General features: G+C 32.8%; 2 protein-coding genes across 3 annotated transcripts; one reads left to right on the top strand and one right to left on the bottom strand.

Moving 5' to 3' along the window:
- Positions 1-8,838: 8,838 nt before the first annotated feature.
- On the bottom strand, positions 8,839-70,164 carry LOC124354285 (alpha-tocopherol transfer protein-like). Of its 2 annotated transcripts, none has more exons than XM_046804624.1 (8): positions 70,021-70,164; positions 20,607-20,747; positions 16,155-16,311; positions 13,387-13,545; positions 12,544-12,637; positions 11,737-11,847; positions 10,436-10,544; positions 8,839-9,826 (listed from the first exon to the last, which is right to left on the bottom strand). In XM_046804624.1, exons 1-8 carry the CDS (start codon positions 70,070-70,072, stop codon positions 9,675-9,677), a joined length of 975 nt encoding a protein of 324 aa, XP_046660580.1. In that variant the 5' UTR covers positions 70,073-70,164; the 3' UTR covers positions 8,839-9,674. The 2 variants fall into 2 exon arrangements, with proteins under 2 accessions (XP_046660580.1, XP_046660581.1); XM_046804625.1 differs by lacking the exon at positions 70,021-70,164 and adding an exon at positions 38,049-38,203.
- On the top strand, positions 20,641-36,407 carry LOC124354286. The gene is made up of 2 exons (XM_046804626.1): positions 20,641-20,767; positions 35,969-36,407. Exons 1-2 carry the CDS (start codon positions 20,726-20,728, stop codon positions 36,239-36,241), a joined length of 315 nt encoding a protein of 104 aa, XP_046660582.1. The 5' UTR covers positions 20,641-20,725; the 3' UTR covers positions 36,242-36,407.
- Positions 70,165-113,138: the final 42,974 nt, after the last annotated feature.

Here is a 113,138-nt window from a genome sequence, read left to right as displayed (position 1 = left end):
GTAGTGAAGGCGTTGGTATTGAATTATTATAATGCTGAAGTTGTAATTGTTCAACAAGAAAATGTCAATATAATGGACATAACAGTGGAAACTCCACAAAATGTGGAACAAGTAGAGTTGGTAGAAGAGATGCCTGGCCCTTTGGCAAAGAAAAGGAAGAAAAACGAAAGAGCATGGAAGAAAACTGTTGCAAAAGTTTGCTAGGTAAGTTAACAACATTTGGTAAAGAAAACTAAACTAGCCTAATCTTAACACTCATTTTGAACTAAAATAACCTAACCTCAACTAAGCTAACCTAGACCTCAACTAAACTAACCTATAACCGCAACTAAACTACTTAATCTCAACCAGCCTAAAGTAATTCAGCTTAGGCCCTAACTTAACTTAACTACAACAGTTTTTGACAACGTTTGCGATCTATAATTTGTTTTTATTACAGGGTTAGTATTTTTTTTAAAGGTTTAGGAGAACTAATAATCCCTATTTTGTTTTAGACACCGCCCGAAGGGATTTCCACAGATGCCTAGTTGTAAACATTCGGCCAAAAGTAAGTACCGCTGCGCAGAACTTTCCTGCAGGATGTTAGAAAGATACATCAGCAATACTATAAAGACGCTGACCTTCAATCAAAGAAGAATTTTATTCTTCAGCACGTCATTGTTTCCTCAGCAAAAAGGACTCGTCTTCCCAGAAGGTATCAAATCAAAAAGAAATGTAAGTACTGACGTTTTCTTACCTAAAATGAGGAACAACAAATAACTGAGAAAGTTAAAGTATGTAGGGCAGCACTACTTACAATTTTGCAAGAGAGTAAAAAACCGAGTGCAATTGATTTGCAAAAAGGTACCTGGAAACAGGCGTCGTACCTTTGGAGACTCGTGGAGGAGCACGCCAAGTTGATAAATATAATATAAAGAAAGACAGCATCAAATCTTTTATTAAAACATTTATTCCAGTACAAAAACACTATTGCAGAGCGAAAAACAAGCATAGGCAATACCTTTCCAAGTGAGCTTAACATTACAAAAATGTGGAAAATGTATATTGAGCAGCATCCAACTGAAGAATTAAAGTGTGAGTATGACTTTTTCAGGCTGGTTTTTTCTGAGAACTTTAACATTGGTTTTGACGCTACCGTACACTGATAAGTGTTCAACCTGCACAAGGCTTGAGTGTGAACTAGCCACAGAAAAAGATGCAGGCAAGCGTGAAACACTAAAGCTAAACCTAAAAGCCCACAAAGTCCGTGCAGACAAATTCTACAAAAACTTTTGCAAGAAAATAATGATAAAGAGCTATATTCTGAGCTATGATTGTCAGAAAAAATCTTGTCCTTCCTAAAATACCGGACCAAGCCGCATACTATAGCGCCAGCAATAATCTATATAATTAATTTTGTGATTTGTGAGGGACATTCTCTAAAGTCCTCTTGAATTCAGAAAACACCTTTTCTTACCTATGGAACTGAAAACCAGTATGCAAAAGGGTCCAGTCAAATTGCATCTGCTGTTTACCACAGGTTAACAAGCGCTAACATGGAAAATGTCACCACAGTCAAAGCTTTTCTCTGACGGCTGTGGTGGCCAAAACAAGAACACAACTGTTGTCGTATGATTGCTCATTGGCTCCTGAAAGATGCACCTAAACATGTTACTAAAGTTGTACTACTACTCTTCCGGTAGTCGGCCATTCTTTCATTCCCCCTGATAGAGTGTTTGGAGTACTTGAAAGGAAATTTCAAGATCTGAGTGTAATCAACAATCCCAATGAGTACACTGAAATAATTGAAAAGCACTGTACTGTTGTGAAACTTGGGACGGATTGCCCTGTGAGTGATTGGAAAACTCTAACCGATGCTGTTCTAAAAAAAAACCAGGACAATGGCATTTTTCAATTTCAAAAGGCCAAGAAATTTATCTTTTCAAGAAGTAAAAGTAATCCAAACTCCATCCTGGTACAAGGAGAAGCAAACTATGTATTTGAAATCGGCGAGAGTAAGTCAGTAATGAAAAGGGGGAAAAATTTTGACAATGCAGTTTTGAGAGTGATACAAGAAGGACACCGAACCCAGTGAAACAAAGTAAAAAATCAATGATGTGAAATTGCTTGCTAAATCTCCACTATGGAAAATGACTGGCAACGGGAGCCAAAGTTGAAGTTTTTCAAGGACTTATTCCAGCTACCTACCACCAATCAAGGCGAAGAAGATGATGATGATGATTTTGAAATAAATGAAGAGGATGAGCCTATGATTGAGTGAAAATATTTTTAATAAACGACACATTTATTTTATAAACTCTGTAGATAAATAAATTCATGGTTTTTGTATTGAAAATGAATACGATTGTGTTCATTTAATCCTAACCTAACTTTACCTAACAATATAGCTACAATGTTTTGAGAAAAAGGATTTAATAATATAAGGTTCTGTTTTTAACTTATTTTGGAATGGTAAACGCAATTTAACTGGTTTTGGAACCAAAGTTAAAAAGCAAATGGCGGAGAGTAAGTTTCCAAAAGCAGCTAAATCATAGTTACTGTTCCAAAACAAGCTATGCCATATATTTAATCGGCTGCAGTAATTATAACTTTTGTACCATTTTTTAGCAATTTTAAAACAATATAACTAATTTTTTAACCTTTTTTTTTAAACAAAAATCATAAAAAATGTAATGGATGTGAGAAAAGCAATCAGTTTTTTGGGCATTTATTCTAAAAAACTTGCAGAGTGGATTTAGCTTGTTTTGGCATTTGGCGACTCACAATTGTATCATGCTTTTTTATAATAACCCCTATAAAAGATTTTCGGAAACAAAAACACATTTCCGACTTCATAGTTTTATTATAAATGTTTAATTTATTGTTTTGTCAGAACGCTTTGAGTTAAAAAAAATATTTTAAATATATGTCTATAACTTTACTATATTTTAGGTACCGGTACCATATACAAATTGCAGAAAAATACATCATAGAAGTAAATTAAAATAAAGATATAAGCTTTAGAAAGAAACAAGCCTTACGCCTATGACTATGATATTATTGTAAAGCAATACACGAGTAATTCACCTAACAGATTGGAATTTGTTTGTTTTTTTCAATCATTTATATTTAGCGTCTTTTCTCTTTCTCCTCTGGCTTAAATGGAGTAATTAAAAACTTCCATTCCCTGGAAAAAATTCTAAACAAAATACTTAATAAGTAGAGCACACCAATAAACTTCTGAAAACTCTCGCTTTTCTGGTCTGAGAAACTAATATGAAAAGTTTAAAATTTTCAAAGTGCCAGAGGATAAATCAAAACACATATGTGTATAAATAATACTAATACTAGCTAGTATCCTTGCACGGCTAGATGTTACCCTTAATCATGGTTTATACTCACTTTCCCATTCTGCAGTCACCCCACATCTCTTGGTTACTTGGTCACAACAGACTATAGGCCTACGATTACGACACATTGGAGAGGGTATACATGACCCCGATAAGACCGACTCCATGATCCTTTTTATGAATAGATCACTTTTATCTTTCTTACAAATAAATTAATGGTACTAGAGAACCAATTTGGGAATACTGTAGATAGCTAAGATATTAGATATTACTCACTGCTAAAACTAAAGAGTTTAATCATTGCATTAGTTTTCCTACTGTGTGTAGTATTGATTGTAATACGAAGTTTTCGTCATGTTAAAGTTCATAGTATTGTTTAAACGTAACTTGCATTTGTATATAGTTTAACTAATTTACTAATTGATTGTACTGCTGTCACACAGAACTAATACTTGTGTTTAACAAGTAAAACATATGAATAACAATAATTATAGGAATCATTATTGATTTACTAATCTTCACATATGTGTATAAATAATACTAATACTAGCTAGTATCCTTGCACGGCTAGATGTTACCCTTAATCATGGTTTATACTAACTTTCCCATTCTGCAGTCACCCCACATCTCTTGGTTACTTGGTCACAACAGACGACTATAGGCCTACGATTACGACACATTGGAGAGGGTATACATGACTCCGATAAGACCGACTCCATGATCCTTTTTATGAATAGATCACTTTTATCTTTTCTTACAAATAAATTAATGGTACTAGAGAACCAATTTGGGAATACTGTAGATAGCTAAGATATTAGATATTACTCACTGCTAAAACTAAAGAGTTTAATCATTGCATTAGTGTTCCTACTGTGTGTAGTATTGATTGTAATACGAAGTTTTCATCATGTTAAAGTTCATAGTATTGTTTAAACGTAACTTGCATTTGTATATAGTTTAACTAATTTACTAATTGATTGTACTGCTGTCACACAGAACTAATACTTGTGTTTAACAAGTAAAACATATGAATAACAATAATTATAGGAATCATCATTGATTTACTAATCTTCCAATAAAATTGGAATTTTCGGATCCATGCGTTTTGAGTGACATTTAAGGTATAAAGTGATTAGTATAGCACTGCCATATTGTAAAGGTATATAGCTGGTAAAATGTAAATGTTTTTAAATTATGGCTGAGAAAAAATAATAAGATTTTAATTTTTAATGTGCTTTCAAAGATTATAAAATCTATGAATATTTCACATTTTCTAACATTCAATGATTTTTCAAAATACCATGGATGTAATACTAAATGGTATGGTAGCAAATTTATATCCGCCGATACATTTGTTAGTCAGAAAGTTTTGAAAAAATCTCAGAAATTATCTTAACCATTTATGTGGCTATAACTAAAAAACATTATAACAGTTTTAAGAGTTTACTAAAATATCATAAAAAATTTATAAAAACTAAAAAAATCTGATGACAAGAGGAACACTTAGGTACAAATTCGTATCCGTGAATAGTATATGAGTAGGTAGTATAGAAAAACAGTCTCGTTTTCTGAGGGTTTCAATTTTCTATCAGTAAAATTCACGTAATAATATCCTCACAAAAATTAATATTAACGGTTTCGGCAACTCGTAAAAGGTTGTTTGTTTATTTGGGAAACGCCATCGGTAGAGGGGTGCAAAGAGTGTCTCGGTCACTAGATGACACGTCTAGAAAGAAGAAGAATAAAAAGAAGAACTATTAGTAGTATATAATAAATTAACACAATTAAAACTTTTACTTCTTAAAGATCAACAAACTCATTACTTTTCATCATGAAGACATAGGAAACGTTTTCGTTAAACCTCATCCACCACACTTACAGATTGCATATGTAAACAGTCGGCCAACTACACGTTGACTATCTGTAGACTATCTGTTCGTCGACAAAGTTCTTGATATATGTATCTTACTTGTTTTATGTGCAGATTAGTCAACTAGTGTTTCTCGAAATGGTAAGTGATGTTGATGGGATTTATCTTGTGCTTGTTTTATTTTGAATCATGTGGCAAAATAAGAACATTTTTACCGAGAAAGAGATGATAGTGGACCCGCCAATTTCTTGAAGAATGTTCGTACTATGATTGAAATCTTCTATCAGACTTAAGATTAGAAGATTAGTAACAAAACCTAGAGGACAGATTTGGATAAAAAACTAAAAATCTTATATATATATATATATATATATATATATATATAAATGAATGTGTGTGTGTGTGTGTTTGTCCTTTATAGACTCAGAAACTATTTAACCGATCATTATGAAAATTTGTATGTATATGTATTTTTCCACGTAGAAGGTTTATATGCTATGCCCATTGATGTAACTCACCACCAGAAGGCTCTGCGATATACAGATATATATATCGATAACTTATATATATATATATATATATATATATATATATATATATATATATAATATATATATAAGTTATCAAAGCGTCTGTACATTGTAAACTACAATTACGAGATAGTTGTGTATAATAACCACACACTATGTGAAGGCGCTAAGTTTTTATGGATATTTGTCTTTCAAATGAATTTCTGTTTGGCCTTATAGCTTGAATGTTAGACCACTTTATTATTAAGTACATGTATGTGTACAATGGCTATAAACATACACTTTTGGCAGATTTTCTTGATAGTGTCAACAAGGTAAACTCTACATCGGCGTTGACAATATAATTCACTTAAACCAGAAGTGCTCATACACGAGCAAAGCTTACAAAAAGAGTGCGAAGCCGCGGGGAACAGCTAGGAATAGGCTATGTTTGACAGCTGAGAGTTAAAAAACGCAACGTGCAACGTAGTGTTCCTGAATTTTGTATTTTGCGTGAACAAAAATCATTTTGCGTGAATGCTATTGTGTGATGCTTATAGCAATGGCACGTAATATATTACAAGTCACTAATACTTAGTTATCTAACTTTGATCATATATGGTTGCATTTAGTTTATTCTGGTTTTTACTCAATGAAATTGTGAATGTGTATACGTAGGGTACTATTATATTGGTTTCTTTTGACATTGTGACATATTTACAGAAAGGAACAGAGATGAAGGGACTGGGCACAACATAATTCTGATAACCATTCGTTCCGTGACTACAATTTGAGGGAACACGCAAGCGCAGTGAGCCCGTGACCATGCAAAATGGAGCCACAAACCATATACAATTTGTATGACAGAAAATCTACGGGGAGACATTGCGTTCTTTTTTTCACTGGTGAGGGATTGAATAATAATTAGGTATATAAAAATTTATATAATCCTAGACTGAACCAAGGATATAGGATGAGACTTCGTACATAGATTGGAAAGCTACGGTACAAATTGTACTGTATCCGGTTTAAAGAGATTCATACTTTCAAAATCCAATATCACAAGCTGCAGGGCCCGCAAAATAAGCTTATCTTTTTTTCAAGTCACTAAACAAACTGTAAATATTATTAGTAAATTAGAACGGTTTGATTTTGTGTCTGTGTGTAGGTTTGTCCACACATTATCTGGAGAACTGTTTACGTACAGTGAAGAGATTTAGCATCAATGTACGTTTATTGAAGAGTAATATACAAATTTTGCATTTTTCACTCTACCGCTTATAAAGGAAGTAGATTATAAGGGTCGTAAGTAGACGCTTTTTTACTGTAATAGCTCAGTCCATAGAACGAATACACATTAGCTCCACCAGCAAAATTCTAAGATTGAGAATGAGCAACCACACAGCTACTGTGAAAACAAAGGCTAATCCGTTTCTACACATGCTAATTCACACAGTACAATTATTCAAAAAACGTTTCTGCTTGACAGGAATAAAAATCTGTCTATTTGCTAAATATACATGTAAATCAACATCTTCTTCATCAATTTGAACAGATTCATACGTGTTTGAACAACCAAATGCCATTTGTTCTGAACATTTGATAATCATTATTTAAATTTCGGAATAATTTTTAACAGCTGGGAATGAAGTTATAATTTTATTATACGTTATGTGTAAATGGTATATATTTTTGTATATAAAGTGTTTTTTCATTCTGTGTTGCAAAATTGTCTGTTTTTCAGAAACAAACTACTGTTCTTGGAAGATGAAAAATTTTCAGTTAGCATTATTTAAATCTGCAGAGTTTGTTTTGCAATATAAAAGGATATGCATATACGAATCTGTTATGCAGCAGTAAAGTGCGTGCGTAGCCTCGTGTAAACTCGTCAATATTTGTTTTACTTTCACCAAATCCAAGGTACAAAGTTGGAAGAAATTGCAAAAAAAATAAACTAACACCGGTTTAAATTAGAGATACATTTTACTTATAGAATTGGTTTATGTATCAATATCAACCACTTGCCGAAGTTATTAATTGTTTTCATTGATACTTGGATTACAATTAATTATAAAGAACTTTAAATATTAGTTGTTTTATAAGTAATTTTTTTTAAACAAGTTGAAATTTGAGAAATTTAGTACTTTTTCACTCAAAATATTACCTACATAGTTTATTGCGTCTATTATATACACCAAAATGTAATCAAGTAATTCATAAATTGGACTATTTAATTTTACAAAAATATACTATTTATGTGTAGTATATGTAAATAAATAGTTATATTAGCGTAGAGGTACAGTAACAAGCTTACTTGGCAAGTAATTATATAAATGCCTTAATTTATAAATACATTATAGAGCACAGCAAACAGATGTGTCACTTAATTTTAGCAACCCAATGGATGTCACTAAACACAAATTACGAAAAATCGGGATAAAAAGGTTTGGTCTCTGCGCAGCGTCACTGTTTGAGTGGGTCAGCTCCCTTAATGCCAAGCCTAAGCATACTGAGTGAATATTGTCTCCATCGGTTTTCCAATGTCCGCTTTGTCTGGAAGAGGCTGGAATAGAGCTAGCTTTACCTTTTACAACGTGGTATGATTGATATAGTGCCGAGATAGTCAAAATTAAATATAACAATGAAAATCTAACATTTTATAATGTTTTTTTGTAACCATGACGAGAATGAGAAATAAAATTAAAAACATGACTGTACCATATAACATTTTTCAGAAAGGTAGCAAAACCTGAAATAAAGTTAGTTTGTTTGAATGATTTTCGTTTCATTCTTTCGGGCCCTTCCATACTTCATTGTATCGGTTTATGTTATTAGGGTAATAAAACTGCAAATTGACTTTCTAACACTTTATATTTTTTTATTTAAGAAATATAAATACACAACTTTTAATTATTTATAGAGTAACATCAAAGCATACATTGAAATATAAAATAACAATTTACAACTATACTAATATACAACAAAATATAATGACAAAATACGTTTTACTATACTACTAAATACTACAGGTAAATAGAAGTGCCTGCAATTAAATTAAACTGTATAAGGACTGTTAAAAGTGTAGTACATCTACACTAGGGACGCGATTTCAGGAATATGAAAACCGAAGTTCTGGGTTATCCAAAGTAATTATAAAAATTAGACAAAATGTACTATTATACTATAATATTGGTTCCTGTTATTAATGGCTAAAAGCCAAATACTATAGCTAAAAGAAGCGAAGTTGATTTCACCGTAGAAGCGCGCGCGCGCGCGCGCGCGTGTGTGTGTATTATACCGCTGCTAACTTTTATATATCAATATACCATCCAGAAGCAAATTATAAGGGCTGTCCAGGTTATTCGAAATTTATATAAGCCAAAATATGCTTAGCCCCACCAATTTCGGATAGTCGCGTCGTATACCATACTTAATTAATTCTTGCAGAACAATATAAGATCTAGGAGTATGTAGAGAAATACAATTAAAATTTTGTCCTACAATTTACAATACAGTGTATAGCAGAAAAAATTAGGTTAGGAATGTATTGAATTGATTGATGATTACATTAGAATTTTGTAAGTTTCCATATTCATTATTACATTTATAAAATAGACAAAGCGTGCTTATTACAATCAATTGTCAAAATTGATAAAATATAAGTTGGTGTAGATATTTTATGTAACTGATGTCTATTAGTGTAAAGAGAAAAATAAAATTATTTTTGTATATTTATACATCAGGTATGTGATGTGATTCTTTTTAAGTGTGATTAATGGACCGAATAAGCTTAATTGTCTAGGATTACAATCCGAAATATCGAAACACAGTCCCGCGAGTCTGGTAACTCCACAAATCGTTCACCATCATAAACGTCGAGACACGATCAGGGTTACAACTAATGTGGCCCTGGAACTTGCCACGCGTTGTGGATTGCACGGCGCCCAATGACCCTTCACAACAAACTCAGTCAATTTCCAAGGTCCTTAGATCGGGCTCGGGCTCGATGGAGCCCTTCCTGCTTCCTTTCCTAGTGATCCGCTTCCTTTCATCTACCCTGTACTCCTCCTCGATTTTGAAGTGGCTCTGGAGTTTCTGCATCCACTGGCAGTAGTCAACTGTACAAAAGAATAAGTGAGCATGACAATGTATATGGTCAATAAGGCGGATTAGTTTAAGGTGAAGCATATATCAGTGTAGAACACTAGGTGGTGAAGAGTTGAGGATAGGAAAAGAATGGGGGAAACAAGAAAGGGAAATGAGGTTAAGGAATGGGAAGGAAGAAAAATGATGGAGACTTAGGAAGGACTTTTAAAAGAAAACGAAGTAGGGGATGAGAGGAAAGAGTAATCAAGGATAGGATGTTACGTAGAAGAATAACAAAAAGAAGGTAAGTAGCTTTCCATTTAAAAAATGAAGAAAATGAAAATAATGTAAGAAACATACGAAACGTGTATTAAATAATTAGTAAACACTATATTTTGTTGGAAAAGAACTGAATGTGTTTTTGTGAGAAATCACGAAGACACCTTATATATCTTTAAATACAATAAATATTTTTCATTGTTTTCCATATTACGGCAACTAAAATATTTCAGCTATAAATGTTTCAATACATTTTATTGTTTTTTTGCTGGTCTTTTAATAATATAAATGTAATAATATTGAAACTACAATGGGTTTCCATTGAGAGTCTACGTAAAAATAGTGGTATTGCAGGAACTAACCGTGCAAATCTTCACAGGATGACTGGTCCCCTCCAAAGTCTTTGGGGAGACAACTACGAGGAAGCACCTTGTACACAGCTTCCATGTCATTCTCTCGGTGGAAGTGGATCTGAAACAACAAAAAAATCCTGTATAGTTTGTAATCTAAGCAATAAAAGTTTAAAAATAAATTTTCTGTACATTTACAGATAAAGAGTGGCATTAGATCTTACAAAGTTGTAACTTAAAAAGTAATTTACTAATTAAGTATGACATTGCTTAAAACATAGTACTTATTAAATGTGCATTTGAATTTTCATGTATTAATGATAAGTCTTCAAAAAATAGACAATCCTAAAGAAATTTCCTCAATTGTTTTGTAGGATTTAAACATCTGGAATCGATTTTATTTAACTGGGAATGCGCTTAAGAAATTATAGTATTCTTCAACAGATGGTCTTTTTTGAAAAATCAAGTCTAACTCGCTCAATTATGAATTTTTGTCTAGTAACGTGACATTTTATTGTGGTAAATATGTGTTAGGCATATGTGGCTAAAATTTGTAATTCTTTAAAATAAAAAAACCTTAATTTTTTAGTCATACCATGATTAGAAGAGAATTTTGTATTATTAGGTTTTCAGGTTCTACTTTCAGTAGAGTGATCCAACAAATACTCTCACGATACAATATATGAGATTATACAAGCAAAAAAATATTATTTTTAATTTTTCCTAATCACAAATTTTTGAAATTTGAATAATTCTAATTCATACCGGAAGAAAATATTTTAATGATACTTTCAACCTTATTGTACTAGGTCAAAGTTTTATTTGTAGTTAGTTTAAAAAAATGTTGAACAACTGTATGTAGGTAGGTATTTGTGTATATAAATAGAATTATAATAGATTAGCTGAATGTAAAATTAAACGCTTATTGATTTTCGGTTCATGGCAGTTCTAGTACACGAAGTTAAACATATTAAATCTTTCAAAGAACCTCAGTCAAATCATTCGCGATGTTATAAGATTATACCTCCTAGTAATACTATTATACCGAGTTTAAGGACTAAATGGTGAATATAGCCATAAATATGCAAATAATTATGCAATATTTTATGTCCCTTAACATTATTTTAATACATTATTATTCATCAGTGATTAAACATGTATACATAATTATAATCTTCAAAAATTATTTCTGGAAACCTATAATTGATAAAGTTTACATTTTGTACTGGCTATAAGTGCTATAGAAGTACAAAACTAATGAAAAATAGGAGACAGTTCTTCACATTACGTAGTTTGGTGAGTGCAAAACTTACCAACTGGGTCAACTCTTTCTTCATGAAGGGTTTGATTAGCATCATGATCTTGTCAATGACAGGTTGCGTGTTGAGGATGTGGATTGCTTTCAACCTGACAGGCATGCCTTCCTGCGTGAGACATACAATTAAGTTATATTCAGTTCGATAAAAATTTATTAGTTTACAGGTGAAAACGCCAAACCAAAATGTACACCTTGAATAACTAAATAAGCATGGGGTAGAATAAAAACTCAATAAAAGTTTGAAATGAATTCAAAATGGATGTCTGAGATAAAGGGCTCAATTGTTTCAAGGTCAATATTACATCACAATAAAACTGTAAAACTCTCAATAATCTCAAAGGAATTGGAAAAAAGGTTTCGAGATAAGAATAGGGAAAACATAAGGTTTTAAGCCATTTGATTTGACGGTAGTAATATCTTAAGACATTTCTAAAAATATACTGACTTATACTGTAATGAGAGGGTGAGAGTCTAGAAAGAGTTAAGGTTTTAAGCCATTTGATTTGACGGTAATAATATCTTAAGACATTTCTAAAAATATACTGAAGTATACTGTAATGAGAGGGTGAGAGTCTAGAAAGAGTTGGTGAAAATAGTAAATAATATAATAATAGATAGCTATTCATCAATTCAACAAAAGCAAAAGTATATATTTATAACACCGGAATAGTGGTTTAATTTTTTATAACACCTTTGAAAAGCTAACTTATCTCTAAAATGTTACAGAGGATGTAAAATATTATTTTACTATTTAAAACTAAATTTCAGTTTTGATTAACAAATTGTTTGATCTAAAACGAACCTGTATGTAAAGAAAGAACTTCTTGAGGGACGATATACTGAGTCTAGTGAGATGTCCTAACCTCACTCCCTTCATGTCAAACAGAAAAATGTACCTGAAAATCATAAAATCGTTGAGTAAGTATATATTAATTGTAAGAAACTTAATAGTACCCAATGACTCATAGTCACAAAATAGCAAATAAGTAATTACAACTTTGGTTTGGTTTTAAAATAATTGAAATTTTACAGTTAAAACAAAAGTACTACCACTGTTGCTTAGTTGTTCAAAACTGCAAGGTTATGTTATAGTGTACAACGAAAATTTTTTAACATCCAATTACAATTCATGTTTCGTAAAAGGTATAGATAGACCTTTTTATATTCCATGAAGGAGCCTTAAAAAGGATAATTTTTTTGAAAACCATGGTGAAGGCTAAGATACAAAATTTGAAAGAGTAAAATGTAAATTATAACCTGCATAAACAGTTGAGAGCCAGTTATCCTCGAATAAGAATACAACATTATCTTTCGTTAGGTGTGTAGAGGAATGTATCTTATGAAATAAATCAACCGTCAATCATGTTATTGTTGCTAGAGGTTAAAGGGCAGGAACAGCGAAAGAGTTAAAAATACAAAATGATACTTTACAATCATCCTTCAAACACTTAGGTAGTAACACGTAGTAGGTTGTGACTTTTAGCCTCTTCCTTCCTTTTCCCATTGGCGAATACTGATAAAACTATTACTATTCTCTGTTATATATGAGATGAGATGTTATATATGTTATACTCCTATATATTGTCTCTTGCCTCCAGGACCGTTATACTTCTACAAATTGATCCTTGTCTCTCGGATCACTTACCCTGGGACGGTCCCTTCGGCTTGGAGGCAGGCGTCGATCGCCATGGAGAGTAGCTTGACCCCATCGTTGAACACATACTGGCGGGGTTCGGTCTGGTGGAGCCGGTGGAAGATAATCTGGTAGCCATTGGGGTCTTTTACTGGGAGACAAGCGTAATGGCTGTAAACATAACAAAAGAGTTAGAGCCGTAACTAAAGGGAAACGCTCTTGAGAGAGGGATGCAAATCGGACTCCCCAAAATCAAAATGAGCCTGGCACCCTAATCTCTAGTTACGCTACTATACTGTTTTTGAATATTGAGGGAGCAGATGGTCAGTGACGACTGAAATTGGTACTATGAGGTTTTGAAATTCCCTTTAGTGAGGCCTGTGGTAACATATTATTATTGATGTACGGTACAAAAAAAAAAAAAAAAACATAAAACAATTTCAAATAGAACGTTCAAAATATTAAATAAAAAAAAACACTTCAAGTTGCAATAATAGTTTACGTATAGTCTTCATTTTAGTTTGTAGTATTTATTTCTAAATATTGTTGCTTTGTACGACCATATTAAATAGTTTACGTATAGTCTTCATTTTAGTTTGTAGTCGACCATATTAAATAGTTTACGTATAGTCTTCATTTTAGTTTGTAGTATTTATTTCTAAATATTGTTTGCTTTGTACGACCATATTAAATAGTTTACGTATAGTCTTCATTTTAGTTTGTAGTATTTATTTCTAAATATTGTTGCTTTGTACGACCATATTAAATAGTTTACGTATAGTCTTCATTTTAGTTTGTAGTATTTATTTCTAAATATTGTTGCTTTGTACGACCATATTAAATAGTTTACGTATAGTCTTCATTTTAGTTTGTAGTATTTATTTCTAAATATTGTTGCTTTGTACGACCATATTAAATAGTTTAGTATAGTCTTCATTTTAGTTTGTAGTATTTATTTCTAAATATTGTTGCTTTGTACGACCATATTAAATAGTTTACGTATAGTCTTCATTTTAGTTTGTAGTATTTATTTCTAAATATTGTTGCTTTGTACGACCATATTAAATAGTTTACGTATAGTCTTCATTTTAGTTTGTAGTATTTATTTCTAAATATTGTTGCTTTGTACGACCATATTAAATAGTTTACGTATAGTCTTCATTTTAGTTTGTAGTATTTATTTCTAAATATTGTTGCTTTGTACGACCATATTAAATAGTTTACGTATAGTCTTCATTTTAGTTTGTAGTATTTATTTCTAAATATTGTTGCTTTGTACGACCATATTAAATAGTTTACGTATAGTCTTCATTTTAGTTTGTAGTATTTATTTCTAAATATTGTTGCTTTGTACGACCATATTAAATAGTTTACGTATAGTCTTCATTTTAGTTTGTAGTATTTATTTCTAAATATTGTTGCTTTGTACGACCATATTAAATAGTTTACGTATAGTCTTCATTTTAGTTTGTAGTATTTATTTCTAAATATTGTTGCTTTGTACGACCATATTAAATATACTCCTGAAATTGAATTACATTGATACAAAGGAAAGTGCTATCTCTTCCTCTTAGTTAGTTCATCAGAAGCTCGAGCGTATTTAGTTATATCAGAGAACTTTCATTCCTGGTTACGCGTGCGCGCGCGCGCGCGCGTGTGTGTGTGAAAATCTAAAAATTTCTAAACTTGTGTTCATAAATATATTGCAACTCTAAATATTAACTTAGATAATATAACTGAACATTTATGGACGTTTGTACAAAATGTAAAGAGTGAGATAGGATAAGTATACATTTAAAATAGAATATATATACGAGTATATAATATAATGTATATGTGTGTATATATATACATATATTTATATACACACATTTTTGCTACACGTCCTTCATAATGGATGAACGATCTCTTGTAAGTTCAAAGGCTAAAAAGGTTAATTATTTTTTTTTAAACACGTTATAATCATACAATTTTATTTATTCCGTTTATCTAAGAGTTGTAAATTGATCTCTCTATGAATTTCTTTATTATATTACATTAATTGTTTCCATTGCTAGAACAGTATTCAGTTTATTTGGGGCTAAGGCAGAGTTATCGAGCTACCACCTAGTTTAACAATTCCACTTAAACACGAAGCTCGTAAAACCGTTATATTTTCACGTTTGTACCAGTTCAAATACGGTACACAGTTAGCCAATAATTTATCAATAAATAATTATGTGATTAATTTCAAAAATACAGTTGAATTTAATTTTGAAGCTGATGTTTAAGCCACACACATTATAGTATTTTAAATTACAATGAATACAAATTTAATATTTTCTCTCAATGTAACCGAGAATAGTGGTATAAGGCAGGAAATCGTAGTGTTACCCAACATTTAATAAAGTCTTAAATCAAATAAGTTGCTTACCTTAAACCGAATAGTGGAAAAAAGAACAATATATTCTAAAAACAGACAACAAAAATTTACAAAATGGTTTTTGACTCTTAGGGCTTCTGACATCTAACTACAGGTCTGTGCTTGATGAAAATATCATATACGGCTTTTAAAATATATCCACAACCGCTCAACATCCAGTCACTATCATGCACCGTTTTTAAAAGTCCTTATACATGTAAAAAAACTATTTAATTTAGTACGTATTTGCATGGTTAAACAGACAGATTAAAAATCTAAATATTCTCACAAGTAAATTAAATGAGAACAAATTAAATGCAATAATTTATATAACATTTGTAGCAAGAATTATTTTTATAACATTTTAAAATCTACTTACAGCACTTCTAGCGCTTTCTGGAGTTCCGGCCTGGAGAGATCCCTGTTCTGGAAGAATTCTGGAGTATTGGTCCTCGTGGTATAGTAGACTTCTATACAGGACTTTGTAGCTTCCAAGTTGAAGTAGCAGCTGTGGTGGAACAGAATCAGCTGTTCATCTATACAAAAAAAGGAGAGCAAATCAACAGTTGTAATATGACGTAAAATCACATTTGTGGGGTTATAATAAATCCGACTGAATTCGTAATAAGGATAGAGACAGTAGAACTTTAGCTGTGGTAAAATATGCTTTCCATCCCCTTGGCTTGGACTTTATTTAAAGGCTCATAGTCATCGGCGTCGCTGGGCAAGGATCCTCCACAATGTGGCGGTTGCGGAAGCCCAACTTTGACAATTTTAATGTTCCATATGGTATTTGGTTCCATGGTCTCCATGGTTTTGATAATCTAGATAACTATTCGGTGTTGGCTCTCTAAAGTCGTCCATGCCGCTAATAGATGATACCAGCGTATCCGGAGGCCACCCTCCCCAGAGTAAAACCACATTTGAATTTAAAGTTAATTTGAGATTTTATCCCAAAGCTCGGGGGAGCAGCCTAGTCTTCTACACCTAACATACTCAGACGCTGCACTGAGTGGAAGCTGAACTGGAGCTAAACTCAACATTCATATTGAATCAACCCATCATAGCGACGTTATGTGTATAAGACTCGGTAGCTACGCCGTGCTTTAGTATCGTGTCTAATATATCGTAGTGCTCTCTTTATCGTCGAATTCTTTTATCTCTTCTGATGGACATGGCTCTATATTCTAGGAGATAAGTTTGAAACAACGTCATATTCCAGTCGCCGCACAAAGCGGAATGTGAACTGGAGCTAAGCTCAACATTGACAGTATTAACTTAGTATATCGACGTAGAAAATTGAGAAATATATACCTGAGAAATATAAAAAAACTGCCAAGTACGTCAGTTGTTCAAAATTGCTTAAATATTCTAAAAGGCGTTTTAAATGTGGCATACATGATGTTACAGAGAGACAGCTAAAAACAAATTTGAACGACCACTATGTTTAAAGATATAATAAATGGTGCTAGTAAATTATGGCTATTTGGTTGACCTATATGCAGGGCAGAGGGTCGATAGGCTTTGTTATCGTTATATAGAGGTTGAGATCGCCAAAAGTATAAACATATTTCCCGGAATTTTTTCACCAGAATGATTGTAAAGACACAGTTTCACGGTATTTACACAAATGTTGCCTCTATACTCAAAGCAGTGATCAACAAATTATTATTAATTTTAAAGCTGGCAATTTTATTCTTTAACCTCTTCGTTAACATATTTGAAGTACTTAGTAAACAGACATCAGACATAGATTCAGTGCTGCTCTGACAAAGAGATTTCAAGGCTTGGTGCTGATGATCTTCAAGTGACCTTGACTCCATGAATTATTCACACACGTCCGCGGTCACGTATCTTCAAAGTAGCATCCGGGGCGGCGGAAACCCATAAGGAAAACATCCTCTTGCAAAAGAGTCCAGCAGGTAACAATTAGTTTAGAATGGAGCCGGTTTGAATTATACACTGAATTGTTAATTTTATACGTCTACTTGCATAATTTTAGGGTAATTTAAGCTGGCTGTTAAATCCCTTGGGATTTCTTGAAGCCATTAACTCTTTATAGATTTTTTACACTAAATCCCTGTAATTTGGAAACAACTACACATAAAGTTAACGTCTGAGCACCGGGTAAGTGTCTAATTGTAAAGGTATTGTCCATAAATATCCAGAATTTTGAGAATATAGGCAGTTATTGTAACATACTGACACATGGTCATACAGATTCATATGCACCCAAACGCTTTTTATTTTTTCTTGGAAAGGTTTTACTTTTTCAATGTTTTCAAATATTAAATATATACGAGTTAGCGAGTTATAAAAACTACAAAAAAAAGTAAGTGTGGTAACGTTAGTTTCACACATAAAATAGGGGATGGATATTAAATATTTCAAAGGAAAATACGATGATTCTGATATTGTACTGGAAAAAAATACTATTATTGTTATATAACATTTTAAATTATTGCATGATTTAGGTAAAGTTAAAAAGCAATCGCAAACTTAATTAACTATCGAGATTTATTAAATATTAGAACACCGATACTGTGTGATACCGATAACTGACGAATGGTCGGGTAGAGTTTAAGTTTGAGCAGTCAAGCAAAATAATTTCTACAGTGTTTATTAATAATATAATTACATACAAAGCGTCGAAATCGTTGGATTAAATATTAGAACATCGATACTATGTGATACCGATAACTGACGAATGGTCGGGTAGAGTTTAAGTTTGAGCAGTCAAGCAAAATAATTTCTACAGTGTTTATTAATAATATAATTACATACAAAGCGTCGAAATCGTTGGATTAAATATTAGAACACCGATACTATGTGATACCGATAACTGACGAATGGTCGGGTAGAGTTTAAGTTTGAGCAGTCAAGCAAAATAATTTCTACAGTGTTTATTAATAATATAATTACATACAAAGCGTCGAAATCGTTGGATTAAATATTAGAACACCGATACTATGTGATACCGATAACTGACGAATGGTCGGGTAGAGTTTAAGTTTGAGCAGTCAAGCAAAATAATTTTCTACAGTGTTTATTAATAATATAATTACATACAAAGCGTCGAAATCGTTGGATTAAATATTAGAACACCGATACTATGTGATGCCGATAACTGACGAATGGTCGGGTAGAGTTTAAGTTTGAGCAGTCAAGCAAAATAATTTCTACAGTGTTTATTAATAATATAATTACATACAAAGCGTCGAAATCGTTGGATTAAATATTAGAACACCGATACTATGTGATACCGATAACTGACGAATGGTCGGGTAGAGTTTAAGTTTGAGCAGTCAAGCAAAATAATTTCTACAGTGTTTATTAATAATATAATTACATACAAAGCGTCGAAATCGTTGGATTAAATATTAGAACACCGATACTATGTGATGCCGATAACTGACGAATGGTCGGGTAGAGTTTAAGTTTGAGCAGTCAAGCAAAATAATTTCTACAGTGTTTATTAATAATATAATTACATACAAAGCGTCGAAATCGTTGGATTAAATATTAGAACACCGATACTATGTGATACCGATAACTGACGAATGGTCGGGTAGAGTTTAAGTTTGAGCAGTCAAGCAAAATAATTTCTACAGTGTTTATTAATAATATAATTACATACAAAGCGTCGAAATCGTTGGATTAAATATTAGAACACCGATACTATGTGATACCGATAACTGACGAATGGTCGGGTAGAGTTTAAGTTTGAGCAGTCAAGCAAAATAATTTCTACAGTGTTTATTAATAATATAATTACATACAAAGCGTCGAAATCGTTGGATTAAATATTAGAACACCGATACTATGTGATGCCGATAACTGACGAATGGTCGGGTAGAGTTTAAGTTTGAGCAGTCAAGCAAAATAATTTCTACAGTGTTTATTAATAATATAATTACATACAAAGCGTCGAAATCGTTGGATTAAATATTAGAACACCGATACTATGTGATACCGATAACTGACGAATGGTCGGGTAGAGTTTAAGTTTGAGCAGTCAAGCAAAATAATTTCTACAGTGTTTATTAATAATATAATTACATACAAAGCGTCGAAATCGTTGGATTAAATATTAGAACACCGATACTATGTGATACCGATAACTGACGAATGGTCGGGTAGAGTTTAAGTTTGAGCAGTCAAGCAAAATAATTTCTACAGTGTTTATTAATAATATAATTACATACAAAGCGTCGAAATCGTTGGATTAAATATTAGAACACCGATACTATGTGATACCGATAACTGGCGAATAGTCAGGTAGAGTTTCAGTTTGATCAGTCAAACAACGTCGAAATCGTTGGGTTACATTTAAAAGCTTTGTATTTAAATACGTATATTTAATTTACGTTAGTTATTTACGTTGTATATTTAATTTAGGTTAGTTAAATGAATTCCAAGAAACCAAAGAATATCCTGTAATTTAAATAACCCGTTAAATTAAGAAGTTTCATGAAGACGTAAAATGTGGTTTAGTCCATTCAAGAAATGGAAAAAAAGTATTGAAATTGTCTATAATTTAGTGCTAAGACTATTTCCTATTTATTTTAAACACTTAAAACTACTTATGATGAAATTTATGTTTAATCTGCAATTTACATAATAGATTTAACATAAGGAGTATATGTTAAAACTATTATGTAAACTTAGTAAAACGATGTAACATGAAACATTTAAAAGCTTTATTGCGTCTTATTGCCACTAATGGTTGTTGGTACACTGGTATTGGTATCGATTGATGCTACGTTTGATACTATTGTCTTTAGAATAATATGATGCTGTATTAATTTATCTTAAACGTATATCACTTTACCATTCACTATAGGGAGATGAGGCTGTGACTTCATCCAACTCCGGAGCTCTGCAATATCCTCCTTCTTCAGTCCAGGGTTCCTCTCGTACTCCTCCTCCGCAGTCACGGGCTCCGTCCGCATGTCTCGCACAGCACTGTTCTCTGTGGACAAAAGGATGGAGGTTAGATTATGTCATATTTTTTTTATTTTTATGAATTTATGGAGAAAGAGGATCTGAGGTTTACATTTATTGTACGAGTATGTTGGATTTTCCAGACCGTCCCTTGGGTAACTTGGAATTTTCTAGAGCCTCATCTACGGTATGGTGTCAAGATACAGGTCGGCACGTGATATAGCAATGTGTGCACATTGTGTCCCACGGGCACAGATCATAGTGATATTGGTGATTTTGATTCACACGACCAAAATAGTCACTAGCTTTCCGTACACCTCTTAACTATGGACAAGACAAAGGTAGCCAAAGATAAACGAAAGGTTTAATTCGTTTTCTCTCGATTTCAAAAGGAGAAACATTTCATTGTCTGTAAAACATTCGTTACAGTTAATATAAAATTTTAGATGACTTTCCAATGTACTACCGGTACTTGATAATCTAAGATGTTCTGAAAACCTTACAGCGCGTTTGTGGTAATGAATGTATGAAAACTCTTATTAGTGATGTAGAATCACCCGTGAAGTTACAGTATTATTGTGTCCATAAAATCAACATTGCTTTCAGTTTGGCTCGTTTTTAGCTGCTGCATTGAATCCGTTATCTTGGAAGCTATTATGTTAGTAGCTTTTGTTATAATAATTGGGACTGGAAAGGGTCACGTAAGAAATAATTTTAAAAGAGTTTTCGTCCTTAATATGTGTTTAATGAAGACCGTTGTTAAAAACACAGCTTTCAAATTTGTAATTTTTATTGCCCAGAGTTGAGAATTTTGCCACTTGGCTTCTGAAACACGAATCTTTTAACGTATTAACAAATTAGTAACGTATTAATTCCAGTTTTGCAATTCAATGATTCTTTATTGCATGGCACAAAAATGGTTTAGATCTCAACACGGGCCCTGTTGTTAGGTCTATTACGTGACAGGGAAGCTCAACCGCAGTGTTAGGTTATGTGTATTGAGCCATCAGCTGATACGGGATCAGCTGATTGCATATTGTGGCAATACTTCCACAATCAGTTGATAATCCCGTGGTTACTATTATCCAATCACATCATGCTTGTAAATTCCATCAGCAAAATTAGAGACGTTTCAAAGATCCCAGATGTGTGCAAACATCGCAATGCGCTGTGGCGCGCTCGGTTACGAAATCAATAATTTAATTATTTGGCACATTCATATTTTTCACCGAAATATTTGTTGAAAAGAGCTACAACCAGTTTGTAAACTACTCATGCTTGTAAATTTAAATGGAAAAATACGAAATACTTATTTCTCATAATGTTTGTCATATAATAAACAGTTAGAATTGGCTTACTTAATGCCCTAAAATAAACATGTGAACATGAGTTGCAAAAAATGTAGGCAGATCCAACTACGTACCAAACACATTGACCCATTTCAAGTGACTACTGGATGTAATGTTGAAAATAGGATACATACTTGAATATAAATAGTGCATATACAGCAAAGTCAGAAACAGATGTACGATTAATATTTTAGTATCAACAAAATTTAGAGAAAAATGTATTTGTGAAAATGTTTTCCGTATTATGTTCTAAATAACGGACATACATATTTCTTGAAATTATTCAGTCTAACCGAATTGGATAGACGTTTGATAGTCGATGTATAGTTTCTAGAATATTTAGTGAAAGCTAAATTGGCGTTTTGCTAAATTCGATAAACACCGTTAGAAATAATACAACAAAATACGGCATAACTTATTCCGTATTTGTTGTACGGAATAAGTTCATATTACTCGCCTATAGAAATTTCTTAGATCACTTTTTCAAATAAATACGTGGGGATTGAATTTTTAAATACGTAACTTTAATTTTTAATGTTTATCACGTCTATTGCTGTTTCTCAGGAACGTATCTTTACTCGACGCTTTGGGAATTGCACAAAGTTGTATTTTGAAACCAGTGATATACCTACTTTATACAAATGTAATTTAGAACATCTAAAAATCTGTACAAATAGTAATCTGATTGTTGATACTATTTTGATATAAAAATGATTCAAATAAATGTTGAAAACAAACGCTTTAAAAATGCAGTGTGCAAAAATTAAAGTTAAGAACAACAAAACTAATATTAATGGATTTTGGATTATAATAGACAGAAAAATTGTGTTTTATTCGTGCAATATAAAAGCTTGTATTAAAAATATTATTTTACTAATTGGCTATGGCTTACAATGTGTTCTATTCAGCTTAAATATGGAAAGCGATAAAACATGTCAAATGTGTGTTACATTATACATAGTATGACACAATATAGCCTACTTCTTTAAAGTCGCTTTTCTTGTTCATATAATCATCTACTGTAGTTAGAGAGATCTAAATAACAATAAGTTAAAATTTTACTTTGTTAATGTATTCCTAGCCTGTGTACAGTAAAACATTGTTAATTTGTCACGATATGAATTGACAGCGGGAGTGAGTCACATATGAATTAAAGAAAAGTTTCAAATTTGGAATAAGAATTGGTGGTATTCATGCAGTATTTACGGAGTTCAAAACTGTCTGGAAGCAGTCCAAATGAATTCTGTTCCATATGGTTTCTGCTGATGACGTCAGAGAGATGTGTTTGTTTTGGGAACACTGACTGGTAACTTTCGATTCTATTGAGATTTTAGTGCCAGTGGTACCAACTGAAGCAGCAAATAAAGTTAAAAATAGACTAATCAGAGAGTTCACATGTGGGAACCAAAATACTGGAGTGGTCGCTGTCTTTGAGGCTGGGTGAAAATAGATTACAGGAAGTGGACATTTGTCACACGTGCTGCGTTAGAACTCAAGGTCACACAGGATAATTAAGGTTGTCTTATTGCATAAATCTATAATATTATTGCTTAACTTGTTGGCCTTCACATTTCTTCTTTACGACTGGGCAATGAACTTATCTCAACAAGGCTAAGGTATATTTCACAGAAACCTTTTTGCTTTTCCAGAAAGTTATGTATTCACCGATCATGAATATGCCTAATAGATTCAAAAGTATTCCTTTAAAAACACTGTTAAGGGATAGAGTTATGAACAAAATAACTGCAGTACGAAGACGAGCAAAAATTCCATCCCTACTAATCTGTTAACTATAGCTAAGGAAATGTGTGTCACAAAAATGGCAACAGAAGAACTTATTATGCTATACTTAAAAAGATATATGAAATTGTAAGGGATTGTTTTCCGAATAGATCAACTAAACAATTTACAAATCAACAATCTTTTGTAATGCATACAATGCAAAGGGAACAGAAAACCGTTATGACAAAGGTTTTTTTGAAAACAATGTTGAGAATGTTGATTTGAATGTAAAAAATAATCATCAATGGAGAATTTTTATGTAATAATTGGTAACTATCAAATATAGAATACCTATAAAAAATATTTAACAAAAAAGGGCATAAAGACACTTTTTATGTGTTTTTGAGTATTTACACAATATTCTTATATTACACTTCTATCTCAATTCTGAGGACAGTCATACTTTAATTGTACCCTAATCGCTAAAAAGATTATATAACATAATTTTAATTTATCCAAATGTCATTTTATCACACATATTATACTACATACAAATTTATCCTTCAATGACGCCGTCGTTTACCTGTTATATTAGCAAAAGAGATTCTATTTAAAAAAACAGTAGCAGTCGTGGGACTGCCGATAGAAGTGAAAACGGAACTATTAAGTTGAGAGTAATTAACAATACGTTATAGTAGCAGTACATCTGTAATTGTGAATGTGACGCGTTTTTAATTTTCCAATTTTAAAATCCACGAAAAAATATTATCAAATAACTAGAAATCTATTTTACCACGCTAGTAAGATAAATCTTATACCGTAATAATACTCATTTCATGATGAAGAGGTTAAATATTAAAAACATAATTAAAATGAATAATGCTAAATTTTAAATACAAATATTCGTACAAATATTAAAAATGTTTAAAAATATATTCGTTGTTTTCATTATTCATTTATCTGTATAAAAATATGTTGTAATTGCTCAATATTAATAGTTAGTTAAACATAGAATACAAGTGAGTAAACACCGAGTGAACAACAGTGAGTTGAACACCGTTGTAAATAATACAGTTATTGCTACGGATAAAGTATATAATTACAATAACAATTAAACCCACAATATTTTTAAAACTAATAAATTAGTTAAATTAACTTGGTTCTTTCGTAAAGGTATTTTTATTGCACAATAAACTAATTTATTGAGTTAATACGGTATCAGTGAGCCAATGCGCCAACTACAGTTCCGGCAGAAACGTTCACTCATCACTTCATACGCTACTACAGGCTAAACTAAACTTCCAATAAAAAAAATGATTAATTACAAAAAAAATATTCATCTATTTTCACACAACTTTCTCGCTGACAAATTTTTGTCTGACCAAAAAATAAAAAAAATTCTCGCTTACTACTTTTTTCTTGTCATTGTAAACGCTATGTAAAATGTAAACAATAATCAAAATTATTTCGAATTTTTTTTTAATATTTAAAAATGTAAACCAATAGATTGCCAATATTAAGAGCTTTAATTTGACGCATCTTACAGAATTGTACGACATTGGCTTCACTTTTAAATCGCGAGAGGAAGCCGTAAAGGTCACTGATTTTCGCAGTCTGTTTTCATACTCCGCCGGGACAGTTTTAACACAGTGAGACTGACTTTTTCATTCAGGTTAGTAGTCCGCGGCCAAGTCTACGGTTAAAAAACACAGCGAGACTGACTTTTTCATGCAGGTTAGTATCATTAGCATGTCGGTGACGCGAAACGAGGATTTTTACCCTCTACCAAAACGCTCAACGCGCCTAAAGAAGTTTTCACTTCAAAAATATTCTGGTTTAGGGAGTGGAAGAGCTTAAGAATTAGGTGTGGAATCGAGGTAAATTTTAATGTTGATAACGGCCGGCGTTGAGTTGGTGGGCCAGTTGACAGGAGTGACTGAGGCGACGCGAACAGGCTGGCGAGTGGAACGTACAGACCGTACGTGTACAGGTATGTCTGTCTGTCTATCATCCACATTATTTAACAATCAAACTTGACCTTGGAGATAAGACATTCCTGAATGATTGTTATTAGGTGAATATTATGTCTTGGCAATTAAGGCATGTGCAGGTCTGGTTGATTTGAATTACAAACCTTGGTTTCCTGATAAAAATCACGTTTGTTCTTTACGTAATCGGAATGAATATAAAACGGTCTTTCTCTTTATGGGAATTTGTTCTATTCTTGCGACGATAATATATTCTTTAACGTGCGTGCGTGTGCGTGCGTGTGCGTGCGTGCGTGTGCGTGTGTTGTTGCGTGAATGTGTGTTTAAATGTACAGGTATGTATGCATATGTATATATCTATTAGACTTACGAAATATTACATTTTCCTTTTCTTTTTATGATTGCAAGTAACATTTTGAGGCTTAGTTGAATCGACAAAGTTAAAATGACTATAGTTTTTTGTAATTACATTTTTTGTATTAATTGTTGTTATAAGAAGTGTGCAGAAGTGCCAACCAGACAGACGGTTGAAATGACCATTGTATTTAGTGCTTAATACTTGTTCCTTACTTTGGAATAAATATATACTAATTTACTTGTAGAGAGCTAAACATATTTCCTATTAAGGTTACTGAGGGTAATATTTATTGCCATTTTGATCACGAATTTATGGAAAATGAATAAATATAAGAACCTCTAATTTGCGCCAAAGTTTAATTTTTGTTCCATTTTAATAATGATGTATAGCAAAAGAGAGTGGACATAAAAAGTTTCACTTGCGACCAACCTTCGGGAGATATTTACTGGGACTACTGGTACTAGACTTGTTCCTAATGGTTCCATGTATATTATATTGTATGGAATTGGAGAGATTGGAGGGATTGGTGGGCTGGAGCAATGGGTGGAGGTTTGACAGTAATGAAGAGCTTGTGCTTAACGCCTGTGATTTGTGAATAAAACAACAAATTGAATAATTACGATAGATAATGCAAATCATGTGATGCGTCGTTGTTACTTTTTCCAAAATATCCCAGTCAGTTAGACTTATATGGAGTTACATTGGTATAAGTTTGTACTGAATTATATAACGTTTTGATAGTTAAAGTCGTAGTTTTTCATTTAATTAATTAATTATTTAATTAATAATTTTTCCTAATTAATTTCCTGATACCGCGTTCTTTTTGTTATTAAATAATTGAAGGAACATATTTGTTATTGGATCTTTAAGTAAGCATTAGGTGTTAATAACTAATAATCATTCAAAATCAAAGATGGAAAAACATTTATTTAATAACATTTTACATTACAGGTGGTGTTAAGCAGGAGTCAAATTATAAATAATTTATAATACTGCATTAAGGCTTAAAGATTGCTAAATGTATTTGAAATGGAACCAGTTGTCACGAAATATGTCCATACTTAGTCAACATTACAAAAAGTAGCACATTGGGAGAAGATATTAAAATAGCAGATTATGTTTATCATCAACGTGTAATGTTAATAAATTAATAACTGAAAGAAATAATTGTAACTTGTTCACGTATTGGTTCTTTCATTAGGGGTTTCATCGAAAAATCTTTCCAAACCATCATTAGAAAACAACCAACAAGATTTTGGCGGATATCCGTCATGGCCGGTAGATCTACCTAATTGTTCAAGCCCGTGAACGTTTTTTACAATAGAAAGCCATGGCAGTACAGTACATGTTTTGGGAAAACAAGACCGTGATAATTGGACACGCATTACCTCAGACTTCACTCGGAGTTCCAATTTATTTTTACTGGACCACAATTTTAAACAACTAAAATAAAGTTCCTTGAATTAAATTACTATAAATTAAATAAAAATTAGCAATTATTTTCTTAAATTAAGAAAACGTAATTCCAGTTGAATCGCTTAACTACCCTAATATTTATGTAGCTACAATATTTCCTTTTCTGGACCAAGTATCTATCTCAAGATCGTAGACTCTCTTTAAAAATTAAAAACTCTCAACTCTGTATGGCATTGTAGTGTGGGTCACGAATAAACTACATAATTTTTGAGAAACCTTCCCTTAAGGAGCAAAACGATAAGCTTTTTGTAACAAATATCTAGGCCTAGACTCTCTGACTATGAAACACTATCAAACGATAACTTTTAACTACGGTTTCTAAAAATGTTTAATGTATAATTATTAGATAAAATTCAGTCTTCCATTACATAAGTTCTGAATTGATAATCGTAACTACAATAGAGAAATAAATATACACAAAGGCAAAAGCAATTAGTTATTTAAGTTAAAAAAAAACTACTATATGGATGGTAAATTTCTGTTATTTGCAATCACCCAACCCTAAAAACGGGGGGAAATTCCGAACATATTCCCCTGATCACCAACAGTAATCTTGACATGCTCCTGCATGGAATCGCAATATGTGAAGTAAAGTTCGAGTCATGATTGAGATTTGTCGGCATACATTTAGTTATTTTATCAGAATTCGCTTTATTTCGATTATAACGATGTTAATACGGACACCAAAGAAATCTGTAGAAAAAAGTTATACCATAATTTAATTTACAGACTGCTTGGTTTTCATTCATTTAATTTTTTATCGTATTACTGGTGGATTCCAATTGAGAGATGATCACAAAGAGGGCAATTACTTACAGACGAACAAGGAAAGTAAGTATCCTAGTTAGTTCACGCTGTTCCTCGCAACGTCATATAGTGAGATATATTGATTAATGAGGATGATGACGAAATGATGTTTATTACTAGAGAAAGATCTCGAGAATAAACCCCCTCTATAGCGTATTTTATAAAGTTTTGTTCTAAGCTTTCCAAACATCCTTTATCTTTAATAGATAATAAAAACTGGAAAACCCCTCCTCAGCATTCAAAATACGAGATCGTTTTGGGCCCTAGATACATAAAAATCTTGTAAAAAGCACTGGTTGAAGGCACACAGGTCGTTATTGAAAATCAAGACTAGAAAACAGAAACTTGCCTTGTTTTTACAATACGTTAGCCTTTATCACATGAATAAATATGTGTCTCAAGGATGTCAGCTCCGAACATAACCTAACACTTGAATCCGATTTTGGTTATCATGTGAGAAGCGGCAGTCTCGTGCTGTGAGTCAGGTCAAGGTCGACCTCCTTCCCAGATCAGCTGACTGCGACTGTCCGCCCGTCAATCTATCCGCCGAGTCAACAGCTTTCACTTTCAGATATTTGCTCCGTCTGCTCATGAATGGACAAACTGGGTTTCTCAGCAAGGCGTACGCCATAATTCCGGTTTGAGGCTTATTGGCAACATCTTTAAGGAATTTATATCATTAAATACATCACAACATATCGTAACTTATTTGACCAAAACGGAGTGAAGTTGAGTAAAAGAAAAATTTGAAGAAAATCACACCACTTTACATAGTAAGCTTAAGGCCCCAAGCCTAATATATATATATATATATATATATATATATATATATATATATAAACTATTTTTTTTATATGAATCACGCACCAAAACCACCTTATCCTAACAATAAATGAACGCCCGTTTGTAAAGTTTACTTATTTGGAAAATGTAGTACCTAATGTAAATATATGGGGTACATTCAATAACTGTACCTTCTTTTTTTATTTATTTCCCAGAAGTGCTACATTGCAATCCATTTTTCATACCCTTATAATAAAAGAATGGCGAAAGTTTAACATTTCGAGTCAATTATTAACACAAGGTTCACATTCCAAAATTTCACGTTTTTAACTCAATAGAAGGATAGAAATTTCTTTTTTGGATTAGCATGATACTCTCTAAAACTGGCGCGTTGTTAAATCGCTGGGGGAAGCAATTTGAACATTTCTTGTGAAACGTTATGCTGGTATGTAATGACATCCTACCTGCTTTCATAACAAAGTGAGGAAATTGTTATTAGATATCTTATTCTTCATTGGTAGCATTAAAAATAAAGGTTACAAAGAAATCTCTGCTCCCCCTAAAAATGAGGTCACAGTGCGGTGCTTAACATTTTTAATTTTTAACTGCTCCTAATGGTTACTAATTGTAAGTAGTTAAATCTGGCTTCTAAATATTTCAAATGAACGCCATTTTGTACTGGGTTAAGATAGAGAACTCTAGATTGCGTTGTTAGTTTTATTTTATCGGGACCTTCAAAATGAACGGTAGGGAACAAAGACGTAATTATGCCCAAAAAGTACTTCATAACATGACAAAAAGGTGTGCAGTTTAGTTTTTTGTGTGAGCCGTTTCATTATTAACAGGGGGTCTCCAGACTTGTTATTAACCCAGCATAATAACTTTGATCCTGTTTGAGTATTTACTCATGTAGGTGCAAACGCTTACAGTTGAAACGGAGGTGAGAGCAGTCAAAGGTGGAACACGAAATATATCTGAAAGCGTGAGAGAAAGGCGCCAGCAGGTTTTATGGTCCGAGAATTCGTCCCAGGCTGGTGAATTATAGTATTTATGGGAGTCCTTACTCTACGAGGCAATTATCTTTCATGAGGTGAAATATGAGTAAGTAGAATAAAAGGATTCTTATGGTTTAAACATTTGTACTATTTAATATTGTAGTGTAATCACCTAAATAATTAAGAAGGTTAAATTTCTCTAGAACGTTGTCTTGAGGTAATTTGTAAGATAATTTAAAACCGTAGTCAATGTGAAAAGTTTTTGATGAAAATATCACGAATTCTGTTCTTAACAGTCTATAATTCTTGAAAAATATTTAAGAAATGTCAAAGATAGATATGAATTTTGAGGACTATTTTATAGCAACAATGTTGAAACCCTCTTCTAAAGATGTATTTCTTATTAGAAAACTGGGACATATTTTCTTGTCTACACCCAGTTCTCCGTGACTAAGACCTGCTCTAAGTCAATAAGTCTCCCTTGGCCTACCTAAAATAAAGGTCACAAAACCACTTCAGGTCACCAAATAAACCAGGTATTACTAAAATTTCATTTGCAGATTTAAACTCGAAAACCACACTACATTATATATTATGTCATTTTTTTGTATTGTGTGTTAAAACATAGACATAGAGACATAGATTAACTCTGAAAGAAGCCACCAAGACGTGTCATTATTCTCTGCTAATGTCCACATCATATAAACTACATTTGATTATGGAAGTAAATGCACTAGATCTTCCAAATACGTTCATTCTGAAGAACTAGATTTTGGAATAAGTTTAGAGTAATGTCGTCCTTTCAGATCAGCTGAGTATTCGAGTTTTCTGTAGAGAACCATTAGGAGCGACGGAATAGCTCAATGAAGGACAATATTCCTTGAATGTTCACTGAATAGTACTGTTTATCCCCTACACCGGTAACAAAACAAACTTTCGTCACGGAATTGCCATTCAAGATAACGGTAATTCGGCATTTGGTGGAAGAAATTAGGGCAGTTTCATCGAGATACATCCAGTCTGGGAATTACGGTCCAACGTTGCCCGGGGCCTCGGTTGGCTGCACAGCTGCAGATGTTATCAGCTGATGTACAATCAGCTGATGGGCCCGTAACAGCTGATAATGATGTGAAAGCGGGTGGACTGTCAGAGGTCGCGCATGCGCTATATTGTTGCGTAGCGTTGCGTGGGACTGCACATAACCTGTCAGGTGAGTGTGTAAGTGAATTAGCAGCAATTTATGTAATGTCTGCCGTGTTAGCTATAAATAGGCTGTAAAATGCAATTTTTACATCTACAGGATCTTTGTCTGGGACTCAGAGGGATACGCTTTGTTTACGTTATATTTCTCTTCTGTATGTTTCGAATGATAGGCGATGAGTCATGAGCAGATAGACAAGTCAAAGCTGTCAGCCAATAAGTGAGGTGTATTCTACTTAGATCATATCGATTGTTGTATTTTAATTCAGTCTGTGATCTTAATTAAAACTGAAAAGAATAAACTTGAATACAACTGTGCTATAACTTAAGGGGGAAAATAACAATAAAATAATTATTAATACCTAGTTAAAGTGTTATTTTACTATTTGCCTTCTGTAAACATGATTTAATTAAAATTTTTAACATCTAACAATTTTTAACACGGGCGTACAGTAGATACTAATACTTCTACTGTAACATACGTCTTCCGTTCTTCAAAATGTCGATGGGTTAAATATATTTATATTAAACAAAATTACTTTTAAAGTAGCAAAAGGTAGATGTTATGAGGCTCTAATCTAAACAAATTAGTTTAGAAATTCCTAAAAATGATGTTACAACAATTTTATTCCTTTTTCACCTTCAGACAGTCCTTATTATACCCTCAATTATAATTAAACCTACAAATTAGCGTAACAGGAATATGTTTCATTCAATTTATCCCTCAATGGAATGTTCTCAACAAAGTTCAAATGCAAGGTCGTGTAATCAATATACAGTACTACACATCATTCATCATATCACTAGCTACTCATGATATGATTTAATACATGTGTATTTAACAGTAAAAAATTTAAAAAATAGAAATATAGACTGAAATAGTATATAAATTAAATAGATAAGCCAAAAATTATAACTAAAGATTGATTAGAACAGTGTTGAGGAATTAGCCGGTTCATTAAAGGTGAGTTTACCGGATGATTAACTTAATTGGGAGTATAATCCTTTACCAGAGGGGTAAATCTGCTGGAAGTAAAATATGTCAGGGGTCAAGTAATTTTAATTTTTATAAAGAATGTCAGTAATATTTTTATTGGGTATGAGCTAGTTAACAACGAACCTTTGCGGATTAATATGCTCCGTCCTTAGCTACAATAAATTGTCTCATTCATCATTTTTTTCTCACAGGGCTAAATTAATAAACTAATAATGCACCTTCAAGTTGACAGCCTCATGTGAAACTGATCCATTCCGACTGGGCTGGAAGGGATATTTTATATATATTTTTGCTAGTTATTAATATTTTATTTGATTTAAAAAAAAAAAAAAAAAACAAAATCAAACAACTAATGCCAGCAAGGACTTTAATATTTGATAAGAATACCACAAACTTTCAAGTCCATATACGATCTATTCGGAAAGACATTGATAAAGGATGAGGATATTGATAAAAACAATATTTTGTATTTAGCGGTACGGTAACACAACATTATTAGAAACACCACCATATTTTATAGATTTATGAAACACCTGACAGTTGTACTTTTTATTGCGTTTACTGTCAATGAAATTTGGGCAACTTTACTTATGGTTTTATATTTACCTAATTGAAATGAACTGAAAGCATTGCATTTTTATACAATTTTACATAGTTAACTCAAAAACGATTTAAAATACGCGATTGCAATTTTTGAAATACATACACAACTGGAAGCTATTGTTAAACAATTCAACGTTTTCTATTCAAAATTGTTAAATTGAAGGCAATTACCATATCTGACAATGGAGGCTTATTACTTGAAAATGATCCTCATATAGATACAAAAATAATTAAACTATAATACGTAAAAATCATTGGTTTTATTAGTGTATTTTGCGATATTGAGATTGATATTTAAACAACGCTTCCCATTATCAAATTACATAGTTTGGGTCTTTGTGACTATAACACATAAACATATAATGAGAAATTTTTAACACAAAACAGACTTGTGAGACAAAAACTTCTTCCCTAAACAATGCTGAATAAAAAATTACTAATGCCAGCTCGATTTGTTTATGAAATGGATTAGAGTTTGCTTTCAAAGGATCTATTCAAACGCAAATTCACAATTTATACTATATTTATTTTTATTTTGCATACATAACAGGCATGATGATTATTAATGATTCTTTATGGAAATTGACAAAGTAGAAACGATATTTCAGCTGCAATCAATTAAAGAAACGTCTAGACTGTTATTTATACTACCAGGGTATTAAAATATGATACCACTAATTAACTAGTACCCACTTGTAGATTTACAGCTCAGTAAGAGCCGACAAATGTTTAATTGACTGCGTACAAAATGGTTTAATTAGGTCTAAGTGATGAAAATTGACATGGACACATAGTTGGGAGCGAGCCAATTATTGCCCGGCCATTGTTAGTGCTGCACAGGAAACGCGCTAAGGTCGAAAATCAGAAAACAATGACAAGCCTTGAATTTAAACACTCACAAATCTAGAATGTTTGTAACGTGATATAGAGAGTTGCGGCAGTTGGAAATAAGCGCAATTTTCATTAGTAAAATTGTGCATCTTTCAATATTACAAGAGTTATAATCACTATTTGTCATATTAGCTGTAAACATAGAAATAAAATAAAACATAATTACAGAATAATGTGTATTTATTGTAGCATTCTGAATAACAATACATATAATGTATAATAATAGCAACCAAAGAAAAGTTTTTAACTGCACGTAAATTCCAATCTGATTATCGGTAAAATACGAGTATTATTTTTATGTTGAATCGAACAAAAATTTCTTCCATGAATAAACAAATATTATGAAGTGTAATGGAAACGTATAAAGATGAAACTCGATCGCCACAAGTTCAATTTAAAAATTGTTAAATGAAGGTGTAAAACTTCATGGTGTATTTTATTCGAAACCTCCTAAAAGTCTTAATTATTAGGACGAAGAATTATGACCTTTCCTTGCTTGTTAAGCTTAAACATATATATTTTGTGAGGTTTTGACATTTCGCATGAACTTGTACTTAATTAAATCTTATTGGTCAGTTATCTTTGATCACTTCTGAAAAACCAATATGCATTTGTTCTATAAACAATTCATTTTTTATTTTCAACCATTCTTACAAACTACAAAAATTTGAAGATTTTCAAATATTTTTGGTTTTAAAAGGAGATAGTAATTTTAAATTTTTCTGCAGGTTGCATGATTGCTTGTGACAACCTCTAAATTATATACAGTTTGATGGTGAAAAATGATAAAAAGAAATCAAACGAAAAATTCAAAAGTTAGTGTAAAGATATTTTGAAACTAGTGTAAAATTATTTCACACCCACAAGCTAAAGACGCGACATAAGAATACGTTAGATAGTGTAAAACCATTAAATCACATTTATTAAAAATTATAAAGTTTTATATCTCCTATCGATATAACATATAATGCAAATGTTAAGCTTTATGGGAACTATTAGCTCCAAAAAATTGTAACTTAAATAGGCTTTATATTATATTTAGGCTTGCATGAAATAGGCTCATGAAAGCTCATACACAATGCAGTTATAATGATTGGAAAATGTATTAAAGCTAATTGCTACAAATACCTTCCAGTGATTAACACACTTAAGGAGGCATCACAAATGTATTCTGAATTTTATAGCTGCCAGTGAAAGCTAGATCTTGCCAAATGAAAGCGGTGTGTTTTTTTTTACTTATTTTAGGAATGTTTTATGTAGCTTCCGGTATCGAGAAGTTGTTTTCAAATGTAGTCAGTCCAGTTTTTGCTAATAGAATCTCTTGAGAAATGGATTTGAAATCATGTAGACTTACGTGACTGACATAACAATTTATTACGAGTAACATGGTGGTGAATTAATTTATTTACGAGTATGTCATATTACATACTAACGCGAACAAGAACATCTCCTATAATAATATTTAAACGTTTTACATTTCGACCTCACTAAGAAATTGATACATATTAACTATCACTAATAACATGGAGAATACCACAGTTAATTGCTTAATTGAGCATGCATTGTGCTCGCATGAAAAGATGATTTCGGGGTGATCATGATAAAACGTGCACGATGGTTACACAGCCGTGGACAGCTCCTATACCGACAAGTAACACCTGCCACCAAATGATCGATCTATCGAACAATGAAAGTAAAATATTTAATACTTTAACGTAATGTAAAAAACAACATAAGACTCATTGTATAAAACAACTATCCATTCCCTCAATAATAAAAAGTTAGATGAAAATAAATAAAACAAAGTTCAAGTTCTAAAGTCGGAGGCTTTTTTTGGAAGACTGAAACCAATTGGATGAGTTTTCAAACTGCATGAATGGATAAAGTTTATCCTAGAAATATACATATATAATCATTTTTATAGAAATAACCCTAATTAAATATACAACAGCGCTAAAAAATATGGTAAAAGATATTAATGATACCTTGATCAATGTCAATGTGAGCATTGTAAGGTTCGTGTGGTATTTATATTAAGTTCTATACCTTGTACTCGTACTAATAAAGACTGACTCTGCAGGTTCTCGGGCGTAAACACTTCTACCGTCCTGCTCCTGGACGACTGGGGACCGAGCACAGATTGAGACAAGCCGAGTATGACGCACGGGCGGGACGTGACGGTGTCCACGTACGTCGTAACGGAGTACACGGTTGGAATGGACAGGAAACAGTAATGTTTAGCGGAGACCGCCACGTGCAAAACGTGCCCAATCAGAGTGCAAAATCGAAGGATCAATTAGTATTCCTTGGAGCATACCGGAGCCAGTTTATAATACCGGGAAATGCATTTTAACTCAATACGGTGGTGATAATTATCAAATAACAAGCATTAGTATTGATAAGGTATGTTTCAATGATTTAACGTAATGTTTATCATAATACGTGGAGACAGATTTTTGTAGTATGATGCCCATAATTTGCTTGCAAACTCCCGAGGTATAAGAGATAAAGATTTTAATTATGAACATTACATTTTATTACCTTTCATATTTGTTTCCAACACTATAACTTGAAATACTTGTAATTTTATTTACCTAAAAAATGCGCTTGAAAAGCTTCAGTTTTAATATTATTTACACGCTATATTTTTCCATAAAAATTCCAATAACACTAACGTAGAATATGGAGAATTTCCTACTATTTTGCAAACCAATTTAAGGCACTTTGGTATTCAAATATTACACAGAAGGTAATTTTTATTTTAATCTATCGAAAGCATTAATTACTTTAATATTTAAATTATTTCCTCATTGAATAACTAGTAGATGAACAATGGTACAGTTGTTGAACGAGCAAGAGGTGTACATATTGTCCTATAATTTATTTAATTAGTCAGTAAAATAAACGATTTATAAGGACTCATCCTGTTTTGATAATTTGATAAATATATTTCAGTCATGAATAACTCCGGAAATTGTTACTGAGGTTAATTTATTTCCTATTCCCTTACGTAATATGACAGTATTAGTTAAAAACATATGAGTTGATTTTCAAGGAACATATCCGTTACAATCAAAAAGGTGGGTGTTGCGAAAATGTTTACCCTGAACACATGTATTAGCATTGGCCATAGGAGCAGGTACAGATAAAAATAGAATTGCTACTGGTGTGTTGCTGGTAAATATCTAGATAAGCTATGACTTGTAGGAGTTTATTTACTTCTAAGGAATTTTGATCTAATTATGCTTTTGGAAAAATCAAAGTTGTCTATAAAAGTGTTTTGACCAAAGTTGTCACCATTTACTGACAAATGTACAGAGCTTAACAAGATGACACAAAAAGCACGGACATGAAATTATTTATAAAAACTTGCAAACATGTATGTTTATGTAAACTGTAATGCAAACCAAGCTCTAGGCTGTACTACAAAAGAAGGTTTTTTTGATACAATTTGCAATGATGTATTATTTATGAGTACATTTGGAGTAGCTGTTCAATTATAGTGTATTTACCTGAAAAACCTAATACATTTTAAAAATCTGTGCTCTATTAAATAGTTAAAAGCAGCATACACAAAACCCACATAATATAAAATATAAACAGTAGTATCAATTAATAATATTTTAATATAAAGACGGAGTAAATTTTGCATATAATATATCATTATTATATAAAAATATACTAAATATAATAAATCCAAATATTGTATTAATGAAACAATTAGTAATAGTAGAAAAAAACGAAATATCATACAAAAATTTAAAGATTACAATTCTACAATATTTGTTATAATTTGTTTAGCTTTGGCTTAGCATTCTACTTAAATATTGTAATTGCATTTCATATTATTAGAACCATTAGCATTACAACGATGAAATGCTAGAATCAAAACTAAATGAACAACGTCAACTCAGATAACTAAGTAAACGGAAATTAGAAATTTTGTTTCTGTATACAAAAGGAATTTATAAATCGGTCTTAATTATAGACTAATATAAAAAACACAAAAATCAGCTTAACAATGAGAAGTCAAACTATGTCTTAGGGTTTATTTAAAGTAGTTGTTTTTGAATGGATTAATTTACTATCAGGTTAGAGTGTGACAAGTTGCGAAATGTTGTATACTTATTATATTAAATTCTATTACAATAAATACTCACGCATTGTCGTCTAATAAGGGTGGTTGTATTTTTCGAAGATATTGCTTCTCTGTTGTAGCCAAGAAAACTAGAGTGGTATTTGCACAACAACGTCGACCACTCAAGTCTCACATTTAGTCTAACTGAGGACCAAGTGACACAGCAATGAGCCGCTTACAGCTGACCGGGTCAAAGACAACAGCTGATTACTTTCTCCGATAAGATCAGCTGATTGTCTACACAGATTACATTGATACCTTCCTTAGCGGCTAATTTGTAGTTTGAATACTGCGTTCGGGCCGTACGGAGTAGATTAATTTTAGGAATAATTGACAACACAGTGAATTGATGTATTTTTATGGAACAGATACATATCAAACATCTGAAAAAGTAATTAAAAAATTACAGGTCCTTAATTGATTCATGTTTTAGTGAAGTTGATTAATGTTTGGTTTTCCAGAAAACGGTAGTAGGTATTAGTAGTAGTTAGTTGTAGTTAGTTGTAGTGGTAGGTAATCATTTGGGTATTCTTCAACAAAGAAATATTAAACTTTAGCTTGAATATTCAGCAAATAAATTTTTAAAATAGCCTAAAAACTAAAATAATATACAATGCACTGTAATCAATTGCATGTGAAAATATTCTACGTATCGAATGCCCAAAACAATATAGAATATAATAATTATAATAAAATGGGCTGTACTACGTCGCATCGAAATATAACGTATTCTAACCTAAGCTATATTACTAGGAGAAAATCTCAACTACGAATTATCATTTAATCTAAGCATAACCATGTCTTAAATAATAAAAGAATTACTCCTAAAAGTTAGATAGTGCCCAAGAAAAGCAATATATTATAAAATAAATAGTGCATGAGGTAAAATACAAAAGATTTTCATTTATTAAATTTGATATTTAAATAATATGATGTGTATTTTCACATATTAAATATTAATTATGCTGATCATAATGTAGCAATAAATAATTTTGAATGGTTGTTGAACGCCCCCTACGAATTCATATATCATGACAATTTCGAAATAATAAGCCACGAGATGTTCAAATGTCAGAGGCCAGAACATGTTGGCAACTTGGTAAATTTACATTTGGTTTATCATAATCGTACAATAAACATTCCAAAAATGTCCCATACAAATGTCCGTCCACATTACAGTCCTATATAAGAAAGTGGTAAATTGTGTGAAATAAGGAAACAACAATAGCACATTTTGCAACAAGTTTTATTAGGCCTCTATTTGGATATATAATTGTGAGATGAACATAAAATCTCATATAAAATTCAAGAATCTGCATTGGAATGTATTGGAAAATAATTTGATACTGTGGAATTTAAGACCTTTGAATATAAAAAATGAAATAACCTTTTTAATTAGTGTAGAAAAACAATTGTATAACAACGCCCGAATGTCAAAGATTAGGATATATCCATACAAAGTTGGTTTTCAATTAAACAAATTAAAAAATCGAATACATTACGGACTTTAAGTTTCAACTTATATCAGTTACATTCTACTGGAGGATGGGAAATTAGAGCCCATTGTACAAGGTTCATTTTCCTTCGGCAAGAACATAATATGTACTTTGTAATAAAAACTACTGTAAATCCAATATAACCTTAACAAACGACGTATTGCACACACTATACACAATATTCCCACAAGTTATATTTTAACTTGGTTAATATATTCTTGTAATAAATTATCCACTCGTCTTCCCAAATGTGTCATAAAATCAATGCAAGCAAAAATATTGAAAATTCGCAACACGGAGGATTTAGGCGGGATAGTGCAACGTGTTTTATGAATCCTATCTAATGTGGGGAGATAGTGATTTTGAATTCATTTAAATCACTTTTGGGTAAATTACGTTATGGAATTTAACTGCCAAGAAGTAGAAACGTACATGTTGTTGGAAGGCAACTTTCACCTCAGGCCCGTTAGGTCTGATTTCCCGAGGCAAATACAAACTTAGCGTTAGGTATATATCAGCTATGGATAAATAAACCTGTTTTGCGGTTATTCTGGAGTGCACCAAAAGCTTTTGGTTTTGAAAATAGCACTGTCAGTATTTAGCTAGGTCGCATCTTATCGTGTTAAACTGTGTTTCAATCTTTTGCAGATTTCATAGTAGTGTGAATAATTTTAAAATCCATTTACGCGTAATAAGTCATAGTAAAAATGAAGCTAATGTTATAAATAATTCTCCCATCAAATTCCTTTATTCGGCTTGTTACGCAGGGTGAATTTTATGTGCCCTTGGTGTTCTGCCATTTTTAGATGTACCAAATCACTCACTACCAATGATGTTTTGGTAGTACATGCGAGTACTTGTCTGTCTTGCTTGCATTTTAGGCCACTACTTGGCATGTCTCTCCTCGAGCTAAGTTATTGTTATTGAATATATAAATGTGATTTTATATTGAGCAAATTACCGCATTCCGTACCTATATTTTAAGACACTAGGAATTAAAAATGTATTAATATAAATTAAACCACTAAACAAATTTGTTTTCCATGTACAATTTATTTAGCAGTACAATAATACTCCAAGTATACGACTAAAATTATGGCGATTTTTAATATGCAATTAATATAATATAAATCTCACTAACTACAGTAAAAGATGAATATGTCTTTATAAATTGTAACAGAAGTGTTATCATTTAGATGGGCGTTGGTCAAAATTAAAAAGTAGTACAAAATCATATGTCACAGTAACACGCTTACATTTCAAATAGTATGATAAGTCATTAGTTGAGTATGATGGCCGAGATTATCAACTAATTCTAATAAAATATTTGCTTTGCGAAATTATTGGGGCAATTACAATTCATACCCAAAGAAATGTACAAGAAAGTAGGGAAGGACATTTAAAATACCTAAAACTGAATGACGTGATTTTACGTAATTGTCTAGAATCTGGTTGAGCACAATGCTAGAAACACCCCAATAGCCATGGATTTCACGGAAAAACTTCCAATGAGAATTCCTATAAAATATATTCTCATTAATAAAGCATCAGAAGGTGAAAGTATATATTTATTGAGTAGACTTTAAGATTTCAATTTTACTTATACTAAAAACTGACCGTTATCTGACAAACATATAAATTGGATTCTTAGGAGATCATGATAAATTTACACCGACAGAAGCAAGAACAATCAATAATATCCAAAGAAGGAAGAACTGAAAACTAGACTTATGAATGAACTTCCCCAGAACAGTCCCATTGCTAGACAATCTCGTTTCTAATATCATCTGCTTTACATAGTACAAGTGTCGTTTGGTCAACTGAAGTTCATTTGCATCGTTTTTGACGATAATACTTGTCGTGTTGGCGTGCAGGTGTGGGGGATCACGCTTTCACCCGACAGGTCGTTTATTTCTTCAGGCGCTCCCAAACTTCTCTATAAACGGTGACATCAATAAACCCACATAGCTCTCTGTAACTAACGGGGATTTGGAGATATACCACAGTTACTTCTATCCATTACACGCTGTCAGAGAAATGAAACAAGTCAACATAATAAGCTTCAAGTGTGTACAATAAATAATAACTATTAAACATAAATACTGAGGAAATAAAAACAACTGTTTTACCGGCTTTAATTACTATTTCTAGAACATGTTAAATAATCTGACAAAACTTCTACACAAAAAGTTACATGAATAGATAATAGATCTCAGTTAGTAACGGTGACTTGGAAATATTCCAGAAGTGAAGTCATTCCATAGTCACTGTTATCCATATACATGCTGTTGAGAACAAAATATCAACAACAACAATCTCAAAGTGTATACAATAAATAATAGAGAATAAGCATTGGACATAAGTACTGAAAATTTAAGAGAACAAAAACAACTTTCCTCACCGGTTTTAAGTACTGTTACTACGACATATTAATTAATACGACTATGAAATTTATTGATTAGTTTCCCACCACTCCCGAACCAATTAGTTCATTAAAATTGGCTTTCTGAGTAGTTTATACATGGACCAATTAGTTTTATATAATCATACAAACTGGTTTTTCGTGAAATCGATGACGGATTTTACGATAAGTCATGCTAAGTAACGATCAGTTTCATTTACATTGAGAACTCATCAGAGGAGGTTTCATCTTTGCACATACGTATATAGAGTAAATTTTATATAGATAGCACAGAGTGTAACTGGTCGTGAGTTTAGCATGAGTTGCTATCTGATACAATTGTGGTCGAGGTGCTTTGCCGCAAAACTCTTATCATTTTTACTGTCGAAAATGACCAATGTTTTATATATAATTATATAAAAACTATTATACTTGCCTTAATGACAGTTTTTAGATAGACTATGACAACGTACAACTTTTGTTTTCGACATATGAAGGTTCAACACGGTGGATATACAAATTTTGATAGAATACCATGGTTATGGAAGTAGTGAACACTATTACTATATTACTAATCATAATTCATAACAAATAATAACAATACCTGGCATGATTATATTTCATATTATGTTCTGACAGGATCATGTGCAATCTGCGTACAGCAAGGTAGGAGTACGCTGCACTACGTTTTACATAACAGGCTTCGCTGATGTTTAATAATGCAACATTTAAAGTCCACAATATAGCTCATTTCATTTTTGAATGATATAGTTCTAGACAAACATACGGAAAAGAAATTGTTATACCTTCCGTAAAAAATTTTATCATCCTACTGAATGATAAAGTGATCCCACCCAGCTAAAGTCCATGATTGGATATGAAACATAATAAATTTATTTTTGGTTATGTAGAAATGAAGTTTTATGCAAAATTTAAAAATCTACATACAAAATATTTTTTAACATAGCCACAGAAACATTCACATTTTTGTTCATTCAATTTTGTTTTGTATTAGTGTTTATATAATAAAAGTCTACTTACCAAGTCAGCATAAAATGATGTTAGATGTGTTGGAATGATTAGGCATGTGTTAATATGTAACATATTAAAATGTAATACGGGTACACTGAGTTTGTTTAAGAATTTATTAATTCTGCTTATTTCCTGTTGCCATCATCCATGTCAGAATAAAACTAAAACAAGACGTCTTACGGAGGTATCTAGCAGACAATTCGCTAGTGTTTGTCCTAATTCTGATAATGATAATACCACGCATGGCTGTATGGCTTCTGTGTTTTCTCTTTTCTGTGAATCAAAAACTGAATTATTATTACTAATGTAGGGTACCTACTGAAGAATAAATGAGTATTAGAATAAATGTTGAAAAGTACGCAGGAAAAGCTTTTGCTGAGTGCGAACTCTAGTAACTGGATGCCAAAGACCTGAGAAGAATGGGAATGGTTCAATTTGACGACCAGTTAGGAGTCCGTAAGGTACGCCTTGCTAGTTCAATGTGCAGGAGCTTTACAACTGGATTAGAGAAACAGGATCATGACAGTCCGTAACATTGTGTAATCGATCCTACTCCATGTGGGGACTTTGTGAGGTCGACCAGACACAGTTGAACGTGTACTAACATTTGAGTAATACGAGTAATCTCAACACGAATGGTTTTTGGACGGGTGTGGGTTGAGAATATTTTTTGTGTTTTTCTTTCAGTTCAATTGGATCTAGGGTTTTGTGTGTTAAAAATTAGGGAGGGCTTTTCTTCACCGAGGTTCCACATAAAAAACAATCCCTCTCCCACTTTGTTGTATATCGTTTGAAAATGTCATTAAAATATTCAAGCCAAGGGTTAGTTGGATGTATTTAAAATTTATGAGCCGAATGATTTTGAAAAAGTGAAATTTTCATAAAAATTTTAGAAACAGCTGCCTTGTACAAGAAACCTTACTTGGGAATATTTCAAAGTATTTTTCCAGTTTAACCTTGAATCTCTTTGGCATAATGAAAGTTGTGCACTATACATGTTCATTAACGTATTATAACACTATTTTTGGAAACGTTTGAGCTAAGACTACCTTCTCTTAAAACTTTAGAGGGGGGCTCGAGAGGTAGGATAAAAATATTGAAATGAATCGAAGCGACTTATCTACTCTTTTAGCCTGACAAATCATGCACTTTTCTTTATCCAACAGTTCATAAATTGAAGGGAGTGGACTGTTTGATAATCCTGAATTTACTAAAATCATGATTTCAAGGCCATTTCTCAACTGTGTTTTAAGAAATGTGTAAATATGCGTTGAGTTCTTGGTTTTCTCAACATCATAAAAGAGTCCATGACTATTAAAATAAAATCCCGTCAAGATTTCCAAACCAGGTCTTCAAATTTAGTTTTTTACATACTTTTTAGGAAAGCGCTTTGCAAAATCTACAGAATATAATTTGTTTGAAAAACAAGTTTTCCTTCCTTTTTGAGATTCTTATAACAAAATGTTGTAAACAAGTTTTGCGATTATATTTCCATATACCGCTAACTATTAAAGTATGTTTTATGTTCATTATCGACTGCAGACCTTAGAATGTTATTCTTGTAAACATGCTAATTCTATTCATACTTAACTAATAAATTACGTTAATAATTTACCCAAAGAAATAAAATAACGTAATGTAAATTCGGAGGAATTTAATTCAAGATTTTCTTGTAATAGATAACTTTTTATACAATACTTATTGAGTTATCTTTTACAATTGCATTTGAACTATTTATAATATATTCTTCATATTCTTGAAACTTACATTTGCATAACGTATTTAATATATTAATGACCCAAATATATATTTCAAATTAATCGGATGTGAAATTACAATTTTATTGAATTAATATTTCCGGAAGTCAATTTAACACCATCCTTTTTAGAAAGGAATCAGTAAATAAGACTCGAAATATTTGCGAATTTCTCCTAACCTCAAATTATCACGGGGCAAGACATCAGAGGTGCCAAAACATGCCACCGAGATGACCTCTTAAGATCGGACAGTGAAAGCAGACATTGCGTCATGAAACGTAACTTTGCTCTCAGCGCTCTCTGTTGGTCCGGGAAACAATTAACATCCCACAGTCAGAGGTCACACAGCAGGGTCACACTTTCCCACAAATGGGAACTGGGGGTTTTACATAGTAATAGTGGACAGAGGCATGCACTCGTAATAGCAGTAAGATTACACCTTGAGGAGGTTTCAGTATTTGCAATATATTTAATTTTGTATTTATATATGTTGTAACCTAGTGAGCGGCATTGAGGGGCGAGGGTCTCAATCGAGAGATTTTATCATCACAAAGATCCAGGATTGAATTTAAGTTCAGAATTTCAATGTTCATACATAACATAAATAACGTAAATAATCTATGTTGTACCTTAACATAGTATGAAATGAATGTCGTGGTGAACATTTCAGAATTGAAATTTAAGATACGCCACTATGTCAAAACAAATTAAAACTAGGCATCAATAGAACTACCAAGTCCATTGAAACAATAACATTCTGATATTGTAAGGACTGGCAGATTGGTACTACTGTCGCCTTCCTCCAGGGTGACGTCTGACCTTCTCTCAAGTAGTTCTCTCGGGATATAGGTCTGATTACGGGACATGGTCACCTGAGGAAGCATCTTCACAGAGTCGGCATCCTTTGAGAGGATCCGCTTTGTAGAATATGTGATGAGCAGGATGAAACTGCCGAACACCTACACTTTGATTGAGCATCCTACAATCCTACAACATCCTACAATAGCAAGTGAGCGGTATGTCATCTTTGGTAGTTTGGACAAGGATGGTGAATTTCCCCAGGAAGACCTGATAGGTTGTTTTCGGCGGTTTGTGGAACTGCTGAAATCATGGACAGGTAGGCCTCATTGTGAGCTTCCGGGGTGCACAAAAAGCCCCTGAGGCTTAAGTGCATGGCAATAGGCCACTCCATAGAAGAAGAAGAAGGACTGGCAATACCAAATGAGCCATTGAAATAAAAACACCATAGAAACTGCCAATCTCATTGAATCATTTACTCGTTCATGAATATAGTACATGGATTTGTATTGTGAAATACATTTTTGTAGTCAACCATACTTTTTTACTGTGTAGAAACACTTTGTTCATCAAACGTTTTATTTCTTCCTTAGACAATATTTGGACAATTTCCACGAAGAATATTAGAGTTCGTTACTCTAAAATTATGGAGATTTGTAAATTCTAAATAGGTTTCAGGAAGAAGCGGCGTGTTCAGGGTAAAGACCAAGAGCTCGACGGTTAGATGGATACAATGTTACTTGTAACCTGAACATTCATTCATATTTCATGGGTTTATTATTTAATAGCGTTTAAAACTCAAATGTTTGATATTGTTTTTGGATAATTAATAGATTTGAATTGTTTACTTTCAAGCAAATGTACATATTATACGCGCCGTGGACATACATATCAGAATAGCTCTAATGTGACTGTCAAATTTATTTTTGCAGTAAAACCCCCCTAATTGTTACTATGCACATATATTATAAATTTTTAGTCCATTACTACGAAATGGAGATGAGTGCGTTTAGGCCCAATCATGTCTATTAAAACACCAGAAAACTATTTGGGCGGTTCTTGGAGAGGAGAGAATCATAAGGAAGAGTTCATATAAGAAAAATAAAATATGCTATTGCGAGATATCTTACCTCTAAAAAGTATCTGTCAGTATTTCCTAAACAAGCTGTACCTTTAGTACAGAACACAAGAAACGAACTGTCCTCTTGATAATAAATTAGTTATTGGATTGGCCCCTTAAAATTTGATCATAATTAAGACACTGGTTGCAGATTTCCCTCATTAAGAGTACGGAAGGAAATCCCTTTCAAAAGCATATAGAGGAAAGTTGGTCTCACGTGAACATAAGTTATCGTGCGTGGTAGAGTGAGCGCTTGGGTTGGCCATTTCATGACCGATTGTTCGCAGGTTGCATAACAAACAAGCTCTGGTGGCACAACATCCTGGGAATCCTGTGGACTTCTTGGAATACGCAGGATGTTACTTACTTGATACGAATCCAGTGAGAGCTTCAAATAACGTTGCTCAGAGAAAGTTGTGTTAAAAATTTGGAACCAACATTTTCAGAACGATTTCAGATTTGTCAATAAACAATTAAACATAAATATGTAGACAAATCTACAGCAGTTAATTTTAAATTAACGTAGGTTCAGGGACTGATAAGTATCACATAAATACTACTTAAATTATGATACAAAACTTAATCATTCCTTAATCGAAAACAAATTCAAATCCAATTGTTAATTTTTTAGAAAAATAGTAATATACAAAACGATTTTACTAAACCAATTTGCTGGCAAAGGAACCATCGGGGTCAATGGCGTTGCTTGTTAGAGTCTCCAAATTGGAGGCATATTCCGTTTTTTAAGACAGTGCAATCGGCTTATGTTTTGGGTTGTATTTTATAATTGCCACCATTTTGCTAGTGAAAAAAGTTTTTTTTCACTAAACGAGGAAGTCTAGATATTTAAATTGTTTTCGGGAAAATTTGATATCAGACTCATTTAACTGTGGTTTGAGATTTGTAACATGATATTTGTAACACATACATGAATCATGACATAATGAAATTATGAGTTTGTTTTATTAAACATTATTAAAACTAAGAGTTTTTGTATTAAAACATACAATTTCCTTAATCATCTTTAACATATTGTGAAAAATCCACACTCCTTAACTGATTTTCCGTGAATCTGATTTCATGATGTTTAAATTACTATTTTAAACTCAACAGTTCGTCGTACAGTTGGAAGAAGAGTGGAAAGATGTTTTTTTGAAATTGTCTTTAACACTCTAAACTAGAAGAAAACCGATTACAACCACATTTATGCCTTAAATTTTAATCAGTTTTGTGTGGAATATGTTCTAGTCTAAATGTCATCTGGGATGTTGTAGATGAAGCTTTTTTTGCCTACTCTTAATTTAATCTACAATTTAATCTGAATTTAATTGGAGGATTGAAAGCAATCCAACGAATACTAATAATTTTCTATTTTGCGAGGCCTTTCGACAGCAACACTATCTTCATCAGACACATCTCATCATCTGAAATGTTATTACATTGCTATATTTTGATTGGGTTAAGAGGATCAGTCAAGCTGTTAAGCATTTATTCCTTATGGTATATTTCCAGTTAGGAAATCCAGTATTTGCTGTTGTAAAATCAGAGTAAGTAACAAACTTTTTGATGGAAAAGGCGATATTAGAATATATCAGCAGGTTGATTGATTAACAAGGAATTTCATCTGAGTGATTAATAAGGAGTTCCAGCTTCTAACACAAAATTTAGATTTGCCATAGACTTTTCAGATATAAACTAAGAACTTAGTAATAAGAAAACATAATATCCAAAACGAACAGCAATGCCCCTCAAAGTCAATCTCGGTGATCAGTAGTACGAATCATGAAACCCGATAAATTTGGATATCTCCACTCAATCAGGATAACCTGCCTTTCAAAGAATATAAATCGGGTTTCCTAGATCATTTGGGGGTTAGTTGGAGAGGAATCAAGTTCCTAATGTAGGTAGTTTAATCGTTTATCTATGTTTATTCGATTTTTCATACAGTACGTACTTTTTACAGCTTTTTGAACATGACAATTTTGAAGTTAACGTATTTTGGATTCTTGATGTAATGATAAATGAATTGAATTTGTAGAAAATTTTAAAACTGCTTAATTATTACTAAACAAAAAAATGTAGTTAAAAACTGTTAAATAATACAATTACGAGCATTAATGACTCCGAATGTGTAACACCTCTTGTGAGAGAACATCTGCTAAACGCTCCATCTTTGTTTGTGTACTCAGATGCTCAGTACAGTTTAAAACGGCTATGAAGCTATTTATCACCGATCCACTCATTTAAGTCAATACTTCTGATCACAAATCAAGCTGATGATACTATTTATCACATTACATGCCTTTTGAAACCATAAAAAATTCTTCTGACTTAAATTTTAAGTTACCAAAAATCACGAGTGAAAGCTATGAACTATCATTTACGAGAGATTTCATATTCATACCCATAAAGATATCTCACTTCACTTACAAGCTTTGAGCCTCACTCGTATTGAGTCTTATTCTCATATTACCAATTTGGAAATTATTTTATGTATATAGGACATTTCCTTTGACGAATAAAATAGAATAAGACGTACTGAACGAATGAAAGTGATTGGTGAAGATTTTATTCTGTTAAAGAAAGTATTCATTTAATTTAGTAGTCGAAGTTTGATATTTTCCTCGGGCTAAGATCCAACCGACTACAGTGAGATTACAGGGATTCGCACTGTTACCAAGAGAAGGCAACGACGTGTCTCGGCCATAATCATGGGGTCAAGAAGTTTTAGATTGCCTCATGTGGGTCGTAGACAGGTTTGCGGTCGACCTTGTAACGAGTGTGTGTATGCGCGAGCTTGTCGTAAAACCGAACCTTGCCATCCACAGCTGAGCGTACTCTGGTCTATCCGGCTACCATAACCTGTTTATATACACCTGACATCTTCATTTATATATCTCCACCCCTTTCATCGCCACGTACATTTCATACATACAGTTAAAGGAGGACTTATTTTATAAGTTGAACTGTCGACTGAGGAATCTGCGGTATATACAGACGATTGCAATGGCTTCAAGGTGACATCTAGAAAACGGGACCATGCTTGAGAAGTCATTTGTACACATTCAAAGTTATTTTATTACATTGGTGAAAATAAAGTTAATTTTAAATTCACATGAAATCCTTGATGGGGTATTAGAATCAATGGAGCTTATTTTTTATAATTTTGATAATATCCTTATTGGTTAAATGTGAAGGGTAAGAGCAGCTCGTATCATGAAATATGGTCAATGAAAATAAGGGGAATTCACCGTCAACAAATATATATATATATATTTTTTTTTTTAATTTTATATTTTTCTTGTTCTGTATTATTTAAAAAATAGTGATATATAATACCTATATGCTTAACATTTCAAGCCACTCAATTACATTTAAAACGTCATATGAACATTGCTAGTTTTCCATTTTTCATCCTTTTACGTTGGCTCTTTTTAATGTTGGTTATACTACTCTTCATTCCTTTTGGCTGGTATAAAAAAATCAAACCAGTGTGTAGAGATTTTTCGTACAAGACTCAAATCCTGAATGGCTCATGGGAAGACTCAAAGTCCAAATGATTCGTTGAATAATGTTCTATGGTAACGAGTACCAAAAGGAGTTTTTGTTGTACTTGAAATTCTCAAAATAAGAATTTGAGATTCTATAATAACTTACAAACTTGTTTACTTATGTATAGTCAAGGTGTTGCAAGAACTATTTGGCTGGTACGAACTGTGTACTTAAGCTAAAGGCGCTCGATGAAATGTGGTAAATAGCAGCCGATAAAATAGCTGATCGGTTGATAAAGAAGGCCAGAGAAGCAGCAAGAGGTAAGAATATGAAGTTGGACGATATGGAAGAAAAAGAGGGGCTTTATGGGTCTGGAATAATTACCGTTTCATAATAAAGACAATATTATTTCTTTGCCCTTAATTTCGTAAGAAACTCAAATTTCAACTTTATATACACTTTTTCCTAACAGTTATAAATATAGTTCCTTAAACTTTTGACTACATATTCCCTTCAACCTTCTTTATATGGCAAACCTGCATTTACTGCGTCATATCTTATAAAATTAATATTAAATTATTCAAGATTTTAATGTAATTTTTTGAAAGCGTATATGTATAAATTGTATAAATCTTCGAATTCATATAAGCTTAATTTGAGGTTATGGTTTCCTGGCTATAGTAAGTTTTAAGTATACGGTACCAAAATTTGACAAATTTAACAATGCGTTAAGTAGGACAACATATTCTCCCACATCCGTGATAATCTGGACACCTAAAGAACAATAATTTAGGATTTATGGCGCTAACCAGGGTTGACGCCATAAGAAATGTTAGGTATGTCATAAGACACGATGCCAAAATCTGCGATAGCAAGCTTATACCGGGTCGGGAGGTGTGGCAGGAGGGACCAGAACGAACTTTCTCTAAAGCGGCTTTTGTGTGTCTATCATTAGAGAACGTGTTAGGCCCACTTCACAGATAAGTTATGTATACAATGGGGCACTTCAGATTCAGTGCAGTGGTTTTGATGGAAATTTCGTCTTCTATGATGGATTACAAGGTGAAGCCCATACACGTTGAGCTCTATCAACGAAAAAAAAAGAAAACATTCCATAGAAAGTAAAAGAGAATGCTATAGGATTGAAGATTGAAAACTAGATTTATAATAAAGAGTATAAGCTATCGCAAAATTTGTGTTTTGGAATTTCGCAAGATCGTTTTGGATAATACCTGACCTAGCAGAGAGCATGTGTTCACTTATTCCACAAATTAATAATTCACATTTCATCACTTTTAAGAATTTAAAAGACAGATTAAAAACATTGTTTACCGGCAATACCAGTTAACCGTCAATATTTTAAAACAAAATTATATAACAACATATTTTAAGACAGAGTTTAAGACGAACATTGTATTGAAGGTAATATTGTTTTGTGAAATAAGGAGTTATCTAATAGGATTTGTATATAAGTGTAGGTGGTTAAAATCAATAGGTTCATCTCAATTAAGTCAGATTTAACCACGTCAACAGATTCTATGCTTATGTTAACTTGTGACTAGCACGGGAGTACCAGGAGATCAGAAGCGAGTGGTTGATTTATTTGATCCGTTCTAGAGAGTGTTGTCACTCACTAGGTCGGTGAGTCAGAACTGCTAACGAATTACATAACATTTGGCGGATAGCTCAAATTAAAACTGAGGTGATTAACAACAATGAGGTTGAGTCGCTGGAGGAGACGGTGCGGCGTCGCTTTCCCTTCACTGCTGATGGACAGAAAGACCTTTAGTTGCGTGATAAGGCAGTGGGCGAGGTTGATTAATTGGGAACCGGGATGAGCTCGGGCCAGAGACTGATCGCATCGTCAACCTTCTCTACTGTTCCGTAGAAAGGACAGCCAGTGTAGAATTCATTCTGTCTCTAGCTGATAAACTATTACTATTGATTGATGAGATGAAAGACTTTCATGAGAGCTTTTGAGTATTTCGGATATTGGTTGTATAAATACAAGAAAAAGTCATTATATTAGAGGACACAATACATTACAGGAGAATGGGAGTTTTCAAGACTTAACAAAACAAATAACGAACGTTAGGTGAAGAAATGTGCACATTTGTATGAGAGATATTTGGGTACTCCAGTTCTTCTTCGGGTAGAATGGTGATATACAGATTCGATCTCCAAATCTTAAATGTGTACCATCTGAAGGTGATCTGTTCATATGTGTAAGGCTAGTGTCACAAAATGCACTTGACTCGGGTAAAGCAACTTTAATATTTCATTGTTTAAAAACCCCTTCGAATAAGCACATTGAAGTATCAATCATAGTTGAGAGTTGTGGAGAATCAATAAGCAACAGCCAAAACAAATTTCTTGTATTGTTCCTTATGGTAAACACAACAATAGATTTCGAAAATATTTCTTTTTAGTTTTCTATTGGAACCAATGTTTAATAGCATAACAAACAATAATTAGCATTATAGAATGTATTCATGAAGTTTTAGTATTCATGAGAAATACTTTAACACTCTGCCGTTATTTGCTTAAAATCTACCATCTGTTCCTGTGGTTAAAAACACATTCAGGAGCCAAACGAGTGTCGGCTAACCCTTAATTGGAGCTTTTGCTCAATGAGGAAACACTAGGTCGGTTCTGTCTGCCTAAAGACTATCTCATTACGTAAACACGCAGGGATTTTGTAGTTTCAAAACAGGCTGGAAATCCTGAAAGTATTTTCTCTTTTACGTAACAGTTCTTTCTGTCATAACTCTCAGAGTTTTCAATATAGAAGCAATAAATTTGCCTCCATTATACAGATTTTAAACACTCTTAAGAAGCCAAACTTTTGTACTCTGGGTGGGTTACAATTAAACTATAATTGTAAATGAGTAAAACAGTCAAGTGAGCAAAGATGTATACTAGAAATCCATATACTAAAAACAACGTTTAAAAGTTTAATTTAGAGTAATTTAAATAATTTAAAATAAAAATAATTAATGATGTTTATATGATAATTTTCTATGTGAACTTGCTAATCTAACATATACCCTATAGGATATTAATAATAACACATATAAGATAAATATTCGTAAATAGTACCAAAAGTTACATTAAACTATTTACATTACAGGTATATTGAATAAAAATTTTACCAACATTTTACCAACTATATCAGCATTCCCACGTCTACCATCAACAAACCCGCACCGCTAATTAAAATTGGGAGCTGACCCACAACAAACCTTGGACGCTTGTCAATTCATATGATACTATCAGGTAGTTTATTTCATGTCTGACGTAAAGTAAATGTTTTATAGGTCGGTTTACTATGAAAAATACGATTTATAATAAATGAAGTCATCCCGATAAGTATTGAGATTTGTTTTTAACAAATGTTTTGTAACGTATTTATCTAGTCAAGAACCCCCCAAAATCACGACAGTTTGTCACTAGCTGCTTAAATTTATGCAGATATTAGTTTTATATATAACTAACAGTTACGTAAAAATGTAACACTGAAAGATAGGCGTATATTCACACGATTTCCAAGATTCTTGATTTTATCCTGGACTTAAAAAAATGGAGTAATCGTGTGAGTACTTCCTAAGGAAATACTCATTTATTCGAACAAGGTACACCATCCAGTGTGCAAAACGCCCATAAAAATTGAAATAGGAAGTGGCAGAAATAAAGATAGTATCCGAAGTTCAGTAGTATAACTACACAGTACTACTATAACAGTACTATAACAGTAGTATTCACTTTATCGGTCATAGTTTATCATATATTACAGAAATCTACAAGAGGATTTTACTTTTTAAGAATTTTACATATTTTTAGTATTTTTTTTCCATTCGTAATGTGTTGTCAACCACGACACGTAATAATAGGAATTAAAGAAATAATTGAATTATTATTTACGAAATAAACTAAGCTAGCCAGCGATTCAAGTTGTGGAAGAGTCAAAGGTCCACTACAATTACAGAAGGACCAGAAGCTTCCAGGAAGCGTATAATGATGTCTTCCAAGATATATCCTTGATTCTCGGAATCTATAATTCGCGTTTAGATGCAAATGGTGTTTTATAACCACTAATGGAGCTTATAATGTGCTTATTCACTGTGTCAAATACCTAGGATAGTAAGTGTAATTCTAATATAATTTATGCCCTTCATTAAATACAATAAGGAAATCGGAGTTAGAATTGAACTTTGAAAGTTAGTTATTTATTCATTATTTTAGTTATAAAGTTCATTATTTACAAAACCAATGAGTTTTATAAATTCAGTATTACATTAATTGAATTCAGTATTAAACTAGTATTGTGTTTCTTAGATCAGAATTCTTATTACAATGCAGGATGATTTAAAGTTTTTACAGAATTAAATTTATAATTTTTCTAAAATAAAACACAGTTAAAATACTTAAAGTTTAATTAAGAAAAACTGTCACAAATTTACACTTAAATCTTTGGAATAAATTAAGATACAAATAATTCGTTGTATAATAAATCCTTCTACGAGCGACGCATGACTGGAAACAAATATTAATTGTTTCTTTTCTATTTGACAAAAATGAAATATAAAAGAATAGGATTACATCCAAGGACAATAAAATTGCTTGACGGTAAAAGATTCTCAACATTTTCAATGCCTGAAATACATTAAAAATAATTTGAACTCATAAAAACTAACATTATTTGTGCTAATTACATTATTTAAACTTGTAGCTTTTGAAGGTATGTATCAACTATATAAAAGGTTATTTAAGGTTGGTTTATCGGAATTTTGAACAGAACACAGAACATATAGACAACAATTATAATTTCAGAAAAACCAACGATGTAAAAGAGAAAAATAGATTATGTAATTACCCATGAAATACAAGTCTGTTGCGGTCTATATAGAATTCCAATATTTATGTAGTATGATATAGTCATATCAATAGCTTGACATACTAAATAAATTTAGTGCAAGCGTTTTGAGTTCATTTTTCACGCTCTCTGTGTTAGAATCACATAATTTCTGCCAATTTCCAATCTTAAAAAACATCCACGACGACGCAACCCATATACTATATAAACACGATATACGCATGTAACACACGTCCGTCGTAATTCGCCGGTGAGCAACAAAGCGATTTAATAACAAGTAATCCCCAAAACACTAAAATCAATCAAAATAATAATTTCTAAAATCTGTCCCCCTATTCGTTCTTCACCAGTTAACAAACGATATAGTTTCAAAAATTAGGTTTATACAACATTTTAAGAAAATCGGTTTACATAAAATACTTTTAAGTCAAGAAAATCACTCTAAAGATGGCTTGTAGGTTATAATCGGCCCCAGTTTTATCCCTGTAGGTCTTAGATGCAACTGCAAGAACAATCAATATATGTAGATAAATCAAGGGGAGTATCATTCAAGGGTTACAAGCGCAAAAAATATAGGGACCTAAAAAACTGAATCCTTGATCTTAGAATTTGTTTTTTATTTTCCATATGTATAATGTCGCGGCAATCCTACCTTCAAAAATCCTGACTACACTACTGACCGTAATTTCTTATTTTCTCCATGGAAATCCCTTAATAAGTAAGTGAAGGCAAACGATGTGTGGAAATTGTATAATATATGATATTTATAACATTGCCACACAATTACCATCCAAGGATGTCTCTTCTGACAGTTCTTTGTCTTTCACTTCTCGCTATCATTAGACTTACCTAAGAGAGCAAATTGATAATGTAACAAGATATCCCACAGTCGACCAATGTGGAAGGTTGCATGCAGGCAGTGACGACTTCCTCTGCAATCTTGTGGCCAGGTCATATGCGACAGACGTAATAATACTACGTCCCAGGGGTCAAAGCGTCCAGGGTTATATAATATAGTATTGTATCTTTTTCGAACGGAGATTGAAACCCATCGTATTGAATAAGTTGTTTGTAGAATGAGCGTGCAGGCCATGTGTACAAATCTGCTGAATAACGACTTACGAGTAAGTGGCATCCTTCCACTTTGATAGTTGTCGTTTGTCGCCAAGTAATTAATAACGCCACTCTATCAACTTATCTTGTCGTCTACGTATTGACTGGTTACGGTGAGCTAATATCTAGGCAATGTCGGAAAATGGTGGATAAAACTAGCCTTAATTCTCACTAAAAACTGTACTTCCCGTAACTTTAGTAGTATAAAGTTGCTAACCACCCAAAAATAATGAGGGAGTGACAAATAAAAATTTCATGCATCTTAGAACAATTTGAAATTTGCGACCTAAAAAGTACTGAAAAATCTATGTACTTTAAATCTAGCTAAGCTGTGTACAAAATGTAACACAACGAATTCTCATACTTTGTGTTTAAAACAATCTCAAAAAATCACAAAACAAATCATGTTGGAAAGATATTTAAATGTGCTTAAGATTTGTTTTATAAAGTATAAAATTTAAAAGATTGTTTTGATTAATCTCAATACATATTTGTGGTTTAGAATGAGAGGAAAATTTGAAGACGTCTTGGCCCCTCAATCCCAAAAAAAGAACAATCAAAGTTCATTCTTCATGTAAACACAGGCCATTTAAAACATCTAAAACTTAGTAAAACTAATCCAGTTGTTTCTTATTTCATTATGGATTCAAGATGGTTAACCTAAGTTGTTTAAATACATCCATCTCTTACGCAAATCGGTTTTATTTATAGTCTCAATTAAGAAGACACGTCTCAAAATAAACAGAATGTTTAAACAGTAACTAAACTTACAAGAGTAAACAAACAAGAACAAAGCAAAAGTTAGTGGTGTTTACACAGGTTGTTACCCAACGAGTTTCCAATTTGTGTTAGATTTAGCGTTCGATTACTAGTATATTCTGGATATTCGATCTAATTATACTCAAGGGAAACATATATTTTGACCTTTGGGTCATTTACTACACACATCTTAAAGTCATAGTACTCGTATAAATCATAAGTTTTCGAAGGAAATGTAATAATTTGGTTGAAGAAGAAAGGAGAAAAAATAATACAATAAACTGTAATAAACTGTAATATATACTGTAAATTTCTTTTTTAATCTCACAAACTCACAAAAGAACTAAAAACTAGTAATTCCTGATTGAAACAAGAAAATTCTCTTATGTAAACATCTAACCTTATAAGAGAGCTCCAAGTTTTAATGGTCCACAAAATTAGGAATTACTTTGAAGTTTATCATTTACGATGGATGATTTGAAGGAATAACATTTGCCAACGTTAAATGTCACTATAAAAATACAACTTTCCCAGGACTGGAATATATACTATTATATAGATGTAAATACGAAAACTACGTCTACTCATGCAAAAACAATATTATTATACTATTATTATAGTACATCTGAAGAGGAAGAAAGATTATAATCCGCAACGTGTGTTGGTTCTTTTATTGGGAATTTCTTAAAAATAAAACATATATATAATGTATAATCTGACTATAAGTGTAGTATGTATAGTAATGTATCACCTAAAATAAAATATAGTTTTATTATTCTCTAATATTATGTTATTTCGTACGTAAACTGAACTTTAAAGATAAGTTCTACTTAACTAAAAGGAATTATTATATTGAACAATCTATACTCTCAATGATTTGATATAAATCTTCAAAATCACTTTTGGAAAGAAAGACGTTTTTTTCGTTATATTATACGAGAACATCCTGTAAAGCTGATAAATATACTGTGTTATGAGTTGGGGGTTTCATGCGTTTTCCAAGTTTCGACAGATCGTTACTTCACCTCCAGAGAGCCGGCAATCACCACGAGCTTGTGATTCAGCAGAAAGATGCATCTGGAATCAGTTAATACCTCACGATTTGATTCCTTACACGGTACATAAATTACAATGGGCAACACCCCATACAGGTTCAACCTTTCGAAGGAATCTGGCATTTTGAAAGAACGCTTTCTCCTTATTAATATACTTGCTTGCTGCCGTACTATCTGCTGTTGTTGAACTTTTTTCGCTATAAAACGGGTTCGTAAAATCTAGATCTAGATTCTATTCTAAGAAGTTGGTTATTGTGTGTAACATATGAATAAACAATCTTAAATCCGTTGCTCATTTTGAATGTTTCTAGTACTATAATGTCACTATGTTTGGATAGTAATATGCTCTTAAAGAAGTCTTACAAATTTTGGGATTTTGATCTCATTGAGCTATTTAACGAAATTTACTCAATCGACTTCAAAGTAGCCAATAAAATGTTACTTCATAATGTATTTTAAAAATATTATGTTTTCATGATGGTTTATGGATGCTATTAAACGTTTTGATTTATTTGTTGCTATACTTATGCTATAAAATAAAACAGACGTTTTCTGTGAGTTTAATGCCCAAAAAGATTCATTTGAAAATTAATAACCATGAAAAAGTGTTCTTAATCTCAATAAATTCAAAGGAAATTAGATATCAACATTTATTTTTAAAATAACTTTAAAATCCTCTAAATAACATATCTTATTACAAAATTACATCAGCGACCCAATATGTACAATGGTATTATTATCTATAATCTCAAAGAATTTACACACTAATAACTGTAAACTAATTATGGTAATATATAAAATGCCCTTTGTATTCAAATTAATTGTTAATAATATAATATCACTTAAATAATTTATTCATAATATTTAATTAATGTAATTGTTTACTATCGTACTATGATGTACATATCTGTTATTAGATCACTTTATAATTTAAAATATTTTTAAAATTTTAACAGTATCAGTTCATGGTAATGAAAATAAGATTAAATGGGTGTTTTTTACAATGTTTCCTCTGGTAAAACTGGTTACCATTTAAATTAGTCGGATACTTAGATATTCATAAATTTAAATGATATTTTACTTTACCATGCGAGGTTAATGAAGTAATCTCTAATAATTGAATTGAAACCAATATCATCCCACTTTCTTACCACGAATATTAACAATGTTCTGATGAAAATAACAAAATTATCTATGTAGGATATTTGTTTATTGATACCAAATTTTAGAACATTGATAGCTAAGAAAATAATATTTCATAGTAGCATATATAATAAACTCTCCTGATTTATTAAATAATTAATAATTAAAATGTTAGATAATTATAAATTAATAAATATTATACTTATATTCTTCTACTAGAATGTACAGCAAACGCACTGAGTGTATGTCCCAAGCGACAGCGGCGAAATGGACCGCTCTTCTAAAAAAGACGGGCGTGACGGAAACCAGAAGTCGAAGATTTATCAGGATTTCCAGAAAATTAGCGACATGGGCAGGAGCAGCCGGTGTTGGTCCGGTTCATTTTTTATAATCGAAAGCGAGACCGACGGAAGTGCCCCGACAGGTCTATGGTCTGGCTGAGTAGGCCCTAATACTGAGAGTCACTGTGTGAAAAGTGGCGGACAGTTTACAATGACTTTCTCTCCTTGGCGAGCCACGTGCGTTTGTTTTAGTTGCTTAAAGATGAACTGGAGGGAGCGTTGTGACAATGACTCTCGATCTATATTAAACCAATATTACTATGATAATAGAAACATGGCATTTCTCCATGATCTCCAAGAAGACGCCCAAATGTCACCAAGAGTCCATCCTTCAGTTGCAGTCATGATCAGTCAAGTTCCTTATCCCATCTCCTGCGTTATTCCAAGCATTGAACGTCGTAACCTTAATGAAGTATCGTTACCTAGATTTCACCGAATGTCACCGAGAATCCATTAGTTTTAGTAATGGTCATTAGAAGATATCGGTATCCAAGTTCTCTATCCCAATTCCTGCGTTACTCTAAGCATTGAAGTTCGTGACTTCCATGAGATATATTTACCTAGATGTTAACCGAATATCACTGAGAATCCATTAGTTCTAGTGATGGTAATTGGAAGAAATCCATATCCAAGTTCTCTATCCCAATTCCTGCGTTACTCTAAGCATTGAAGTTCGTGACTTCCATGAGTTATAATTACCTAGATGTTAACCGAATATCACTGAGAATCCATTAGTTCTAGTGATGGTAATTAGAAGAAATCCATATCCAAGTTCCCTATCCTGTTTTGTTTGTTATTTACAACAGGAACGTCGGTGAAGTCTGTTTTATTACCGTTACTTTTACACCAAATATTCTACCTTCCAACAGTGAATATTCTAATACATTATCTAGACTCTAGGATGTAACTCACAATCTATTATTTCAGTTACGGATATATTGTAGTTTAATAAAGGTCAAAATCCAATATAGAGATTCAAAAAATCAGAGTCTAGTCATGACTTGCTTAAAGCGAAACATTGTTAATACAGGGTGGGTACTTTTATAAAATATGATAAAATGTTACACATAAGAAATATAGGCTATAGCAAATTCATTTTTAGTGTCCTCCCCTTACTAGTTAAATAATATTTCTAAAACACAAGTGTTACCTGTGTATCTTTTGAGCATATTAAAATAAAATGAAAACTGAATGTAACGTAAAGCAAACTTTACCAACAATTAAAAGCAGATTTTTGTCATCACATTTGATTCCTGTTGTTAGAATAGAGTTACACATAAAGCAAATAATATTAGAGATGTTAAAAATAAAAACGATATTTACCATATGTTTTTAAGATATAGGCTATTCACTTAAAACGAATTCACTTTTGTGAATATATTTTACACTTGAGTGAGAACTCGTTCGTGTGTAACGTTGAAAACATTGAAGCTCACTTCATCTGGAAACAAGTTTACAAACTTGTTAAACGCTGAGATTGAAGATGTATTCCTCTCTACGTTTTAACGTATATACAGGAGTAAGACATGTTATTGAGTTGTCAGTAGTCGAGCTAAGCATAACGGTTGCATAATTATACTAAAGTGCCTGTTTTTTATAAATTGTTTACAAATAAATAAATAAGTAAATATAATATTTTGAGATAGTAAGTATTAAAAGGAAGGAAATGTAAACAAAATATATTACAAAGTCCTTACTAGCCCAGTAACGATGGAAATTCAAAATTTGCAACTCAATTTACATTCAGAATTTAATAAAAAATTTAGAATATGTACTACTACAAATTTACAAGAACTTTTTTATAGTCATAGAACAATAAAAAAATAAACATAGAGTGTTTGAAAAAACACAAACTCGACTTTTATTTGACTAAGCAGATCCTAGAATGCATAGTAAAAAACCACATTGAGTTTTTGATGTGGAGGAATAAAGCTTATTACTACAAATTTATTTTCACTTTGGTCATAATCGTATAATAAATAATCCAAAATCACCCATGGACCCAAGATGTTTCAAGTTAAGAGAATTTATCAATAAATTTGATTCTTACAGTATCAGGTACAACCGTGAGTTTTTGAAATGTGTTACCTAAAAGACCTACTAAACTCTACTCATCCACGTAACATAAAACATTAGAAGGTAATTTTAACTCATTGAATCAAAATCACATCAGATGAAAGTAGCATAATGGTTCCTAAACATCCATATGGCCATTTGTGAACAAAAACGTAATAACCATGGGACACAAAATGATTATGGTAAGTATATATTTCAAAACGTTTTCAACTAAGCGTCTTTGTCCAATAATTATAAAAAAATCATTTCAGTACAAACGCTTTCGTAGCCCATTAAGGACTAAGTTTTTAAACTGTAAGGTGTTTTGTTAATGTATCGGAAGAGAAAGCGTAGCCTCTGAAATTTCACTTATATTCAGCCATAACATATTAATTGATAAGAAATCTAAAATAAAATAGACCTTCGGGCTCAGTTCTAAGAAGTAGGTAGGTTTTGTAACAGCTAAAATATTATTAATTCATCCTCATGTTATTGACCTGTACTCAATATCCTGGAAACCATTTGAGGTACAAAGTATGTTAGGTACAACATTTTAGTAAATACATGCATTCTAGAACAGTTTTCATCATTTATCTAGGTTCATAAATAACGTTATGAATATTTTAAATATTTGAACAGTCACCATATTGGAAATAAGTGGCGTACCGTAAAAAACGAAAGTTATGCGTACATCTTCGTTAAGTGGTACCACGAGGAAAACTGGAATAAAATTAAATGCACATAAACAAAATAAGGTAAATCTTGTAATATTTTATTGTGATTTTGCGAGATTGGAAAAATAAACTTTCACCTTCCCGTATGGGTAATACTGCGGCTCTCCAACCGGTTCCAGGTCCTATTATCGGAGAGGCCAATAAAGAAGTTAATAGATTTAAACAGTTTTCCTCCATTTTACATTAATACTCCTTACGTTTAATGGAAACTCATTAACATCATACTGGCTTACTGAGAAAGAACTACTTTAAAACTAAGAAAACGTTTGTCAGTTAACTTGTTCTGTACGTTTAACTAAACGTACGAACAAGTTTCTCATATAAGTTTTTAATAGTCATAAAACGTTCTAATCCATTGTATGACTCTGTTTTATTACGTATATTAAACTCTTTTTTGTACCTTTGTGTGCGTGCGTGCGTGTGTGTGTTCTCATTATTTCCTTATTCTCATATTTACCAAACATGGCGAAGGATGCAAAACGTGTGCGTGTGTCAATCGATCTACTCTCTACCCTGTTGTTAATACAACGTTTTCCCATTCCAGGTAATCTGCCCCGCGCCTGTTTCCTGCCCGCGTTGGCGCAACACACATACGCAGTTCCGGTTGTGGGCTCTTCTACTCCGATATATGTATACAAAGAGTTGTATAACTAGCTTTAACAAAGCCGTCATCATGGAGACTTGTACTGATGCAGTGATGTAATCAAATATTGCAGGCCAGTCATGAGCCAATATCCACCCGATATAGTGTCAATGTATTTTTTATTTTTGTAATTCTCACCTAATTATCAGAAGACCATTAATGACATTTGATAAACAAACACCTTTACCAAGTCCTTTCATAGCTGAGCTGCTGCGAAGAAAGTAGGCATAGAAATTGCTGAGTAAAACACAAACAGTTTTAGGCAAGAATCTAACTTTTGATTTCCAATGGATTCTGTGTTAAAATAAGTTTAATGTTATGTTACCCAAATCATGCAGTTCATAGTAAAATATTTTGAAAGGCAACTATTGATTTTAACGTTGAAGCCTTAAACTCTTGCTTATATTTTATGATATAATTGTGAAATTTACTATCAGTTGAATTAATGTAACTTTATATTTTACAATTACAATGTAATTTATAAAGAGCGAATTAAAACAAAATTCCAGGTCAGGACCTTAACCTTTTCAATCATCAGCGTTATATCCTTTAGGGGAACATTATCTTTAGTACTGTGACTACGTCATCGATTATCACCGAAAATTTAGGTCAGTAGGTGGCAGCGGCTCGTGGTGGGTCATTAGTTAGTGATAACACACTAACCGTGACCATTGGCTGTTGTTGATGCTGAGAAACAGTTTAGTTGTTGACGTTGCAATACCAGAGATAATGTCCTAACTGCGCTGTAACAGGTCTCTAGCTAAGCGGTTTCTATTTGTACTTGGCTCATAACCGAAGGAGGTATATGCAAAATGTGGCTTAGAGGAAGAAATAAAATTTATAATGGAAGACTGGTATGAATATTAAAAAAGGCAACACAATCCCATATTCTTCCTGACGAAGCGGAAGTTGACATAGACAATTACAAATCTAATACAAGAGTTTTCTTATGAAGTTTATACTTTACTTTAATCATATAAATGTAACTCTATAAATATCAACGAGAATTATTTAAATATACAGTAGCTAACTTTTGATCTAAGAAATTTGGAAATCAATCATTTTGTACCTTATAATGGTTTAACATATACAGATAATACTACAATAATAAGCACTGTAACTGATATTACATTAAAAACAATTAGACTTTCACATAATTTCACATGAGTTTCTTAATGTCAAATGGAAATCAATAGTTTTAATCATTTTCCAGACGTTCCAGGCTTTATAGAAAAATTTTCCATTTGTCGCACCTAGACAATTTATAAATTCTACATTCGAAATGGGTAAATTTAAATACATAACTTTGTAAACACGTTTAAGATTAAAATGTAGCAAACCCCTAACGAGACATAGTAACATCAAACATGTAGTTTGATGTAAAATCTATTTAGATTTTTTTTTGCTAACACTTGAAACATGAGCCTACTTTTGAAAGTTGTATGTATTTTTAAAACATCAACGTATAAAATTGAGAATTTTTCTTGAATACCTAAACCACGAATGGAGATAAACGTTTCCGATCTGCACTAAAATGCCTGTGTTTCTTTATTGATTTGTGTCTTATAAAGGGGAGTTGCCATTTGAAAACTTCTTTGAGAACGGAAGGGGGAGGAACCCTCCTTCAGACAAATCTCCTCGAAGTTTTAAAAACATAGAAGCATAAACCTTTGTGCTCGTAATAAATTGCTACGTGCGCGATCAATAGCACCTGACCTTGAAACGTGTGACTGACAATAAGGCCAGAGCCGGAGCAAGCTCTTAAGGTCACGAAAACCGACACTTCTTCCTTCTTCTATTGCCTTCCTCAGTCCTCAAGGACATCTGGTCTAACGTGACGGTTCTAAGGACTGTGTGGAGTCGTTGAATAACCAGCCAGTAGTTAACGACACAACGATGATAGGTAAACATTGTTTTGTTGCTAAAATTAATGATCGGTTTTTAAATTTACATATTCATTTTAAGGTTATTATTTATGATCTTATCTAGATTTACGGTTATTGTTAGAATATAATTCATTCTGGTTCTAATTAGTTGCTAATACGACTATAGAAAAAATAGACGGGATGTAATTGGGACAAAAACAAATTAAAACATTGATTATTTAACATTTAAAAAGGGGTATTATATCTTTCTCATCACTTATATGATGTTTTTGGTATGTTTCCTGTTAAAATAATTGAAACTTAACTAACCACAAACCTACTCATAACACAACTTTTCACATTCGTATTTTAAATCCACCCTGTCCAAGGAAAATATATTCGTTTTTGAGAAAGAAATACACTTAGCTAATCTATATGACTGTCACGCACGTCTACCAGAAGGCTGACTGCTCGGACCGCTCCAACAGCGACGGACGGGTCACCTGAGTGACCTCTGCCAGCATAAAGGACAAACACAAACCATCACCACAATACTACAAAAGAAATAGTTTCTTTAATTATGGTTTGGTACATTTTTTAATTGTTAAAGAAAGCGTAGTTAGCATGATGCATAAGTACCATTTAAAGGAATTACGAATCTCTATTGAATCTTCTGCACGAATCTTGGGTGAATAGAGCAAACATTCAAAGGAAATGGCAGGTTCTTTTATTTCCTTTATTTAGTGTTGTTAAGTATTATGCGGGTTTAATTACTAATTCATTACGAGTGAACTGTTCGAGGTTGGGTATTATATTTTGTTTGCCCAATATCTCGTATTAGTCCTATACCCTAATATTTCCAAAATATATAGTGTTTCCATATAGTTCAAAATGGTGACCATTGGATTTAAATGCGAATTTCAGTCAACTTTGAATACATTAAATTCACGAAGAATAACACATAAAATATCTGACTTTCTATTCCTCTTTGGTTGAGATAAGGCAAGTTGAGACTTGCAGTTTACTGATTGAATAAAGAACATCCTATAGCTTATACCTTCCCTTAAACATAACACATAAATAGGAAACATATATTTTTCCATTAATTTTATTTTAACAAAAATTACAAAATATGAAACTACTTAGCCAGATTATAATGTCTGACGTTTTTGGTTGATGTATACATTTTCATAAAGTTTATCATTAAATACTTGAAAAGAAGCGCAATTACGAGTAGTAAAGTGTTTTCTTAATTAACAATTTTTTCTGTGTTATTTTGGTTATTAATTAGTTGAACAAGGGGTTTGTCGTGTTTTAATTTTTTGCTAAAATATCTAAACAAACATACACTAGAGATACGTAAGAGAGATAAGTATAAACACGATTTTATTAATGTAAGGTAGGATTATTAATACAAATTGAAGCTCATTTTTTGGAAAGAAAGAAATCCCATGAAATCCCCAGATTGATATAAACACACTGTAGCTTGGTGGATATTAATATGTGTTATAGAGAATTGAGCTGAAATATATATAATTTTTATAAACCTGAAATACAGTTAAAATGTGGGAACTAGTATTTTAACAAGTATATACTCAAATCATATTTTAAGTTACACTACATGTCTAAAACTTTACTATACAACCAATGTCCTGTAAATACTTAGATAACAATAACGGTTCAACGTATTCATATAGTTCCTTTCACTCATTTTCCTTTTCAGTACTTGAATGTGAAGTGAAAAAAATTAATAAGCAAGCCTTATTTGCAGCTATATGTTTTTATTTGGTTCGTAGGTAAAGAAGTAGTAAAGTATTAAAATGTATGATTCATTTTAGGTTTTTTTATTCCATTATTTGGTGAAGAGTGACAAAATGAAAAACACAGCGTCTTACAATGGGTTTGATTGATTACACAATGACAAAACATACATGAAGAAAATTCCTAAACATTAAGGTAAAATATGTAAAATATATTACAGGGGTCCAGTAAAATGGTGCTAGGAACACAAAAACAGACATAAGTCAATGTATAGATTTGGTTGTTGATTTCCAACAGTATGATCTAAGTTTTCTTACAACTGAGAATAAAAATCAGTTATAATAAAAAATAAATAATAATTAAAAAGTTTTAGTATGCGCTACTTAGAAAAATTTTAGCTACAATTTAATAATCGAGTTAAACTAAAATTCGAACGTTTTATGGCTGATTTATTTCAGTCAATCAGAGAGGCAGTAGTCTTGGAACTACGTACTTTTCCTTAGTGTCATAGCTCTGTCTAACATGAATAATGTACATAATTTACCTAGTTTACAGTAAAAAGTTAAGTGAATAATAATTTAAACGTATATTTGTTTTACAATCATATAACTGTCACGTTTGCAATGAAACACCAATGAACAATCCATTCGAATTTATATTGTGAGTTTAGTCATTTAAAATGATCAAATCAAGCTATATCGTATTCCCCCCTCTATTTAATACATTAATTGTGTTTTATTTTATTGATTGTAAATTAGCATAAAATACCATGACAAAAGTTTTCACACTATAGTATAGCAGTTTTTAACTATGTGATCACTTGATATCCAAATTTTTCAATTAATGTTATTATTCGCGTTCAATATCGCGAAACTCGTTTATGTGGTGTAATTAATGGTGGACTCTGATTTACTCAGGACAAATAGAACAGACCGCAAATTTCCTGGACGTTGTTTTTGCCAATCGGAATGTTGGTGCCGACGCAGATTACGTTCTCATAACGTGTGTTTTACTTTCACCGTGTAGGACCGCAAACTTGTGCCTGAACATAATGATCAAGGATAAATGTCGCCAGTGTGTGTTTCATCACTCGGTTTTGCGAGAATAGGTCTCACCACATATTTCACTCCAATTCCGGATGAAAATACAGGGACCTCATGCACAAATACCCTCGAGCATGAAGTAGTCATTGTTTCCTGCCATGTCGGTTTTGTCCCTCTTCGTTGAATTCACTGCCGCTGTATTATTTTAAGTTGACAGAAGAAAATCGTCGAAAAAGTATTATTTATAAAGTAAAACATCGTGAAAAATTTATTTCATTTTATTTATATATATATTTTGTAGTATGACATTTATAAAAGCTCAAAAACTCCTTACGATGAGATATCAACGCATGTATTTTCATGATTGGCATTAATCATTGATAGTCCCTGGTAGCTGAGCAGTTAACCTTTCAGTTTCTAACTCCAGGGTCCCAGGTTTGAATCCATGTTTGGGCAAGGCATTTTCGCACGCTAATAGAACAATCATCTAAAGTAATGTGATAATAATTTCCGGTCTATCAAATCACAATAGAACTGATACGGTCAAATATGGTCCAATGTTTTCTCCTTTGTATTTAATATTTTCATAATTCAAGTGGATTTTGTGAAGCCTAGTTGGGTTTCAATTCGACATTTAAACAAAATAAAACTAAACACTTTATAAAGAAATTAATGTTGTGCATTTATGATTTTAAAGCCTTAATAGTACAATGGGAGTTAAATTATAAAATGTACTGAAATCTCTAGGACAATTTAAAAATAAATCGGAAAAGAGACAATAACTATTCTGTACGAACAATGTCAAAAAACATTATTTTCTCCGTATTTTACTTTTAAGTTTTGTTATTTTATAGCTATGGACTACATATCCAAATACATTTTAGTGTTGTTGTAATACATGTTTTAATTCGAAGGAAATATTACAAATTAACTTGTAAATTATGTAAGTATTATATTAAAAAACGTAGTCATTTGGGTACGTATAGGCCAAAATATTAAGGAGGCATTTGGACTTTTTGAAACTGAAGATGTAAGATAAGAGTATGGTTTAAAGATCCATTTTTCAATGAGCAAAATAAATGTATTTCTTTATAGTAATCATCATTTAAGTTAATATTCATTTGGTTACAACATTGTGTTGGAAAATGAAAATGAAACCAGTTAAAAGATTTCCTTGGGATGTTAATAATTTATATGTAAAAATGAATCAACATTATACCATTGCAATAGCATTAATCGCGGCTGCAATTATTTCTACTCGAGGAGAGTCAATAATTTATAACTTTCGATAAGACTATTTTATAATATTTTGAGCAGTTTGTAAGATTTTGTTAAGATACAACCGGCCATATATAAATAAAGTTTATTCAAAATTATTAAATAATTTAATAGAACATTTTGGAAATGTGGTTCAAAAGTACTGTAATTAGCAATATGTAAAAAACGTAAACTAATCCCGGTAATAACTATATCAGTGCTCTAAATCTAGTGAAAAAGGTAAGTTTGTTATGTTATAGATTATAATCTATTCTTAAAAATCACATAAACGTAAGTACTTCCGTTAATTTTAAGTAAGGAAGGGAGATTTATGATTTTCAATAGTCTGTGACTAAAGAAAATTGATCCTCGCGATCGGACTGTTATAATCGATTCCAAATAAACACACAACATGTGTGTCATCTTATCGTACGTGTGTGTACGATAAGATGATAAATATGCATAATTACAAGGTAACGCTACTGAGTAGACGGTTTTTGACACTGAATAAAATGTAGGGTTACTAGGTACTAAATATTTCGATTAATATACGTGCATTAATAATACTTAGGACGTTATCTTTTATCCTTCACAATTTTATACCTCATTCATGAAAAGTCTAACAATTCATTGTTACAAGCAATAATAGCAGCTATTGTTGTGAGGGTGGATAATTAAGAGAATAAAATGCAAAATTCAAATGAAACTGGTTGAAGAAAGAGGAATTCAAGATGAATTAGTTTTCTGAGAAAAGAAATATTATTTATTCTCGTGAATATTATTTCGTTTTTTTGTCCATAGGTATTTTACGGCGTGATTAATTATTATAAATACCAATGAATTATTCTGTGAAGTATAGATATAAAGAATACTGTGCTAAAATGAAAATAAAACGAGCATGCATAACAGTTTTGTAACCTATTTAAAAGAAATAAATCAGTGGCGTTTCTAAACTTCGTTTGGCGGTGGTTACATTTTAGGTCTAACATCTTAGTCTGAATGGACTCATAAACCCTTCAGAATCTCTAAAACGTCTAAAACAGACTAAAGACTGGTCGATAAAGTAACTTACCATCTTTCAGAACGTCTATGGTATTTCGAGGACAACTAACTAAACTTAAAGCTTAAAGCAAAAATAGTTCTATATCTTTCCCGTAACATAATTTTATATTGTTTCCTGGCCAAATAATTTCAAAATTGCAAGCATGTATTTTTAACTAGTGAACATTGTTTTACTGTAAACTATTTTCACTTACCGGTTAGAGGACATTGCGACAATATCGGGTCCGGGTCTGGGAGCACGGGCATGGCTACTCTAGGAGGCGAGATGCAGGAATATCCAAGGAACTCCTTTCGAGCGAGAGGCGCGCGGTAGACTGGGCTGCTGCCGTATCAGTTCTCTCCGCTTCCACGACCTACACAGAGCCGCAGCGTTGTTGGGGGAGATAACAGACACATCGGCACTCTATATTTGAATCCACAGTCAGTTGGCAGCCTGGGAAACCAATAGTGATCTTGTATCTACGTTGCTGTAGGGTAGGGGTAGGTTTAGTTTGGCATTAAAACTGGATTGAAAACCTAAAATGTTAAAACGGAAATCTAGAAGATCCTACCTCTACAAAAATGTGTAGGATCGTTTTGTTTTGAGTTAAAAAAGAAGAAAGGGGACGCTAATTCCTGATTTTCCGAACTGCACAGGTTGTCTATTTTCGTCATGTAGGTAATTTAGGTGGGTAGATGGATAATTTATATCTTGAAGTCTCCAAAATTGAACTGATCCCATATAGAATAATGGTTTGCGATAATGATGTTTTATATATAGTAATTTAATTCCTTTGAACAATGGTTTATTAAAATTAAACATGTGTTACTATTCTAAATGATATATAATAACAGATTGTAATTTTTAAAAGTCTCAAGTTGTGGAATGCCATTCCCTGAAACTTTTCATTACATACACATATTGTACAAATATTTCATCCTTATCCTCAGCCGATTATCCTTGAGCAAGATATATATTTCTGTTTGAATTAGAATATGTTATTGATATTAGACCTTCGTTCTTTTAATAGCCGTTGATATAAGTGGCATAAAAATAATTCTGCACCAGTTTTATTACGAAATGGCGGGGTTATAGCATGCTTACAATCGAAAGTAGCGAAGTAGTAATTCAGATACAGTAGAGCGTCAAAGATTACTACGGCGAAAAAAACGTACCATCGTTAATCCAGATTCCATGCGGTCGACAAATTTATCTTTTATACATGTACAATGCTTGTAGAAAACAACATAAACTCGTCGCAGAGCGTGGAGTATATGTATATATATATATATATATATATATATATATATATATATATATATTGCTTTTGTATAGCCTAGAAGTACTTCACACAAAAAACAACTATTATTTTTTCGTTAAGTTCATTTTAAGCTTTTATTACTACGGAAATAGTTTTATTTATCCGTTGTATATCCGTATACAACAACTGAAGTTATGCTCGATTTCTCATAAATTTTCTTTGACTGTGAACATTTAAAAAATCCAAAAGGAGTCGGATCTAATTGATTTGTATTATTGACACTCTACTGTGTTTGTAAAAGAGGACACGTGCGATGTAATACTTGCGTAGCGCTGAGTCTGCTGGTGATTACTGTGCTTATCGTTGAAGAGATAAGAGAGATAAGAGAGGCGTGCCGCCACTGGTGACTGTTATTGGCGTGTGAATCGATAACTAGACTGCCGATTACAAAAACTACAACTCCTATATAAATTGGGTGCTAAAATAAGACTAGCTCAAACTAAACTTTTTTATTAATGTTAGAGAGCTTTGAAATGGAGTTGCACAGTATTTATAACGATACTAAGATTATTTAAAACAGTAAAATGCTACTTAAAACATGTTTTACCGTTCTGAAATGTTATCAAGTTTAAATTCGTATATTGTTGGAAAAAGTACGTAAAGAGTTTGTGTAAAAATAATCAATTTATGCACATTTCGTTATTTTGTTTATCATAAAGTACGTATTATTCTCATTATACAACTTTAATGTTTGAATACGCAAATAGGAAGTAAAACAACTACCAATTTTGATTCCGTTAAGATAAAGAAACTCTAAATTAGTGTATGTCAGTCATGCTCTCGTATTGTGAGAGCTGCAATCTTGTAAATAATATATTATTATTAAATATTGTTAAAAATTTACAATCTTGAATAATTTTACAGTATATATTTATTTAAATTAAATGTACGAAAGTTGAAATTTCAGTATTATTCAAGTAGAATTCTATATACTATATTTCTTAAACCATTTAAGGTAATTTATATAATTTATTTTTTAAGGGTACTTAGGAAATTAGATATTTTTATACCTTTCACAGATGACAAAAAAAGTTCAATCCAAAAAGTAGCAAAGTTATTGAGAAACATGTTACATGTAGGCAATATAAATAATGTTCAAATTTTAACTAAGGATTAACTAAGCTACCCTAAACTGGTAATAATAACGTAATTGTTACTTAGAGAATGTGATTTATTTTATAGATTCTGGAGAACCTTACAAACGCCAAACTTTGGGAAAAAACTACATAACATCTCTTCTGACCAAGTACGAATGCAATATATCGCAAATAATAATCAAATATTGTAGTATTTACTGACTAATATTAAAATCTGAAAGCTTATTAACAAATTTTGTACTTGTTTGTTTCATTAGCTAAAAATGCGGAATTTGAAGTGTTATAACGAAAACCACGAAATACGACTATCGCGAACCTTCTAATTACGAACCTTGTCAGCTCTTACAGACTAAGACAGCTTTGAAGGTCATGATAGTCAAAAGTGTTTCTTTAGAAAGAATTGAGAAATGTTCAAAATCTATTAACGTATACTTAGGAGAAAAATACATGATAATGATTTTTTTAACTAATGGTAACGTCAGAAGGCAATAAAAAATTCCATACCATTTCTCACAAATATTCTTGCTATCTTTGTGCTCAATGCAAGGTTTTGATCTTAAACTTCATGACTGCAATAAATATTGTTTAATGTTAACATGAAGTTTCGTTGCTTTGAATCTGTATTCTCGCATTACACAACCAACGATATAACCATTACTAAAAATAATAACTAAGACCTCCGATGATGTAGTTGTTGGAAACCACGTTTTCCTAGACTATTGAAGAAGCGTCAGGATGGAGTGTAGAGATAAAGTTTATTCCATTAGCTACAGCGGAACCGGGAATGCTTGTGTCAGACAACTACCCGTAGTGGTAAGGTCGACGTGTTCCTGTTGGAGGACACTTTTTCCGGGCCTCGTACTTGTGTGATAGGATCAGGTGTGGGAGCAGAGATTTTTTTCATTGGCGAAATCATTGACATTCATTTTGAAAAAAAAAAAACAGTATTAAGTTTAAGTATCGTTGAAATATTCATGAAACCCACTCATGGCTCAGCCACACGGTAATACAAGTGAATAGAAGAAAACTCCAGACAAAATCTATAGTAATGAAATACATGTTGAATTCAAACAGATACACACATAATGACATCTCTGAAACGAATTAAGTGATCAGCATTGCAACAAAAACCGATCGTTTTGAATATTTCAATCAACTTGTACATCGATCATAACAACAATCATATTTACTATAATATTGTTACTTGAATGTACATTCGTTTTTAAACTATTTGTTGAATATCTAAGTTGAATAAGGAGAGTTCTAACTAATTTAAGTCCCTGATGACACATCAGGATATAAATATGTATAGTTAACGTAGTTAAAAAAGCAAAGCGGCTGAATGTGAACGGATTAACTTATGTGTATTACATTTATGATACTTTATTTAATTTTTATTTATTGATGCTTACTAATAGTTTGTTATGTTTACTGCATTAAGATTATATTAGTATTCAATAAATTCTTGTATGAAATTTCATATTTGTTTTATTGTTTGTAACACTGAAACAAACCAAATTTTCGACATGTGTCATATTTCCTAGATACAGAGAAAAGAAAAACGCAACTATTATCTGTAGAAAGTTAAAGCTAGTTATCAAAATAATTCCACTGTTTAAGTGGTTTTCTTGAAAAAAAAAAAATAAAAGGAAAGGCCCGAAATCATACGGGCTCTATTTTTATAGGGAATATAATTGCACCTATAATAAAAAATACAAATAAATTTATAGTTAACACAATATAAGGAATCCCACCGGATTGTTTAAATGAGCAAGGGTAGCAAAGAATCTCATAATTATTTAAGAAATACCTAATACTCCCGGTTCCTTTATTTTTATTCGAGTTCTTCCTCTGGTGCCTCTCCCTCCAAGTTATCAATCCGGATGCCAAATTTATCCAGAACCTTTCATGGACGCCTTAGCTCGCGTTTATCTATTTATTAAACTCCTGATGCGAGATATCGTCAAGATCAAATACGTTCCTAACGTTTTGTCCCAGTCCTCCTCTTAACAGAGGACTGAGGCCATGGTGTTATTGATTGTAACGGTGTGGAGTGTCAGTAGGTGTTTCAATTGTATCTGTTCACAATTAGAGTCTTTGTTTACAGTTGTTTTTGAAGAGACCTTTCCAGGATTCCGCTGGCTAATATTGACTTAATTTGATGAAAGCAATTGATATTATAATGCTTATAGGAACTTAGATATCACTGGTGGAGCTGGAAATGTATAATTCCTTTCCGTATGTCTGTCTGTGCCTGTGTGTATCTTGAAAGCGAACTAACCTATAGACTTGAAATTGTGCACGAAACTTCATTTCTGTATAAACAACACTAAGTTCAATCGATGATGGTGCATGTCATTCCATGGAACTTGGCTGAGCGTTAGTGAATATTTTTACTTTAGTCTTACGTGTAACCGTGGTGGTAACGATAAATTGCAGAATAAATTAACAAAAAAATTAAGTACACCCATAAGAAATTCAAACATGTGAGATATTAACACACGTAGCCTACCCTAAATATAACTTTATAGTGACTTAGCTAGTAGACTGTTATTATTTAAACACTGATACGAAACCAACTTTAAAGAACAGAAATCTAAATGTATCATGTGGCAAGATATGACAAGAAAGATTTCATAAGGAGACTTTAAAATTTGAAAGAAACTGAATTTCTTCAAGAATGAGTTCTATGATTCGTAATTTTCGTGTGTATGCAGGATATCTCTAGAATGAAATGAGCTATAGATTGAAAATTATACTTGGAGCCTCAGCGAAGTCTGTTACGACACGTCGTGAGGCGTATTTCTACCATCTACATTATAGGTGTATTAAAAATTATATAAATTCTGTAGAAAGTGACAAAGTAGAAGCTACACAGCTGCTCCACATTTCCATGTCTTGTTCGCAGTTTCCACTTTTAGACCCAGATTGAAAGCCCACTCGAGTGGATAATGGAGACATCAATATGCAAGGAATCGCGCTCTTCCTCTCCAGCAATAATTTATTCTCGGGGTACAATTTCACGCTTTCAACCAAATTATCGAGCAATTTTGTTACAACCGAGTTCCGAAGTCAGTTAGAGATGTAAATCAGCTTGTTTTACCAAGATCGGCTGGAATTGGTTGCATACTAAACCACGCGATCAACCGTATAACTTTCAAGTAATCTTTTTTAGTACTTCTCTTCTGTTCGATTATCTATTTGGTCTTCTAAGACTAAACAGGGAAGAATAATCATGGCGTAGGCTACATTACAAATCAGGTATAAAACGTGGGATTTGATAAGGTGGGAAATTAATCGAAGTAAACACAAATACAACACATATGTGATATGATTAAAACATACTACGACACAGATCAGGAACGAGTTATCCCAACTCAATTTCATTGAGGAAATAAGCCATTACAGAATCTTGCCTGTAATTGTGCTGGTGATTGTTTATTTTCAGAACAATATTGGTTCACGGTACAGGCTATGTTGGGAGTAAGAGTTTTCCTGCTGATAGATTTGAATGCGGAAATCAAGATTTATCCCCATGTCTCGCACTAATTTAAACACGTTTAAAGATGACCCCTTTCAAAAACAATACTGATGAAACCCCAAGTGTATATTCCAAACTTTTAGAGCTGGAGTAGTAGAATAGTATGGATTGTGGCCAGGAAGATTTATTATAACGACTATAACCTCATTATTATTTTCAGGTTTACGTTGCTCAAGGAAAAACTCATGATATAAAATTTCAGAACATTGTGAAGTGTGATGAAATTGGGTAGGACGGTACATACTTCAAAGAACATCTCATATTTTATAGGTGCATGAGAATACCTCACTATTCCATGGTAACTTCTCAATGCATACAAACCCATTTTAATACTCATCAAATTTCAGATCTAGTACTGGGAATAAGAGGGTTTATGAGCACGTTATTATTGTTTGAAATTCGTTTACACACGTGTCTATAGGTACATACTTTCCTTTCTGTGGCTGGTTACAGATTAAAAGGGCCAAGTAGAATTGATAAAACACTTTCAAAGCTTTATATAAATTTTATGATTAAGTTTTTAATGACGATATTAACATTTTTTTCTTTCCACTTTTAGTAATGAGTTATATAGTAAAAAATGTGTAGACATGGAGTGCCTATTCTTTAATACAAACCTGTGATCTAAACAATAATCTGACGTCGTGCTTCCGGACTGACAGGGTTCTGTAGTGGGCCTGGGCTATGAGATTGTCTACAGTGTTAGCCTTGTAGAAGACCTCAGTTTTTATACACATGGCTCAAACTAGAAAATGATGTATGTATCAGAAATGATACCCGCGGCCCACTTGATAACATGGGGTGAGTATCATTTGTGATACACAAGGCCCTCACCGTTAATACATGGAAAAACCTAATGACACGTGTTGTGTTAAGTTTAATCAGTGAGAAATTGTAGTTTTATTACAGCTGTATGTTCTTTGTTTAGATTAATTTCTCAGCAAGAACGTAGCCAGGAAAAGATTTTTGGAGGGACGTTAGTACATGTTAGTGAGACAGATTTATTTAAATAATAATACTCGTTTACTAGAAGAGTAATTTAAAAATATTAAATTGAGGGGGGGGGGGGGAGAGGGATCCGGACCCCTTGAACCCCCTCGCTGGCTACGTCCTTGTCCCAGTTAGTTTAACGTTTCAATCATAGACACCGCCACTAACCAACAATGTAGAATCCGTTGCTTGAATGGGGCGGTGCGCGCGCGGCGGCAATTTCTGTTACTACTACAATTAATGTTACTGATGTATTTTAATTTAAGTTTTAAGATAACTGAATTTTTTAATTTTAATACTTGTCATAATGCGCTATGGGCAAGGTCTGTTCCGATGGCCCGAATGCAATGTCCGAAGGAGATTGGATTAATTTTGCCTAGAACATTAATTTTCCTCTGAATTTATCTTCTGACCTTATATCATTAAATCCTTATCTCATTTTAATTTTTGCTGCATGTTTATGTGATTCGAATTCAACTTATCTCACTGTATCAAACTTGGTTTGATCAATTCTAACTTATCATTACTTCAATATCAATAAAAATTCTAAACGATTAACATTTTAATCGCAAGTTGTTTGGAGAATAAGTATAATATATATAATTTTGGAGAATAAGTAAGATTTTGGAGAATATATAAGTTTGGAGAATAAGTATGTATAATATATATTATATGTATTAAGTATACTTGCAGTACTTGATTTAAACTGATTTACGCAAAAGGGAAACAACCACTTCATTGGCTAATTTGGTAAGATTGCACCTTCTTTACTATATCAATATGGGATTTTCATAATCTTATATTGAAAATAGTTATCTTTGAAAAGCAATCTCTGACTCTTTCGGCTGTTATGTATAGGTCAACATAGAGAAATAACTATAATGGAAAGGGATAATAAATAATAATCTGTATGAAATAATCTGTAGAGTTTAGCTAAATTCGTTGGTACTGTTGGTAAACATTTAAAGTTTGATTAAACGCAAGATCTCTGTCCAAGCAGCACCATACATTGGTCTGTAGTTTCATCTTCCATTATTATTCAGAATCAAGTCAGCACTTGACTTTACTTTCTTAGAGATTACGTATTTCATAGCTTTTAGCTTGTATTTTTTAAAGTCCAACTAAACTGAAAAAGAGCTATATTTATGTAATATGATATACATGTATGTGTGTGTGTGTGTATTTTTTAAAAGGAATATAGTTTAATCTTGTTACCAATAAGTAAAAGGTTCTGTATTTATATAATTAAGGTATGACCATATTCTTAATTCTAAAGTTTACTATTTTCAGATCACATTTCACTCTGAGAATGCATCAAGGTGATGAAGTAATTCTATTTATCCCGGAATGAAATCAACACCCATACTGTATATGCTGAGAATATTTTAAACAAAATTTAAAAGTACAATGAGGTCAATAGCCAAGTAGACTGTCTCATTATTGATAAATAGTTCTTGCTTGATAAAGATGGTCTTTTCGCAATTTTTTTTAACTTTCAAGAGGTTAGACGAATCCTCATTTAACTAGAGCAAACAGAACGCCCTAGGAAAGTTGTTTGGCAATTGCTAATCATATAAGTACTGTTAGCTGGTATTCATTAATTGCAGGAGTTTTACGGTTCTAAAATCAACGCCTACTTTAACCCGCTCGTATTTTAACCCGCGGTAGCTTTGTCCCTCAGCACGTATGCATAAACGCTCTCTAATGCGCATGTGCGTATGCTAGTGCTTGAGTGAAAAATATAGGATAAAACGAACTTACTTTCCTAGCTTACGATGTGTTTGCACTGTTGGAGGCTTCAAGTTTAGGGCGTGGAACAAGGTTTTATGGTTTTGTGACATTTAATATTTATTATTAACTTAGATTTTTACCTGTAGTGTCTACGACCTTTTGAGGCCTGTACAGCGACTACGAGAGTTTGGGAGTTTAGGTAAAGATATTTATACATTAAAAACGATTTTACAGATGCCTAAGGAATGTTCATCATTGAACACATTTCTGATTAAAGATTTATCAAACACAAAGTCTCATATTTTAGAGCTGGAGTAACGAGATGGTGTAGGTTGAGGTGGTGCACAGATGAGATTGATTACGAAGATACGAATATGGCTTGTTTTAAATATAGTGATTACATATAAAGTATGAGAAAAAGTACATACCCCTTTACTTATTTTGATATACCCAGCTACATGAAATCTTAGAGTTAAAAATGCCAACCAATTTAGTATTTGTATATTACCGAACATGTGTTCCATCAGTTTATCAGTCTGCAGTGCGATAACTCGCGATAGAAAAATTCTATAAACTTGAAATTTGGGACATAGGTTCCTCTTGGTGCAAGGAAGTATCCTATTGATATTGTGGCCAAAAGGCCAACAAATCGTCGATTTGTATGCCTGCCTATCTATGTGCTACCACTTTCGTTATGTTCTATCGGGTCCTTCAGTTAACTAAAGTTTCAGAAATTATCATTGAACTTTCAAACAATTCTTAACTTTACTTTAAAATTTCATGGCTTTACCTATGGCTAGATGTTTAAAACCAACTATGAGATTTTATTGTAACATATCTCATAAAATTTCACGGTACTTTGCACAGGCTCATGGTGCTGATAAAGAATCATTAGTAAGAGTCTACTTTAATTATCCTGATGTACCTGAGGATGCAACAGCAAAAAGAAGCGCACGGATGTTTATGTTGTACTTATCCATTCAATTTAGAAATACTATACATAATGCAAACGTATGTAACCAAGTCAGATAATTTTGTTATCCAAATTAATGTTAATAATGAAAATTAAAAGCAAATTGTCTTGAACAAGAGAACTGTTCTGAAATTTAACTGGAAATATAATTGGTCAATAAAACGTTTATTTCAATACCTACAGAAAATTAGGATAAGTTTTAGTTAAGTAATTGATGGAAAATAACTACTTAAACATCCAGTTTAAATAGATTATTCCCGAAAAAAGGCAATGTTATCTACAGAACGTCTGCTTCCGTTCTACCACCCGAGACATAATTAACACTTGAATTAAATCTCATCTCCAAGACGGAGACACTTCCAACTTCTCATAATGTAATAATTAGAATTTCAGTCTAATTTAAGATGATGGATGTAAATTAACAGAGTGTTTCTTAGGTTTTTGGAAACAGTATTTACATATCATTATGAGGGTAATGTTAATTTTAAAATGTCTACATTACTCCATGAGTTGCTGCAAATTGTTAAAAATAACAAAACAATAATTTGTGATGGGATATTTCTAGAACTGTCATGGTGGTGTAATCGGTTTTGTTGTCAAATAGTTTTTAAAATAGAAGCCATTTGAGGGAACTTTGATAAAAAGTGAAAAAGAACATATTTTTATCACTTCGCTCATTTGATGGATTTAAAAAAATGCAGGAAATATTGTCACCGTCGAGATTGTTACAGTATTTACATAAGTGATAGCTTCATGGAGTGACATATTAATGACTTATGACTGAAGGATATTACACTTTTAATCAAATATAATTTATGATAGAAACATTTTCTGGTAATAAATACAAATCATGTTATTCTCTAAAGTCATACTTAATTTCTGTAAACATTCGTGTACTTATCTCCAACAGTTCTTCTCTGTACCTGATTAAAAATTATCCCTAAATTCTGCTTCAAATGAATACAAATCCTTCTTGAATAATTGAATCGGTTTCTTTTAAAAGGGCGTAACTCATAAAAAATAAAGTTTTGGTAAAATGAAAAAAACTGTTTAGCCAAAAATTTTCGTTTAAAATTATATATTTTCTTTGAATAGTATATTAAGCAGGATGTTTTTGTTACGTACCTAAATTTTTAGCTCTTTTTGTTAATACATTACCTGAAAAATTCCTGAAAATTTGGAAATTCCGCCCTTTTAAAAGAAATTATTCTCTCGGATTAACAAAAATGATACACATGTTTAAAAATACATGTTTATTTAAGACAAACCTCATGTTTAGCAAACAAACACAAAGTATATCAAACAAGGAGTGAAATAATGTCATATAGGTTACTTTAAACTTGATCCTCTTGATTTTCTTCTAATTGAAAATCACTATCTGCAGCATTATCTGTTGAAATTGTAGGCCAAGAAAAGATTTCATTAAAAATCTCTGAATATTCATGAGGAATGTATGGTTGTAGTTTAGCAATGTCTTCTGCTTAACCTTTTTATTGGCCATTTCCCATTTGGGCATGCTAACTTGGAAGGAGGGAGTACTGGCCCTTGAGTTTTGGCCATAAAGAAGTTATGGGTGACAATGCTATTGATAGATGTATATGTCTTGACATAACCTTTCAGTTTTCTCTTGTAATCAAATTGGAAAAGGCTACTAATCTGGAAAAAGACTTTGTCTTCTTTTTTCACATCTTTCCCTCTAGATTCATGAGAAATACATGACTTTTTATAGTATTTTTTGTGCCATTCCTTAAAGTCTAGTATATCTTCTGCAGATGCTTCATGAACCACAAATTTCTGAGCTCTAGAAGTACTTTTCAAAATAAGTTCTGTTAAATCATGTACAGAAAATATTCTGTCATGAGATCTCAGGACTTTTGATATTATACAAAAATCCCTGTCACAGGGAAGAAAGCTATGCCCTCTTACAGGGAAGAACTAAGTGACATTTTCGAACCTACCAGAGCCTGTCAAATACATGCAAAAGCGGGATAGTGCCTGGTTCTTGTTTTGCCCGCTACAATTATCGCAAAACAAGCGTAGCTCTGTATATTGCCTGGGCACTGTTTTCAGGTAGTATTTATTTAAAAATTAGCACACTTCGTTGGGGGGGTCTTTTTGGCGATCACTTCGTGGTAGAGGAAAAAATCACTTCTATTTTCCTTGATGTTGTGAATTCCGAAAACATTAACGGAAAGTTGTCGTAAATAGTACAGTTCCTGTACGGAAAGCTTTGGCAAGCTAACTAAATCACAGCTGGCAGATGAAACATTTCTTTTAGAAGGGCGTAAGTCATATGATAATACAGCTGATTAAGGAATGTACAGCTGACTTACGCCCCTTCAAAAGAAATGGAACATGACATACGTCCTTTTAAAAGGAATTGAAATATTCAATAATTATTTCTGCAGCAGTGAATAGTCATATTGACGCCCTTTTAAAAGAAATATATGACCCTTACCAGAGGCAACACGAAAAAAAATAAAAGCAAAATCGACAAAACCATGACTTACGCCCTTTTAAAAAAAACCGATTCAATTGCAATAAATATTTAATTTTTTTCTCTAGAAAAGGCATATTAAAGATGTGTGAAAAGTGTTGTTTTTTATGTTTTAAAAAATAATTCAACCGAAAAACAATTATACCAAGTTGAAAACCAATGTCCAATATGAGGTATGAAGAAAGAATTCGATTCGTTCACTCATTATACAACAGTGAGTTAACTCCTGTTAAATGTATCTAGTATATTTGACTTACGTTATTATTTAAACAAAACTCTTTGTTTCTAATCTTACAACTAGGGAGGGGATATATCAGCAGCTAGTTCCAGTTTATAAGCTGCTAAATTTAAAGGGATGTGCCGTTTGTTGCTATCCAGTAGATGTTCAAATCAAGGAAGAGAATAACTGTGGAGACCATCTAATAAAGATGTAAAATAGAACGCAATATGAACAAGAAACGTGTAGATCCTTCAAAATATAACTGCATTAAATATTGTACTTGAATGAGAATAGATTAATTGTGATATGTTAAAGATAGAAAATGGTTGGGGTACGACATTTTTTCAATGATGCTGAAAAACAGAAGAGTTTGCTATTGTGTGAATAAAAAATGACCATTACTTAGTAAGGGGTGTGACAGTCATTTTAATAATTTCATCCCACAAAGGGTTAATACATAATTAAATCGACTGTCATTGCCTCACTAATGCCAATACAAACAACACGGTAGTTTCAAAACATCTGTGGACTGTACCCAGGAGACGTTAACTGTTGATATTATCCGTTCTGTTTTACGGAGCCGGGCTCTGAGCGAATGCTATACAGAAGACAGTATATAGGAAACCGTTTGCATCAACCCACCTGCGGGTTACTTCCACATACCACACAATATCGTAGCGGACTTGGCCATTCTATTAACCGATGTGTAATTTCCATATCGTTGCTTGCGAGGGAACAACAGACGATGTACCCAAGATAGGGTGAAGTCTCCCTGGACTTTACTTCTGAGTCACAGCTTCGACGATTGGTAAGCGTCGCGTCGTGGAGCTCGTGGGTGATGGATTGCATGCTCTATAAGAGTCGGCGTGGAACAAAAGTCGCGTGTGGAGATTAGGGTTTTCGTGTTCCACGTTGTTTGTAGACCGGTCTTACTTGCATGGGATAGGATATGCAACTTACTGGATTGTCTTTTGTCTCGTAAGGAAAAACGACGCCAAACACATTCATTTCTGCTATGACCTGGAGAAAATAGAAGACGTGTTCTACATCATGTCAAAGGTATTCTTCGTCATAAGCACCCGGACTAGACCAAAGTGATATATACATGGGAGGACTACCTGAGAAATAATGAAGCTTATCGTTGCTTCAGTACGATCACTAAGGAGTCTAGTAAGCAAGGTCCTATTCAGTAAATTTCCAATTCTTAGATTTAAACTTTCTCATTACTATATTAATTTACATTAAAAGCTGTTATTTTACACACACACATAGTCTGCAAACTAAATAAGAGAAGCGGAGACTTAAAATTTCAATCTGTTTAGCTTAAAAACAACTTTTTTGCAGTGAGCAAAATTATAACGTATTAAATAGCTCACAACATTGAAACAAATTGGATTCATTGTGTTATTTCATCGTTAGTGCGATATTGACTTGTTTATTTGTAAAGCTCAATGAATGCGATTAAATTGCTTCTTTTCAATCGGAGTGAAATTCTCAGTTTACATGCAAAGCTCTCAATCAGCCCGCTTCACTAGAGGCGTATCCGGGTCGGATTGGCTCCTTTCAGAAACAGGTTTCATTTCCGTGCAAAACATTTCTTAGATAAAAACACGGAAATGAGTTTTAGTTGAATCTTTCAATAAATGAAATAATTAATTTACTACTGTAATTATATCATTGAAGACTGATTTCAGTGTTACTGTTACTTGTAGTTGGATAGTTTGCAATTTTGTACAGGGTTGTATTATTTCTAACGAGATCATATCCAATCAGGGTAAATTTGTCAACCATTGAACTGGTGACCGTGTGGAATGTCTCCCTCGCATACTGATAGGAAAAGACGATTGGTGACCATATAATAAATGGACATGAAAATTTAAAATTTAACCTTAAATTTTCGTACATTGATTTAGGTGAGAGTAATTTTGAAGGGAAGAGTACATTTATTAAGGTTAAAACTATACTATGAATTCAAAGAATGAGAAACTTTGAAAACTTAAAAATGGTATAAAACAGGTTTTTATTTGTAAAAGTTACAGTAATAATTCCTATATTTATGAATACCATAATTACTTTTAATAAACCAAAGTAACAACACTTTTTACAAAATCAAAAGCTTACTTTGCATCGGATCAACGATTTGAAAATAATGCGTTCATTTCAGAAAGGTGGTGAAGAAATAGCAATTAACTAAATATAGTGTTTGAATGGGAAATTTACAAATTCCGTAGTATTTAATATCAACCAGATTAAGACATAACGTCCTAAAAGCGTGGTTTGTCAAATTGTAGTGGAAAATATTGCAGTTTAAGTAATTAAAAAAAATTACATTTTTGTTGACCGCTTAGTTCATGGATATATTAATATATAATTTGCAAGAAATATAGTTTAAATTATTTTTTTAACGCCATAAAGCCTGTGTTAATTGAGCTGATTCTTTTTAACCGGGTTATATAAAACGAAAATATATGTGCTAATAAGATTACGTACCTCTATTAATAAATAAAGTTGAATCCCAATTTTGTTTATATTTTTGTGTGTTCATGTCAGGGTTTTTCCTATACTGAAATTTTTCAGTGTTGTTTGTTTAGCGACCGAGTTGTTGGAAACATTATTTGCTGGAATATTTATAATAGTTGATTTTATCTTATAATAAAAGCTATAATTTAAAATGTTTGTCTTACACGTGTGTGGAGGGATTTGCTTTTGTGGGGACATACATTATACGATCGTGATAGTCTGAAAAAATAATATTAGCTATAGTATTTACACGTTTTTCCTATAGTAATCTAATTTTCAATTTTTATTATTACTGGTGTACGAACGTTATTTATTACACATTTATGTTAAGCTGAGTAAAATGAACTATTTGAAGTTGTACCATTACAAAAGCAATGTTATCGACAATTTTAAATTTGTTAATCCAAATACAAGTATACATTTTTTAGAACACGTTTTGAATTATGCCAGAATGGAGATTTTAATATACGTAGTGCATTAAAAAGAGGCAAGTATCATAAAGGTATTTACAATTTTCAACCATAGGACCAATATATACGTTTAAGTTAAGACGGTCTCGTTAATAAATAATTGAAACAATTATGATTTACTCACAAAATCTGTCTAGTCTTATACTCGCAAAAAGTATGCGCATAAATAATCCATTAACTAAAATAAAAATATTCGCGGATCTAAATACTGCATATTCGACTCGCATTTTTAAAATTCGCTTGTGCTAGAGCGGAAAATGACTGTGAGTCTGGTACGTAACACTGTTATTGTTTCAACCACGTGACAGATTGCTCTTGATGATTAGCTTCCTTTCAGGACGCAGTTGCGAAACTTTTCGGTCACGTTAGCGCCGGATATAACGTCACAGACGGTACGGATGTTTTCAACAATTCACGAACCAATCTTGTGAAGTAAAGATGAAATACACAATTATTGTTTTTGTATTGTATTATAAAAATACAACTGTAAAATATTTATGGTACAGTAAAATTCATCATTAATAATGTTTTAAATTGTAAACAGTTGGTTGTATTTATTACACACTAGTGTAGAGATATCAGAAATATGAACTCAAGGATGGTCTTTTTTCTGAATTCCCAGCATGAGTGGTTTAGGTTGGACTCGATATACATTTTTAATAGAACCCTTTATTTTTTCTGAAAACGAGTTTTTAATTTTATACATACACTCACAAGAAATGCTTGTTCTGACGGAATTCTGATGCGGATCTCTCACTTCCCGGAGTATACTACACCAAATATCCCTTACTATTTATAATTAAATGATTGTATTTGACATAATTATGTATTTAACAACATGCATTATATGGGCATGGATATGCAATAGGGATCCAACCCACAACACATCTGATTTGAGAAAAATTAGGTTAACTTTACTGCCTTTTTATTAATTACTGACCTGAAATGTAGTAATGAATGTGCATTTATATGATAAAACCTTTAACATGCTAAATATAAATTACTATTTTAAGCCATTACAATAGGTATTTGATTTAAAATTAAATACTTTGTTGATTGGATCCTTATTGCATAACTCTCAGTTTTTACTCAATATTATGCAACAAAGAGTTTGTTGGTTGGATCTTTGTTGCAAAATAAACTATATTAACATTAAAACAGTTAAGGATTATTATAGATGCTCTAAAAGGAACTGATAGAAACTTCAAGATTTTAAAAACAAAATGTATTAGTCAAAAAATTATTAAACATTATTGTCAATGTTGTTAACACACACTTCAGTTTAAAAAATGCTTGCTTAAAGCAAATATCTTTTTTAATGATATACAGCTAAAATATTCTAATTCTCAGTATGTTTATTAGTACTGGAGTTTTCGTTTACATCGATTTCAAATTAGTCCAAACTATCAAAATTGTAGCCATCAATGTCATCTTCAGCATTTGGATTTGATTGGAGGCACAGGTAAAAACGTTTTGCATCTGAAGGAATGAGGCTTAAGAGCGATTTTAAGTCAGTAATTTTGGGTTGACTTAATGGTTTACCTGTAGGCGAAAGGATTTTCAAAGGCTCAGAAAATATCTGTTTGGCTGTAACAGGCCGGCCTTTACTTTTCTTCTGGATATTTATTTCTTGATACGGTGGCAAAGGTCCCAGCCTTATTTTGTAGCTTAGGACAAAAGGTTTGCTTTTGCATATTGTTATTTCCCGCCACTTGAGCAATTTATTTTGTCACCTTTATTATTATGGCCTTTGTGTTGAAAAACATCTTCTTTCTTCATTTGTTCAACTATGAGAGGCTTCTTTTTCTTACATGACTTCATTACAGACGTGTAGTCTTCAAATGTGTAAAGACGTACCTGGATTTTTAATGCCTTCTCGATAAACGCGAAATCTGTGTCGTTCGGCAAGAAACTGTGTCCTGATACTAAAAATTTCAATGAAATGCTCTCAAGATCTGGAAAGGTAAAGAATAAGTGATTTAGTATTAAAACACTTTTTACATTCCTGTTTTGTCCCCCATATTCGTTCGTGTGCATATATTCGTTCCCGTGTTTTAAATAAAGGAACGGATATATGATCAGAACATCAAATGCCTGTCAAATTTTATTTAAATGTGTTCATGGACTTTATACAAACGGCAATAGCTCAAAATTAATTTAAATATAGGATGTCGATATGGTAATTAAATATAGTAATATATTTTTTAATACATGTATACATGTTACGTCTGGCTTATGGTCAATTATTTATATTGCGCATATACAGGTTATGTAACGTAGGAGATAGACTTTGGAGAATGTTATACGGCTATCTTAACTAGTTTTTTTATACAATGACCATCATACACCTACCTACATTGGGATGTCGCCCCATGAAGATTCTTATAGAAATCTTAAACACAAGCCTAGGTCCAATACACATACAATTTTGAAGGAATGTTTTATTAGAAATCAAAAGCTATATGCATTACAAAATGGTGGCATTTGAAATAAGATGGATATTGATCCTTAAACTGCAGCTGTTTTGTACGGATAAATCTTTTAGGAAAAACTACCAAAAAATGACGTACTTTGAGTAATTTCCCGTAGTGCACTTTTTAACTAAAAAAGTTTAAAGTTCAATATTGATATTATTTCAACCATCGCCATTTATGGTTAATATTGTTTTTTAAGTATGTTTGTGGCATTAGGTTTGAATAAAACATACCTTATGCCCCCCCCCAATGTGGATTTGTGGTAAAAAAAGATTTGTGGTGGATTATTGCATAAAAAGATGTTAAGATAGCCGTATAGTACAATGCAGTTTGTGAATTTTATCTTATATAGTTTTAAAAGTATTAAGGGATCCAGAAAATTTACTTATCCTGTAATAAATATTATTATTATTATTATATATCAATTGAGTAGAAATAAAAAAAAATAAAACGAGTGAACCATTTTAAAAGCTTGGAATAGACCTTACTTCTTGAACACTTGATTGATTTTTTATGTTTTCAGAATGGATGGAAACTACCATTTTGTAAAGAATTTATTTGTTTTGTCAGTGATGTCCATATATACCTGGATCATGTTTGTTGTATGTTTGCTTGTAAGTTCTGAAATCAATTTGATTTTGATTTTATTTGATCATAGTTTTAAACCTACAGTTATATACTTGTACGGTACAAGACTTTTAATTTCAGACCCTGTATCTTACGCTCCACCTCCGAACTCATCAACAAGAGCCGACGATATACATTACTCTGTATTCCAGCAAACACCTGCAATTTACTTAAAATAATGAATACGATTCTGTGATGTTGAAAGTATGACATACTATATTCACAATACTAAATTATTCAAAGACAATATTTTGAACATTATAATTGTACTCATTCTTTTTGAAGAAATTTATAGGTTTGTGAAACTCTTAATAATCTTTTTCTGATTTTGAATTTTTTCAGAGTGTTTAATGTCTCATAAACCCTTTAGCAGCACTTTCCCTGAAGATGGCGTGTTTATAAAGTTGCATAAGGTTTTGATGAAATGAGTTGATTTTTGAAATCCACTAGTGATGTAAATAAATTGATATAAATTAATTGTAGTTATTTTATACTTTCTTTCGTGATGTCAATATTCCTATTTGACTTGCAAATAACAAACATAATTAGGTTTAAATCCTTTTTTACGTAAAAAGGGATAAAACGTCCAAATGTAACCTTATACGACTATCAAATGACTCAAACATTCAAGTCGGGCAACGAACATTTCTCGTTTATAATTGAAAAAATTAATTAACATTTTTCAATTTTTGTGTCAAATAATTCATCAGAATTTGGAAGTAGTTGATTCAGCTCACATATGAATCCCCTGTAATTAGTAATTCTAGCCATTTGCAATCTTGAGTCGTAGCATCAAGTTAGGCTCCATTGTACTGAGAGACGGCAGCAATCCATGTTTATCTTCGACATCAGCAATGGGCGCAGCTTTGTAGTCAAAGCCCCTCCTTAGCCCAAGCACTCTGACAAATATTCTTCAGACCGATTGGAATCCTATATATTTGACACATTTATATGTAGGCAGAATGTTGTTGCACAGAATTACATAGTAACCCATTGGTGATAACATGAATCCAACTACTAATAAGGATAGTCTTTCAAACATTTCATTTTTAGTTTAAATTTTTGTGGAAATGGACTCAAAACATGATACACGATAAAAGGATGAGCTTATTTTTTGGAGTTTTGAAGGGAAACATAATTTACAGATATCAATAAAGAATAATTATTTTGTACATACAAATATATTCGTAGTGTAAACAGCCCAACTTTAACCCAACTTTAGCAATTGAATACACAAAATACTTGACTAAATAGTTACCATTTTACCTCTTCAAATGTATTTGAACCATATCTCCATTAATGCATAAAAACAGATTACATAAATTTTTCTGTATGCAATTTAAACCACAGCAACTTAAATTATGTACCTGTATATTATGTACCTACCTGTATGTTATATGCCTGCTTAAACTTTCCAGAATGCTGTAATATTGCGGAAATGGTGAAATATGGGCCTTGGTAAATAGAATAAGAGTGTTTGAGTTATATTTCATAGTACACTTTTGTTCCTTGAAAAAAAAAAAAACTTATAATATTAATATAATTAAGAGTAAAACTATTTGTAAAAAAATTTCAAAAGAAAAGAGAATAAAATTGGTAACATAAAACTACTTACTTGTTCTAACAAACTTTTTAATAATTCTCTGTGTTCAGTATCGCCTACGATAACCTGCTGAAAGAAATACTCAAATGGAAATTCTGTGTTCTTTCATCTGTTCGATGCAGTATTGAAGTATTTATTTGAAAAACAAGTCTTCGAAAGGAATGGAATTGCTTCCTTTTATTCCTCGGTTTAAATGCAAGACTCTGTAGCACTCTCGCCCGAAGCATAGCAGAAGGATTGGGAAGAAATTCACTCGCTGTTATTTGTGAAAACACTTACATAAAAACCAGTTTACTAAAACACGTGGTTTTTACTACAAATATTGGTTCTTTGTTTGAAGGTTATTTTTGACAATGGAAGGGATTGTGAAGGAAACAGGATTTTTCCGGACATTTGCCATCGTTCAGTGAAAACAAGAAATCAGTAACACTAACGTTTCGAGATCTGCAATCTGATCTCTTCTTCAGGTAAAGAACTAACCTAATACATAATTACAAAACTAGGTTAAAATAAACAAATCTTACCAAAGCGTTGTGGCACGCCTTAGTCAGGAATCACAACCTACATGTTGTTTGTCATATTCACTAACTCTATAAACATGCACTTAATAAAAAACTATACAAAAACACTAATCATTAAAACTGAAACTACGGAATACAGGTCACAATACGTCTTCACTCGTCTACTAACCACCTACGAGTCCTATTGGACATCTTAACGCCATTGGTAGGAAAAACTGACAAATTGGGTTTTGTGGGAGGAATTTTTCTGAGTAAAAAGACTGGCCTCACAACGAAACCGGTCACCCTGTTCCTCAGGTAAACTGTGAAACAGCCGACTCGATTCCAGTTACGAAATCCAGTGCCTTTACCGATTTTTGTGCTACAGAAAAGTTTAAAACCCTTGGATAAGACTGATATTTCCGCTTCATTTGAGGATTTTTGAAGAGAGGTTTTATTACATTTTTATTATTTGCATCCGTATTCACGTTGCCATCTTTACTGTTAGAACTATGCACTCAATGCAATTATTTTGAGTTAGAGGGTAAAATTTACCGTCAAGATGAGGGGATGGCATGGGTTCTCCACTGTCTCCTATTTTCGCCAATATCTTTATGGAGGAATTTGAGCGAAAAGCTTTGGCTTCAGCTCAGTTGTTGAAACCGAAGATTTGGTGGAGGTATGTGGATGATACCTTTGTTATTTTTTCTCATGGAGACATTGAATTAAATAATTTTTTGAATCACATTAATAGTATTTCTCCTTCCATCCGCCTCACAATGGAAGTGAAAGTCCAAAACATGCTTCCCTTTTTGGATGTGTGTGTATTAAGAGATAGGGATGTCCTTAAGACAACTGTTTTTCGAAAGATAACACACACAGGAAAAATATTTAAATTATCAATCCAACCATCAAAAATCTGTCAAAGAAGGAGTAGCCTACTCGTTGTTTGATAGAGCAAAGAGCTTTGTGCTCAGATAAAGATGGACTAAAACAAGAATTTAAGAAAATTGAATCGGATCTCAGAAGCAATGGATACCCTCAATTAATAATAAATAAGTGCAAAAGAACCAGAAGAATCATTCCCGAGTCATAAAAAACAGAATTGTGTGATAAATTTGCGTTTATGTCAATCCCTTATATGCCCGGGATTATCGGAGGAAAATTAGAAGAGTAGGTAGAAAGTACAACATTAGAACCGCGTTTAAAACCACACAACACTCTTAGACAAAGTCTCGTAAAAACTAAACCAAAAAATGGCACACAGGATTCCAAAAAACTGTGTTTACAGTATAAAATGTAGTTGCAATAGGGAATAAATAGGCGAAACAAAAATACCACTAAAACGTAAGGTTAAAAGAGCACAAAGAAAACACGAGAAAGGGTCTCACAGAACAGTCAAAAATTGCACACCATTGTTGGTCCGAAGACCATCATATGAATTGGGATGAAGCCAACATAATACATCGTGAACCACATTTCTTCAAAGGAAATTAATTGAGGCAACATATATTAAATTGGCAGACCAACCAATCAGTCAACCATCAGTCGAGATTTAGGCCGCTTTGGTTGCCAATTCTAAAAAATGAACTAAAGAGTGAAAACCAAAAGCATCAAACGGATCAGATATTTGCAATAAACCAATGCGGAGAGTCACAATATGGTTTTAAGAAGTTTCATCTCGCATGAACCAATAATAACGAAAGGGTCCATTCCTTTCCACCTTCCCTTTTATTTCCGCCATCTTGTTTTAGCCAGCCGTGACGATCACCATTGGCTAGACCCTCTGGTCAGTCGTAGGTGGTTAGTAGACGAATTGTTTATTACTGTAACCAGGGATGTGTGAACCCCAGCTGTGCTGTTTCAGTGTTGTGTCCTTTATTTTAATTTAAAATGTAGTTTTTTTACCCAATTAGTGGTTTAAAACTATATAAAAACAGTTCTTAAAACATTTTTGTTCATAATTTACATAAAAATGTTTTAGATTTTTTTTCGTAATCTTTTTTTTTCCAGTACTTTTCCTACAACTAAACCTTACCCGTTAACTTTAATTGTTTTCAGTGTTTGTTTACTATTAGTAGTTTTTTCAAGTGAGAAGGTAATGGACAACTTAAAATTTGCCCCTTCAAACAACTCAAAACTGTTTGGATTTTGATTACCATAACTAATGATCACAATTATTGTTCTAATAAGCAAACAATGAACATCATTTCAGGAAAAACTATTTCTAATGACGATGTCAATAATCAAAACGAGTGGTAAATCGAAAACAACTAGAAACAAAAGACATTTGTCAACAGCCAACGTTTCAGATGTTAAGAAACCTTGTAGACCTACAGAGTACGTTGCAAAAAACTGCTAGACCTATTGAATTGCACAACAGATTTGAAATGCTGAGTAACGCCAACCTAGGCTCTGAAGAAGAAACGATGAATGACGACAAATGTAGGACGAAGGTGAGGCCTCCACCTATATTTGTACCCAACATTGTCAACATAAGTAAAATGATGGTAAACATTGAACAAGTAATTAAAAAAGAGTCATATTCATTTAAATGCATAGCTAGAGATAAAGTAAAAATTTACACTGATACTATTGAAGCCTACCGCGCATTAGTCAAACATTTAACTAACATGAAAGTAAACTTCCCATACACACCAAATAAAGGGTGACAGAGCTTATAGAGTAGTGCTTAAGAATATGCACTTCTCTACGGAACCCCAGGAAATTAAAACAGCTATAGAAGCTTATAACCACAAAGTTTAGGAATGTGTCGAACCTTAGAAGTAGCAAATCTAAAGATCCACTGTCAATTTTTTTTTTGTAGACTTAGAGCCAGCATCAAACAACAAAGACATTTTTAAAATTGAATTCCTACTAAATGCCAAAATTGTACTTGAGCCCCCTTACAAAACGTAATGATGTGGTGCAGTGCAAAAAGTGTCAAAGATATGGGCACACAAAGGCTTACTGCTGGGTACCAAAACCGCTGTGTAAAAATGCGGCTCAGATCATGATACTAGCAGCTGTAATAAATCTGTAAATGTTCCTCCCAAATGTGTATTATGTGGTGGTGAGCACCCAGCCAACTATAAAGGTTGCTCTATTTACAAAGATATTAAGAAAAAGGCTTTTCCACCTCTAAGACCAGCGTTAAAAAAAAGACACTCCTCCTCCAGTGCAAGATCGAGAAGTAGATAGACCTATATCTGTTCGTACTCAAAATTCAACAGGTAATCAGTCTCAACCAGTATCACCAACCTTATCTTATGCTAGAGTGGCCATCAGGTCAATCAAATGTAGAAGCAAATCACAATCTGAATCAAATAATTGATGGATTTTTAATAAGTTCGAAATTATGATGTCTCAACAAGCCCAGCAAATAGGTACATTGATTAACCTATTGACAAACTGTCATATCAAAACTAAAATGAATAGATTTTATAGGATTGGACTCTGGAATGCCAATGGCTTGGCCCGACATGGCCAAGATATTCAACTTTTTATTTCAATACACAAAATAGATATTATGTTAATTTCTGAGACCCACTTTACAAACTTAAAATTTTTTTCAAAATCCCAAATTTTACTTTTTATTCTACAAACCACCCTGACAATACGGCGCATGGAGGTAGCGCTGTGCTAATCAGAAAACAAATAAAACATTATGAATTACCTAGATTTCAAGAAGATCATATTCAAGCTACAAGCATAGTGGTTGTTGAGGACTGGGATGGGACCACTTACATTTTCTGGTGTTTACTGTCCCCCGAGGCACAATATTACCAAACTTCAATTCAACGAATTTTTCGAAACTTTAGGGCCTCGTTTTGTAGCAGGTGGTGACTTTAATGCCAAACATGTCATGTGGGGTTCAAGGTTGATTAACCCTAGAGTAGAAATTTGTTAAATTGCATGAATTGACAATCACTTGAGTTACGTATCTACAGGGGAACCAACCTATTGGCCTTCAGATCCCAACAAAATTCCAGATCTTCTTGATTTCTTTGTTACGGGAGGTATTTCTCCTAACTATATGGAGGCTGTTTCATCTCTTGATTTGTCGTCCGATCACTCTCGGTCATCCTATCAATAAGTTCATCATTTGTATTGAAAGAAAAGGCAGCGTCCTTATCGAATAAAGGCACAAACTGGGTGAAGTTTCGTGAAACGTTAAATGACAGTTTAAGTCTTAATATTATCACTTAAAACAAGAGAGGAAATAGACAACGCTGTGGAAATTTTTAATTATACTGTTCAGAAATCTGCTTGGAGTGCAACGCCTGAACTTAATAATACAAAACGTGTGGCAATATTAATTACCCAATATATATTAAGCAGCACATTGCTCAAAAACGTCGCTTACGAAGAATATGGCAAAATTCTAGAAATGTAAGAGATAAAACAATGTTTAACAGAGCATCAAGACAGTTAAAGATTTTGCTTAAAAACTTAAAAAACATATGGTTTCAAGAATTCACTTCAAATCTCTCCCCAACTAAAGCAACAGACTATTCTTTATGGAAAGTAACAAAAAGCACAAAGAAACCGCAAGTGCCCATTCCTCCAATATCTAAACCAGATGGTTCTTGGGCGAAAAGTAAACAGAGAGAAAACTGAATTTGTTTGCTGCATATTTTAGTAATGTGTTTTTCAAACCATATACCCTGTAGATAACAACTTTGATAATAGACTTGTTTGTAAAGGAGTTTCTTGATTCACCTAACTCAACTCTCTACCTATTTGGCTCCTTTAACCATCTGAAAATATATGATGAGATTAAAAATCTTAATCCCAAAAAGGCCCCTGGTTATGAGTTAATAACAGGTAAGATACTACAAGAGCTTCCTAGGAAAGCCATACTCTTTCTTACCTTCGTATTTTAATGCTATTTTGAGGCTTGAATACTTCCCATCACAATGGAAGGTGGCTCAAGTTATGTTGTTCCTAAGCCCAGGAAAACCTCAAAACGAAGTAATGTCCTAGAGGCCAATCAGTCTACTACCTATACCTTCTAAATTATTCGAAAAGTTATTTTAAAACGACTTCAGGTTATTATAACTGAATGCAATTTAATTCCCAATCATCAGTTTGGTTTCAGAGTGCACCACTCCACTATCGAACAAGTCCATAGAGTAGCTAATATAATAAGGCAAGATTGGAATCAAGAAAATTTTGTTCTGCAGCATTTCTCGATGTGAGTCAAGCTTTTGACAAAGTGTGGCATGAAGGGCTTCTATTTAAAATAAAAAGTCATCTACCTCACACTGTTTACAACATTATAAAATCTTATTTAGAACGAAGGTATTTTCAAATCAAGTTTGAATGATTGTCTTTCAGATCTGAATGAAAATAAACTCTGGTGTAACCTCAGGGAAGTGTACTAGGACCAGTGTGCTGTACTTAATTTTCACGGCAGACATTCCAACTAATCAAAATTCTTTGACAGCAACATTCGCCGATGACACTGCCGTACTGGCATCCCACTCCAACCATGTTGTAGCATCACACAATTCTACAAACTAACTTAAATTCTATCACAGTTTGGCTTAAAACTTGGAGAATTAAAGTGAATGAAACTAAATCTGTCCACGTCACATTTACGTTGAAACATGACACCTGTCCACCAGTGTTTTTAAACAACATTCAAATTCCTCAAAGAAATGAAGCTAAGTATCTGGGTGTACATCTCGATAGGAAGCTGACTTGGAAACCACACATATGGAACAAAAGGCTCCCAATTAAATTCAAAATTTTTCAAAAACTAAATTGGCTTTTTGGGAACAAATCCCATTTATCAATAGAAAGCAAACTGTTGTTGTACAAGACTGTTCTAAAGCCCATCTGGACGTACGGAATTCAACTGTGGGGAGTTGCTTCTACATCAAATATTGAAATTATACAGCGTTTCCAATCTAAAGTTCTCCGAAAGATATTACAGGCCCCATGGTATGTTCGTAATGAAGTCATTCACAGAGACACGAATATCCCTTTTGTTACTGAAGAAATTCCAAAGTTCTGCATCAAGTATCAAAACAAATTAAAATCTCATCCTAACTACTTGGCTATTAATCTGCTGGACAACAGTGACCATCAATTTCGGCTAAAAAGACATGATTTCTTAAACTTAGCTGATCGATTTTAAAGATGAACAATCTCTTAAATGTTTATGTTAATTAAGGTTAAATGAACTTTGATTAACCATGTCCTTAAGATTTATCACCAAATTTACTTATTGTTTGTTGTATATAAACAGATTGTAAATAAATTAAAGTCAAAAAAAAAAAAAAAAAAAAAAAAAAAAAAAGTAGACGAGAATTGGGATCGGAAAAGGAACGGAACGGTGGTGCGCTGGTCTGCAGTGCGGGATTTTTAATCTATTCACTCACAGAATCGTTGTTTTTCGATGGAACAGCCTGATTATGCCAACCTAGATCTGTAAGTTAATTTGTGTAAATGGATGGTGAAGATTTTGTAACAATCCACCCCATATATTGTGATTAATGTCAACCCTAGCCTGCAGATCAGTTTGTCACTAACAACAAAAACAAACAGTCACAGCATAAGTCACTTGTTCTTTATCCACCGTTCCTTCTAACCAACTACCACTACCACAGTTTCATCTCTGCTGAACAAGGAGGAATAACTCTTGTCAAATAAAATCCACGGCCTTCCAGATTTCGTTGACCTACCTCATTGTTTGCTATATGGAAGTACAGATTTGTTGTACGAAATATTTAATTCCTGCCATTTAAAACTACGACTTATTTAATCTCATGTGCGCCATCCTCCATTATTGCTAGAATAAAATGAGACTAAGATCCCGATAAAATGACAACTAAAAAAGCTGAAATAGTGGTTTGTCCTTTATGCGACGGCACTGTCAATGATCAGGAAAATGCAGTTCTTTGTGATGGCATATGCAACACTTGGTATCACTGTTGTTGTATGGGTATGGTTCCTGAGCACTATACGCAAATTCAAAATGATCTGACCAGCACATGGTTCTGTCCCCACTGCGACCCCCCCGCTGAAGAGGCATTTTTTTCTAACAAATACGGTCGATTCGTTACCGGTAATAGATGATAGAATAAACAAGACCTTGCAAGAACTTCAATTAGAAGTAAGCTCCCTGGGAGGCGGCATAGAGAACAACACGTCTGAAAACACATTGAGAATAGCAGCAGAGATCGGATCGTACTTTTACCAGCAGAATACACAGTTAAAAGATGATAGTGCCAAAATTAATTCCAAGATTCTTGAACTTGAAGCAGAGGTAGAGCTACAAAAAGCAACACAAACGAAACTATAAGTGAGAGGCTACAAGAAGCCATAAGAGAACTGATCGAGAAAGAGAAACAGCTGGAAAGGACATTAATTGAAAAAGATAAATTACAAGCGTTTTTTATTGAACAAGACTCGGAACAACTTCAGTGCATAACTAAGCACGAAGAAACAATAAAAAAAACTTGAGGGAGAGATAAAAAAATTAAGAAATGCCTCAGCGTCCTCAAAGGCAGGTCTCTGAATGGAGAACATTCCAGTGACTACGGTCTGTCTATTTATACTGGGCCTAGGAATAATGAGCCAACTAATGACATGAAGTTCTGAAATTTCAAGTCTCATAGCTAGATTTCAAACCATGGAATGTAGAATAAACACGCTGGAGAGACAGGCAGTTGTTGATAAGGCCGACATCCAGGTCTTGAGAAAATCATTAATCGTGTCTTCAGCTGAGCAAACCAAACGTATCATGCACCTTTGAACATGTTATGTCATCTGAGTTCAAAAGCAAATCTGTGAATGTGACGGCTGGGCAGAGATCAAATTATTCGCAAGATCAATTCTGCAGATACCCTTAACAGTGGTTATCCTCAAGAGAAACCTGCTAATAATAAGCCACCAAATTCAGCAAGACTGTTAAAATCTAAAGATAACTTGGAAGACCTCTTAAATCATCACATTGACTCTAATAAATTAACAACTAGAAGTCCAGCAAAGAACCCAAATATAAGTAGTAGTGCCTCCTTCGGAAAAGGCCACTCTACCAGACAAGAATCAAAATATAGACAACCACCGACAAACACAAGCCACAGAGACCAGAAGTGTTTTTTAGACAAGAGCCGAGAATGGAAGGACAGGGGGAGACCCAGACAGGAAAGTCGAGTCTACATAAATTCGTCTCTAAAAAGGTCATCATCTTCCATCAGAACGTGGATCGATTAGCAAATAAAATTGAACGGCTTAATCATTATTTGAGCCACGCACAACCAGACATAGTTGTTATAACTGAGCATGGTCTGGACCAATCAAGGATCCTTAGTGCGCGACTTTTGGAGTAACAGCCTAGCCACTAATTTTTGTAGACAGAACTTTGAAAAGGGTGGTGTTGTGCAATCTATACACGTAATTCACTGGGCAATAAAATGGAGAATTTGAAACATTGAGTGTCACAGCAAAGAGCTTACTTGCGAAATGGCAGGCATAAAACTGTTCCTAAATGGAGGAAAACAACTGTTCATACTTGGGATTTATCGGCCTCCAAGAGGCTTCCTCGAAGAGTCCGCTTATAATCATTTCTAGAGTCCTGGAAAATTTTCCAACAAACAACAACCCGATATGTATAGTTGGTGATCTCAATGTGGACAGCCTAAACAAAAAGGAAAGAAAATGAAAACAATGCTCTTAGGGACCTTCTGGCCACCAATAACATTCATAGAGTGAATCTCCCGCCTACAAGAATTACTAATGTCTCAAGATCCTCCATAGACGTGGTGTGCAGTAATCTTAGTCCTGCGATGCTAAAAGTGAAATTAGTGCATGAACACATTGCCGACCATGCTGGACAGCTCCTGCGCCCTAAACATCCCCGCAAAAGCGAAAATCCAACCTACTGCCACTTATAGGCAATTAAATAATCAAAACCTATCACGGCTCAGAAATCTTTTAGCGGAGGAAGACTGGAACAACGTTTTTTCAGACAATGGATGTGGAGAAGGCTTATTCAGCACTTATGGTGACGACCATATCGCACTTGACGCTACATGCCCATATAAAACATCAAGGTCCAAAAAAAACTTGGCCTAAAGCCATTTCTATACACCCCAGAAGTTCTTAGGCTAAGAACCGAGTTTCATCGAAGCTCAAGAAAAGAAGTACCTCAACTGGAAGAGCGGACGACAGGCTTGAAGCGGCACAGAAAGAAAAAAACTTATGACCTCAAGTTGAAAACCATCAGACGGGAGGCTAGTGAGGAGCTAATCTCGCGGTCCTCCAACAAAAGCAAAGCGGTGTGGAGCGTCGTTAAACGCTGAAAGAAGAGCTTGCGAGGATGTAAATAATACAACGTGGCAACTTAGGATCTCAAACGACATCATAACAGATCCCGTTGAGTTTGCTAATAGCTTCAATGAGTTACTTCACTACCATTGCTGGAGATAATTTTGCGGGCAGGTAATCTACAAAAAAGCACTCAGGTCGCTGGTTGTAATCACAATCTGGTAAATGAATTGACCGCTTTTTCATTGGCAACCACTGATGAGGTGCGAGGTATTATAAGGGCACTAAAACAAAAAACCTCAACAGGTGTCGATGACGTCTCTTCCAGACTTCTGAAGTACTGTGAAGAGGAAACTCTGCCTGCCTCTAACTAATGTTGTGAATAAGTCACTGGAGCAGGCAACTTTTTCCCCCTCCCTGATGAAGGTAGCAAAGGTTTATCCTCTCCACAAGAAAGGCAAGAGAGACGACATTAGCAACTTTAGGCCGATATCGTTGGTCCCAACTTTCTCCAAAATACTGGAAAAGGTAGTTTTGACCCGTCTTATGAGACATCTCAACTCCAACAACATCATTCCAGAAAGACAGCATGGATTCATACCGGGCAGGTCAACCATAACTGCAGTAGCGTCAATTGTGGAACACATATTGGACAACTTGGAGGCTGGGAGAACAGTCGGTGGAGCCTTCTTAGACCTTAGCAAGGCCTTCGACTGTTTGGATCACGGGCTGATTCTGGCCAAGCTTGGTGCCGTTGGTGTTGTGGGCGCAGCACAGGAGTGGTTTAGGACCTACCTCTTTGGAAGAAGGCAGCTGGTTGAGATCAGGCAAACCATCAAAGGTAGAACTAACACGGTCAGATCGGGTCTGTTGAGCGTGACAAGAGGAGTCCCACAGGGTTCCGTTTTGGGACCAGTTCTTTTTTGCATTGTTTGCTGGCCGACCTCCCGCAGTACATGAGTAATTACAGCCGCACCGTCATGTTTGCTGACGACTCTGTCCTGTTGACCAGCGGCATGGAACTGGACAAACTTGAAGTGGACAACTTTATTTCCATCAATAAAGCCATGGAATACTGCGCGAACAACGACCTGGTGTTTCAAACGAGAGCAAGACGCAGCAGCTGTTTTTTTGGAAAACTCCGTGATTTAGGTTTCATGCCCTCCAAATAATTCAGAAGTCCGAGTCAACCAAACATCTGGGAGTGATCATAGACAGTGATTTACGTTGGGACACTCACATAGACTCCTTGTGCCAGAGGCTCAGTTCGGCAGTCTTCGCGCTGAGACGTGTTAACACCGTCACTACAGCGGACGCTACTCGTGCAGCCTACCATGCCCTGATTGAATCCCACATCAGGTATGGGATAGTTGTTTGGGGTGCTGCTTCTAAGGAAAACATCCAGCGAGTGTTTGTGCTGCAGAAGCGCGCCGTAACGAGTTCTTGGGGGGATCCAGAAGCGAGCCAGCTGCAGGGGAACTGTTTAAAAACCTTCAGAATTCCAACTGTAGCCTCCATTTACATTTGTGAGGTGGTCGTCTTTGCCTCCAACAAAGCACTGCAGAGGAATGGTAACGTACATGACCATTTACACCAGGTACACTTCTGACTTTAACCTGCCTGCACACAGAATATCCAGATACTCGAAAGGGCCGTCCTATGCCGGAGCCAAACTTTTCAACCTCTTACCGAACAGCATCAAGCGTGGCAATCCAAAGACTCTGAAGATGAGGCTTCTGAACTGGCTGCTCGATGTCCCTGTCTATGATTTGGACGAGTTTGCTGATCGCTGTGTACATCAACATAGACTGACCTAAAATACGTACCTGTTTGTAAATGCCTGTCTATATATATTTTTTGTAACATGACGCCATTTCTGAGCTCAATGCTTATGTAATAAAGTTCTCTCTCTCTCTCTCTCTCCTCTCCTCTCTCTCCTCTCTCTCTCTCTCTCTCTCGTCCTCTCTCTCTCTCTCTCTCTCTCTCGAGTGAAGACGTATTGTGACCTGTATTCCGTAGTTCAGTTTTAATGATTAGTGTTTTGTATAGTTTTTTATTTAAGTTGCATGTTTATAGAGTTAGTGAATATGACAAACAACATGTAGGTTGTGATTCCTGACTAAGGCGTGCCACAACGCTTTGGTAAGATTTGTTTATTTTAACCTAGTTTGTAATTATGTATTAGGTTAGTTCTTTACCTGAAGAAGAGATCAGATTGCAGATCTCGAAATGTAGTGTTACTGATTTATTGTTTCACTGAACGATGGCAAATGTCCGGAAAAATCCTGTTTCCTTCACAAATATTGGTTCTTCATTAAATTTATCGCGCACGCTCGCAAGCATGAACGCACGAAGCGCGCGCGCGCGCGCTCACACACACACACACACACACACACACACACACACACACACACACATACACACACAAAACCTAATTTTCATATTTTAATGCGGTTAAGCTACATGTTATGCTGTAAAGTTGACCTACTCACAATCAACTAACCAGGACTTTAACGTAATGTTTACTTCTGAATTAAAAGACTTTTCATAAGAACAAACAAGAACTGTCGAACTATATTAAAAATGTGGATTACAAGAATATATTTATGTAAGCAATGTTTTGACGCAATGTGATCAAAAACAGTTTTTCCAGAAGGTTAATGTAGCTTTCTGGAAGTTAAAAAAAATGAATTTGTTAATGACAGCGTAGTAATTAATGGGATGTGGATTGAGTTATCAACTCCTTGTTTTAACTAAGCTCTCTAACCAAAAATGTTTGTAGTGCACATCGATAATATGTGTTAACACATCTCACACTATTAACTATACGTATTATTATGTTCAGTCACAACTTCCTGTATTTGTGTGTGGAAGAGAAAACAGTTATTCGTGCATAGTAACGAATTCTCATACCGAATTGCCATAACAATAATATGAATTTAACAGTTATTCCGCCCTAACAAACCACAGCCTATGGCTGTTCAGAATGTTGTGCAGGAAGTTCATTGCGCAACACGTAACTTGTCATTCTTGTTGCACACTTATATTTCTACACGAACAACCAGTTAATCCTTTTGCTCGAATAGTTGATATGCATCTAATAAAGTTTATGAAACTATAATAACATAGTGAAGTTTTTTAAACAGTGTAAAAATATTTGAAATACGTAATAACTGGTCCAAAAATAAGTTTTAAAGGTTTAATATTTATCTTTTTAATGTTGTAAATTTCTTTCAAAGGTTTTAAAGGATCGAAAACTTTTTTATGAACACTAACCAAAGCGGTTAAACGTGACAATACTAATTTCATCAAAGTATTTTCATCCATACAAAATATGTTTTAAAGTATTACTACTATTATCTATGCCTATATAAACATTGTAAAATAAGTAAATACCTTTTATAACCAGTTTCAGGTTTTGGTATAAATTGTATAAACATTTCTTGAGACTTAAATTTTCATAAATTGTTTTACAGTTTCTTATTAATAAATCTTGATTTGTGCTAAAAAATTTCTTTGGTACGGAACAAAGAACTCCAAACATTGTAATTTTAGTTCAAATATATGATAACAACTAGTTATTGTTATATTTCCTGTGTGTGACATTAATTTAAAATTACAGCATTCTTCATTTCAAGCCTGAAACCCTATAATATACACCTTAGAGCTAAAACATTTCTCAGAGTAGTTTAAACAATCAGATAGATGACCAGTTCTAGGGTTCATCATCGAATGTACATGGGATATCCACAGTAAAACCACAGGATATACACTGGCTATACAAAATCGGGACATTTTTATATATTGTGTATATGCTATGGATATCATTGTATATGTATTGTATAAACAAGTGTAAACTTCTAGAAAATATTTTTTTGCCTTCATAAAATAAACCTAATGCTAGCTTTTAAAACAATATATTTTACCTATTTATAAACGGCAGACCGCTAAAAAAATACAGCCACTAAGTGAACATGATTGCGAGAAAGAATTTTAGTGTTATTATAATCGAATACAGCAAAACTAGTACTGAATTTTAATACTCTGATAAATCGTCCAAAACAGTAAATAATTGATTTTAGATATAATGTTAAAGTCCTAATAACAAATTTAATTATGTGCCAAATAACAATTGCAAAATTAACTAAAATTAAAACCGACAGTCAATAGAATTTATATTAAGTTCATTCTTTGGAACTTTGTAAATAGTTTATGAATTTATTTTACTACATATGTAAGTTGTGATAAAGGACGAGCACGTGCTAAATGAAATCGTATCCTCCACTATTAAACAATTGTTAAACGGTGTATATTTTATTCGTTTTACAAAAAGTTCTTTTATTGAGTTAACTCGCTTCAAAAGTAATCGTGGATGGGAATGTTATTCTCTGCTAATTAATGATAAAAGTTTAATAGCCAAAAAAGTGCAAAAAGGCCAAAAATTACAACAATATAAATTTATTAATTTGAATAAATTTTGTCTCAAACAAAGTGGGAGGGGCATTACGGTTGTTACATGTATATATCATTAGTGAAATTGAAAACTAATGTAATTCTAACTTCGTGGTTAAATGTGTTTAATGAGTTCAGTTTAGTTTCGAATTTCACTCCATGGCTGCAACTTTAATAACTTCCAGTCACGTGACCACCGAATGTGACATCACGCACGGTAACATCTGTGTAACGAGTCAACAACTTAGCTTTTAACATTTTATAATAGGTAGTTGTAAATCACACAAACTAAAACCATATGTCAGTTGCTCTCACTACATAACAACAGCTACGAGTAAGTTATAATGCTTGTCCTGTATTAAAGTCATATAGTACAGGTCCTGTACTATCGGTACTACTACAGTAAGGTCCTGTAGTAAGGACCTAGCAGCTACATTTCAATGTACATTGGTCGGAATTTTTACACCTTTTTGATGCACTGACATAAGAGTAGCTGAGCAGTTTAGTTTTGTATAAGTTTTAAATAGAACTTCTGGTACATATTTCAATCTATATTTGTTGACAAATATCTCTCAACCTGTATGCAGTCGTTATTTCAACCGCAATTCCTCAAGTTCCTTGTTGGAGACAATCATTGCGAGTTTTCCTTGGAGCGTTCGGTTAGGTTTTTGTTGTAAAGTAGTACACCTTCGAAGTTCCTGGCTGTGTCACCGCTGAATTTGTAGTTTCTATGTTGATATGTGCCATTTTGAAGATATAGTGAATTTGTTTTCTTGTTTCTGTCATCCTATTTACTGTCTGTTTGATAAACTTCTACAGCTTGTTACTTTATCATGCATTGCTACTTTTCCTAACTTTTAGATCATTTTGTAGCCTTCTTTCTTGAGATGTTGGAAGGAGGCCTGGTCTAGAGACATCAGATTTAGATTTGCTATAATGGACATTAGCTACCCTGAGGTGTTAGGATATACTTAGGCAATCTGGACGAAAAGCGTTGGCATTGTAATGGAGATGTTGTGCTCCATCCTTCTCAGCAACTAGTTTCAAACTCACCATGTCAATTTGGTTCATCTAATCAATGGTCAAATTTTATTCTGGTAAAGTCGTCAACATAATTCCAACCTTAGTACTTAAAAAGGCTTTTTTGAATTTCTCTTTTTTGACTTACCTGTTTGGCACACAGGTGAGTTTTTGCTTATTTCACCAGACTGTACTTTAAGCTCACTTTGAGTCCCCCTCCGTAACCTTAGCCTTCTTTTCATTCTAGGTAGATTTTTGGGGTCTTTTCCTATGATCTACGCCACTTTGTCCTTTTATCTGAAGGCATAGGCTTAAATGAATCCTTAGACGCTTGTTCTTCTGAGACTCCCTTCTTAAGAAGCCACACAGGCTTGGAACCGGTACAGTGAGCTTATTAATAGAGACAAGAAATAGCCAAATATAAAAATTTTATGAAGTCCACAAACCTCAATGATGTGAGGCACACATAGACTTTCCATCGGTTTTAAAACCCCATATTTATATCCTAAAATGCCCATACTCCAGCTTTGATATTCATTTGAGATGCATCCGTGTACAAAGTGAGCGTCCAGGCTTCTTGTTTTGAGCGCGATTTATGCAGCCAATCGTGGTTGTCAGAAAACATTGTGGTATATCGGTGCTCAGAGTTATAGCAAACGGGCATGAATGTCCTTTAACCGATTTAAACATTTCACACCATGTTAAATTTTTGAGGGTACTCAAAGTCTCTCGGACCCGATGGTTGGGTATAAACAGTATTGTGTACTTAAGCCTGCAGTGTGATATGATTGAACAAAATGCATGCGTAAGAGATCTAATCTTAGTAATAATAGTTTATTACATTCCCGTTCGAATTAACTACGGTTCTATTTATTCATAATTTTACTAAATTGTTGCTAAAATAATAAACGTTGCAAAAAATTAATTTGTCATAAGTAATTAGACTCTTCCTTTGACTTTGTAAAACAATGCGCAGATTAAGAGAAAATGAATAAATCAAACCTTCTTTGACTTGGAAATTGTGCGAGTTTTATATATCTTCAGTTCTTGTGTTTTCCTTTCATAATCTTGAGAGACGCTTTGATTAATGATGGAAATGATTAATTCTCGTCTTCAATATGGAGTAGCTTTCTTTTTATAGTAGAAATTACTCAATTCTTTTAAATTCGTTAGAAATTAAATTCTAATAAAAAATATAGCCTACGCTTGATTGCGTGTGAACAAATGCGGCATTATGTGTTATGCCTATGACTCTATTTACGTTTACACTGTATTATTTCTTTTTCATAGTTGAAGATCAACATGATTTTTGTTCATCAGAGAATACAATACCCTTGATGGCTAACTTCCTTTCGGGGATGCTGTTGAATAACTTCCGGTCGCGTTACCGCCGGATATAACGTCACAAATTGTGCCAAAACGTGTACTAAATGTTTAGTTGTTAGACAAGCTAGTCATTTCCTGAAACAGTCTATGGTTTCTAATTTATAAAAAATGGGTATTTAAGAATTTGGAAGGAGTAAATTAATCAAGCTATATGCTACACTGCATAGTTTGTCACTTATTTAAGGAAACCCAAAATCCCGATTTTATAAACTGCAATGTTTGTAACAGTACTTCCTAAAATTGCTTCCTCTACTCTGGTTTTTATGGTTATTTCTTAATACATGAAAAACAAAGATAGTTCATTTCCCCCGTCTAGATTCGCTAAAATTCGTCGTTTAGTTAGGAGGTAAAAATTTCTATTTCATGACGATTATAGTAAATATGTAGTTTTCTCTTCTTTGTACTCATACTTTTAATTGTGATTAAAATATTAAATGGTTTCAAAATGTATCAATTAGAAGTTTTTGTCAATGGCTTAAATATTTTAATTTATGATTCATGATTAATGTGAACGTGATAAAACGTAAAAAAATAACACGTATAACTTTATAATTTGGTTTTTTTTAAAATTTGTCTTTGTCTAAATTATTCTGACTTACTTTTAGACAAAATACAGAGGAAATACAATAAAGATTCCATTCATTGCTATAATGTTCTTTATGTTGTAAGTTGTAAATCCTTCTTTATGTCGTTGATCGGTGTGTCTCAGATTACCTGAAAATCCAAAAGAAATAAATGGAAACTCAGTTTTCTTTCATCTCACCAGTGCAACGTTGAAGTATTTATTTGCAAATACAAGCTGTTGAATGAAACGGAATTGCTTCATTTCATTCTTCGGTTTAAATGCAAAATTCTGTCGCACTCTCAGCTGAAGCATATCCAGAGAATTGAGAAGAAACTCTTTTGCACTTTTAAACCCTCTTCTTGGATCAAAGTATACTAAAGATGTATATATTTATTTCTTAATATATATTAAACCCTATTTATAATATAAACATAAAATTTAGTGAAAACGTATTAATGTTTGAATGTTTAATACTCATTCACACAAAACATAGTGGCACTCATACGTGGCAGCAGTAAAAATGAAATCAATTAGTTTTATTTGGACTATTCTGGACCTTTACGTAATGAAAGAAATTTTGAATGAGTACATGTAGTGTACTCACAATTTCATTGCTTTGATACTTAATAATTGATTGTGATGCTGCCACTCATGTACAGTAGCTGAAGCAGCAAAGCCGGAATGACCGGGTACTAACACAATTCAAAGAACCATTCGCTCTGAAACTACAATTGGAGGAAAATAGCGAGTGAAGTTTGCGATTATTTTGCAGACTATTCAATGCAAAGTATTGATTTAAGCCATTTGATTACATTTTCTCATGGTCAACTGTTTGTTTTAATACTGTAAAAATTAGCAAATATAGAGCTGATGGATTTATATTTGAACAAATTTATGCATAGTATAGTAATAACAATTTTTATTAAAAATTACGCTTTATAACCATAACATTAAATTATTTTTTATGTAACCCCATCATGTGTGTACTAAGCTAAATCAATTTGTTGCTAACACGTACTTTATTCTATATTCTATAAACTATATTCTAATTATTATTTTTAAATGTTGATAATGACTGTAACTGAAACATAATCATCATTATGTGTCTAAGAGCCCTTCAAGATCAAACAAGACTAGGTTAGTTCTTTGTATCAATTCTTCATTTTATATTATGAGATTAACTTTAATGTGTTTGAAGTAGATTTATTTCAAATTCATACATTAAAATAATTTATCTGTTGTTCTATTGTGTTCCTTGAAATCATATTACGGAGAACCAATGGAAATGGGGAGATGATGAAATACAATTCACATTACAAGACAAGTAGCATGTGCAAAGTAGGCAGTATTTAATTAAATTAAGTCTACTCATTTGGTACTAACTTCATGTAAGGTAAGCGTATTGAAAGATGTCAACAACAAATAAATAAACTATAGAATATTACAGTTAAAAACAAGGTACTCAGTGGATCAAACAATGAGTACAAAAACCTCAATATCGAACCTTTCCGTAGAGGAGAGATATTACACAAGTTTTATAATCCACGAGCAAACTCTGTAAGAAAACCTCTGCGCTGAGATATTAATTAAATACGTGATTTGACCTTCTGGGCAGTGTTTTGCAGCGTTTATTTGTTACAAATTGACAATTTCTTCTATAGAAGTGGAGTTATTGCTTATGACGTCGTATTTTGGGTAATTTCGATAACTTTGATAACGTTTGTTGTTTTTAAATATTTTTTTTCAAAGGGACACAAAGGCCATACATCTAATATACAACTTGCACAAACGTTACCTCGTGTGCGCCGAAATACATTTTAATAGCAATTTAATAGTAATTTTTAGCTCCTGTAATTCTACTATTAATATACTTGAATCATAAATAGGTCGTTAATGTATGGTTGGCTGACAGACCAGACTACGAGCTGGTCTGAACACAATTAAATACACAAAGCTAAGTTAAAGACAATTTGTGGGTGGGTAGGAGAATGTATACAAAGGAGAGAGTTATATCTTATAGGACTGCTAAACGCTCTTTATCTGCCCACATAACAATAATGGAGTTGCCCACCTCCCAACGGAGGTTTTGAACAATACATAAATAATCAGTTACAGTTCTAGAACACATCAACATCGATAAATAAAAATGGTTTTGCGTTACAACACCAAACGCGGTGAGCGACAGAATTTGTCATATTTGACACAAAGCCTGAGGGGGTTCATGGAACAACCGGTCATACGAGAAGAGAGCTCCAGAGACAATATGGTCGGCAGGGACGACGGTACGGCACCCTATGGATATAGCCTGGAGCGACCCAGCCAACTTAGCGACCATACTCGGTTCCACGTTCACCGTGCAGTACAGAGCGGCCATAAGCGATGTTATCCAAACTGCAGTTCTTGTGGTATTAGCCGTCCTCAAGACATCAATTGTAAGTACATTTCATGCCTCTATTTTTTGTAGGCTTTTATAAACATCATAATAAAAGAACAATGATTTATTCCAGCATTTAAAATAGGTACACAAAACACATTAAATGAACATTTCTGTGGAATACAGTGGCCCTCTTACAAGTATTGTGGTCATTACCATACCATTAAATTAAATAAAAACGAATACAATTCTTGAGTCCATAAATACTACCAGTTGCTACCAGTTCAGTCGCACTTTGTGGCGTCTGTCAGACACAGCTGACTCTTATCTTGTTAATTAATAACTACAAACATATTTATACTAAAGAAAAAAACTAATTGAAAAGCTGTAGTATACTAGTTTCCAAAACTATTTTACTGCATGCTTAATATAAACAAAAAATTAATACTTACAATGTTTAAAAGAAAGATTTCTAAAAATGAGAATGAAATTCAAAATTAAACAACTCACCCCATATTAATTGAAGAAACTAAAATATATTGTAATAAATAAAATAGTTCAGCTGTATAGCCTTGTTTATGCAATTAATCTTTAAAACGAGAAATACCTGGTTGACAAAACAACCAGTTTTCAATTTGAACGCAAAAATGCTTTATGTTTTGCGCTTTCTTTATTTCCTCCGGTAATATATTGAATAATTTTGAACCGCTATACTGAAAAGAATGTTTAAATAAAGACTTTGATACTTTCAACGTTATGAACATCCTACGATCACACATGTTATTATGAACACGATCTGAGATACAAAAGGTAGGGTACAGTAAAATCTATTTAAGAACAGTTGACGCAACCCATATGACTGCGCATGATGTTGCCAGTAAAGGTAGTACGAGTATGTCCCATTAGACCTGTACTGTACGGTGAACGTGGAATAGACTATAATCAGAGACAAGAGCAGAGATGTGCTGATCTTTGCAAAGCCAATAAGTATAACTCATTGTGGTTTTATATTAAACTACATATAAAACAAATGTTGTAAATAATATACATATTTTTACTCACAGAGAAAGATATTTTACAAACAGAGGTATTAGGTAATCTTATAATTTATCTTATAGGTTATCTTAGAATATTGTTTTATAAAATGTTATTTCAAAATATATTAAAATTGAGCTATCTCTAAACACATCTGAAATTTAGAAAATAGGACTACGAAAATAATGTCAAGTTACCGGATAATTTTGATTTACATTTAATACAACCTGTCTATAAGAATTGAATATTGCAATTATGAGTTGCCATCGTGGCAACATAGGTCAATAAAAATATACTCGCTGTTGAATGGGAATGAACAAATTATAAGGTGTTCATCTGCCTGGTTAACAACACATTGTTGACGGATGCAAGAAATGAAGTTGAATGTTCATATAATCCCTTTTTAGTTATGGAAAGGAACATTTTTTCAACTAAAACTTGTCAAAATACTCATCTATAAGATATTCTGTTGTTCTTTTACTGAAAAGGTGAATGAGATTGATCATCCAGCTTAAAAAAATATTAATTTAAAATTACAATTTCAAGACGAATTGAAGATACCTTGTGAAGTCTCCGAGGTTTAATTCTTTGTACAGTTTGACAGGATTGAGTATGGCAGTTTGAAATTCCACCTCACGACATCTAAAATTGATAATAAATCATCAAATATTAGGCTTCAAAGTGTCAAAAATCTTTAAATGTATATTTGAAATATGAAAAATATTGAAATCTACAGATAAAAGAATTTCTTAAAAGCAAGTGGGTTTGACCAATAACCAATATATCGTAGAATCTATCTGTGCGTTCTAGAGGCTGTAGTCTTTACGGAGCTTCCACCGGCCTCACCTCTCATAGATAAACATACTTTATCAAGAACAAAACTTTAGGGGAGAATCACGAATTCTGGTTGTAGTAAAGAAGGTGCGAACTTGTAATAAGATGCCGTTATTAGACCAAGATTTAGTCTGTTCTATGAGTTTTATAGAAATGAACTAGTTGTTTCTACTTTTGGAACTATTGAAACAATGGAACAACTTTTATAGTTGAGGGAATAATCTAAGGAAAGCTCAGAAGTACTCCTGAACTGATAGTTCTCAGATACAAGACATTATGTTTTTTTTTCGGCACTATCAGATAACGAAATCGGTTATTACGATCACGTATTTAAACAAACAATCTGTATCGTTTATTTAAAATGTCATTCATATAGCGCTTTCACAGTTGAATGTTTTTTGCCAAAGATATTTGAAGAGTCCTTTATATATTTGAAAAAGATAAGCTGCAGTAAACATGCAATATTGAACGCAATATCCTGCAGGCTGATAAAAAGAGTCAGTTGAGTGGAAAAGTGTAGCATTTTCTTGAGTTTCTCTAAGAAGTTCAATATTCTTGACATTTATTTGGCCGTGGTAGATGAAGATGGTATTTATTCAGTGGGATATTTCTCTGATTTGGAATTCGTGTTAAAATATAAAACTTCATTAGTGATTTTGTCAATAAACAAGATGTTTTGGTTAAGGGTAATAACAATATAAAGTTTGGAATAGAATATTAAACAGTAATAAGTTTGGTCGAAATTGGCAAAAGATTTTCTAAAATAGTGTTAGTTAAACAAAATAAGTGATTCAACAAAATAGTAGTTGACCTTGGTTTCGCAAATTACAATATCGTGTATGGAGACTTCTGATTTGAGTTACATCTTCGACGAAAATGTTGATTTTGTCATGTTGCCACGATCAAGAACATATGTTATATATGTATATATATATGTATATATATATATATATATATATATATATATATATATATATATATATATATATATATATATTGTTAAGTAAGAAACACATAGACAGGCCGACTATAAACTAAGTGTTTTATATGCATGTTTGTATGGTATTCTGTTCTAGTTAGATCCAACAAACAATCCCTGAATAATCTCTAAAAGTTCTTAAATTGTATACAACCAGAATCCTGTTTTTTTCCTCACCTCTTTCCCTGAAGGCGTTTAATTTCACTTCCCAACCCGCTTACTACAAAGAGTGGGCATTCCCTCATACATTTCAAAGCTAAGCCAGTCTTTTGTCTTGGATGCCAGAAGGGAAATTCAGTGAAGTGAGAAGTTTTCTTTTAGTAGCAGTACCAACCCGTTACTGGGAAAAGTTTTTATATTGATTACTTATGACAATTCTTAATGCATTTTTATCACAGTTATAGTTAATTTTCACAAAACTCTAGAAGTAACAAATATTTTAATAAGGCGGAAAACGAAGTTAACTAAGGTATAGCTTTAGTATAAATTATGTATTATGCATATATTATACAGTTGTTTTGTACATGTCATTACAAGATATATAGTATTGTTAAATAGACCAAAACCCACTGGAAACTAAATGAATGCAACAGTGAATCTCTATTAATTTATTGTCTCTCACAGAAATATTTAGGCTAAGTTACTATCTAACTTCAAGGACATTAGATAATAACCCATTTTAGTTGTGTTTTGACAGAATTAGGCTTCTCAGAACTACATAAACATGTACATCATTAGGCGTGTTAGGTGGGTCAGCATTTTTAGTAGGTATTACCCCAACAGATTGTGTGTATTGTATATATTTGGAGAATCCAACCTTTATGATTCCCCTACCGTAATATTG

This window comes from Homalodisca vitripennis, chromosome 2, assembly GCF_021130785.1.
Source record: "Homalodisca vitripennis isolate AUS2020 chromosome 2, UT_GWSS_2.1, whole genome shotgun sequence".
NCBI classification, from domain to species: Eukaryota; Metazoa; Arthropoda; class Insecta; order Hemiptera; family Cicadellidae; genus Homalodisca; species Homalodisca vitripennis.
Note: the sequence above shows the minus strand (reverse complement) of the source record. Positions and strands in the feature narration are given on the sequence as shown.

What these genes read in the sequence shown, in the direction of transcription:
- LOC124354286 (XM_046804626.1), top strand. Translation starts at nt 20,726, where the DNA reads ATGTCTCGCACAGCACTGTTCTCTGTGGACAAAAGGATGGAG. An exon ending in CTGTGGACAAAAGGATGGAG is followed by an intron (nt 20,768 to 35,968) that starts GTTAGATTATGT and finishes CTGACTCTGCAG; the next exon opens with GTTCTCGGGCGTAAACACTT.
- LOC124354285 (XM_046804624.1), bottom strand. Translation starts at nt 70,072, where the DNA reads ATGCCCGTGCTCCCAGACCCGGACCCGATATTGTCGCAATGTCCTCTA. An exon ending in CAGAAAGCGCTAGAAGTGCT is followed by an intron (nt 13,546 to 16,154) that starts GTAAGTAGATTT and finishes TTATGTTTACAG; the next exon opens with CCATTACGCTTGTCTCCCAG. An exon ending in AGAAAGAGTTGACCCAGTTG is followed by an intron (nt 10,545 to 11,736) that starts GTAAGTTTTGCA and finishes TTGTTGTTTCAG; the next exon opens with ATCCACTTCCACCGAGAGAA.